The 123,328-nt window shown below is 38.1% G+C and overlaps 5 protein-coding genes and 1 long non-coding RNA gene across 14 annotated transcripts in view; 4 read left to right on the top strand and 2 right to left on the bottom strand.

The window, feature by feature from the left end:
• The window catches only part of arhgef10lb (Rho guanine nucleotide exchange factor (GEF) 10-like b), a gene marked incomplete at its 5' end in the record, with an annotated part of 42,096 nt that extends 10,961 nt beyond the window's left edge, over positions 1-31,135 (top strand). The window contains 18 exons of the mRNA XM_079588855.1: positions 302-379; positions 807-986; positions 1,640-1,756; positions 1,888-1,980; positions 2,763-2,933; positions 4,268-4,413; positions 6,054-6,226; positions 7,807-7,922; positions 9,481-9,608; positions 10,720-10,820; positions 10,980-11,101; positions 19,237-19,323; positions 24,574-24,788; positions 24,908-25,065; positions 27,164-27,306; positions 28,720-28,891; positions 29,136-29,258; positions 29,463-31,135. Of these exons, the coding sequence (XP_079444981.1) occupies positions 302-379; positions 807-986; positions 1,640-1,756; positions 1,888-1,980; positions 2,763-2,933; positions 4,268-4,413; positions 6,054-6,226; positions 7,807-7,922; positions 9,481-9,608; positions 10,720-10,820; positions 10,980-11,101; positions 19,237-19,323; positions 24,574-24,788; positions 24,908-25,065; positions 27,164-27,306; positions 28,720-28,891; positions 29,136-29,258; positions 29,463-30,001 (2,862 nt within the window). The 3' untranslated portion in view covers positions 30,002-31,135. The remainder of the gene's footprint in view (positions 1-301; positions 380-806; positions 987-1,639; positions 1,757-1,887; positions 1,981-2,762; positions 2,934-4,267; positions 4,414-6,053; positions 6,227-7,806; positions 7,923-9,480; positions 9,609-10,719; positions 10,821-10,979; positions 11,102-19,236; positions 19,324-24,573; positions 24,789-24,907; positions 25,066-27,163; positions 27,307-28,719; positions 28,892-29,135; positions 29,259-29,462) is intronic.
• Positions 31,136-32,706: 1,571 nt separating this feature from the next.
• On the top strand, positions 32,707-43,825 carry igsf21b (immunoglobin superfamily, member 21b). 4 transcript variants are annotated; one of them, XM_079587438.1, is made up of 10 exons: positions 32,707-33,010; positions 35,955-36,067; positions 37,070-37,191; positions 37,318-37,436; positions 38,404-38,519; positions 38,657-39,137; positions 40,590-40,690; positions 41,213-41,405; positions 42,895-42,933; positions 43,020-43,825. In XM_079587438.1, the coding sequence occupies exons 1-10, from the start codon at positions 32,941-32,943 to the stop codon at positions 43,094-43,096; spliced, it is 1,431 nt and encodes a 476-aa protein (XP_079443564.1). In that variant the 5' UTR covers positions 32,707-32,940; the 3' UTR covers positions 43,097-43,825. The 4 variants fall into 4 exon arrangements, with proteins under 4 accessions (XP_079443564.1, XP_079443563.1, XP_079443566.1 ...); XM_079587437.1 differs by having other exon boundaries at positions 32,750-33,010; positions 37,297-37,436; XM_079587440.1 differs by lacking the exon at positions 32,707-33,010 and adding an exon at positions 34,368-34,760.
• A 1,293-nt stretch (positions 43,826-45,118) lies between these two features.
• On the top strand, positions 45,119-52,516 carry dhrs3a (dehydrogenase/reductase (SDR family) member 3a). Of its 3 annotated transcripts, none has more exons than XM_079589258.1 (6): positions 45,119-45,660; positions 48,843-48,986; positions 49,536-49,655; positions 50,532-50,653; positions 50,734-50,859; positions 51,612-52,515. In XM_079589258.1, the coding sequence occupies exons 1-6, from the start codon at positions 45,466-45,468 to the stop codon at positions 51,694-51,696; spliced, it is 792 nt and encodes a 263-aa protein (XP_079445384.1). In that variant the 5' UTR covers positions 45,119-45,465; the 3' UTR covers positions 51,697-52,515. The 3 variants fall into 3 exon arrangements, with proteins under 3 accessions (XP_079445384.1, XP_079445383.1, XP_079445385.1); XM_079589257.1 differs by having other exon boundaries at positions 45,138-45,660; positions 50,415-50,653; positions 51,612-52,516; XM_079589259.1 differs by lacking the exon at positions 45,119-45,660 and adding an exon at positions 46,903-48,438 and having other exon boundaries at positions 50,415-50,653; positions 51,612-52,516.
• A 3,198-nt stretch (positions 52,517-55,714) lies between these two features.
• vps13d (vacuolar protein sorting 13 homolog D) lies at positions 55,715-99,456 on the bottom strand. Of its 4 annotated transcripts, none has more exons than XM_079588941.1 (70): positions 98,957-99,456; positions 97,604-97,796; positions 97,439-97,516; positions 94,381-94,571; positions 94,030-94,110; positions 93,807-93,923; positions 93,616-93,720; positions 93,358-93,528; positions 92,922-93,022; positions 92,593-92,761; positions 92,358-92,459; positions 91,954-92,140; positions 91,648-91,830; positions 91,425-91,555; positions 91,241-91,307; positions 90,966-91,145; positions 90,745-90,875; positions 90,526-90,658; positions 88,197-90,416; positions 87,933-88,084; positions 86,766-87,845; positions 86,360-86,450; positions 86,147-86,273; positions 85,841-86,021; positions 84,654-84,878; positions 83,566-83,716; positions 83,121-83,334; positions 82,832-83,003; positions 82,269-82,384; positions 81,968-82,180; positions 81,111-81,382; positions 80,084-80,217; positions 79,830-79,985; positions 79,562-79,751; positions 78,905-78,979; positions 78,610-78,807; positions 78,433-78,522; positions 77,261-77,401; positions 77,011-77,136; positions 75,918-75,992; positions 75,357-75,462; positions 75,125-75,277; positions 74,830-74,965; positions 74,508-74,555; positions 74,281-74,431; positions 73,971-74,187; positions 73,634-73,881; positions 73,334-73,525; positions 73,100-73,226; positions 72,741-72,883; positions 72,315-72,445; positions 72,040-72,215; positions 71,802-71,925; positions 70,337-70,572; positions 70,055-70,157; positions 69,806-69,963; positions 69,560-69,668; positions 69,285-69,455; positions 69,040-69,144; positions 68,745-68,894; positions 68,166-68,315; positions 67,956-68,052; positions 67,724-67,872; positions 67,466-67,600; positions 67,164-67,331; positions 63,995-64,127; positions 63,694-63,886; positions 59,056-59,187; positions 58,149-58,389; positions 55,715-57,412 (listed from the first exon to the last, which is right to left on the bottom strand). In XM_079588941.1, exons 2-70 carry the CDS (start codon positions 97,698-97,700, stop codon positions 57,281-57,283), a joined length of 13,137 nt encoding a protein of 4,378 aa, XP_079445067.1. In that variant the 5' UTR covers positions 97,701-97,796; positions 98,957-99,456; the 3' UTR covers positions 55,715-57,280. The 4 variants fall into 4 exon arrangements, with proteins under 4 accessions (XP_079445067.1, XP_079445068.1, XP_079445069.1 ...); XM_079588942.1 differs by having other exon boundaries at positions 84,696-84,878; XM_079588943.1 differs by lacking the exon at positions 75,918-75,992.
• Positions 99,457-105,516: 6,060 nt separating this feature from the next.
• Positions 105,517-118,430, bottom strand: lrrc38a (leucine rich repeat containing 38a). The gene is made up of 3 exons (XM_079589666.1): positions 118,276-118,430; positions 116,596-118,039; positions 105,517-106,608 (listed from the first exon to the last, which is right to left on the bottom strand). Exons 2-3 carry the CDS (start codon positions 117,221-117,223, stop codon positions 106,364-106,366), a joined length of 873 nt encoding a protein of 290 aa, XP_079445792.1. The 5' UTR covers positions 117,224-118,039; positions 118,276-118,430; the 3' UTR covers positions 105,517-106,363.
• LOC306986439 lies at positions 112,332-113,359 on the top strand. The gene is made up of 3 exons (XR_013794977.1): positions 112,332-112,401; positions 112,663-112,771; positions 113,113-113,359. It is a non-coding gene; the product is annotated as an uncharacterized lncRNA (long non-coding RNA).
• Positions 118,431-123,328: the final 4,898 nt, after the last annotated feature.

The following is a 123,328-nucleotide window of genomic DNA, read 5'->3' as shown; positions in this document are numbered from 1 at the left end:
CACTGAAGACTGAAGTAATGATGCTGAAAATTCAGCTTGAATAAATGACATTTTAAAATATATTTCAAATAGAAAACAGTTATTTTAAATTGTCATAGTATTTCACAATATTTCAGTTTTTTACTGCTTTGGTGAACACCATAGACTTTCAAAAACATTTAAAAAAATCACACTGTTCCCAAACTTTTGAATCATAGTATATTTTTACATATTTTATGTTAAATATAAAGCTGCTGGTGTGCTGTCAGTTAGCCTGATATAATTGAAATTAGCATTTTGCTTTTTTTTTTTGTATGTACAGATTGTCAGACGTCATATTCTTGGCTCTATCATCCAGAGTGAAAGAAGCTACTTAGACTCACTCAAGAGGATCTTGCTGGTCAGTGACACAATTCTGACATCACATCTGAATATCATATTTCTTAATTTTCTCTATGAAGTGGAAAGGATGGTAAAAATAGGAATATAGCACAAAGGGGAAAATAATACTGTTTTAAAAAAGCTTAAAACTGCCTAAGGTGGTTTGCTGGTCTTAGACAGTTTAAGCTGGTTAGCCAGCTGGTCTCCAAGCCTGTCCAGCGGAAGGTGCCCAAAACCCCTCTAAAACCATCAGAACTGACCATCCTAACTAACTTGGGCAGGGTGATTTAAGCTTTTTTTTCAGCAGGTTGAAGACAAAAACAAAATATATATTGTATTATTGTAAATTGACAAAACTGTATGTGATTTGTTTTTATTAAATTAATAGATACATCACAATCTGAATATAAAAGAGACTCATACCTAACGCCTGAATTATATTTTAGGAATATAAGAAGCCTTTGATGGAGGCGGAGCCCCGGATCCTGAGCTTGAGGAAGATCCAGCCCATTTTTTATCGGCTGAAGGAGATCCTGCAGTGTCACTCCATGTTTCAGATTGCTCTGGCCTCCCGTGTGGCAGAATGGGATAACACTGAGAAAATCGGAGACCTCTTTGTTGCTTCAGTATGTCTCCTGTTGTTCTACTAAAACATTCAATTTGTGGTGTTTTTCACAGCTTCTGGTTCTTTGTTCATAGATTTTTTTTTGCTCTGGTAACAAAAAGTTTAGGATTTCCCTGCTTGAACTCTCATTTTGTCATTTTCGATTTAAAACACTGCACAATTGCATAGCTTTGATCCAGCGGATTTGTACGGCCACAAATGTGCTATTTTGAATTCCACTCCACATTTTAAGATAAAGTTTTGTGCATGAATAAGCATTGTCATGTCTGCTTATTAAAGTAAATATGTGTATTAATGTGTAATGGTCTGTATTTAGACCCTAACATGACTCGCTTGCTATTGGTCTCTGTGATGAGGGATCTTTGCAGATGGAAAAACAGAACATCCTTTAGTCAGCAGTTCTATTTTAAGTGTGCAAATTTCCTCTGAATCACCCAGGCTCTGCCCTGCAGCTTAGCACATTTATTTTAAGACCGTTGAATCAGTAAAATTCAAAACAATCATGCAAATTGTCACTTCATAACTATTGACAATATAAATGCAAGCTCAGTGCACATTGTACGGTCACAGATCATTAGTACACGGAAATTACCGGTATGTCTTAAATGTGGATTGTTATGTCCGCCACTGAGTTTATCATTGTCTTCATTCCAGTTTTCCAAGTCAATGGTGCTAGATGTGTACAGTGACTATGTCAACAACTTCACCAATGCGATGGCTCTGATAAAGAAAGCATGTATGTCCAAGCCAGCATTCCTGGAGTTCCTCAAGGTAAACTTCTCAACCTGCCCTTAATTGTTCATCGTTCCTCCTCAGTGCTTAGTATATGCTGCAATACTACTGTTCATATTTAGTGATTTTTAGACATCATAACATGTTTTTTGTGTTGTTCTGGGTTGTAGAAGAAGCAAGCTGCCAGTACAGACAGAATCACACTCTATGGCCTGATGGTCAAACCAATCCAACGCTTTCCTCAGTTCATACTCCTCCTGCAGGTTAGTGCTCCGAAACCTCCAAATACACACACACACACACACACACACACACACACACACACACACACACACACACACAGTTAATGACCCTAATATGTTTAACTATTTATGATGGTGGAATTTCCTCAGGCTTTTCTGTATGGGGAAGTGAAAGACAGATTGCTAGTAAAGCTCATTAAATTTACACATAATATGTGCTTACTATCAAAACCATGATCTGATACCTCACAGCAAATGCTCAAATATGTAAACCTAAACGCTGGTGAAATCCCTCTTGCATGTTCTGATTACATGATTTTTTCATATGCAATGACTTAATTTGCATGAAGCCTCTAGGGTGCTGAGGATGTTACCGCAGGCTGTTTTTCAGGGACATTTGAGTTCATATGAGGGGTGTTATATGGGTTCACAGTTGAAAATGAGCTGAAATGGCTAAACTGGAGAAATCACAGAAAGGTTGCCATAAAATGACATTAACAGTCCATTTTATAGCTGTAATCTGACATATTTCCAGTGAGGGTGGGACTTGATTTTATAGTAAATGTGGTCAGTTTTCATTTCATGTTCCTTTTAATGTGCACTATTGCATGTAAATGTTGACTGAGTAAAGTAAAAGTCTAGACTGGATTAACTTAATTATCGTAGGTTTATTTCCCACATCACGTGGATCTTGTTGCCCTTGAGAAACATCTTTTGCTTGCAGGGGACTGAAGCGTTGGCTGAATGACAGATTAGGTAGTAATGACTGAATATATGCTGACGTATCTGTGTGTGGTCCACAGGACATGCTGAAAAACACCCCTGTGGGGCATCAGGACAGGCTGCCGCTGCAGCTGGCGCTCACTGAGCTTGAGACTCTCGCCGAGAAGCTGAACGAGCAGAAACGGCTGGCCGAGCAGCTCGCCGAGATCCAACAACTTGCTCGTAGCATCGGTGACCGGAACCTTAGTAAGGTCAGAGACCACCGCACTACAAACACACATGGGACACTTCAAAGTATTACCAACCCAAAAACACAATGATTTGACGTTAAGATAATTTGGCAGGCAGTGTGGAAGGACATGAGCTGTCAGCTCATGACTGCTATTTCCACATTTCCTCTTTGTAGAAATAACTTTGGCAAAGGTTTTTTCTTGCCAGGATGGTGAGTTGTCCATGAAAGTGATTTTAGTGGCCGCTAATAAAGACCCTATGATATCAAAGGAGTTTTGTGGCTTTCAGTTCATATCTGTTATCTTTGAGGTCATCTATCTGCTAGCATGGAGGAGCCCCTTCCTAAAATATAAAGACAACTATTTTCGTGTAGGAAGGCCCATGTTCTACAATGTGTGAAAAATAGCAATTGTGAAATTAAAAAGACAACATATTGTTTGCAAAATGAAACTGTCTTTCATTGTTCTAAAGCCAAAAGAAAAAAATATGGAAATAAGCTGCTTGACAGCATAACACCATATGTTTTTGTGTATTTATTTCTACCCACGATTACAGTGATGTTATTACACTATTACAGAAAAACGAAACACTTTTCAATTCAAATTTATTTGGATTGTATTTATAACATGTTGTTTGCAAAATTAAATTTGGCTTTTATACTGTCATTGTTCAATAGTCAAAATAAGTTATTAATATATTATCATACAATTATTACTTTGTATTGAGTTAACAACTTATTTTTTTACGTATTTTTTTCTGCCCCATCTGCATCCCTATTGGGGTTTTCAATCACATAATAAGTTAACTTTTAGCAAACGTACTCACTTTAATTTAAACTGGGAGTGCCGTTATAGGTAAATTAACTTTTCAATAAATAGGTAAATTTATTGAGTAGGGGAACAAAAATATGTTTGTTTTTTTGGCATTTTTATTAAGATTGATTTAATATATTATTAACAATATACATATTTAAAATATGAATTTAGACAATTTTAAGTCATCCTGTGTCCCACTTGGAAGTTTGCTGAGGCCCCCACGTGGGCCCGGGGCCCTTGGTTGAGAACCACGGCACTAGAGAGTTCCCACTTCCCTCAGCAGATGCATTGCACAAATATATCTCACATTCATATGTAAATAAGCAGTTTTTCTAACCTCTAGAGTTGTTAGACTGTGCAAGTGTTACATTCAAGGTTGTTAGAACGATCATGAATTAAGAAGAAGGAGATCAATCAAAAGACATTACTTCAAAGTCATGAGTCTTAACTGAAGAGCACAGACATACAGGTGATGCAAGTGTTCTGTCATTGTGTGGATGTATTCATTTACTTTTTTAAATGATTCTTTTTTTAAACAGCAGCTGAACTCTGATCAGAAGCAGCTGATTCTGTCTGAGACATTGATTGAGACCGTCTATGGTGAGAAGGGTCAAGTCCTCAAGTCTAAGGAGCGCAAAGTCTTCCTCCTGAATGACATGCTCATCTGTGCAAACATCAATGTAAAGTAAGCACTCCTCTTCACATGTCCAGCAATGTGGACATCACAACTCTGTCCTTTCACGAGAGATTTAAGCTCATTTGTGACCCTGGACCACAAAACCAGTCACATGGGTCAATTTTTTTTAAATGTATATTGAATAAATACGCTTTCCATTGATGTGTTAGGATAGGACAATATTTGGCCGAGACACAGCTATTTGAAAATCTGGAATCTGAGAGTGCAACATTTGTTTAGAAAATCGCCTTTAAAGTTGTGTATTTATGTTCGCGATTGTGCTGCATTCACTCACAAAAATAAATGTTTTATATATTTACAGTAGGAAATTTACAAAATATCTTCATGGAACATGATCTTTACCTAATATCCTAATAATTTTTGTCATAAAAGAAAAATCGATAATTTTGACCCATACAATGTATTGTTGGCTATTGCCACAAATATACCCGTGCGACTTATGACTGGTTTTGTGATTTAGGGTCACATTTAATTATGTTGTATTATAATTAAAGAAATCGTTCTCCCAAAAAGGAAAATTCTGTCGTCATTTACTCATCTTTATGCTGTTCAAACCTTGATTTCTTCTGTGGAATAAAAAAAGAAGTTTAGTAAAATGTTCAGCCTGCTTTTTTTTCTTCATATAATCAAAGTGCATGGTGACCAAAGGCCATCAAGCTTCAAAAATGATGACAAAAAGCACCATAAAAGTAGTCCATACTACGCTTTATTTATAAGTTAAGTTATTTATAAGTTACCTGAAGCTGTACGATAGCATGATGTTGAGGAAAAGACCAATTTAAGTTGTTTTTCAACGTGCAACGTGCCAGATTATACATACATATGCAAATATTTTAATTGCACATGAGATTTGAGAGCTTTGGTGGGGGGAGTGAGGATTTTCTGTGAATGATAATCTTAAATTAAAAGCTATTGTATGGCTTCAGAAGACATGTTATATAGTGCACGAGTCATGTGATTACTTTTATGGTACTTTTGTCATTTTTGGAGGTCATCATTCACTCTCATTGTATGGAAAAGAGCAGCATGAACATCCTGCCTAGCATCTTCTTTTGCGTTTGACAGAAGATGTTTAGAATGACATGATGGTGAGTAAATGATGTCAGATCTTTCATTTCTGGGTTAATTAGAGATAAATTAATAAATGACTAGAATTCAGTTACTTGCTCATAATTTATGAATTAAGGCCATCTTCCTTTTAACTCCCTCTTAACTGACACACAGATACATTGAAAGGGGCATTGATAACATCTTTGAAGAGCGAAGGTAACATTCTCACATCTGGCAGGTTTTTTCATTAATGACCACTGGGTCATGCTGTTTTCAAAGACTTCGGATCAGAATGATTTTACACTGGCTTCAAAGTTCTCCTGCACTCCTCAATCTCATCGAGCCGTTCTCAGCGCAGATCATGCATAACAGAGGAATACATGAATAATAATTTCCTGAAATCACAGTAGGGGGTGTTAGGCTCTCTGGGAATCCTTCTGATCACAAAGCTCTAATTGCCTGTCTAATTCCTGGATCTCCGTCACCATCGTTCAGACGTCCTCTGATCATGCATTGTTTGTAATTGCGAGTTGGACTTTGTTTTGCGATCTTAAAGCAATTCTTTTGTGTTTAATCAGGGGCCCTCCAGATATCAGCAGCCTAGTCCCCATCGGTCCAAAATACGCAGTTAAATGGAGTGCCCCCCTGCTGCAAGTGCAAGTGGTGGAGGTGGGCCAGGAGACCCCCCAGCGGAAAGACAGCGTCTACCAGCACAGTGGAAGCAAGCGCCTGAGCTCCACCAACTCTCAAGGTTGGTATTTTTAAGTGTACTCCTTTCATGTGGTTAGAGGAGCATGGGAAAAATAACGAACTTGGCTTTTTGATGTAGTCGGTAAAGCTTGTTCATAGCAGTTTTTTCTATATTGTACAGACACATAATTGGTCCTACTACATATTTATATATGTATGTGTGTATATATATATACACTACTATTCAACATTTTGGAGTCAGTAAGATTTTCTTTTTGTTTCAAAATCTGTTTCAAATTTTTATTTTATTTTTTGAAAATTATGTTGTTGTTGTTTTTTTACCACGGTTTCCCGCAGCACAGCTGTTTTCAACATTGAAATGTTTTACGTCCACCAAATCAGCATTTTAGAATGATTTCTGAAAGATCATGTTATATTGAAGGCTGGAGTAATGATGCTGAAAATTCAGCGTTGACATCATCACAGGAATAAATTACATTTAAATCAGGAAACTGTTATTTTAACTTAATAATTAATAAGTATAAATATTGGTAATAATATAATATATATATACTAATACATTATATAGTACTTATATATAGTAATATATCATATTATTATATAGTAATATATAATAGAAATATAAATATTTCACAATGTTATTGTTTCACTGCATAAGAGACTTCTTTCAAAAACATCAAGTAGTATGTGTGTGTACATTTTAATATTTAATATTTTATTTAGTTTTTGTATTGATTAAATTATATTTTAATTGTATTAAAATACACTTAAATTATGTATTACATCATTTGTAATGAATATTACTTATAAAATAATAATAATAATATCTTTACCTACATGTTGTAATATAAAGAACCAGTCAGTATTGCCACTGTGGCTTCTTGTTTCGAGTTGAACTAGACTGAAGATGGTGGCTTACAGTTCAGTATGAGTCAGTGATTCAAACCTAAAGATTTATGTGCGTTTCATTAAAAGAACTGGCACAATAATGTAATATGTTTATGAATTATAAAGGAATGGAAATGTGAATTAATTGGAGTACACTAGTTTGTATTCGCGGTATTATAGTGGAGCAGGAAACACTGTCACATAGTATTAATATTTAATCTCCTTATAAATTGGATAGATTTTGACTGTTCTCTGACACTGGTCAAATAAATTCCAATTTTCCCACAGTTATGCTTGTTTTACCTTTGACAAATCACTCTCCCAGAACTAATATCAGTGCATATTCCTCCTGCTACATTCATCTTGTTCAGATTCAGAAGACCTAAGGTTTCCTCAGAGCTCAATTTTAAACCCAGCTCATACTCTCCAGCAGGGATAATATACACTCACAGTTAGAGGACACTACAGAGGGTCTAATTCCCGGATAACATGAACCAAAAGTCCTTGGGTGACTCTTTTTTCTTCTTCTCTGCATCAGAAACTTCAACTTTTTCTCCACATCTTTCCTGCTGTGTTAGAGCTTTCAGCCTGATATAAATACTGCACAGAATTACAATGTTAGTTGAGCGCAGCCTTTCCGCTGCAAGAATTTGCTGGAGGCGTATTATTTCAGACCCAAAAGCTTTAATGTGAATATAATTACTGATTATCATGGAAATGTTATTTGTTCAGGAAAGCTGTTTCTGGGACCGCCGCGGCTGTTCCAGGAACTGCAGGAGTTACAGCATGATCTTTCTGTGGTAGAGGAAGTCACGTTGTTGGTGGGCACCCTGCAGGGAGCGTACCAGGTAAAATCCTTAATCATCACACATTTCTGACTGTGATTCCCTTTCTATTAGGAATCTGCAAAACATATTTTCATAGTTATCTGAATGACTAGTCGTTCTTGAAAGGTTAGTTCGTTCAAAAGCCTTCGTTTACTCACCTTCATGTTGTGCATTATTTACTCTGTGATACTCTGAAGATATTTGGAGAAAAGTGTTTTGTTTTGTCCATACACTGGGGTTTTAATTTAGCTTGGACTCCAGTGTTCCTCAACATGCTTTCTTTTGTGTTCCGCAAAAGATCAATGAGAGATGTGAGATGCAAAAGATGGCAAGAGATGTGGAAATATGAGTACTATTTGTAACTTCTGTTTACCATATGAGTATATGAGTCATTTTTGGGTGAACTATCCATTTAAGGAAGGCCTTAGGCTTTTTATAGTGATGTCTCCACTAGACACCGATCAACTGTCGCTGAAGAGGTTTTCAAATAGAGGTAAAGGCACTAAAAAGCAGCACGAGATGAGCCTTAAACATGGCTTAAATCATGTAAATTTCATAATCATTTATAGTTTTTATTATGTCATTCATTTCATGTTCCTTCCTATATTCAAAATTTGTAACAATATTTCTGAAAATGTTTAAATTGACTATTTTAGCTTTGGTAGTATAAGATAAGAAATGTCTTGTTTTCATTAACGAAAATGTACATTTTTAAAAACAAAATAATTCAATTTACATCTACCCTGACTAATATCCAAAGTTTACTGACAGCTATTTGAAATATATACGCTAAATATCTGCAACCTTTTATTGCACATATCTAGTCCACACACACACAAAAACGGATTATGTGTACTAACAGAAACATTGCTCACAGCAGGCGATTTGAAGTCCGACGGTAATTGTCTTGAAATGTATTGTTGAAGGCGGTGGATTTGTAACAAAAGCTCGGCGGTTCTGTCAAAGGGAAGAATTTAGAGACGCAACTTCTCTGAGAGAGTTTACCGTGCTCACAGTCTAGCAGCTTTCAGCATGCTAACACCCTCAATGAGATAGCCTTTATGTATAATGCACAACAAAGGTATTCATAATGTACGTTGTAATGCGTTAAATCGTTTCATAAATCCTTCCTTGTTACATCTGAAATTGGTTGTTTATCATGTATTTTAATGTATTGTACTTTATAAAGGTGTAGCAATGTATTATATTCATGAGATCATACAATGCATTATGAGGTGCGTTACAATCCATAATTAATGCATTTAAAATACTTTTATAATGCATCATACATAAAGGCTTTAAGTAAAGTGTTACCAAAGTTTCTTCTTTAAACCCATCTCTTTTAAAGCACGCCTGATAACATTTTTGAAACTGCATTGTTGACCTCGCTATTTGAATAGCTAATTATAATAGTTATAATAATACCTATTCCTAGTCCCTGTGTGAGGCTCTTTCGCTCTCTAACCTCTCTCTGCGCTTATTGTGTTGGTAATGTCAAACGCAGGGTGCTAATTGTGGTAACCGGTGCTTAGTCAGTCTGACAGCTGTCTCCCGTAAATGTGACTGTGTGCGTGTACAGAATCTCAACACTACGGTGGGACAGGACTGGTGCATGGCTCTTCAGAGGCTCATCCGCATCAAAGAGGACGAGATCCAGTGTGCCAACAAGTGCCGTCTACGGCTGATGGTTCCTGGGAAGCCTGACAAGTGAGTGTCGACTACCCACTGATGCCAGTGGGCACAGGTTACACAAAATGGAGCTGTGCATTAAATTCCCTTCAAATGTGGGCGGATGTGACAGTTGCTCTAACTGAAACGCATTCATCTATTTCATCACACTTGTACCAGAAGGATTTACATTTCTTGGATTTGTCTTTGACAGGCTCTTTGGAGTTACTCTATCACTCCACACAGCCAAAAGACCTTTGTTGATCAAGTGGAAGTTTTAACAGGCTGAACTAAGAGCTTTTAAGACCTCTGGTCATGAACTCTAATGGACCATTAGGGTTTAAAGCAGGGGTCTTTTTTAGGCCAAGGACCCCCTTGGTGGATAATGAGACAGAGCAGGGACCCCCTGTTACATACAGCCTTTACATTTTTTATTATTATTATTATAGTCCAGCATTATACTTATGTTGCTTTCAAATAAATGCCGTTCTTTTGAATATTTTATTCATTAAAAAAAAAAATAATTAAGCAGCACAACTGTTTTCAACATTGATAGTAATAATAAATGTTTCTTGAGCACTAAATCTGCATATTCGAATGATTTCTGAAGGATCATGTGACACTAAAGACTGGAGTAATGATGCTGAAAATTCAGCTTTGCTATCACAGGAATAAATTACATTTTTAAATAAATTTAAATAAAAATTTAAATTGTAGTAATATTTCACTATATTACTGTTTTTACTTTCTTTTTTATTCAAGTAAATGCTGCATAGTCATTACATTACTATTAAACACCATAGCGTGGAAAGCACAATGAAAGCTTTGGGTGAAATTAGCTAAATATTGTTTAATGCATAAAGCATATTATTTTGAGATCAAACTGTAATTGCCGGACCCCCTGCCGTACCGCTGTGGACCCCCTGTTGAAGACCCCTGCTTTAAGCTGAATTGTGTCTTTTGTTGTTGCCTTACTTTTCCCTTTTAGCAGAACCAAACTCTTTTGACTCTTGGCACAAATACAGCTGTACAATTTTAGTCATGTGTGGAACTGAAAGAGGCTTTGTTTCACTTGGATTTTGATTGTGTTAAATCCCTCTTGGATTTTCACAGTTTGTGCATGCATGTGTGTGTGTGTATCTCTTGACAGATCTGGCCGTCCAGTCAGTTTCACTGTGGTCTTAGGTACGCCCAGTCCAATTAGCAAAATCTCCTGGGTCAATCGCCTTCATCTGGCCAAAATCGCCCTGAGTAAGTGTGGTCTCTCACACATGAGTAACAGGTTTTTGACATGAATCTTTCACTTATCATTTTCATGGGTTCATTCTCATGTATAAATGTGCTAGTTTTTAGCTTTCAGTTTCAGTGACAGTATTGCGCCTCTGGCTAAGCTTAATACCGTATGTGTAGGAGAAGAGAACTTGCCTGGATGGGTGTGTGTAGAGGATGATGAAAAGACTAAGCCTCCATTCTGGTGCCCGTTACTGGCCTGCCGGGTGCCTGTGTTTGCCCCAAAAGTGCAAGATCTGAAGGTAAGTGAGAGATATTTTGCATTTGTGTATACTTAGTAAAGAACATTGAGTTGAAACAAACTATCCAGCTACACACGTAAGTCATGGAATGTCATTGTTTTTTGTCATTTTGTCACTTTTTGCCTGAAAAATGTAAGTTCTGTCATCATTTACTCACCCTCATGTTTTGTAAGTGAATTGTTAGTGGTTAAAAGTTTGACTTGTGCTGTTCTACTTATAGAAAAGAAAAAAATAGATCTCAACTGTTTCTCTTAGATAAGATGTTTTCAAGGGGATGCTGGGGGTCTGCAGATATTAAGCATTTATTGTTTATTCATTATTTAACAACATTTTTTAACAATATGCTTCGGAATATTATTTATTGGTTGAATAAAAATACTTTGGAATAATATGCATTAATATGTGTCATATATACATTTATTTCATATAATATTTTAGATTTAATTCATAAGGTATATATTTAATGTTTTTAGAATATATAAAAATATATAAATGAATCTATTTAATATAGTAACATTTAAAAAAAAATCCCTTTGGGTTTATACATCTAATATTACTGTAATAATGGATAGAAATATACACAGTCAACTTGATTGAAACATAAATATTCCATATAATATTTAATAATTGTCTTTGGATTTTAGTACAGACGGGATAACATCTCATTTATTTTGAAAGTAAATGTCATCTTTATCATAATGTTGATATACTATTTAATAACTTCTCTCACAGAGAAAACTATTTCTTAGTAATGGGTCTTTGCACATGAAAAAATATATAGCTGTGTTTCTATTTTAGAAAAGGGGTCCTTCTCAAGTTTGTAAACCTCTATTTTAGACAGCAATGAGATTATAAAATCTTCTCAGATTTTTCTGGAAAAGACCTTAGATTTCAATAAGAACTCTACTTCTTGTACAAGAGTTCAGATGCAAAAGCCTCTAAGTGCCATCTAAAATTTTCTTCTAGAATGATAATTTTTTATCAAGTTTGTATATATATAAGTTCAGTAATTTCACTTGAATGACAATTAATAGGTTATTTTCATTGCCATTTAAGTGAAAATACTGAACTTCAAATATATACGAGCTTGATAAAAATGATCATTCTAGAAGAAAATTTCAGATGGCACTTAGAGGCTTTTGCATCTGAACTCTTCTGTTTATTTATCCTACAACAGTAAATATTGAAATGACCCTTATCTGCAAACTCCTGAAAGAGCAACCGTATGAGCAATGTTTTTCCTGTATCTGCAAGGAAAAAATGTCCTTTGGGTAGTCAGCGTTTGATCTAAGACAAGGCAGAGCGTACTCAGATTAACATTCAGACATTCATTGGTATGCATGCGGAAGTCTGTAATAGACTGCTTACTGCTTGACCAACATCCTAAACTTTTATCTGTCATATCAGTACTGCACACCATGGAGAACTGGCAATCTTTCTAACATAATATTTGCAATCAGACAGGGTGTCTGAACCAAACACATGTTGCCTTACATTTACATTAAGCTTTGATCTTTGGCATTGCTTTTCTACACCTCCAGGTCTGTGTGCAACTTCACAACATCTGGTTGGTGCTTTTAATCCACAGGACTTCACATTTTTAACCAAGACCTTCTGCCAGTTTTGATTATGTTTATTGGTTCTGTTTTCCCATTAGCTTTTATACTGTTATGATTGGTCATAGAACTATTGTGTTGAGGTTGGTTTCTCAATATTCATTCTCAATGAGTCGCTTGTTGATTTCTACAGTGTATTCAACATAGTTTTTGAATTTTGGATTTGCCTCTAAAATACTGTTATCTAGCTTTAACATATGAGGATGACTTGTGATATTATTAAAAGCGTCAGTAAGAATGTGTTGAAAGCGCAAAACCATCAGAAATGTTTTACACTGGATGCCATCATGTTTTGGAAAAAGTGTTGGATTTCCAACATACGTATCTATATAATAATTTCCAGCTAAGTTTATTTTTAAGCAGATTCTGTACATTTCTTTTTGAAAAGTAGACAAACAATGTAAGGATAACTTGCAATGGCACAAATGTAATATAGTACAATATATAACACCCATCAGTATAGTTTATGGCCACGTCTTCTCATTGTCCACACAATATGGGTTTGGGTTTAAATGCTTCTGGGTCATTAGCTCTGTCTACCTGACAGCTATGAAATTATTTTTTGTGTGGCTCAAATGTCTTCCCAAATCCCTAATGTCCCATAGCAAATGTGTTCCATAGGAAGCAATATAACAAATGCTTCACAGCTCATTTGCTGCCGCTGAATATGCTTTACTATTCTGAAGGAGTGATGCAATCATCCTTTAATGATTTCTTTCCATACCGCTATCAAGTCTGGATGTGTGGCTGATGCGTCTTCTGGCTGCTTTGGGTGACGCTCTTCTAAATCTCACATTCTGATCCTGATCCTGCACCTGATGTTTTTGATGTCTTCTGACGGCGGATGTTCTTTTTGCCTCGCATGTGTACTACTTTGAAGTCATACGTTTGCAGCCTTAGGACCCATTGTTCATTGCTGGCAGAGGGTTTAGATTAAGGACTAAATATAGTCCCTTGTATTTTAGTCTGTGATCAAATCAAACTTTCTCCCACAAGCTAACTCACTTTCTGTATGATTACATTTGCATTCAGCTTGCGTTTCAGCTAGCATGTATACATCTTCCCTCTTTGGTACTGAACAAACGCTCGTCTTAACCTTCGGAACATGCATCTGCTTTCATCTGCATTCTGTCATCATGCTTTTTGAAGTACACTCGAGTGCCAGCCTTGCCCAAAATGAGTTTGAATATGTTGCTGTACTGTAGCTCACAAGTCCCTAGAAGAAATGTCTTTATAGCTCACGCACTCTCTGCGGTTGATTTGATTCCTTGCTTTGCTTCCATGATATTCAATATACTCACTTATCTAAATATAATACTTGGATTGGAAGTGTGGTAATGAAATATTCTCATTAAAGGCTGCGACTGATCTATTATTTCATATTTCATATTGCTACTTGGATCTATGCATCATTTCTTGATTAGATGTTGAGATGTGGCCGTTGCACTCAACAGTGGAGGTGAACGTGAGCTTGCAGGGGCGGGTTTATGCAGACTTATGTTTGAAGTCCTGCACATAAAAAAATGCAGATATTAATTGTTCACAATTAGATCTATAACATGCATTTAAAAAAAGAGTGAATTTTCGTTTCATGCTGACTTAAATTTTAATGGCATTGTTTGGCTGGTGCATGAAGTGAGTGAGTGAGTGAGTGAGTGAGTGAGTGAGTGAGTGAGTGAGTGAGTGAGTGAGTGAGTGAGTGAGTGAGTGAGTGAGTGAGTGAGTGAGTGAGTGAGTGAGTGAGTGAGTGAGTGAGTTAGTTAGTTAGTTAGTTAGTTAACAATGCAGAGTGCTTACGTCGACGTGAATACTCTCACCAAGGCAGGCATTTTTATATCTCTGTGACTTTGACCATTTAGACGCGCAACCAAAGACAAAGGCTCCTTGTCTGGAAAGCAGAAAGCATCCTATCAGTAGCAGATTTAGTTCTCTTTCGTGGCTTATTGCGCTTTTAATATTTAAAAGCTTTTTATAAGAGCTTATACAGACATATTTTACGGAATATACGACACATTTATAGGACATAAAAGGTCTCTGCGGCAAAAGTGAAAGTAACCGGTGAAATTTTTTGAAATGTCTCTTGGAAAAGCAGAGAACCAGTTTTACATTTCCGCTGCTGTTCTAAAAATCTTTCTTTCCGCCGTTGCCACAAACAAGCTACACATAGCCGCTTGAATCTAACTGCAGGAGCTCTAGGTTACCATTAAAACGTGGTTTGCTGTTGATTGCTCTCATGGCACTCACAAACAGCACTGAACGCGCACTTTGGCCGCACAAAAACTTGAAATATATTATTATAATATATTTTTGTTAACTCATCCTTAATATATATTTTTAATCCTGATCAGCAAATAAATTGTAATTGGCTGCGTTCTTGCTTTTTCTTCAGAAAGCTGATCTCTAGTGATGTGTCTAATTTTGTATCGATCATTTGTTGGTAATGGGTGAGAGACCTGGTAAGTCACATGATTTTTGTCAAAGAACCATGTGTGGCTCATGAACCACAGGTTCCCGACCGCTAGGTACACCATCTACCTTCAGGGGCTAAGTTAACTGGACCATGCTAACAAACCCTGACATCTTGCTTGCACAGTTTTCTCCCAGTGCGCGACAAGAAAAGTTTTGAGCAAGCCAATTAAATCATTGTTGAATAATGGGTCAGATCCTTAAATTCCAGGAAAAGTCCAAAGCGAAGTTGAAGAGAAATTTCTTGTCTTCGTCACAAGAGAAGCTTCTAGAGACCATATAAATGGAAGCATCTGTGTTTATATTTGTGAACACAAATTTATGTGACAGACTAGATCTGAAGAAGCTCTTAAATATTACCTCTATAAAAAACCTGCCCTAAAAACTTTTTTGTGGGAAATGTTTGATGGTAAAAAAAGAGTGTGGGGGCAAACACCTTCGTTACTGCAGATTAAAAGCAAGGCAGATCTGTGGCTTCTAGAGAAGATGCAGGAATAGACGAGCGGATGCTTATGTGATGTGAAGTTTAGGATGAACACCCATGAGACAAATGTGGCTGTGTCTAAACTCTGTCTTCTCATATAACACCTATCCACCCCCATATTATCAGTACAAAAGCAACAATGAGCTCTGAGATCGAAAGCTGGAACGAGGACAATAAAAATCTGTCATCCGGTCATTAGGAGTCTTCTCTTTTAAAAGATGTTTTTCTGAAATGTTACAGTAAGATGCAGCAGCACAACATTTTTAGCACATTCTGAAGGAAAATGACAAGCCTGACACAGAACCTTGTATAAATAATTCCAGTGGGCTAATTCATGTACATATTAAATATTCTGCCTGTTTTTTCCATGGAGGGGAAAATGTGAATAAAAGCCTTGGCCCCAGTAGATTGCTTAAGATGAAAAGGGGCTCCGTTCCCACTGTGCATATCCAGGAAGAGCGAGTTTGCAGCAAGTTTTGCACATCAGAGTGCTGAGCATCAGGCTCACAGCAGGAGAGGGACAGCAGCAGCCTGCGATTCCCACGCAAGATCCTCCTCAAACACAATAAGGTCTGTTTCATCTAAACAGGTCATCCTCTTACCATGGAAATGTGCTATAGGCTAATGTGTCATGACAATGTAATGGGTTCTCATTACATAAAGATAAAACCTGCCCAGTCCCCCATTTCAATTAGTGTTGTTGTGTTGCTTGCTGATCCTTTAGTGAGCACTGTACAAAGTAATCAGTTGACTTCATTTTAAGGGAACGGTTTCCTCACTTTTTTTAAGTTAAGTAAATAAACCTCACAGGTAATTGAAAAAATTAAGTTATTTGAACTTGACAATTCCACATATTAACTTAATATTTACAATAATAGTTTTTTTTTTTTGAATAATTCGATTTCATGTAATAAAAAGGGACAACTTCATAAAATGTATACAGATTTGTAGCTATAAGTGGAGAAATGGTTGTTGATTTTGGCTATGCTTTAATGCCATAGCTGTGGATAAATCTGTTTTATCTAATGGAAAGTTTGAAACATAATAATAGGACATGACTTGAGTGTGTGCAAAGTGATTTCAATTATGGTCTATTCAAGCTGCTAAAAAGGAACAATAAGTTAAAAAGGGTGCCTACAAACACCACCAATTACTAGAGCTTTCAAGCTTCAAAAAGCATTGCGAAAGTAGGTAAGTGGTCCTAATTACTCAATTTTCATTTTTTGGCAAAGTACTTTTAATAGCAACCCAGAAACGAGTAACTCTTTTCTGTATTTTGTGTCATGTTACACTTAATTGGATACTCCAGGATATTTTCTGGAAGGATCTTGACATGACATGACAATACATTCATTACATACAGGCACAAAAGCTGCCACTGGGGTGGTATCCTTTCAACAGGTACACATTTGTACATATATAGTGCATATTAGTACCTAAAAAGGAACATATTGGTACCAAAAGTGTACATATCAGTACCTAAATGGGACATATTATAACCTTTTGAAAGGGTCAAATGACAGCTTTTGAACATTTCTTTTCTGAGAGTGTACCATTATGAAACAAAACCCAAACACTTAAAACCATTGTATACTTCTCATGAGCTGTAATTAAGGAGCTATTATAATCTAATAATACTAAGTTACTACAACATGTGCTGATTGATGTGTTGTCTTGCTGTGGTAAACAGTGTACTCTCAATTAATAATAACACAGTGTTGGCAGGGGTGGGTTTGTCACTAGACATATGGGCCGTTGATGATTAAACCTGGAATAATGGCATGTCTGGCGTGTGCATAAATTATGTGTGAATGGCAATGGGTGTTTAATAACCTTATGTCTGTCTAATTTGAGCCAAAACACCCTGCAGTCAATTAACTTCTTTTACTTCTCTTGTCAAGCCAAGTGCTGGCTGTGGTCACCAGCCCTTTTAGATATGCTGCAACTCAGCATGCATCAGAGTCGCCTCAGCTGCCAAAACATGGACAAAAACGTAACAACCATGCTTTTCGTAGCTTAAAATGAATTGGAAGAATCTGAAATCCCTTTTATATCACTTTCTGAAACTGAGGGGGAAATCAAAAGATGCGCATCATATTTATCATGCCCTATTTAAAGCCTTCAATCCAAAAAAAAAAGAAGTATAATTCTGTCCTCTAGTTTAGATAATCCTTTGGCTCTGAGTTAGCTTTTTGAACATGCAAAAACAGTCTTTCTTTGATCCCACTGTTGCAGTACTCTAATGATCATGTTTTTGAACAAAATGTGCATTCAACAGGATTTTTATTTTTATTTTTTACGTCTTGACATGAGAATATTCCTTCAAGACAATTCAGTTCACTTAGCGGCCATCTTGGTAACATCCCCAAGCAGCTATGTCAGTAATAGGCTTGCAAGAACAGCTACATGAAGGATAAAAAACTAAAATGTCGGGGTTGCTCGTTGCTGACATCTCTCTGAGCGCAAGCTTAAGTTCTGTGAGTGACAGAATGCCATTTTGATTATTATCAAATATTCATGTTGTCAAAAGCAGGCCATTCTTAATGCTTGCCTTCATGAAATTGAGCCTCAAGATGCTTACTTTGAGGGTAAACAGAATAATATCTACCTTTTTGGCTGACCGACACAAAATTTAGCTGATCTCTTGTTAATTTGAAGGATAAAAGTGCAGTGGTGTCTTAGACATACAAAAATTGCATATAGATTATATATGCATCGTTATATATCGTTGACGTTTAATATAAAATGCTATAGATATATATACACTACCAGTCAAAGCAGTTTTGAATCGGTACGATTTTGAATGTTAAAAAAAAAAAAATGTTGCATTAAAAAAAATAATTTGATTAAAAATACAACAACAAAAAATTGTAATATTGTTAAATATTATGACAATTTTATGCAATGACAATATGCAATTTTCTATTTAAATATATTTTAAAATGTAATTTATTGAATATTGATAGAATATTTTGTAACATTATAAATGTCTTTGCTATAACTTTTGATCATTTTATTTCATCCTTGATGAATACAATTATTGATTTATTTTATTTCTCCCCCCCCCCCCAAAAAAAAAAAAAAAAAATCTTACTGACCCCAAACTTTTGAACGGTAGTGTTTAATGTTATAAAAGCTTTCTATTTCAGATAAATGCTGTTCTTTTTAACTTTCTATTCATCAAAGAATAAAAATGTAAATAACTGTTTTCAACATTGATAGTAATGAGAAATGTTTCTTGAGCATCATATTAGAATTATTTCTGAAGAATCATGTGACACTAAAGACTGGAGAAATTATTCTGAAAATTAATCTTTGATCACAGGAATAAATTACAATTTTTTAAATTGTAATAATATTTCACAATATTAGTTTTATTTTTTTTAACAAATGCAGCCTTGGTGAGCAGAATAGACTTCTTTTGAAAACATTAAAAATCTTACTGATCCAAAACTTTTGACTGGTACTGTATACATAATTTAAATGACTTTTTTTTTTGTATTGTATTGCAATTGAACTGTTTTAATGCTGATTTTCAAAAGTGATCTCTTTATCTTGTTTTTTTGCAGTTGCAGGCTGCCCTATATAACCCTGTCCACTGTGCACTTCTTGGTTTTTCTGCCGCCAGCACATCCTTGCCTCAGGGCTACCTCTGGGTAGGTACATTTTTGCACAATGACAACATCTTTTCTTCTTTATAAATCAATCTGCCCACTGGTGCTGGATATCATACTACAGTATCTCTGTACATCTCAGATGATGCACCTGGGGGTCCCTCACCTCATCTTTGACACAAACATGAATAGTCTACCTCTGACCAGGGCTGTCATCAGTACGATACAAGAGAGAACATCCTAAGCTCCCTATTTAAACTTACTGACAATATGCTTTCCTGTAGCTCAAACAGTAGAGCGTTGGCGCTTGCAACGCCAAGGTCATGGGTTTGATTCCCAGGGAAAGCAAGAGCTAATAAGAATGTAAATGTGTACCTTGAAATGCAATGTAAGTCTTTTTTGGGGATATAAGAGTCTGCCAAATGCATAAATGTAAATGTAAATATGCAAATTTCACAAACCTCCAGTTTTATCACACTTAAAGGATAATTCCGGTATTTAACACCTTGAGTCTATATTTAGGGCCCAAGCCCTGAAAGGGCGCAGAGCCCTATTGTTCTTCTAAGGATTTTTTGTTATTCTTCTTCTTCTTCTTCTTCTTCTTCTTCTTCTTCTTTATAATAATTTCTTTTTCAAGGTTTTTGCCACTTTTGGGGGCCTTAACGTGCTCAAAAACTCTTGAAACTTTGCACACTGGTCAGAACCCGCGGCCATTAGAGCCGGACTGAAGCTGGTACCCGGGCGTGGCAGGGGGGCTCGACAGCGCCCCCTGGAACGGGGTCCGAAAACTTGGTCCATAAATCAAACACGCTTGCATGAAATAATATGAAACTCGGTACACTTATAGATCTCATCGGTTCATATATCCTTCATGCTCTGACTTTTTACCCCAGCCCAACAGGAAGTCGGCTATTTGGGGTAGTTTAAAAAACACATGCAATGGAATTTAAAATACTCCTCCTAGACGATTCAACCAATCACCATGAAACTCGGTGTGCATGAAGTCAAGACATTGAGGATGAAAAGTTGCGAGGGGATTTTTGATACCTCGAACGGTTTGGCCGTGGCGAGGAAACGAATTTATGGCGAATATTGGAAACCGGAAGTGTGTTATAACATCCTCATACATTAACTGATCTTGATGAAACTTCAGCAGTGTGTTCGCTGTAAGAGGCCAATCACATGGATGTGACTATTGTGAGTCAAAGTTATAGCGCCACCAACTGGCAGCAGGAAGTGTGTCACTTTCGAAATGCTTTGAAATCACCCTCTTATTTTTACCCGATTTGCTTCAAACTTCATCTGCATAATGTAAACACACGACAGATGTAGACCTGTGAAAGGATTATTGATATCTTTAATACTGTCGCCATGGCAACGCTTTAAACTTTTATATTCTTTTTGGATGCATTTGAGGCTCATAACATGCTTCAAATTGCATGAAACTCAACATGCATTTGACATTTATTGTGTAATAGACATGTGCGAAGTTTCAGAAACGGGCGTGGTAAGGGGCTCAGTAGCGCCACCTTTAGTCAAAAATGGGGTATTAGTTTTACCTACAGTAACCAAACTCGGTACGTATATTCTTCTCTTCGATCCGGACAACTTTCTAATTTACAGTCATTAGCTCCGACCAACAGGAAGTCAGATATTTTGGTTTGAATGTGTACTGTTTGGAGCATTTTCCCTCTGCCCCTCTGTGTGTGTGTGTGTGAGGAGGGGGGCTAGTTTAGTTTAACCCTTTCTCTGCTGTGTGCAAAATCTCTGGCACTTTTGAGGGCCTTAACATGCTCGAAAACTCTTGAAATTTTGCACACAGGTCAGAACCCGCGGCCATCAGGGCCGGGCTGAAGCTGGTACCCAGGCGTGGCAGGGGGGCTCGACAGCGCCCCCTGGAATGGGATTCGAACACTTGTCCGTATATCAAACACGCTTGCATGAATTAATATGAAACTCGGTACACATATAGATTTAATCGTGCCGAACAACTTTCCCTGGGTCAAGTTTTACGCCAGCCCAACAGGAAGTCGGCTATTACGGGTTGATTGGAGAACGCTTGCTCTCGCATTTGAAACACTTCTCCTAGAGAATTCATCCGATGACCACGAAACTCGGTCAGCATGAAGTCAAGACATGGAAGATGATAAATTGCCAGGGGATTTTTGATATCTCGAACGGTTTGGCCGTGGTGAGGAAACAAATTTATGATTAAAAAAGGATGCATAAAGTGTGTTATAACTTAGTTATAGTTTTACCTACAGTAACCAAACTCGGTACGTATATTCTTCTCTTCGATCCGGACAACTTTCTAAATTACAGTCATTAGCTCCGACCAACAGGAAGTCAGATATTGTGGTTTGAATGTGTATTTTCTCTCTCTCTGTCTCTCTGCCATTCTGTGTGTGTGTGTGTCTGTCTGTGTGGGGAGGGGAGGGGAGGGGGGATGTGTGTGTGTGTGTGTGTGTGTGTGATTTTGGTTGGGTGACAGTTGTAGGTTACAGTTTGACAAGAGTTTATAGTTTAATAAAAGCACAATGTTGTGTTTCATTGCGAGTGTACACAAATATAAGGAAACACTTTGCATTTTGAATCTGTATGAACAAAATGACGGAGTATGTTTTTATGTCTCCATTGTTCCATCGAGCCACACACACACACACACACACACACACACACACACACACACACACACACACACACACACACACACACACACAGCATTCCAGCATTGCAATCTTGACATCACAGAATGTTCATTATAGCCTTAATAAAATATAATAATAAAATAGTCAATCTTACATATAAAAATTACACTGCTCTGTTTAAATAGTCATTTGTACAGTTTGTGCCGTTCATAATACATTTTTTATTTTTTTTATATTGGAACGTGAGTGTACAAAGTACAAAGCCTATAAAAAGAATAGTTTAGCATCCAAAAATGTTAATAATATATATATTATTATTATATATATAATAATATATATGTTAAAAATAGGGGGGAAAAAGAATTTACATAATATATATATATATATATATATATTTTTTATATATATATATATATATATATATATATATATATATATATATATATATATAATTAAAGCTGCAAGCAGCGATGGAGGGCCCAAGCCGGTGGCACCGCCACCCGGTGCCTTTAGTTCCACTAAAGGCACCAGGGTGGCGGTGCCACCGGCTTGGGCCCGCAATCGCTGCTTGCAGCTTTAATGTAGTTTGTTTTGGATGAACAAGAGTGGTGGACAACATTTTTTTGACAATGGTTCCTCTCTCGAGTTTTTGACTATAATAGAATTGGCCATGGACCCATTTAACATTGGATTCAATGGGCATGTCCGAAAATGTCACTAAAACAACCTTTAACATTAGTTTTCAAAACTGTGCAACTCACCGAGTGATTAGTGATGTTAGTTGATGTTCCAGAAACAAAAAGTGTTGCGAAATACAGTTTCTGTCGTGTTTTATTCGTCATTTTGTAAAATCCCATTGAATTCTGTTGAAGGACTGAGTGCTCGTTAATATAAATGCGCTACCGGAAACGGAAAGGGGGCTGTTTACATTTGGTCGATGTAGTCTTTTTGCTCGCTTCCGTTTCTCATAAGGCTAGCGAGCAGAGCAACTGTGCTCCGGGAGAGTAAGCGAAATAAACAAACAAAACCTTCATTAATTGTTACTTGCAATATGAAGTTGAACTCGACTGTGACCGTGAGTGTCCCGCGAGACATAAACATCGGTTATCGCCATCAAGTGGTCGGGAGTGTGCTAACGCTTCAGATTCAAATATTGAGCAGAAGTTACACAGTTGTGAAGTGTCTGAAAAAATAGTTCCACTATAGCAAAATAAACGGATTGGAATCATATATTGCGACGATATATTGTTTATAATCATCAACGAACACCACTAACCACTCGGTGAGTTTAACAGTTTTGTAAACGAACATTATTGGCTGTTTTAATGACATTTTCGGACATGCCCATTGACTCCAATGTTAAATGGGTCCATGGCCAATTCTATTATAGTCCAAAACTCGAGAGAGAAACCATTGTCAAAAAAATGTTGTCCACCACTCTTGTTCATCCAAAACAAACTACAATATAGACTCAAGGTGTTAAATACCGGAATTATCCTTTAACTAAAGTAGTGATTTGGCATATGTTTTTTTTTTATTCACTTACACTACACTATACTTGCTCAAAGGCACATCCTTGCAGGGTTTGAACCTTTAGCATTTTATGTACATTTGCACATTAATCATAATTTGCCTCTGCAATGCACAGTATTCAGTTTATATTTTTGAAATATTGCACAAGGTAGAGTGCCGTTGTTCTGAATACTCATTACACTTTACAGTGTAAGTAAAATGAATTAGATATTGCATATTATTTGGTAGTAAAACGTAAAGTGTGGCTAATATGATTGGTACAGAGATGAGTATGTGTATTTTGTAAAACATTTGCAACTGCTTTTAATCACTTAATTAGAAGCTCCACAATTACTAATTTGTACTGTCGGTTAAATAGGCACTAATTGAACAGTCAATTAGAAGTTTATTTGAATGTGCAAATAACGTCTAAGTAAACTTGCATTTTTAAATCACTGTGCTATTAGTGTGTCCAATTTGGAAATCAAAACGACTATGCACACTTGCTGTCTTCACGCCCACCTGAACACTTGGGTCAAATTGAACAAAGAAAAGTGGTCAAGTGCAAAGACCGCAAGTGTGGGTATTGGGACAGGTCCACAGTCACTGAATGAATTGGTCAGTTGAATGAATGATCATAACATCATAACAGTGTAACATGCAGAAGGAGTCATCTAAAAATGGAGGCAAACAGTGAAAAGTGTATAATGTATAATTTCCAACAAAAAGTTTCGAGGCCATGAACCAGTTCTCAAATCTGACTGAATCACAACTCCTACATGGAAATTTACTTTTATGTGATATTTTTCTTTCGACTTACAGCTTTTCCACCTGTAAGTGATCGTAGCAGGAGCTCCTCAAAAAAACACTGTTAGAATAGTTTGATCGACATTTAAAAGAAAAGGGAAGTGGTATTAAAAGTTTCTCGAAAGGCAGCTCTAGAAACAAACATCAAGTATTCCACATCAAAAGACATTCTATAAATCATTTATCTCGTGGCTGTGCCTCCACGTTTTTTTCCTTCCATCTCTTTTTGCCGGCAGCCTCTCAGAGGGCCATGTCAGTGAGTTCAGGCACTGGATGTCCTCCTTCTCATCTTTGTTTTCTTTTTGTTGTCTCTTCGACTGCACAGGTGGTTAGTGGGGGTGACGACTCTCATGGGCAGGTGGAGATTTTCTCCCTTAACCGACCCACTCCACGCTCCGTCAAGACTTTCTCTCTAGGTTCCCCGGTGCTTTGTCTGGAGTATATCCCAGAGCCCAGCACTGATGAAGAACTGGAGACACAGACCTCTGAAGTTCTTTCCAAGATCGGCAACACCATCTGTGTAGGATTATTGGATGGCAAGTGAGTCTTTTTGAATACGTACCTGTATTGGTCTGGAGTTTGCATTGCTAATTTTATGCAGAAAGCAACTTTTTTCCCCTGGGAAAAGCTTGTAATATTGTGTGTGTGTGTTTTTCAAGCATCCTGGTTTATGGAAGTGTGGACACCGCTGCTCATTGTCTGCTAACATTCTGTAACCCCGAGGGATGCCCGGTTCTGTGCCTGAAACACTCTGCCAACTTTCTGTTCGCTGGACTAAGTAACGGAAAAGTTGCCATTTACAACAGAAAGAGTGAAGGTAGAATAATTCCGTTGTGTCATTTTCAGTGTAAATAGAAATGAAAGGGATTCAGTCTCATGTCGTTCCAAAACTGTGTGACTTTCTTTTTCTGTTCTGAGCAACGTAAGAAAAGATATGGAAGTGAATGTTCACCAAAACTGTTTGGAGTTCCGCAGAAGAAATAGTCACACAGGATTGAAACGACATGAGTAAATAATTACATAATTTTCATTTTTGGGTGAACTATCCCCTTAATTAATTTTACAATGTTACATTTTATAAATTAAATTCTTTTTTCATTTACTTTGGTTTTACAGTTGCAGGAAACAATATGTGAATTCTTGGATTTATGCATAAATTGGTCCTATAATTCCATCTAATCTTCAACAAAAGACAAACGCAATCTGCTTAAACAAATAACACACAAGCAATAATGCATTTGCATGTTTTAATTGGCCACACCATGTAACCATTCACAGGGCAGAGTGGGAAAAAGTGTTTCCTCTGTACAAAATCATTTCAGTTCAGCAATATTCGTGGGATGTCTGGTGTGAATCACTCACTTGAGGTCATGCCAAAGCATCTCAGTGAGTTTAAGGTCAGGACTGAGCCACATCAGATGGTGTATTTTGTGTATGATTTAGTCCTGTGCTTGAAATGGTTGTCCTGTTGAATCTCTCGGCTTCTGAGTTCCAGTTGGCGAACAGATGACCTTACATCCTCCTGCAAAATGACCTGATAAACCTGGGAAGTTATTTTTCTGTCATTGATAGTAAGCTGTGCAGATCCCGAGGCTGCAAAGCCCCATGATGTCCCTCCATCCCAGTTTTTTGAAGAGCTGCTTTCAAACACCTTTGGCTCCATCTGTCCACATAATATTTTGCAAGTAGGGCTGGCAAAACATCTAGGTGCTTAAAATGTTTATTTTTAATTTTTTATATAGGGTACATCTCTATGCCCAGACTCTAAATTTTGGGATTCAAGATTAGCCAACACACTCTCATGGTAATTCATAACTATTTTACGTTTTGGCGAAATGGTGGCTAATTTGTACAATCTCATTTTGCACATTTTTGTACCAGCTACAGCCAACGGGGTGTAGTACAAATCTTACATCGTACAAATTTATACAAAATCTGCACCTTGTGAAATAGTTATGTAGTTAGGGTTGGGGTTATTAACAAATACAAATGTTAAAAGGATAGTTCATCCAACAACTTCAATTTTGTCATTTACTTTTGTTATTTACTCACCCTCATGTCATTACAAACTTGTATGACTTTCTTTCTTCTTTTTGTCCATATAATGAGAGCCAATGGGGTCCAGTTTGTTTAGAACTCTAGGTGAAAGGTTCACATATTTTGTCCTGCAACTGTAATTAATATGCTTAAAGGACAAGTTCGGTATTTTACACTTAAAGCCCTGTTTTCAGATCGTTTCTGATGAAATAGAACGGTTAAGATTGAAATTTGGACACATGCTGCCTGCCCGAGAATTTTCGGTTTCTGTGGTAGCACCCCCCCCCACCTCCACAATGGCTGCATAGGTGCACTGGAACACTAAAACGCATCAAACTTTCGTTTGGTCAGGGGTGTTCACTGATATGCTCACATAAAAATCACTGCAAAAGATGCTTTCCAACAGGTGTTTTACCATCCGTTGTAAAACTGTGGACCTATTTTTCCAAACGCCTCACAACCGTACATTCTTCCGTTGAGAGCTTGAATAATAGACACTCCAGCCCAGTTGGTGGCAATAATGCACCTTTGCCAATTGCAAGCAAACCACTGGCATTTCATTGAATACACAGAAGAAGCAGAAGATCGCTGTCTTAATTGAAAGCATTTGAAACAGACGGCTAATAATGGGGCGATTTTGTGCAGTTCTGTGTGCTACCACAGAAACCGAAAATTCTCGGGCCAGCAGCATGTGTCCAAATTTCAATCTTAACCGTTTTATTTCATCAGAAACGATCTGAAAACGGGGCTTTAAGTATGAAATACCGAACTTGTCCTTTAATATTCTCTCTGAATCTAGTGTTCTATTGTAAAAGATGTGTAAATATTAGCCACTTCCAGTCGCAGCTCTAAATCCAGCATGCATTTTGCGGTTGCAGAGGGGTTGTGGGATCCAGATTCCTGCAGACATGTGGTTATTGGATGTGCGCCCGTCCTCAAACTCCTCCGAATAGACGAGTACGTGTGGGCCAGCTGTGCCAACCAGGTCTCTGTGATTGAGGGCTCCTCTCTCAAGACTCAGGTATACACCCACATGTGATAGACATTAGATCCTTCTCTGAGAAATGTGTTGAATGGGATTCCACCACCTTCCCAATGAAGACGCAGTGCTTTTCAATAGACCGTACGAGTCGAAAGAGTGAACTGTCACGTCACCCATCAAAGCTCGAGATCTGTTCTGTGACAAAGGTCGGTTTAGGAAATCTTGAAATGATTCTTTTATTTCAAAGTTTTACATTTCATTCCTCTGTTAAGACGGCTTCCCGTGCGAGATGCATTATGAGAGAGCATCTTAAGCCACACATAAAAGGTATCCTCCCTGTAGAAGCCCAACAGCATGTTAGGGTGCTAGCCTTTGATCACTTCTGACAGCTGAGCCAACCTCTCTATTTTGCCGCAAGGAGCGCACCCTCCCTCTGCCTTCCTGATGCTTAATATCAGGATTAAATTCGGCTTTGGAAGTTCAGTTCAACCGGAAGATAAGATGTGGGTACTCATATGGACACGTCAGCCTGTTTACATTTGCGAGTCAATAGTTGCATGCATCTATAGAGGAAACATCTGGTCAGAATATCTGTTGTAAAACAGAGCGAAGGAGCAGGAAGTACTGGCATACACTGCTATTATATAGCTGAAAAAAATAGCTCTGTAAGATAAACAGCAGGGCATATGATTTATGTTGTAGAAATAGAGCTTGCAATTAAATATTATGGGTGCAAAATTATCAAACCATTATTTTGTCCAATAAATGTTTTTTAACATTAATAATATTTATAAATATTTTGTAAACAAAGTGTATAAATATAAAAATGGTTAATTTGTAAATTTAAATGGTCAATATGTAACCCCAGTAAAAATGTGACAACTTGCCCCAACCTGACATTACTGTTTAAAAGTTTGGGGTTGGTAATGATTTGTATTTGTTTTTAATGTCTCTTATGCTCACCAAGGCTGCATTTATTTGATAAAAAATACAGATGGTGTGTGTATATGAACAGTTGACAACTTACCCCATTAAAAATGAAAATGAGTACATTAGAAAATGATCAGATTCCAAATATTTCATATTATAATTACCTCTTAGTGTTATTACTCTGACTGTAGTGCTTTTTTCCACTACTTTTTTTCACTCAAATAATCAATTTCCTAAGCATTTTTAGTGGATCTACAGTAAGTGGATTGTTTACTAATTAAGCTTTTATGGTTTTCCTGAACAGTTGTCACTCTGATGTAATATGCCCAGCCTCGCATACCCAAACCGACTTTAATTGGGCAGTATATAGTCTGACTGTGAATTATACCCACTTTTGAGTAAAGAATGTTGGCCTAAACTTTGATGATTTTTTTTCTCTCTTTCCCCCTAAATCTACAATTCCTCTTGCTCTCTCGTTTTTATGCATTTTCATCATTATTTTGTATCTTTTTTGATTGCCAGAGTTTTGAAGTTCATCCAGACCCTATGGTTAGTGTGACCCACATGGTGCGCGCTGGAGGAGGGGTGTGGATGGCGTTTTCAGAGGGATCATCCCTACGTCTGTTTCACACAGAAACATTGGAACACCTCCAAGAGATCAACATTTCAACACCCTCTGCATATTTGAGCCCTGGCAAGTCCAACATGTGATTATGGTTCAGGATTTCATTTTAGTAGAATGATGTTTTGGCACACAGGCCCTGAAAGGGGGCACAAGTGTCAGGTGTCAAGATTCACAAAAATGTGTTGAGTTGGTAGCAAAATTTGAAAAATTAATATTTTTATTTATACATAATTAAATAACAAATAATAAAAAATGGATAAAAAACAAAAAAATTATAAGAAATGTGACAATTTATCATAATTTTTTTTCATAGGTCAAAAAGCTGTGTGTGTAACCAGCCTGCTCATCTGCCAGGGGCTTCTATGGGTGGGCACAGCTCAGGGCATTATTGTCACCCTGCCAGTGCCCAGACTGGAGGGCATCCCCAAAATAACAGGTGAGCCATAATTAAAACAAAAAAAGTATTGCATCTAAGCCTTCTTTTGGTTAACAAACACAAACCATCGGGCTAAAGTGTTCTCTTTGCTAAACCATTCCAGCCGGTGTGGATATGATTTAATTTTCCACTGTGTGGCTGATAACGTACGTACCAATTTGGAATGTAATACAAAACTGCTAAACTGTTCCTCTTTCCCATCAGGAAAAGGGATGACCTCACTCAACGCTCACGGCGGCCCTGTTGAATTCTTGCTGGCCACCTCCAGCGTTTTACCTCAAGATTTCCTGAAGCGAGATTCTGCCACTGAGGGTGCGGATTCAAATATTGGAGGTGAAGATAAGGAGGCGACAAATTCCTCTCAGGAGTCGCTCCAGCAGGCGGATGGCTCTTCTCAGGGAGAGGCTAAAGCCAAAGGAGTGCTGTTGCAGTACCACCTCCGCTCTACCTCTCAGCTCCCAGGAAAAGTCCTGACGGGCCGGCCTGAAGAATCCTCCAACCCGACCCAGGAATCTCTGGAGCACAGCCTAGAGGACGGCTCCATCTATGAGCTGAGCGATGACCCCGATGTTTGGGTCAGAGGGCCTGGGCCCTCATCTAAGGAATCAACACGTAGAGAGAAAGTGACTTCAGCCGCCGTTATATCCGGTGGAAAAGGGTTCCGCCGACTTCCTAGCTCCTCTAACTCACATGACTCAAGCGAGAACACGCTCATGGTCTGGCAATTGCCCATTACAGTTTGAGGAAGTAATAAATTCATCATCCTTTGGCTTTCATAAGGTGTTTTTGCAGTGATGGAGGATTTTTGGATCATTGAAGGACAAACAGACTGTAAGCCTGTATTTGTATGGTTTATGAGAATTATTTATTCCACTTCTTCTCCAGAAGTTTTTTTTTAAGTAAATGAGGGGCAAGTTTAATCAACATTATGCCACAAATGCTGTTGATTGAGCTGGAATATTCCTGTAAAAGAATAGTTCACCCAAAATTTAAAATTCTGTCATCATTTACTCACCCTCATGTTGTTCCAAACCTGTATGATTTTCTTTCTTCTGCTGAACACAAAAGAAGATATTTAGAAGAATATGGATATCCAAACAGTTGATGTGCTCCATTGACTTCATATGGTTAAAAAAACTAAACAATGGAAGTCAATGGGGCCCATCAACTGTTTGGTTATCCTTATTCTTCAAAATATCTTCTTTTGCGTTCAGCAGAAGAAAGAAATTCATACAGGTTTGGAACAAGATGAGTAAATGATGACAGAATTATTATTTTTGGGTGAACTATTCTTTTAAGTTGATAAACAACCGCACTGTTCAATATTCGTCTGTCATAATAATAGCATGTGCTCAGTCTTCTATATAATGCACCACATCTAAATATGAAATAATCTCACCTCTTGAAAATATCACTAAATGACTGATAGCACCAAATGACTGAATTTTATTATAGCACTTCTGCATGCAAGGAATCAGGGTAAGTGTTATTGTTTTTTCATATGTAATACATAAAGTAATCCTTAGTATGTATCTGAGTATTGGCTGTGACCCAATTCTTTCTTGTTTAAATGATAAAATATTTTTTATGCAGCACCACCAAAGCGGTGTGCACAGAAAAGTAAGGTTGAATATTTGGAGTCAGTCTATTTAAATGTGTTTTAATGTTATTCTAGTGTAAAATGTGATAGGGAGAAACAAAGTCTTCGGTGTAGGTACTTGTTTCTGGTGGTTCCCATTGTTCGCAGTGTCACTTTTAAAAATAAATAAATCATATTTACTATGATTGAAGTTTCTGCAATTTTCCCATTACCATTTCATTTAAAAGCATTGCATTTGATTTTAAACTGACTCAGCATTAAATGGTTTTGAAATGGCATTGTGTGAAGACCTGCTGTAAATTAATACTGCCGAGTAATATTTTATGTTGAATCTCAGCATATTTTCTGCCTTTTATCTCTGCGCAGCCACTGCCGGCTCTCACAGTAAACATATCAGCAAACGCAGTATGGCGCAGCTCAGCGGTTAATATATGCACGCTGTGACACTAGTGCTACGTGAAGAGGATGCCAAATCACATCTCTGGCAGGCGCGGAGTAAAACTGACCTGTCAGGGTTTAAAGGAGCTGTCTAACAGTCACTCATCGTTCGGATATAAATGTTTTGTAAGCAGAATGCACGCTCATCTCATCTAATAATTTTGTGCTATTTCTGTGATGCATTTAATCCATGCTCAGATTAGATGTGTAAACCTAGTCCATTATTGAATATAAAGGCTATTATGTGTGCAGAAGAGAAACTTTGGTTTACTTTGAGGATGGTATTTTTCTCTATGACAGTACGCTTCTTTTGTGGTGTGGTTGGTAAGGAGTCTCGTTTAGTTTGAGGAACTGTAAACCATGCTTACATCAAAGACTTCTAATTAGAGATGTTTGATTGCTTTGTGTCTGGTGGGAAATCAAGACACTCATTATTGCTAATTGAAGGACTTGATCAAGATAATGCCCCTCCTTTGTAAAAACTTAAATAGAAGCACGATGTTCACACCTCTGTGATTATGGAGGATGTGCCAATAACCGTACTCATACAACATTTTAGATGCTCTTAAATACATAAAAATGTCTGGTAAAGAAAAATCAATATACAGTGTCTTAGGCAATTTTCCACCTTACAATTCATAATCATTAGTTTTTTTTAGATAATGTTGATATATAAATCTGAACTAAACAGCATACAATACACATATGAGAAAAATAATGTCACACAGGAACTTATAGGCTACTGAACACTGTATTTTTTATTTATTTTTTGACTAACAAAATTTAAGACTTATGGTAATTCATCCTTTGTTCTTCCTATTATTATTATTATTAGAATAAATACTATATTTTTGTATAGTAGTAGCCTATACCATGCAATTACCAGGTTTTCCTGTAGCATAATATATATTTTTTACACTAATATTTTTTATAAGGGTTGTATTTCATCTTTATTTTCCTCATCAGCGCACATATAAGAAGAGATGTCCATGCTGAGAGAGATGGGAAAAAATAACCCAGTTTCTATGGAAGAATGTCTGACCTGATCCTCTATAATCACAATACACTGAGGGGTATCTAAATGTCATTTACCCTTTTAAGTTGTGAGTGCCTAAAACTGACAATCCATCCATTTGGCTTGCTATAGCAGTATGTTTTGCATTTAATAATCTTTGTACATTAGTAAACCACAATATTTTCACATCATTTTTTTTTTTTTTGCACATTAATAAAACACATTAAATATAATTTAAAGAGCGTTTTAATACTAACCTTAATACGTAAATAAGAAAGTGTTTGTTCCTGGCTGGCAGTCATTTCATCAGCGATTGCTCGAGGTTATTGAGCGTGTGTGTGTAAGAGCGAATGTGAATATGAGAGTTAATGACTGCGCGCGCTCGGGGCAGGGGCGCGCGCACGAGAGAATGAATTCATTCAAATCTGTTGCTTTGGTGAATCTCCGCCCGTCGGTGCCCAGAGAGATGCTGTTCCTGCTCCTGCTCCTTTAGAAGGACACCATGACAAATCACTGGGAGAATCGCGACGAGTTACTCAATATTTCAGCTTTGTACGGAGGATGACATTAACACAATATTAAGATGGAATAGCTATTGACACACTTGCGCCATTGAGTGATATTAAAATATGACAAAAGAGATGAGTATAATTACTTTATCTTTGCTCCTGTGTGCTGACCTACTGGATTTCGTTAGAGGTAAGTTTTACTTGAATTATGTATGATATGAGCAGTCAGTTGTTTTGAGAAGTCATGCCATATTGATGTGGTTTTGTTTTTCTACCACTCAGTCACACTTTGGACTCAACGCATTAATGTCCATAACTTTATGCTGTACAGTTTCAAAGATTTTAGTTGGTTATAAATTCCAAACCAGCTAAAGCACATCTGGACTACCTCCTTGTTCAACTCTATGCATGCTATATTGATCGAGGTGTCTTGTCCTCAGGTGCATTTGTCTAATGATTTTGATGGGTGGTTATTTTGAGGATAAAGCTTAATCTTTTGTCCTAACCCATTTTATGAGGGGTTATCTACTGAAATAATGAAAGGTCATTTATTGTAGAACAATAATGCAGGAATATCTAAGGTTATTAAGACTAAGTATATAATATTATTTAATGAAGGTTTGCGTTTGTGGGTGATTTGAGTTTTTTTTATTTCATGCTTATGCATAAGAGAGAAAGAGTGCTTATTCTGGAGATGAATTAGTAATTGCAACTTCTTACTGTAAGTCAATAATGCTGGCTATAGCATCTTGTCATGTCTCATTCCCTTGAGTCGGGCACTTAATGTCACCGGTCAGAGGTACAGAGGCTTTGGGAAGTGCATCATTAGCATTGTTTCTTTATTTATAATGATATGAAAGCAGTTTAACTTTAAGCCTTATAAGTGTTTACCTTTAGATCTGATTTATATCAAAGGCTTTGTATCATATTCATGGTGCATGTACCCAGACTTAGCTATTGTTTAACAAGGGTTGGAGTGAAAAGTTGATGGAAATTGAAGTAAAATTATGTTGATACTTGTACCAGTTTGGTAAAGAGCATGAGTTTACAGCAAACATGTAACTAAATGTGAAAGATTCAAATGTAAAGGCTTAAGAATAGGTCATTAAAAACCCATATTGATTGAACATTAATGTGAATATGTGTGTGAGGGGGCATACATGTAGTTACCTAGAAATCGGTGTTTAACGGATATCATCATTTTTGATAAATTTCTCATCACTGAAAGGTTTAGATTGCATAATTCATTTATCATCTTCATATAGATAACACAAATGGTAAACCTGACATATTTAATACACTCTAACCTTTTATATGCTTTAATGCATGTTTATATAATCAAACAGATTACTGAAATCATCTCAGTGACCTAAGTAATCCCTGCTCATCACCATTAAAATTCCCAGCCAACTTTGACATTTGACCAGAGATTGATTTTCTCTGATTTCCAAGATTATGTCAGTCTGTAAAATGTGCTTATGTGGAGTGGTAATGACATAAACCCTAAAAATGTACATGGTCTCCACTCACTAAGCCTCCTAAAGGACACTCTGTAACATTTGCTCAGTAAATGAAGGCATGATGAAGCAACTGCCTGAGGATCACAGGACATCCCAGGCAGTGTCCTGTGCCGCATGTGGGGCGTCCTACAGAATTACTTGGTTGATGGAGAAAAATACCATGGATTAGGGAAAGAAGAAAAACACACAGAAAAAAAAAAATAATCCACTCACTGACGGCACAGTTAAAAAAGCCAATACGGTGGAGCGGTGGGATTTTGTAGGTCAGTGAATTTGTGACAGATTATAGGCCGATTGCCTCCCACTCTGATGCCTGCACCCTTTCAATGGAACTGCAGCACTCAGCAAGACACGGCTGCTTTACACGGTTGTTCAGGATGCAGAGGCATTTCATGCTTTCTGTCTGATGTCGGTAAAAATGTGAGTAACAATTGTAAACTAAGCCCCTTCTCTTTATGAAGACAGGGACACTGCTCTGGCGGCAGTGATGGATGGAAGACGTTGAAGAGATGAAATGTAGCTCTAGCTCTTGAAGCATCAAACCACACAAAGAATCCATCCTTGTGACAGCCATTATGTAATACTGTAATGCGCTGAACAATGTGTGTGTGCAACATCTTTTCAAATCCAATCTAGACAGATGAAAACAGATGGGTGTTTGATTTATAGTGTATTTGGTTTTGCTTTGTGTGTGTGTGTGTGTGTGTGTGTGTGTGTGTGTGTGTGTGTGTTTTGTCTCACTTTGCTTTAAGTTTTCCTTTGCTTTGTTACTTTACATTTTTCGTAGTGTATTTTGCATTGCTTAGTTTTATGTGTTTAGTTTTTGTTTCATTTTGTTTCACTTTGCTTCTTTTACTTAGTTTTAATTCTTTATATTTTGTCATTTTGCTTTGTTTTTTTTGTTGTTTAGTTTTGTTTCATTTCATCAGAGGTGATTTATTGGTTATTTTATATGGTATTTTACTTTGTTTCGTTTCGTTTTGTTAATGTATTATTTTTGTTTTGAGTTGTTTTATCATAGAAGTGATTACAGTAAAACAATGCAAAAATTGTTTGATACTAAGAACACTATCTGAAATATAGATATTGTTTTTAGATACATTTTTCTGGATCAATCTCATTAGGCTACATTGAATAATGATTAAACGTTTGATACTAACATTGTCTGCAATACTAGCAGAGTTTGTTAAATAATAGATAATTATGGATACCTGTCAGGTATATGCGCTGATGAAAGTTTGTTATTTCTTGAAGTGAGGAGATTAAACATTAATGAAACATAGCACTGAGACTATATGAACTTCTCACAACATTATATTGGTTTTTGAAATCATGCTTTTTGATCTGAAATATTCACAACTTGGATCAAGAGCTCATTATATGCTATAATTTCACTGTCATTGCAGCATGACCTCTCTTGGGGGAGGTTTATAGGGTTCTTCAAAAAGCACTCGGTTTTGCTAACTTATGACTTAATAGTTTCAGAAATGAGGAGAGCACTAAAATGGGGCTGGGGCTCATTGCTGGTAATTTGAATGGGATTTTAAAGGAGGGCTGTGCAATTTGAGAATATAATAAAGCATTCAGGAAGTGACACATGCTATCTTTTTCCAGGTTATTTAACAGTCACCATTGAGCCTCTCCCTCCTGTGGTTATGGGGGACACAGTGACTTTGAAGTGCAATTTCAGGACGGATGGCAACTTACGAGAGATTGTGTGGTTTCGGGTAAGTGGGGTCCGAGCTTCATCTTTGCATGATAAGCCTTTTCTTTTCAGCATCCTGGGGTGGTGGTGGGGGGGAATAATCACTTGTTTTTCGGTGTGCTAGTTTTTGTGCTTTTTCAAACTCTTTTTGGTTGTTGTTCCGTTGGCAAACTGACGTTGTGAGAACAGAAGCTGTCAAAAATATGAAAATATATTCAGGATTAAGATTGAATGCCTCAGTGATTTTAGGACAAGCTGTTTTCATTTTGTCGTCACACAGAGCCATAAGTGTGGCGGGATTGATGTGCTATGGATAAAACATTCAATCAAAACACACCAGTATGCCAACGCATTTACTTGACATTTTAAATAAAACTCTTGACACATCATTTGCAATGTATCATATGCTTATTTAATTACTTAGAAAATCAGCTTTGCTGCTTCTCTCCTCCTCTGAAAATGAGACAAAGGTCACAATCTAATAGTGACCCCAAAAACTGTTTGGATACTTTAGCCACAATTAAAAATGTAGAAATGTCTTTGCTTTGGATGACAAAACAGCAACAATTTGTTTCTATTATATCTTTCAAAATTAAAAGGAGCCAAAGTCATTCGATTTCCAGGGAATGCATGAACTGATAAAAATGCTACTGTAATCTAACATCAATGGACGTCAATTTGAATGTGAAAATGGGGTTGTAAATGTTAATAGATTATGTCCATAGTTAATGATAAAATAATCATAGTTTTATCATCTGATAAAAATCATTTTGACTGCGGTTGGTTTACAGTAATTGAGAAAATGGTTCAGAAAAGTAAAGTTAGTCCTGAGATAAGAACTGGCACCACAGATTTATAAGCATTATTTTAGTCCAAATGTGGCAGCTAGACAATTTAAACTAAATTATTACAAATAATCAAGCATCCTCTATATACACAGGAAAAATGTGTAAATACAAAATGATTTCTCTCAACTTTTCCCCTGATCAATTCATGATAGAATACACTGTCATTGTTTTCACAGGTGACTGAAGGTGGAACCTCAAAACAGAAAATCTTCACCTACGACGCCATGTACAACACCAATTTTTCTCACATGGAGGACTTCCGCAGAAGAGAGGACCTTGTTTACCAGTCAACTGTCAGGTTATAGTTATACCCAGCAGAGCTCAGTTTATAGTGGATATTACTTGGCTTTCCGCTCAGCACGTACCGTGCTATTTTTGTGACTGCTGTTATGTGTTTAGACAGATTGTTCCTCAATGTTCCCAGGCTCCCTGAGGTTCAGATGGAGGATGATGGACCATATGAATGCCATGTGGGGATCTATGACAGGGCGTCTAGAGAGAAGGTGGTCTTGGCATCTGGGAGTATCACTCTAAATGTCATGTGTAGGTTCAAGTTATAAACGTCGTTCACAGGTCAATTCACAGAACGTTGATGGATTGTTGATTATATAGTTGGAAAAAAGCAGATGTGCTTCAGTATGTGGTTGCATTAACATAAATCCCATTATAACTGATATTAACTGCTTTTGCGTAAGACTTTAAAAGCAATGGTTCACCCAAAAATTAACATTCTGTAATCGTTTTCTAACTCTCGTGAGTATGCCAAACCTTTATAACTCTTTCTTCTGCAGAACACAAATTATTTTGAAGAACAATCATTGTATGAACAAAAATATCTTCTTTAGTGTTCCAAACGAGAAAGAAAGGTTTGAAACTACATGAGGGTTAGTAAAAGACTGTACTATCCCTTTAACCTTAATCATTGAAACAAAAGTCCAGTGAGTGCTTTTAAAGATAATCTGTGATAATGATAATAGGATATTCATGACTTGGCTTATTTTGCTTGAGTAGGTTTTTTAGCTTATTATAATGTGGCCCAAATGTGGTACCATAACCAAGATTTCAAATTCTCAGTCGCACATCTCTTTTTATTTGCCAGTGCATGTGCCTTCATGCCCATGAAAATCTGGGAATTCAGCAGGGTATTAATGCAAATTCCCTCTGCATGCACTTGTAAATGAATAAATTTCAACAGTAATTTGCTGTGACATGTAAGTGAGACACGAGTAGAGTTCATTTAATAGCTAAGAAATCATCATAAAGATTTCACATGGCTTAAATCAAGAGATTGGGTTATTGTGATATTAATCTTGCCTACTAATGCACTTTGCCTATAAACTGAAAGCTCATTAAATGAGGATCTCCTAGCTTGCGGTCTGAAGCACAAAAGAGCCCTTGAGGGAAAGATACTAATAATTACTTTGAATGCTGCGCTGTCATCTCTCCTTATCTCTTTGAGTTGCTGTAGTGTGCTATCGATTTATAATGAGTTTTCAATTGTTTTTCTCAGCTCCACCAAAATCAATATCTGTTGAGGCAGCAAATCAGCCAGCTCGATTCAATCGCTACGAGGCTCAGAACTTCACGCTTGTTTGCATTGTAACTGGAGGAAAACCTGCCCCTGTGGTTAGTAGAAGAATAAAACACCAGCTCTAAATTAAAACTGAAAAAAGACGGACATGTAGAAAGCAGAGGTTATTTAAATGGAAATGTGTTCCATTGCCTTTTTAAATGCTTTTCAATTATTTCTTCCCCAAATTCAGGTGTACTTCAAGAGGGATGGAGAACTTATTGAAGTCCATCCTTTCACATCCTATGAGAAAGTGGAAAACAGAGGCTTGCTCGGTGCCAAGGATAACCAACCGCTTATCAGCCGAGAACTGGACGATACAAAAGTGCAGAAGTCTCTTTCTTTCCAGGGCCCTTACAGCGAACCGGTGCGTCTGGATAAAGACCGGCCCCAGCGCAGCTACACGTCTGGAGCCCCTAGCCAGGAGGAACCCAGTCCCACTACAGAGGTCATCCCAGAGACTGTGATCAGCCGAGAGTTTCCCCGCTGGGTGCTCAGCTCAAGCCCACTGTACTTTTTCAACCATACGCAGTCTGAGCTTCACGATGGTACTATGGAGGTCCAAGCTACGCTAACCTGGCACCTGAACCCACAACTGGACAACGAGGCTCTGTTCAGCTGTGAAGTCAAGCACCCGGCTCTATCCATGCCCATGAAGGCAGAGGTTACGCTCTGTGAGTGTCAGCTTATGTACATTACCAGATACAGTTACTGAGGGGTGCACAATATATTGGTTATCAGCTGGTATTAGAGTTTTTCATTTTTCCCATTTTTACATTTCGATTACCTTTGCAGTCATCTAACACTCACTTAAAGGGTGAGTTATTCAATGGGTAGATATTCATTTTTAAGTTGGCTAAAGATTACATCTAACAGTTGAATTTGAAGATTAAAGGGTTAGTTCACCCAAAAATGAAAATGATCCTATAATTTACACCCTCAAGCCATCCTAGGTGAATAGGTCTTTCTTCTTTCAGTCAAACACAACCGGAGTTATAAAATAAAATATCCTTGTTATTTCAAGCTTTATCTTACAAGCTAAGTAACTGAGATTTTGAAGCCCAAAAAAAGCGCATCCATCCATTATAAAAGTAATCTATATGGCTTCAGGGGGTTAATAAAGGCCTTCTGAAGCGAAGCGATGCGTTTTTGTAAGAAAAAACATCCAGAACTTAAAACTTATAAACCAGAATCACTGGCTTGCGTACACAAGTCGAGTTCGGGTCGAAGAGTGACCTCTGACCCGACGCATGACGTATTAACAAACACTGAAGCTCAGAGGATAGAGCAAAACAAAACACCGGTCATGAATTAGGTCTAAAATTATCATTTTTAAAGAGAAATGTGGGAGGAGCTTGAGTTTGTTGTCCAGCACTATTTGTTTGAACGGCAAGAGGCGTCTACTCTCACCTACTGTAAGCTTGCGCTACATCCATACGTCATACGTCGGAACTCGACTCTCTCGTAAACGCGCGGACGGACGTTACCGGAAGACAGAGATTAGTTTATGAAGTTATAGTTTTTTTCTTTCTTATAAAAACACATCACTTCATCACGCTTCAGAAGGCCTTTATTAAACCATGGAGCCGTATGGATTACTTTTATGATGGACGGATGCGCTTTTTTGGGCTTCAAAATCGTACTATTCACTCCCATTATAAAGCTTGGAGGAACAAGGATATTTTTTGATATAACTGATTGTGTTCAGATGAAAGAAGAAAGTCATATCTTGAGTGTGAGTAATTTATGGGATAATTTTCCTTTTTAGGTGAACTAACCCTTTAATCTTCAATTAAAATAAAAAATCGTTACATTTATATAGCGCTTTGGTTTCTGGAAAATGGTTTCTCTTAAATGTTTTCATACTCTACAATATAATGTAGTGATGCCTACATTGACTTAAAGGTTGATTTTAGTCTTTTATTTGTAATTTATTTGAGACAAAATAGTATAGAAGTTTTATGCTAGCCATAACTTGAAAAGAATATATAGCATATAAATAATTATTTTTATGTTATGGTTGACATTAAACTTCTGTACTATTTGTGTAGACTACAAATAGTATAGAACACCTTGACTCACTCCTATGACATAATGACAACGCTTCATTTCTCATTGTTTACAAGCTGCTCCAAAAGGTCCGAAACTCTCGATGGCTCCAAGCAGAGCGGAAGTGGGAGACACGGTTCGCATCAAAGTAGAGGGATTCCAAATGGGGCCCAAAGCGGTACAATCATAAAAGGAGAAATGTTTCTAGAATATGAAGTGGTGCAAATACATTACTTGCAAATAATGCAACTTGACAGTAGCAGTGATTCGTGTTTTTGTATGAGCAAAATATGTCAACTCTAATTTGAATGCATGTAATGTTGTTTTATATTTTGGCTACAGCTTATGTTTAACAATTATAATGCCTACCAATGACTTTTGGAAATATCACACTAAATAATTAAGTTGCTTTTGATGTTTTATAGTAGACCTTAAATGTCTTTGAGAGCTTCTTTTGAAAATTGTTTAATATTCTCTTCAAGTATAAAATATATGAGCAAATGAATACTGCCAACGGTGTTTAGTAAATATATATAAATTATTAAAAAAAGAGGACTCCCAAGATACTCTCATAAATATTTTAGCTTTGTTTGTCATTTTTCAGACTTAAATGCAGACTTTAATATGCTACTCTCAGTGTTCAATGTTTTACATCTCTTAAGTGTTGAATTCATATTTTGACTTTCTCTTTGTGCTGCAGAATGAAGTGTTTCCAGAGCCTCTGTTCATATGGACACGTGTGGGAGGACCTCTGCTGGATGGAAGTGAAGAGAGATTTGGTAAAGTACTGGTTCTGGATAGAGTCCCAGCTGAGCTCAACGGCTCGATGTATCGCTGCACGGTCCAAAACCCTTTGGGATCTACCAACACGCACACCCGCCTCATAGTATTTGGTCAGTACCAGACGCATCACAAGCAATTCAAATGGTCTGCAGCCAACACTCCTCATACTGTTCAGTTTTTACCTAAGATGTGTATGCTTCACAATGCTGGATTCACGTCTGACACTCAGAGTGTTTTGTCTGTATCCTGCACTCGCATGCCTTAAAGTGTTCAAACCATTCCCCAACATCCTATTTCTCACAGTGTTTTGTTTGTACTCGGTAATTAAATGCACCATACTGTTCAGTGAGATTCAATCGCTGTAAGCTGTTTAATTCCAAAAGGCATCACAGTGTTAGATCAGTAGACTCATAGTCTATTGTCAAAGTCTATGGTACATTTTTAATACTATGGTACATTTTTTATAACATTAAATCTTTAAGACTGAAATGAAGAATGCAACCATTTACTGTCTTACAGTTGTACTCGGTAATGTTTTTCCTCATTAAAAGTTTTATACATTAAGAAAAATATGCTATTTTTCAAAATATGTTTAAAATCATGTTGGCCTACACTCACTGAAGAAAAGGAAGTCTCCAGTCACATCAGTAACTTAAAGTCACCATGAAATCAACATCGACCATTCTTATTTTTTAGTGGTATACCATAAATGATTTATCCGTGCATTTCATTATTATTATTTTATTTATTTATGTGCCGTCGTAATCTTTAATCTCTTCTCTGATGGCGTTTACTTGCGCGAAAGACGACATGTCACTCACATGAGACCGCAGAAATAACAAACGACAACAATTCAATAAATTCCCAATTAATATAGTCAACTCTTTTCTCATCTGAAAAGCCGTTTCACTCGAATATACGTCACAATATCGTCACAATTATTTTACATGGAGCCGGTAGCCACATGGCAGCAAATACTTAACAAATTGTGATATCCTAACTGTTTTTGGACACTTTTGCTTGCGGACTAATCATGGCCGAATGCAAAGTATACTTTCCTACTATGTAGTAGGCAGTATGTGACAAAATAAGTGTCTGAATTCACAATACTCATAAAAGAGTAGACTAAGTACCTGGATGACCTACTTCTTCCGGGGAGATTCTGAGGTGTGCATACGATTACATTTGACTATCCCATGAGGCCACAGGAGAGGATTTTGAATGACAGTGAAGCGGCATAACTGACGCTGGTAGGATAAAGGCAACATGGCGAATGTAGTATGTCCATATTACATTCATAACTGCATATAAATTCATATTACACATTATTTAGCGGTCGTGAAGTAGACTAAATACTTATTTAAAATAAGTACCTACTCAAGAGAATATGCGAGTTCGGACACAGCCCAAGTCTACTGTACATAGGCATCAGTAACTGAAAACTTACTTTTGTGTGATGGTGCATCCACACCACTAGGTGTCAGTATAGGTCCATGATGACCAGAATATCAGCAAGTTCAACATAAAAAAAATCTAAGATTACATTATTTATGATTTTTTAATACATTTTATATTTATTGTATTTATTTGTGTGAACAGAAAATCCCAGGATCAAGAAGAAGCCTAAACATCTGAACCGTAAGGAACAAAAACATCCAACACATAAAATATCCTACAATATTCCAGACTCTAATTTCTCACAACGATTGTTGAATCATTTTCAGTTCCCAATTCTTCCGGAGACCTGCTTGGACCCTCGCTGATGATGTTGCTTTTGTCATTGACTCTTGAGTTAACATGAGCACTATGGGATGCACTTTTCATTAGTACCCTCTATGATACTATGTCAGCTCCTCTGCCATCTCTTTCGCTGTCCAGCAGCTACACTATAATCCAGGACTGAGATTGCAGCAGAGAAATATGTGCTCAGAATCAGAACGATGAGCTCAACCCACCCGGACCACCCCATCCATGTGACTACAGTTCAGCTCAGTGTGTTCCGCACCTGTTTTGTCACAACACAGTGACATATTCATGCTTTGACTTCATTTTCTACATTGTATTTGTGCACAGCTGCTTTGCAGAAAAGGATTAGAGTGAAGTGGAATGGGTTGGCCCACATACAGATAATCCTGGACATACATTACAGCTTTCATCATTCTAAACAGCTTATTGTAATGTCATTTCATTAATGTTGTTCCTTAATATACCCGAGCGAGCTGTTGAGTGCAGAATAAAATCACTCAATTGCTTTCAGAGCTGAAGCTATTGAAAGTTGAGGACCAGATTCACCTACTGCATATGACCTCTAGATGACAGTGTAGATCTAAAGACCGAACACCTTTTTATACTACATAAAAAAAGTCAATAAACCCTTAGACTTGTGTTCACTGAGATGTTCCTCAAACAGTTATGTAATGCATTCTAGCGAAATGTCATTGTTTCTACACAGAATACCCAACGAACAAGGTGTTCGCTTGTTTGCTATTGCAAAACTTGATAAAGAATAAAGTCAAAATTTGAAATCCTCTTGCTTTGTTTTTTTTCTGCTGAAATCCATACAAAATGTAGCCTACATCATATGGCTTAAAATTTTATGTTTTCCCATTTTAAGTCAACAGTCCAATTAATACTTACAAAATAGTTACGTTAAAGGGATAGCACTTTAAAATTAAAATTCTGTCATCATTTACTCACCCTCAAGTTGTTTCAAACCTGTATTAATTTATTTCTTCTGCTGAACACAAAGAAAGATATTTTGAAGAATGTCAGTAACCAAACAGTAGTCTGTACCCATTGACTTCCATAGTAGGAAAAAAAAATACTATGGAAGTCAATGGGTACAGACTACTGTTTGGTTACTGACATTCTTCAAAATATCTTTCTTTGTGTTCAGCAGAAGAAATAAATTAATACAGGTTTGAAACAACTTGAGGGTGAGTAAATGATGACAGAATTTTAATTTTAAAGTGAACTATCCCTTTAAGGCCTATTATTCTGAACGCTTCTGGTTATCAAGAAGCTCAAGCTTAGCATGTCTTGTAATTTTACATCGGATTCGAACGCGGCTCATCCAATCAGAATTAAACGTCTGAACTATCTGAGCTCGAGTTCGATTGGCCAATCGGCGTTCCAAGAGTGTTTTGCGCACTAAATACCCGCGATACCTTGGTGCGTGTTTGCTATATAGCCTAGCTAGTGAGTGAGGAAATGGAAAAGTCATGCATTAATTTCGTAAATAGCCTAGCTAAGTTTTCTGACATTTTATTATATTTTACATTTATGTTATAGTAGGCCTATTTGGATTTATATCTATTTTAGACATGATATCTAACAAAAACATTGTTTGTTAACAAACTTTAAATCTGTTGTTTATAAGTTTTGCATAGCTAAGCCAAGTTCACAACCAAGTTGTTTGCCGCCATATTTCACGTCGACACAAAATCACAACTCGGTTTGGTCAGTCATGTGCTCGATCGTTAAAGGCCGCTTCACAATTCGTGCTCGTGGGATATTGCTTAAAATAAATAACCTTCTGAATCACAGTTCTTCCGTTTTAGAGTTTTTTTTAATAAATATCGCGTTGTCTTTCCTTAAAACGCCTAGCGTGTTAGAATAATTGGATGACAAAATATAGACGCGCATTACTAATGAGTCTCCCAGCAGCGCGCACGATGAGCCCCTTTAAGTAACAGTGATCAGCATGACTTCTCTTATAATGAGAGTGCCGCATAAATTATAAATAAATGTTTCACAAATGATCTCTCAATCTTCGTACGACACTTCAGAGTCCCGTCCCGCCTCTTGAGATAAAGCGCACGGAGTGTGTGTGTGTGTGTGTGTGTGTGAGAGAGAGAGAGAGAGAGAGAGAGAGAGAGAGAGAGAGAGAGAGAGAGAGAGAGAGAGAGTGTGTGTGTCGTCTCACATGTGACAGTTCTTCATTCCTAGATAGGTAAGACACTTGGCACGCTGATGGACGTCCTCTATTAGACCTGCTCGCACTTTAAGGGACAGCTTCTTTCAGATCAGGAGAGCAGGACGCATTTCCAGTTTCTCAGAGAACTCCAGCGTGCCTTTTGACAGCTGACAAGTTACAAACACACTCCCGTCGCACGAGCTCGCTTTACTCGATAGAACTCGGTAAAAAGCGTGGACTGTCTGAAAGTCGTGATGGAGATGAAGGTGCTGGGATGCGCGTTGCTTTTTCCTTTCCAGATCTTCTTGTGCTTATTGAGGGCGATCGTGCGCTTCTTCGCGCGCCAGAAGCGCAGAGATCTGGGCACCGATGTGGTCCTCATCACTGGAGGTGGAAGAGGAATCGGCCGTCACCTGGCTAAAGAGTTTGCCAAGCAAGGAGCAAGAAAGGTAAAGTTTCTGACTGCAGCGTTAGCGTTTTTATTCAATTATTATGTAATGCAATTATGTATTATGTTAAGTTCTACTCATTTTGCTTTAGTAGCCTAGTGTAAATTGATGCTTTCTATTTCGGTCTTGATCTGTGTGCAAATTATACAATCACTTCCAAGGATTGCCTATAGCCTACTTGAAAGGGATTTCTGGAATTTGCCTTTGTACATTTTTTTTATTATTATTATATTAATTAAAAATGATTGCATAATTTCCAATGCGCAATCTGAGGTTCGTCTCGCGCAACGCAAATTCTAATACTGCAATTATCTTAAAAAAAAAAAAAAGTTCTTAAGTAAAACTCTGAAGCTGTGTGATATATCTGCAGATCTTTAATACAATTTTACATTATGAGGCTACTTGTCATACTTTATATGTGTAACCCCTACACTGATCGTAAGCGCCTGAGCAGCGCACTGTTGTTATGGTAACGTCCTCTGGCGAACGCCACTTCTGTTTGTTAGCGTTTATTTTGGCGGCAACAGGTGAGAATATACGCTGGTTTGTGCTCAATTTTAGACAGATTAAATAATAAATGAAAATGGACAGCTCTCCTAAAATAAAGTACAAATAATTTAGTGTAAAGTAGGAAAGAAAAATGGAAAAATGTGAATAGGACATTTTACTTTAACATTATTTGGTTGGTTTGTTTATTATTTCAGCATTAGGCTACTGACAAGCAAACAGGGTCATTAAGGGTTGTTAACCTGATTTACTCACCTTTTTGGCTATGCAAACAGGCCTAGACTTTGAAATGGTGGAGTTTGTTCTGATGGGGCACAGACAGTGTGTGTGTGTGTGTGTGTGTGTGTGTGTGTGTGTGTGTGTGTGTGTGTGTGTGTGTGTGTGTGTGTGTGTGTTTTAGTAAGTAGTCAACAGAAGGTACAGTGACCTGTAGCTGCCCTCATGTGAAGCCTTAAGTTCTGTTTCATATTCCTCCTGTGCACAAACACAGGTGTTTCCTAAACCTTTATGTCTTTACAAATGCCCAACAATGGGCTGCTGACAGGCAAGGCTGTTTTGTTGAACTCAAATCATGTGTGACTCTTTAACCTTCCAGGGAAGTTCATACTTCCCTGTCCCGAGTGTGAGGGGGAAAAAAAAAATCTGAAATATCATGTTATTTATTATGATTATTAGCAATGAATATAACAACTCATTATATATATCCTTCCAAGAATAAAGGAAAACCTCAATAACACCAAAGCACGAGCATCAAGTGTCAGGAGCTGCTCTACTTTAGTGTGCGTGTGAGGGAGTGAATGTGTATATGTGCTGCATTCATGTGTGTGTGTGTGCGCCTAACATGTGCAGGTGTGTGAATGGATCGTTTGCAAGGGGGTGTAGTAGGCAGAGAAGCACCTTGCAGATTGGTTACCACAACCAAGTTCATTGGCAGGTCAGCCAGCTTTTTGCAGAGCAGGGCTGATGATGTCATTTGTGTTATTGTGTGGGCTTCTTACGGCTGAATCCCAGAGGAAAAGAATCAAATGGAAAGCCAAAAGAGCCGATGCTGTGTATGAAAGTCAAGTCAAGCATGACACAAGTCAGGGCCCCTCAATTATATATTGATATATTGATTACGTAGGCTATGTAGTATTGAACTTTTAGTTCCCTGGTGAGGGGATTAAAATAGGATGAAAATATTTTCCTTGTAATCTACTGCATTAGTCTATGAGTTGACAGCATAAAAACATGGCGAAACATACATTAGTTATGAAGTTTGTCAGTCACATTTATTTATGTAGCGCTTTATACAATACAGATCGTTTCAAAGCAGCTTTACAGTGATAAACAGGAAAACAATGATCAATGACAAACAGAATTGAATTCTGCTGTAAAGCAGCTCTAAAAAGACAATGGTGTCATTATTCAGCTGAAGTCAGTTCAGTGTGTATTCACTAATTGTGTGAAGTTCATCAATTCTACAAAGTCTATGTTGGCTAAATGATAAAGGTGGGAAGGTAAAGGTGAATGGAGGCTGGCACTTTTCATACTCCCAGCTGGGCTTTGGCCCATGCCTGACCCCACTGGGCCAGCACTAATGAGGGGGGCGTTAGGCTGCCCCTCCTTATGTCTCCCGGTGGCTCTGTTGCTTGAACTTTTACTGATAATGGGACACATACCATGTGCTGTTTGTGACATTGGTGGGACATGAGTCAGGCAGTATGTCACTCAGCACATCTGTTGCTTGCTTGCCCTATTCTCTCTCTCTCTCTCTCTCTCTCTCTCTCTCTCTCTCTCTCTCTCTCTCTCTCTCTCTCTCTCATGCTTTGTATAAAGAAATTGAGCCATTTTTAATTTCATTGTGACAACCATCTCAGGCCATAGACAGGGAAACCCTCTGGATGGATTTAATTTTTTCCATTTCATCTATTCTCCAAACCGCTTGTCCTATGTAGGGTTGCGGGGATGTCTCTTGGGCCATAGGTAGGGAAACACTTTGGATGGATTTTTATTTTATTTTATTACTGCAATACAATTAAAATGTGCAGAAGTATGTTACAGTAATGCAAAACATGATATATTATTAAATTGTAATGAGAATTTCACATAACAATAGTGATAATATGTGTGGAATGTACTGTGACAATGCAAAAAAAAACAAAAACACTAATGGTAAATCATTTCTTGAAGAACTTTTTTCTTCTTCTGGTGTGGCCCGGACATGTTCTTGACAGGTTTTGTGAGATTTCCCCACACTCAAGCCTTAAATACTGAAGGGTTCCTCAGAAGGTCAGAACATGTGACCGTTTTATGTGTGTATGTTTGTTTATGAGGTAGATTGAGATTGACAGGATGGGGAGGGGACGGGCTCATGCTTGTGTTCATTACCTCTCGCTGACCTTGCTGAGTGATGGATCTAATAGCCAGAGAGTGAACCGACCTATACAGCCTGACCCTGTCCTCTATCACTCTCACTCGCTCTCCCTAAACCTCGTGTACAATAATACGATAAGGAAATACTTTATTCAGTAACTCCTTAGAGAACTCAGCCTGTACATACATCAATGTGTAGCAATCATGCATAATGCATCATAGAGTTGGAGAGTCAGCTCACAATGTAAAAATTCCACTTCCTGTCTTGGAAAGTGATGTTCTGCATATGCTTTAAACCAATCATGTCTTTCCTCCCTCAGGTGATTTTGTGGGGCCGCACAGAGAAATGTTTAAAAGAGACCTGTGAGGAGATCTCCATGACTGGAACAGAGTGTCATTACTTTGTGTGCGACGTGGGCAACAGAGAGGAGGTGTACCAGCAGGCCAAAGTGCTCAGGGAAAAGGTATACTTACACTCTACATGTCTTCTTTTAAGAGCTCTAAAAGGACTTTATAGGGAATAACCCTGTCTCAAACAGCTTTTGCTGCAGGTACGTCGATCCACAAGACCGTAGGGTCTCATTTGTCATGTTAGGCTTCAGAAAGGTGCTCACTAGTGCCCCCTTTTTGGCCGCTAGGGGCTAGGCTAGGTATTTTCAAATCTGTTGATGCCAAAGACCCCCATATATAATCTCCTTGCAAGGGACCCTTGTTTATGTTGTTTCCTAAATTAAATAATTGAATTAGATTATATTATCTATATTGATATTATTATTGTTTTTTCGTCTATGCTTTTGTATCTATTGTGGTACCATGTTGTTTCCTAGATTTCAATAAACAATTTCTTGACTTATTTTACATTATTTACTTTATTATATTTTATTTTTTTATTTCTTTTATTATATTTTCCCCTGCATTCTCTTTCCTTTTCCTTGTAACAGAAATAAAATGGTAATTTTACTCGCCCATAGAATGAAGTTTGCTCTAAATGAACGCAATGTGTTCTCACACAGGTTGGGGATGTCACCATTCTAGTCAATAACGCAGCTGTTGTTCATGGGAAAAGTCTAATGGACAGTGACGATGACGCACTGCTGAAGACCCAGCACATAAACACACTTGGACAGTTCTGGGTAAGAGACTAATCAATTTCTTGACTTACTCGCTGCTCTCATGACTGTCAATTTATTACAGCGCAGCCATACTACAGTAACCACGCTTTGACCCTAACACGAACTCTAGATACTCCTTTGTGTTTTGCAGAACATTTTTCACTTACTTAACGTTAAGTCACTTGGCATGGTAATTCTTGGAAGCGTTCCTCATCATTTAAGTGTGTTTTTGCCAAGAGAGAAAAAGTAACGCAACATTCCTCACATAGAACAGTCAGAGACAAAACTACAAGAGATATTCACAAACAAAAGCAAAGGAATGATTCTAAAAGAACTAGGGGAAAAGTGAAAGTTCAATATTTCAAAGGAAACGCATTGCTCGGAAGATCTAGGCTACACAACCGTGCGTTTTAGGACACATTCATATTCAATGAGAACAAGAGCTGATCACCTAAAGCTTCAGCTGCAGTAGGAGCTCACGCTGAGGATTGCTGTAATATATTGTTGCTCTAATTTCAAACACATGGCGTTTGCAGAATGCCAGTTTTAAATAGAGTTTTGCATAGAAGCCATCAGATCAAACACTGAATGTGGGCTCATGTTTCTGCTGAGCCGGTCAAAATATGCTTGTTGACTTTCACCAAAGGTAGCCTAGAGAATCCTAGACAATTAACGCATTCTTGACCCCGAAGTTCTGAAGCGTTCATTGTTGTTGTTGGATTTTCCAGAAGATGGTTGAGGGAACAGAACAATGCGTAATTGTGTCTGTCTCCCCCACAGACCACGAAAGCGTTTCTGCCTCGCATGCTGGAGCTGTGCAACGGCCACGTGGTGTGCATTAACTCCATTCTCTCCCTCTCCTCCATCCCTGGAGCCATCGACTACTGCACGTCCAAGGCCTCTTCTTATGCCTTCATGGAAAGCCTGACGCTAGGCCTGCTGGACTGCCCTGGAGTGGGCTGTAGCACAGTGCTTCCCTTCCACACGGACACAGAGATGTTCCAGGGCATGAGAGTGAGGTAATGATCTGCTGCTTCTGATGATAAACAAGACCTAGGTGGAATTCAAGCGCTCAATAATTCATGAAATCACCTCTTAGGTTCCCTAAGCTGTTTCCTCCTCTGAATCCTGAGATGGTGGCCGAGCGCACTGTGGATGCAGTCAGGACCAACACTGCCTTCGTTGTCCTGCCATGGACCATGCACTTTCTTGTCATCCTTAAGAGGTGAGACTGTCACTGTTGTAGGAATCAGAGCAATAACACTTTGTCATATACATAACATATTATTCATGAATTAATTCAAATGTATTATTATATTATTTTATTATATTATGTCAGAGCTGATAGCCTCGTGGGGATGGGCGGCATGTAGCGCAGTTGTGCTCCGGGCGACCCGAGTTCGAATCCCAAACCCACCCCGCAATTCTCTCTTTGCTTCCTGTCCTCTGTATCTGAATAAAGGCAAAAATAAATATATATATATTTTTAAATAGTTTCTTTGTTCTTGTCTGTTTATTTCAAAATGTAATGTATTAATGTATTATATCTTATGCGCTATAGAATCATGGTATCTTTCGAATTTGTCTTTGAACTTCTGTTTTTACAGAATCTCTATATTTCTATGGCATCGCTGTCGAACAGTAATTAGCTGGTGAAGTGGATTTACTTGTCAAGTTATCGAAAGTTATCATGAGCGTTGTAATGTTTGAAGCGGATGTCATAAAAGTCAGCAGACTGGGAAGATTTAAAAACGAGCGGTTCATTCATAAATCCATAAGATCTTACCTTCATGCTGTGGAAATACAAACCGGAAGACAGAACGCTCAAAAGTGCGGGGCTACATACAGTCTAGATCTCAAAAATATATCTATATCTCAGTCAAATGCGCTTACTTTTCGACCCCACTTTATTACATAATTCTACAATTTCAATATTTAGCAAATAACTATTTTTTTTTTCTTCTTCTTCCTTCTCAGCCTTTTGCCACAGTCTGCCTTGGAAGATATCCACAAGTTTTCAGGAAGCTACACCTGCATGAACACATTCAAAGGACGGACTTAAACTCAGGAACAGCTTGACTGTGAAAAATCCTCAAAACCAATTTTTCATGCAAAGCAAGCACTACGTCCAGGAACATCAATCTGTTGCTTTGTGGACGCAAAAAAAAAAAAAAAGACTGTGAAAGGGTCACTGGAAACAGCGTATCAAGATGGTATGTTTTCCCAAGAACTATGTCTGCGAGTCTTACGTAGATGCATTTGGATTTGGTTGCCCTATACTGGACTGCACACAGGCATGTAGGTGAAAGACTTCCATGGATATTGTGATGACAAAGAGCACAGACTGATCGAGTTAAGAAAGAAACGGTTCTTAGAATGCTCTGAGGTTTTCATCAGGGTTTTTTGATCTTGTAATATTGCCCTTAGGAGTTTTATAGATTTTCACTGATTTTAAGAATTTTTTTTGTAACAACACATATACGGCAAATACATATTCTTAAATATATTTCAAAATAAATTGCTAATATAGATGCTAAAAAAATTCAGTACGTTTTAGTTATTGGCCGCTTTTTATTTTTCAATCTAAATACTGTGTATTAATATTGTCCAAAACATTTTTTTTCAAAAATACATTTTTACATTTACCCGAAATTTATTTTCAAATTGTAAAATGTATTTTCTTGCACATTGAAATACTATTGGAAATGATTTTGGTTTAAACAAAATTGTATTTTGTTAAGCGGTGCCGTTTACCTCATATTTAGCATATATTTGAAATATATTTAGAACAGAAAAATGTTTCGTTTTTTTTTTTTTGCCGTATGGGACATGTCTACCTTCATATTAACGTCAACTTCACAAATAAACAGTATTTGATCTTAAAAAAAAACCCGGTGAGTGTTATTTTGTGGGTGTTCATGTGGGTTTGAAAACAGGGAAGTGTCGGTCCCTGGCAGTGTGCTTGTTCGGTCTCTGCCAAAACTCACAGGCATTTCATGGTCAGCATTCCACCGCTGCAGGCCAGCCAATCATGAACTCATTGTGCGCTAGGCAGGGTTGTCATAACACTAACTCCACTTAACAGGAAAGCACACTGGAGAGGGGTCAGCCACTGGATGGCTAATAGACAAATCTAGAACTTGTCATTTGGTTCAGATTTGTCACTCACACCTATCTGAATAACCGATGTTCGCTTTTGATACAGCTGTATCGCAACAGATTGGTGGGTAATTCAGCGCCTGTTGACAATTTTCTCCTACGCCTCTATTTGCCAATTTGGATGCGAGATCTAAGACCGTGTAACCTCATAAAATCAAATCTACAGGCAGATGTTTTTTCTTTTGGCGTCTCTCCTTCAAATTCTTTCCATGCGGTGCATCCCTGCTGCGGTATTAGAAGACAATAGAGTGCTATCAAAGCACACTGGGGACTGAAACTGAAACACAACAGGCACAAAGCAGCTATTGCAATTATGTGATTGCCAATTCACATTCTACACATTCAACTGTTATTTTGTGACTGAAAGAGAAGGTTGCTTTCTGATCAAATAAATAATATACGGGGCTGGGGGAATAATCACCAAAAATGTTGCACAGCCCAAACGACAAAAACCGAAGAATGAGTTTTGGCACGTATAACTGCAATGATGGACACTGTTGAGAATGGGATCAGGACACGAAACTGTGTCATGGTGTGCATGTGTGTTGGAGAAGTCAGCTCAAATCTCAGGGGGTGAGTTCAGAGCAAGGTTAGCCAAATAGTAGATAAATCTGAGTAGGCTGTTGGACAGACAGCTCACCCTGTGATGAACCCTTTACCCGGGGAAAAGAGCCGCTTAATGTGACCAAGCACAGGTGGAAAAGTAGAACTGGGTACTAAGAGTATTGATAGGGCACATGGTAACTTATGCTCAATGTTAGCACTGGCATTGTTGTTCCTATAGTTTTAGCAACACAGAGTTGTGGGGTGCGTGGCCACGGCACATCCATCTTTAACTAATGAGTGTGTCGCCCTTAAGGGAAAGACCTTTGATCTGACATCACACTGTCAGTCAAGAAGAAGAATGTAGGCTATACTAAGGCCATGTTCAGACTGCCAGCAAAAATCTGATTTTTGGCATATCCAGATTTTATCCAGATGGGTTTTTGAAAGTCTGGAGAGCAAAAAAAAACACATACGGTGGTTTGAAATGCGATTCCAATCAGATTGCAGTCAAACAGTCATTTCAAACTGTATTTTAATGTGTCACTCTTAACAAAACGCAGCGATAACGTCAAAACTGGTGACGGAAATGCCGTAAGTATACGGTGTTCAAATGGTGGCTGCGTCCGAAAACTGACAAATGCTGCCTTCGGAGGACGCATTCCAAGGTCGGAAGGCATCAAAGATGTATCCTTCGCTGCCTTTGATATCCCACAATCCTGTGCTTTCCATTCTTTGACAGTTGAGCTAGAAAAATAAAGATGGCGTCCGAAAGTTGCGGCTGGTCATCAGTTTGTGTATAAATGTACATGTCTGATCAACGTTTTTCCACCTGATGTCATTTCTACCGGGAAATTACTATTGTAGTCATTAAATATTCACTTAGTTTTCGCCAAAGCTCGCCCTATTTTGCTGTAGATCATTAAAACCGTTTCGTGAGGTATCTTCGTGGGCAGATGCTGCCTGCAAAGTCATTGCCTGATAGGGCAGCGAGGCAACAAGTCAGCTGCCTAAGATTTCGGACGCAGCCGGCATGTCCAAAGATTGTGGCATTTTACTGTGCGATGGTAGCCTGGGAAAACCCAGACCACTCTCAGTTGTAACTGAGTTAGGGTCTGGCAAAGCTCCATAGACAATTCATTTCCACAGGGGCGTCACCAACGGACGTCGAATAGATCTAAAACCAATCAGAGCGATGAATGACATGACGTATGCGGAGCGACGGAGAAACATCTCGAGACTCTCAGCAATTCTCTGTTTGTTAACGAAAATGACTATTTTAAATCGCTTGAAACAGACGCGATAGCTGATTCGAACAAGTGATGTTGTGATGTTCCACGGCGGCATCCATCTTTGTAATGTACAAAATCTGCGTCACCGTCTCTGCTCTGTCGTCATCGTATAAAGCCCGCCCCAACGTTTCTGATTGGTGCCGCGATTTCGACAGATTGGAAATGGGTTTCAATGGGCTCTTTGCCAGACCCACTTGCAGAGCAAATCTAAATTTGCCAGAAGTGGTCTGGGTTTTCCCAGGCTAGTGCGATGGAGGAGTTACTGTATGCACCGCTTATTTGGAGAGCGAGATGAGGCACTGCCATTTTTCCTGCAAAACTACATGGGTACGCCTACGTTGTTACCAAAGCAACCCATGCAGATAGATTGGTAATGTCTGGATACACAAATCTTATTTGATCATTTGCCATTAATAGATTGGACAGTCTTCCTGAAAAGATCTAATTTGAGAAGAAAATCTGATTTGCCTGCAGTCTGAACGTAGCATCTGTGTTTAGAAATGTAGCCCTATTTAACTAAAAGTTGAAACCTAAAACATCAAAATTAAAAGTTAAAGAAACAACCATGTAAAAATTAACCATGGCTTAGAAAAAATTAAGTAGGCTAACCATATTTTTTGGCAGATTGAATACCATTAGTATAACAACAGTTTTACTTCAAATACCATGGTTAAACTATGGCTCCTTTCTGGTTAAACTATATGAATCGTATTTTTTGGTTTTATTTGTAGCAAAACCATGGTTAATTTTCATAAGCCACAGATTTTAATGCCAGAGATTCTCATATTATATTCGTTTCGTTGACAAAATATAATTTTTCCATTACAAGCAAATCATCGTCTTGCATCTTGCGATAATAAACACGGTGCGCCAACTAGTTCCCGCCTGTTGCCTGTTAAATTAACAGTTAATTTGTTGACAGCAGCATGAACATCAGTCTCACAGACGGACAGCTGAACAAGGGAATTTCATCTAATATGAAATGTTGAAATATTTTCTGATACACAAAGACGACACTCTGGAAAGTTTATTTTAACCAAAAAATAACAGATTACTCACAATCGTAAAACACAATAAATACAAATGCTGTGTTAAACCATAACTTTTATTATTATGCCTTCATACATTTGCATATTACAACAAAATAAATTTACACACTATATTTACTTTGCATATTGTGCAGTTATAGAGCTTTGTAGGGTTGTAGCCTATACAACATATCCGTATTTAAATAATAGACAACTTAGAAAACACATTTTAGATGTATTGTTCATATTATCCTAAATTATACTGACCAGTGTTCTCAGAGGCACAGTCACAGAAGTTAAAAATCTAAGTTTTGTTCTGATAGACCAGCATACTATATACACAGCTAAGATAAGCGAGGAAGGTGACTCTTTAAAGAGAAAACATTTGTAGTGTCTGATCTTTGGTAACAACTTGTAACAAATTAAAATTAATCGTTTCATTCAGTGAAACAATTACGGTATTCCATGATAATGTTCAATTTAAAACGGTGAGTAAAATAAGAAGTGTTTGAGATTGGGAAAAAAGAAATAAAAGAGATTATTGTCTCTTTATGATGTAAAAACATCAGATGACAAAACTTTATGTTGATTGTATGACACATAAAGAGCACTAAAGGCAAGAGAATCATAATAGAGTGCACTACAGAGTACCATCATTTTATTTGTTGAAATATGTTAAATGTGTTTCAAATGTGAAGCATGAACTTTTAAAAGATCTTAGAAACAGAATACAGGAGAAACTAGAACACTGAAGAAACATCAAATTTTTCATTCAGAATTTAAATTTCATTATTTTCATTAAATCGGATATAGAAAAGACAAGAAAATAAGAAACGGAGAGTAGAAAACATCAGACCGATATTTTTGAGAGTGGACTGCATATGGAGAGGTGAAAATGCAATGTCAGTAATTCCAACACTTGCTTTTTGTGTGTAGTGTTATGTTGTGTGTGTGTGTGTGTGTGTGTGTGTGTGTGTGTGTGTGTGTGTGTGTGTGTGTGTGTGTGTGTGTGTGTGTGTGTGTGTGTGTGTGTGTGTGTGTGTGTGTTAATGTTGTCACCGGTGAATGGTGAGAGCAGCTTAACTTCCCTACATTAGTATCAGTGCAATTCAATCATAACTTCCAACCACACATATTCAGAGCAAAAATTAACTTTCCTTTAAAGGCAGTTTTGTACAGCAATCCAAGAATAATTTCATACCATATAATTAATTTCAACATTTTATATACATGGCAGATAGTCCTATTGGTGTGCCTATATATGTACATAGAGGCTCTATACACAAACATATACTGTACAGTGTCAGACTAGCTGTGCACATCTAGCGACAAACACCAGTTATTTTACCAATTGTAAAACAAACAAAATGAATTCTACTTCTGAGGATTGCAAGGAAACTAAAATACTTGCATATTCAAGTGAAATCTGTGCTTGCCAGAGCTTACAACAGCCCCTCTAGACTAGTTTGAATCACTGAACAAACCACATGCTGTGAGCATGTCCCGTACACTGGCCTAAGTGGATGATTACGCTCGGCTGATTTATTACTGTCCTTTCACAGAAACGGAAAAAAAGGAAGTAGCTGTTGGAAAACGAGCGAGAAACACCTGCGGGTCAGTGTAGTTAAGAGTCTAATAATAAGCTATCCTCATTCTCACTGGGAGGCAGCATGAGCTGCTGTTCATAGTAAAGGCTCTTGGCATAATTGATTTCTTGTGAAATCTTGATGGCAAGGTTCTCGTTTTTCACATGGACCTATGAGAAACAACAAATGACATTTGGAATGGAATTAGAAAAATGTACCTTGAAATGTTAATGAGATATTTACTAGTGGTCATAAAGACCAAAATCATGTACTGTAGGTATTATTTGCTGAAAAAGCACCCCCCAAATGTTTCATATTGCACCATGTAGTAATATCTATATTTTGCTATTCTAAAAATATCTGGTGACTAAATAATAAGTCTCATGTGAATTGACTCTTCGCAGGGAGCTTGATTGACAGGTGATCTGACCAATCATACTTGGCCATCCGCCATTTTGTCCGACAAAGCAGTCAGGAGAGTTAGTAGATTAACATGGGAGGATCTGAATTTGAAAAACGGAGTGTACTGACGCCTTTCCGCGGTTAAAGCAACATTCCTTCTTATGTTCATTCATGTTTATTTGATGCTATACATGAACTAGAAGGAAGAGAGCAGCTTTAACTGAGGCTCTACAGCGATCTGTCAGACACAGTAAAGAGCCACAAAACTATTTATTTTTTTAAATTTCTTTAAAAAAAGTGACCAAATTTGGTGAGACTTAAAGTGAGACTTAGCCCAAAAGTAACCTGGTCTATCCTGTCTGTCAGCGAGTTGTCAGTGTCCTCTCTGCTCCACGATGTATTTTTCACTGCGTGACTTGTCGGACATAGCAACAGTAACTAAAGGGGGCGGGTCTTTGCGAACGGTCAATTGTGCATGTGAACACGGAGGGATAGGTCACTTACCATAGGTTTCTGGTGTGATGGACCTGGAATGGCCACTCCGCTACTATTGCTTTCTGCTTTCTTAGTAAGCTGTACATATACTTTCCCATGGTCCTTGGACACCAGACAATGATAGAGATCATCATATTTGACCTCTAAAAAGATTGCTTCACGATCCGCAAATTCTCCCGGCTTGAGGAAATACACCACTTTGGAGGAGATCAGCACACAGTATGTGTCTATGGGCTCCACGGCAATGAAACTACAGAAGAAAATAGGCATACGATCAGTACACCATTGCTTTACAAAGGGTAGAAAGTATTAAGTCCTGGCGATATCTGTGTTAATTCAATTTGTTGTATTAAATTGGTGCAGCAGAGGTATTATGATTCAAATCGGACCAAATTCGCCCAAGGATTCTGATGCAAATTTGTACTCTGCAATACATTTCCCTCTGAAAATGGATTAAGTCAAGCTTGCTATTTAATGCATCAGAGAAGAAAAGATTAGCAGATCAAATTAAGCAGACAACATTAAGACAGTTCCCGTGTGTAAGAGAGCGCAGGACAGATCGTGCAGGCTGCAGCGGAGGAGACTAATGGCCTGTGTGGCACCTCTGAGGAGAAAGGTCAGGTGGGCCAACAGGGGTCTGCTGATCTGGATGGATTAGCCTCTCTGGTGATAAATGTCTTTTCTGTCTCACTTTTTCAACAGAGAAACAAGCCCTGACGCTTCCAACCAAATACGATATAAAAAAATAATGTCCCTGTGTCCCTTTCCCAAAGAAAACCTTCAATGTGATTCTTGAACCAGAAGAACCATTTGGAAAATTAGCTTTGTTTGTTTTTATTCCTACATTCAATAACTAAGAAAAGAACAATTTCACAAAGCGACCTAACCTGACTTTACCATCAGAAAGGATACTCACGATTCAGAGTGGATATTATCCGTTAAGTGAAAGAGCTGTTCTTGTCCATCTGCTTGTAGGGAGGAGAATCGAGGCAGAAGCCCCTGAGGGCCCTTACAGCAGCGCGGCTTCCTTACTCGCTGAACGCTCAGCCTGAAACACACACAAAACACACAAGGATCATTACTTACAAAACCAACAGCCTTAAGAGGGTTAACATTGGGGAATCCAAGTTGGAATGAAGCACCTTTTTACTGGAAAGACTAGACCCCCCCCCCCATTTCCCGTTAAAGAGAACAACTGAGTCTCTTGAAATAACACCTGTTGTGGCACAATCCAAAAACCGTGCATACTTAGACTCCTGCCATATAATATCATTCAATTCTGTTTCACATTCAAACACACCATGTTGGTTTTAGGTGTGCGGTTCACTCGATGGTCAGGGGAATGATAGCTCCAGAGTTCTGGTGGTCCTGGCCAAAGCTGATGGGACTAGCCAGCAGCCTGCAGTGCCAATGCAAAGCTTGGGTCTCGCTTCTCCTGCAAACAACCCCTCTCTTCTCTTTGGCTGCCACTGGTGGGCCAAGTGGAATTCCTACATCTGGCTTGAATCTGGGCCAGCAGGCATTTGATTAGAGCTGATGGTTTCCAGTTGATCCACAAAGACGGCAGTGTACTGCATTTCTCAGTTCTGTTTAAAGTGAAGCCCGGATGAATGCAGCTGCCTCTGTTCATCAAGAGCTCAGAATGCAAGGCGCTGGGGGAGAGAGGATAACCAAGGATGGACAAACCGAAAATCTTAAAGTGGGTCGTATTTGCAACCCCTTTTGCATTCCACATCAAGCATATAATATTGAAAACAAAAGCTAAGTGACTCAATGAACTCGCTATAAACTCTACTGATGTCATGGAAAGAAAACAGCAGCACCCTGGCAAATTTTAGCATTAGCAACTAAATCAAATATTCTGAAGCGACTGGTTACTTCATTATGACATATTAAGGAGACTGCGGTGTTGTTTTTTCCTTAGAAAAGCCAGAACTTCCACATGGACTTCGCTCTCGTTTTGACAGCAAGCCACGGTTCATAATCATAACCGTAAGTCATGAGATCTGGCCCTGTGCATGACAAGACTGTAACAGACCCAGGGAGACTCTTAACCTCTCTTTCTCTCTCTCTCTGCAGCCTCTCCCACTGCTCTGGAGGCGATCAAGCACAATGCCCCGCACCCGATTGTGGGATTGGAACAATAGGGTTCAACTCTAGGTCAGGCACAGGGCTTGGAGCCTGGCCAGTCAGCCGTCAATGGGTGCAAACAAACAGCTCTTACTTCTTGCTCCTTTCCGAGAAAGATCATGAGCAAAATGGGTTGAGGGCGGGCGTAAAGTGAAAGGCTGCTGTACGTAGGTGTTTAACTTGGTTCTTCACTGACATATACTCCAGCAGGCATGCTTTTTGGGACTAAGAAAATTAAGGCACCATCTCTGTTGTCCCAATAAAAATATATGTCACATGTGCAGTATTAATCGAGTTGCAGCAGGTTTTTGAGTATATTTACCTCAGAAAAGCCACTCAAAACTCATTAGGCAGCTTGAAAAATTTACTCGAGGACAATTTTGCTAAATACGTATATGCACCATACTGCATATTCGTTGTATTTTTACTTCACCTGTTCTTCAATATTTAATGTTTGGATATTAAGTCATGTTTTTAATCCACGATTTAAACTTTTATATTAAAAAACAAGTAGAAACATAATTATGTCATTAAAAATGTATTATTATAACGTTGTTATTATAAAAACTTCCTTATGTGTAATTTAAATGCAAGTAGCCTACAAATCAGTTAATTTCAACCTATACTATTATAGTGATGTATCAACTGGGGTTCCCACTATAATTTACAGCATTAGATTTTTCCACGAGGAAATGTACCATGTAGTCTACCTGATAGGCCTCAATTAATCACATCGAAAGCTTGTGAATCGAAATCGAATTAAATTGTGAAATTTGTGTCACGAGTGAAAAGTATCTGTACACATGAAAGGAGGTAAAAATCACAGGAAAAGCTTGACGTGTACAGGCAACTATATTATCTAGGGTTATTCTATTCATTAGGATATTGATATAAAATCTGTTGTTGTTAAGTATGTTTAATTCATAATGTTTCCACTTTAAACCAGTACAATATATCATACTGGTATTTCCCCTTATAACCGGTAGTATAACAAGACTATAAGCAGGCTTAAATATTCTATGCCAGACTCACATAGCCTGCACAAAACTTTTCCGTTTCTTATAAGTCAAAATACTACTTCACCTTGCTCGTCTTCCGAGGGGACTTTTTTAAAGTAATGTATTATTTTTAAAACGTAACATTAAAATGAATGTAAAAATGTGCTAAAAAAAAGAAAAACAAATATTATTTCCAGCGTCCACTAGCAGCAGTAGTATTGTTTAGTCGACTAGTCTCTCACATCCCTAATATAAACACTTTGACTTGTGGTGAGACATCAAGTTTGCTCATCTGGGATGTTTAATCCTTGGCTGACTAATATTTGTTTATCTTTATGATCTTTATCTTTGGTTTACTGGGTCAATTGTGGGTCAACTGTGTAATGTATTTGTATTTTGTATGCGGATTCCCAAAATGTTGAGTTAGCAGGAAGAGTAAAATAATCAAAAATGCACATGCTCCTTGATCACAACAGCAAGGAAATGAACCACAGTTGAATTAATGCGGTTGTCTTGATTAAATGGCATAGAACAAGTAACTGTCATCTTTTACTATGAAGGAATTTGAGGTTTATTGAGGTTCAAAAACTTGCGAAGTGAAGTCAGACTGTCAAAAGGCCAACTAGATGAGGGACTTTCTTTTAATAAAAGAAAATGCATACTTTTCCAAACTGAACTGACAGCTAAAGGTGGGGAACAGGATGCTTATTCAGTCAAAGTCTGAGCCCCTACTGCTGCCCCCACCAACCCCCAGCACTTATTTGCCTTTGTTTTGAGATTGTAATTGAGCTGCCTCTGGAAGCCTGCCTGGATTGCATAGTGCAGTTGGGAATGGTGTATATTATGTGTGTGTGCATGTGTGTGTGTGTGTGTGTGTGTGTGGGGGGGGGGGGGGTGTCCGGGGAACTGATGTGGGAGGCTGAGTTCACTAGCAGGGCAGGAGAGCAAAAACGATTGTGTGGACACCTCCACTATTCCTGACCTCACAAAAGTCTGCTCCTCATTTACTTGTTTATTTCCTGTTTGCGGTCTGAGAGAATACATATGACACATACTCCTGACAACTGACCAACAAGAGGCAAACATAACCTGATAAATCTACAGTGACATTACTGACATGGTTTGTAAGAGAACGTGCAAAACGGGGCAAACATCATGAACATTTCAGACTGAAAGAGAAGAAAGCTCAACTGGGAAAATCACCAGATCAAGTTGTTGATGGATAGAGATTGATCCCTCAAGACAGAGAGGATGTGAAGATTTGCTGCTGAAGTACTACCTGCAAAATGTGTTATTGAGAACATGTAATAGTTGGGTCAGACTGCATCCGCTGTGACCCATGAATCCTGCACATTTTCGGTGTGAACTCTGGCTGAACTCTTGGCCGCACTGTGGCAGGCACGCTCCGAATGCCTCTCCCTTAAACTCCCCCAGCTCTTCACTGCACAGTTCACCAGCAGGTCTCTTTTCCGCACACACACACAACTTCTCTCCATTCAAGGGGAATGGTGAGAGGACCTGAAACTCATTCCTCCTTTAGTTGGAGGAGTAAAACCACAAACACTCCCCACTGCACATATACATAGGCAAATGAAGAACAAATGGCTTTACATACCAGACAGCCTATGTAATATGACCTGCTTTTGGGCCCCCTCATAAAACCTCAGGTAGAGCTGCTGGCTTTAGAGGATGAAGTGAAGGTGAGACCCTGAAGGCTGCTCTTAAAACAGTAGGCAAGTTCTTCGACTAGTTCTGGATTGTGCTTTGGATCATTAGCAGGTGTTCATTAGTGCAGAGTTTGGCTAGCCACAAGCTAAACTCATCAAAAGGCAGGTGGGATTTATGGGCACATCAACAGAGAGGTCACGAAGGCTCTGCAAAGTTGTAAGAGCTATAAACATTGAACCATAGATACCCCTTTTCTACTGAAATGGTGATGTTTCCGTGCCGAAGCCAGTGCTCAACAAGGGGATTTATACCACTGACTTCCAGCTGAACAATCACTGTACAATGAACAGTAAAGGACTGCGTGACTACAAACAAGCTGCATTATGGTCTTTATGACTATTAATGTCAGTAGTTTTAAGAATTTAAAAGTAATCTGATGCAATGTTTAGTAGATGTAACATAACATTTATAGTAAATTGATAGTAATAATATATCTAAAATATTTTTTGTTTTAGACAGACGTTGAAAATTAGGTGATTGGAGGCGCTGAGCAATGTGACATTCACTGCATTGTTTCTGTTGTTTGTTTATCAGCCTCTTCTGACTGATTTTTTTCCGTTTTTAATTCCATCTTGGACACCGGCTCTGACACCCTAGAGCCATGAACAAGGCTGTGGATATGCCATTCATTGAAATGCCTGTCATCCTTTTCCATAAAAAAAAAAAAAAACCTGAATACACAATTGAGTGGAAAATACCTGTTGCTTAGGCTGGCCATTTCTCTGACAGTTTGTGCTGTTTCGGAGGCAAAATCCAAAGCTCCTGCCACAGGTTTAGTCACTGTGCCGACCAATCCCTTCCCCAGACCAGAGAAAAATCCACTGACACCCCCCTCAGTCTTCACTCCCTCCACCGTTGATGTTATCACACTGGTCAGACCGCCAATGATGCCTACACAGTAATGAAACGGCAAGTTAGGTTCAGTGGACAAATCCTGGTACAATAATACAATAAGTGTTTTAATATTGAGCATATGAAATGCCAAATGTTTTGATGTACCATGAGCAAGACCATGAATCCCTGCCACAAGGTGCTCTCCACTGGTGGCTCCATGATAACGAATGCACTCTCGTTCAGTCTGATGCCGATTGTCCATTGTCTTGCCCAATCCATCTGATAAAGTACCTGCAAACTGCACAGGAAGATAAACATTTAACAACAACAAAAGAAAATAATAGTAAATTACATGTACTACAAATGAACAATTCTCATACCAGAAAGAAGCATTGCCACTTAAATGAATAAAGAAAATAACTATATAATTAAGCCATTTCTATAATTATGCACTATTAATAAGTTAATTGTACCAATAAGAAAACAAACCAAACCACATGTGGCATGAAATACATTTAAACAGAATATTTGAATTTGTTATTCAAACATTTGTCAATACATCAGGAATTGGAACGGTTGCTGACACTGGTCTTTTCAGTTAGTGGAAACCCCCCACAGTGACCCTAAGGAGTGGACTGCCTGCATTGACCTTAAGGAGTGGACTGTCTACTTTAGGACACATCAATGACTTATTGTGGTTCCCGTCTCAATTTCAGCAAAAGTTCATGTAGCTCTTCAGCTGTTTAAACTGTGGACTGCAGTCAAACAAAATCATGCAAATCAACTATTCTATTTTCCTATGAGTTCATGTGACTAATTTATTTCTAATGTCTTACAGTCAGTCACTCAAACTTGATTTGCAAGGGAGCCACATTCTGGGCAACCACCATGGTTCCCAAACCCTTCCACTGCTGAACTGAGGAAACGCATCGATTTTACAGATAACTGATTTTACACACCATCTCATCCAGCTGTCAAATATATCAGGCTGTAATTTGTCTAATGGGGTGGTGCTCCCCCCTCTTGGCACAGTTGACCTGACTTTGCCCAGAGTGGCCCCCCTCAGGTCCCCTGCAGGTGCCTCCTGGAAGGGAGTTTGTGTTACAGGCCCAGTGAGCTCCCTACTGCAGCCAGAGCACTTTATAAACACAGGCACATTCTGCAGAATTCAAGCAAGAGCCAGGCATGAACTTGGGATGACCCCTCCAAGCAAAGTCCCTGGTGAGTTCATCTGAAGGCCAGCTCAGATTCTCTGCTCCTCCTTCTCCTCCTCCTCTTCCACCTCCCTCTCTCTCACTCTCTTCCCTTTTTTTAGGCTTGGCTGTGAAATTATACCAATACATTTACCAGATATGAGTTTCCGGGAGGGAGAGGAGGATCAGAACACTTTCAAGTTTATGGCCCCCCCACACCACCCCTTCTTGAGCCATTAGACCATCCTATCTCAAAGCAGGGCCCCTAGAGGTGAGCGGGAATGTGTTCCAGTGTGTGTGAGAAAGAAGATGTAGAGGAATGAAAACCATAAAGTGATTGCCAAGAAGTGGTTGAGTCTGACAGAGATGTGAAAAACTGTACAAGCTGATGAAGGTAAATCCTGACCCACAGCAAGAGAGTTTAAGGCTGTACGAGACATGGAAACAGTGATGGAAAAACCAGCTTTGCGTAGCAGGGGGTAACTTTGCTGAACTATGTCTAATGCATTGCTCAATATGAATTCAAATGTGTGTTTAAAGTATAGGTGCTATTGAAAGAAAATCTGTGGAGAAGGTTGGAGGCACAGACACAGACACATTGCAGTCAATGGAGGGTGCATTAGCTGAAACACCTATTAAAAAAGGCCCAGGCGCCCATAAAGGTAAAACTAACAACAGAGAATTCTGTCTGCACATGTTCCAAAATAAATTCTGGGTGGCCACTGACATAAGTTACAAAAACTAATAGTAATCTTTGCAAATACAATAAACCTCAAGCTTTCTAGGCACTTGATCAAACCAAAGCTCTCAAATGCCTTTTATATCTTTCATTAAAGTTTTTCCACCCCAAGCGGTACGACATGGAGCCTTATACAGTTGGTGGATGATTTTGGCAAAACATTTTTATTCATGCTGCTGGAAGTTCTCCAGGGGGAGTAATAATTTGTTTATACTCATGAAATTGAATTAGTCGCAAAAAAGCAGCCAACAGAGAACGTTTATTTTTTCTCAAGCAAACCCAAGCATTTGTTCAGCAGTTCGGCGGGTAATGAGCAAAGACCTTAAAAGTTACTACAGCCAAAAGTAGAGCTGAAGTCAAAGAAATGGACTGCAAATATCAACTATAATTATTCAGTATGATGAGCATATTTAAACAAACTCACCTTGGCTAAAAAGCAGCGAAGTGAAATGAGAACGGGTCAAGTGCGAATGTGAAAGTGCTGATTGAGACATAGTGTTGTCCCATGCTATGAGTACTTAAGACATTAGCTTGGCGAGTGTGGCTGGAAGGAAAGTAAATGAGAGCACAGAGGGAGCGGACAGAGGGAAAAGCATACAAAGCGCTGTCTGACAGTGAGCTGGCTGCCAATGAAGGACGTGGTGCGATGGCCTGTTAGACAGACATGCTGAGAGCTGGCTGCAGGACATGAAGTGGAGGCTCAGGTCTGACCACACACAACTGCAGCCACATACGAGTACACACATTCACACACTGGTGCCATGAGCCAATTCCATCTGCTCAAACAAACTTCTTATAATGTTCATGAGAAAGTTACAGGGCTGATATTCAACTTTTATGCTGACGAAACTGCCGGTGTTCCAATGATTCTGTAAACATGCAGAATCCTGCCTGTTTACACAGGGAGACGAAAACTAATAAACTTAACTGAACCTTTACCACTTTATTGCATATTAGGAGAAAAATCAGGTCAGATTGCTCTGCTGGTGAACATCATGTGCATTTGCACTTCCAATGCTGTTCCCATTCTTCTCCTGGAAATCATCAAATTACAACATGTGGCTAGTTCTAGTGTTCTGCTCAGGCACACTGCTTGGACGCTTCTTCAAAAACATTCAATAAGAAGTCTGTGAGATAAACAACTTCAGCTTCTAATTTACATTTGAACAGATCCGATCACAGAGGAAAAATAGTTCTCTTGCTTTTTTTTTCGTTATGACTTGGCCTTGCACTCAGTGAATTCATGTCTTGCAGTTACAGCTCTGGAACTTTGCAGCTAAACAGATGGACTTTATCATATATCATATATTTGGGAATAGTTCAAATAACCCTGTGAAATACTTAAGTGATCGTTGTGAGATGGACTGGCGAAGTCGACAGCAAGAATGTGAAATTCTCTTACCTTGGCAGCTGAGTTGGAAACACCATGTGTAACACTGCGGATGAGCCCTCCAACGTTGCCGTACTTGATGAGTTCATTCATACCCTCAGTGACGTCGTTCAGTAAGCCCATGGGGTTGCCAAGGAAGTCCACTGAGCCCAGGATCTGAGCCGCCTGACTGATAAGCTCCTACAGAAAGACAGAAAGAAGATACAAGTCCAAGAGCTGATGAAATCACACTGTGGTGATGCAAACGCTTATACCACAATGTACAGTATGAAAATATAATGTAAACATAATTCAGAATGAAGAATGTTTATGACCTCTTTGAAGTGCTTGAGGATGTCACTGATGATCATCTCCTGCGTCTCATAGGGATGGACTCGAGTGTAGGGGTACATGTTAATGATTGCATCTTCAAACCGAATGAGTGGGAACCCAAGGGTTCCCTTCAAGGCCTGTGCAGAACAACACTTGATTATTATGCAGACAACCACATCACAATGCAAACTTCAAACAATAAAACTGCAACCAGTGAAGCACTTATAGTACTACATTTGATTTAACTGTGGCTCTTGTACCTTGAGGTCAGGGGGCAACTTGTGAGAGGTGAAGACGCTAAGCTTGACCTGAGGGACACTGATCTTCAAGTTTTCAAAATAATAGCGCTTTGGAGTTCCTGCATCTTCGCTGGCTTTCTCATAGAGGTTCTCATCCAGCTTCTCTACCTCTGAAACACAAAATCATGTACTTAGCAGAGCATAATGAAGTAAATTCCCCATACTACACACCAGAGGGATAACCACTACGCACCTCCCTCTGTCTGACCGTAGCCAAAGAATATGAGCAGCTTCATCAAGAGCTTTTCCTCAATGATGACAGTATAGCGGCGTGCTGTGACCATCAAATGCTGCAAGGCAGAGAGTAAAATCTATAATCAAACTCCTGTAGTCAAAGGAAGATGTACAGATAAGCCTGAAGCATTTTGGTGAGAAAGTGAATCCATAAGTTCACTGCTTTCACCTTAAAAAGGTCTGTGAGCATAAGACTGCTGGGCACTTTAACAGCGTTGACCTGCAGTGCAGGACCTGAGTCCAGTGTAGTACTTTCAATGGAGCCTGGAGTCACAGACAGCAAAACAGGGTGAGTGGAGCCCAGGAGCTGATTGTCCACCTGTAATAAATGAGAGAGTACAGACACATCTATCAGAAATGTTTGCTTTAGAATGAAAGATTTGTGGGAAAGGATACAGCTTCTTTGGAAACTGTCATGCCTGTCTACTGGATTAAATTTGGCTTTTTTTTTAAAGGTCCACAATGTCCACAAATGTTAGATTTGGTAGGGTCTGTGCTAATTGAGATCCGTAACGTGTTTTCTGGGACCTGGTATGGATCAAATCCACTGATCATTGCATTTTCTTGGTATCTCTGTTCATGTGTTTTTCTATAAAAAGCTGATGACAGTAAACATGGTGAATGATCAGAAAAAAATCTAGATAAACTAATTAGTCTCATTAATCGTCAACCATCTTGAGCCATTCCTAAACCAAAGTGAGTAATTCCCAAACATTGGATGAATGCATTTAGGTCTGTGGATGCTTACCTGAATGTCTCTCACTGTAAGTTCCAGTACCTGGCTGGCAGCGGTACGGGTGAAGTGCACATCAATGCCAGACAGGGTGGCAAACACTAGCTCTTCAGGGAGCTTATTCACCAGTGATAGACCCACTCCTTCCTCTAGATTCACCAACACCTACACAAGAGCAAGAATAGGGAGGTCTGAACTTCCAAGATCAATATTTGATAACACTGTGCTAATTCGTTTTTTACTGGAAACACAATGATGGTAAAATTCCACATCAATCAATTTGCTGGACAAACAAAAACATGTTTTTTACCTCAAGCTCCTCCTCGGGAACTTTCATCTGGGCACTCTCTTTATTCTGGTCTTCCTCAGTGCTGGGAGAGGGTCTATTCATGCGCCGTTGGTTGAAGTCACTGATCTGAAATGAGGTATGCAGCTTCTCATTATATTAGAAAGTGTGAAAGAAAGATAAGAACTGATTCCATTTCATATGGTTTCAGATAGCATGCTATCCCAACCATGTAATTCAATAACAACGAGACAGGAGAGGTGTCTTGCCTGTAGTACTCGTGTGGGCCCATCAGGCAGGACCTGTACGGACAGTACACCTGAGCCAGGTCTCATTTTCTGGTTGATAAACTGTTGCTCTGGTGTCGGGTCCAAAACACCAGAGTCTGGTCCCAGTACCACCTCGGCACCATCATACAGGCCAGATACTCCTCCTCTTACCTAAAACAGCACATCCAATATTTTAAAGAGCCAGAGATGATTTCATACTGGAAAAAAGCGATTGAGGAGCAAAAAAAAAAAATTTGGATGAAAGAAGGACAGACCTGGACGACTAGTCTGGGCAAACCACAGGTCAACATGCCAGAGCTGAAGTGCCATGTCTGGGTGGTGCTGCGGCGGTTGTCTGGCCGTCTCAACATCAGAGGCTCATAGCTAAAAAAGAAAATGCAAGATACGTGAGAAATGACACCCGCACACCATGATGATGTTTACTCTCCACAGGGACAAGAACAAGCTTAAGATAGACAGCACAAGTTGTCCTTTGTTGTGCTGTGAAGAGTTTAAGTAACCTGTTGTCTGTCACTGCAGCCAGTCCAGCGATGTCAAGCACTAAAGATGAAGTGAGGGGTCGAGGCTGAGAAGGTTTGCTCTGTGGAGGTGATGAGCCCTCATGACAGAGCATTCCTGTTCCTGTCATCCGCCAAAGTTGGGAGCGCTTTCCAGGCTCCTAAACAGACAAATAAATGTGAGAACCTTTGAGAACAAACTAGAAATGGGGAAACTGGCAGATATAAGGCTGAGAAAGAATATAAGCAGACCTTTTTCTTTAGGATGACTCTCTGTGTTTTCGTCTCCACGTCCAGCACCAGTTCAGCACAGCTGACCACCCTCTTCTTCCCCACTGGCCTTTTTCCTCCATCTCTGTTATCAAATCAAAATGTCAACCTCAAGTGAATATTTACTTATATTTACAAACACCAGTTTGAAGAGGTAATATTTGAGTGAGTCAGCCACTGGAAAGTTTTCCGCTTGAAATTGGTCAAATTACCAATTCCAAGGATGAGTAAACTTTTTGGGAAAATTAAAGGTGGAGAACTCACTCTGAGAATGTGAAGGACGCAGCAATGTAGATGAAGTTCTCATAGTAGAGCTTGTTGTATTCTCTAAAGAAGTTCATGTCAGCGGTAACCTCTGAAGATCCGGCTCCCTTCACAGTGAGGGTGAGGTAGGGTTGAAGAATAGGTTCATCGCAAGCGTAGTCCAGAACTGCCCCAGCTTTTACCTCTGTGTGCAACCGGATATCAGCCACTCCATGTTGCCAGAACTGGATAGGCACCTGAGGTAAAGAGGACATGTAAGTAAGTGTAACCAAAGAGTTTGTGGAGATTGTGGTTCTGCAATAAGCTTTAAGACCATTTTAGAGGCCATTTACACTGCCATCATAATATACCAGAAGTAAAAATCAAAGCTATCCATCAGCTTGAATAAAACTAAATAACATGGGACGGAATTGTCAGCTGACAGTGGACCTGGGAAAACATCTAATTTCCCTCAATATGTTGGCAAGATCAGACCTGACGTTTTGGTGTCAGAGATAAAAAAAAGATGATGGTTGAGTAAAAGCAGGAGCTCACAGCGCCTAAGGGAAAGCTTTTAGAGTAGGCCTATGAGTAGAGAGGGACATATTGAAAGTGACAGTAGAGCAAGGTGCAAGCAGGAAGATCTAGGATACTTCTATCCTGGACAAGAGTGTTTGATGATGAAAGATCTGAAAAGCCACGATAAATCATTGAGAATGTGTCTAATCCCAGCACCAACAGACTTTTTATTGTTTAATATCAAGACTGACACAAAAAGAGCAGCAAAATGTCTGCCCAAAATAATTATTAGCAGATTTAAAAAAACACTGAGAAGCAGATGAGACAGAGAACCCATCGGACGTAGAGCTGCCAGGTGTGAATTCAATGCTTGGCGGATGAATCGATTGCTTAAGTCAAGCCAGGGGGAGTAAAAGAGCTATATAGAGCTAACAAAAGCTTTATATCCACCTATTGTAATGGCTAGAATGGTGTCTCGCTCAGTAAATTTAAAACCACCAACAGATCATATGACAGGAAAAGTGGCTTTGGGGTTGGAGGAAGGTGATGGAAAATGTGCACACCTGCAAATCCCCTAATAAACCCCAGATAACAGGATGATATTAATAACAGGTACACTTTTTAAGTAGAATGTGCTTTATCTTGCTATGCCTACTCTTTCATGAATGTTATTGTGTCCAGAATTGAACACTGAAAGGAAACAATATTGTATTTTAGGAAGTCAGAAGTCATGACATTTCTGAAATGCAAGAGCAGCACCAAAATTTCTTAAACAACTTAGGTTTGGGATTGCGGTTAGTACGGAATTCTTATTCATGTGCTCCGACAGATTCTCATGGGTGACCCGGGTTCAAATAAAGGCCAGGGCATATTCCCAACCATCCTAGTGCTACTCTTTAGTCTCAAATCTTCTGAACCATTCTACTGCCTTACAATACTTGATAATGTGTACCCTCTGAGGACTTACCTCAGAGATGTTATCTATACGGAAGGGTGGGGGCAGCTGGTCAGTGTCACTGAATGAGATTTGATGCGTTGCCCCTTTCAAAGCAATCTCAGCACGCAGGAAGAAGCAGTTCCCTAAAGTGTCCCTATGGAACACATAATGAGAGGAATATATGTATATGAAATCAAGAACTTTTCCCTCTGTCATTTTCTGTTCTGTTCAGCCATCCTTAGAGAGTGAATTTGGTGGCATGAGGTACCTCATGTTGATGTGGAAAGATTTAGGTTTGTTGACCTCAAAACCTCCAGACCAGGTGCAGTTGGGTACATCCATGAGACGGACACAGAGAAGCTGATCATAGTCATTTCTAGGCCAGTGGAACACCACACTGGATCCTGGCAGGGTGGAGATATATCCATCTGGATTTGCTATACCCTACAAAAGGTTATCATAACAAACAAAACATTATCATGTATTTTCCTGTCTTATATGATACATTTAAATATAGCACAAAGACAAACACAAAACTCCCACCTTTCCTCTGACAAATTCCCTCTGCGAGAAAGCTAACTTGTGAGATGATCGATTGTCAAGTAGATATCGTGGAGCAAAGGTCACAATGTGTGTGTCACGATAACGCCCTTTCCCCTTCCTCACATTTATTCCTATAATAAAACATTATATTCCATTATTAAATCACCTTAGCACAGGGGTGTCCAATCCTGCTTTTGGAGGGCCACTGTCCTGCTGAGTTTAATTCAAATCAAACACACCTGGCTGAACCTTCTAATCAAGGTCTATAGGATTACTAGAAACTTCCAGTCAGGAGCGTTGCGGGAAGTTGAAGCTAAACTCTTCAGGATGTTGGCCCTCTAGGAGCAGTATTAGACATCCCTCACTTAGCAGATACCACAATGCAAGAGAAACATTTCCTAAAATAGTATAATCATTCCTTATTACCTATATTATAGATGAGTCCAGGTCTGTTGCTATGCTGGATGACTTTGAGTGCTCTCACTCCACTGCCCCCATCCAGAGAGAAACCCTGGCACCATCCTGGAACACCATCTGGGTGGATCCCTTTACCGATCCGCATGGTGCACCTGTTCAAAGAGGACAAGACTTTAGAGCGCTTTAATAAGTGGTAGCTATGCAATTAAATTACATTTCTGCTATGTTGGATAATAAATAAATAACTCTTGCTGTGAAAATTTTGCAGGCTAATTAAATGAGATAATTTTTTATTAAAAAGCATTTGATGGGTGGGCATGGTGTGAACACACACTGTTCTTTGGTTTTTCCCCTTCTCTTGCACTCACATATTGGGTTGCTCTTTGTCAGTGTAGCAAAAGAGCAGTGGGCTCAAACTCCTGGCTAACTCATGCTCCTCAAACTGCCCAGCGGCATCCGTTTTCCCATTGTCCTGGCGGAAGATCAGAGGCAGCCCTGCAGACACAATAACCAATGAAAATATTACAGACATGGTGCAGTATAATTTAAGTCTTGAATTCAGATCATCAATCTGTAGTCAATGCTTAGATATGAAAGCATACCAGTCTTGTTGACAAGCCAGTAAGAAGCAGAGATGAGGATTTTTAATGCTCCTTGGGCTCGGAGAATAATCCGAATGGTGAGACAGAGCAGCCGTTTGTTGACATCATATAGCCGCATACGCACAACATAATTTTGTGTACCGGGAGGGATGAGTAGCTCCTTACAAACAGGAAAGTTCTCTAGGAGCACACCTAAGAACAAACAGCATGCTTGTGAATGCTTTATGTGGATTAAAAAAGCAAATAGGTACATTTTCATGTTAAATATGTAAAAGAAATGTAGAATGTACTCCAGTTCACCTAATTCTATATTTTGTGATGTGTCTACAGCATGCAGCACGGCCTCTTTGCCCGGTTTCATGGTTCCCTTGATTGAGGTCCCTTTGATGTAGTAGTTGAGGTCACAGGGAAGGAGGTTGGCTAGCACTAGGGTGGGCAGCAGATATATGGTGTGACCTGGTTGGCGGTAGATCTGCTTTGTACCTCCTGCCACAGTTTTGGCAGGCTGCTGTTCAGGGTAGTTCTCTTTCTTAATGACGACACAAAACCTAAAAAAAAAAAAAAAAGAACAAAACGGTTTACAACTCAAGTTCCATTTGTCTTTGATATTTTCATTCTCCTCCCAGCCTGTTTTTACCTGAAGTTGCGTTTGAGTTGTTCATCAAAGTCTGCTGACTGGCACTCTCTCTTGCTGCTGCTGACGTCACCAGGCCGCTCCACAGTAGTCCAATGGATGGGCACCTTACAGAAGAACAACCCTAAGCCTTTAGGTCTTGCCTGAAGCCTCCAAGAGGTCAGATGGAGAGGGATGGCCAAGGCCTCTCCGGGCAGGATGGGTGGCAGGACAACAGGTTCTATAGAAGGTAAACAGTTAAATTAAGATCCATAATAAACAAACACAGGTAAACCATAGCAAACAGTGTGTGTGTGGGTTTGTAGACACTTACTGTCTGGAGCCGAAGGGCTGTCTAGTCGCACTTCCATGGGAACCTCAAGACGATTCTTAACTGTGAGCGCTGACTGCACCGTAATGACCTTACGTGCACTGCCCTCCATAGTGATAGAGAAAACCACTCGAACAGGCGGCAAGGCTGAGAACTGAACAGAGATTATAGACTGTGTACAAAGAACTCTAGAATAATTCGGTGTAATGGTATGAAGTACAAATACTTACATATACATGAGGGTGTATGATGTTGGTTCTGCTAATTGGGCTGCCAACCTAGAAAAGCCAGGTCATTAAATTTTTATGAAGCATTATTTCCATTTTTCATGAACTTGTATTTTGATCAAATAACGAAAGAGGGAAAAAACCCCCCATTAATTTAAAAAAAACCATGAGAGAAATCCAAGACTTCAAAATGCATGTAGAGAAACACTAATATAATGAATTACTAATGATTTGAATAGTTCGCACGAAGGTCAAAAAACGTCCTTCTCCACATAACGAACTACAAAATTTCCACAATTATAAAATGTTTGACCCATTAACTCACAGTGCTCGAGGGGTTGTTTCGATCAGGGGCGGCGTAGCGGAAGAACACTCCAACCTTGTCCACTGACACTGGCTTCACCTGCTCCCAGCCCACAACACGCACCAGCAGCTGGTGGAGTTTCAGCTCATGGGTGTGTCTGAGGTCAGAGCACATTATCAGCAAAGAGATGAAAAGTAAAATCAATGAGATATTGAGAAGCAAAAACACAATACAGTACAGCAAAAACATTTCAACAGACTATCCTGTCCAACATTAGCACATTCAAAGCATGTACAAAAGAGACACCCTATGCTACCTGTGTCTCAGTTTCTCCCGGGCCTCAAACTCAAACGGGAGCTCCTCCCCTGGCAGCACCTCTCTCCACTGGCTGATGTTGTGCGTATCATCTGTTCCAGGCCCATTCACTTCAGATATGGAGTCGGCACTACTGCTGTGAGATAGTGCCACTCTGTGGACACAGCAGAACCACCATGTATTTTCACAAAATATAAAATGTAGTTAAATACTGTAGTGTGAGCTCTTCTGACCTGGTTGGTGTGGTAGTAAGAGTAGCAAACCACATAGTGCAGCCAGTATGGTTGCGTAATGCATAGGGCACAAACGGCTGCCTCCTCTTGGAGAGCTTCATATCCGCTGAAACATGGCATGAATATAAAAATCAGCCACAGGTCTCCCTCAAGATTGTGAACAAAGCCAGCTATATCAGGTATTGTGCACCAAAAAAATATTTTGGTGGAAAATGAGCTAGAAATGTTCCTCCCTAAAGTATGGCCCAAATCATACATTAACGGAGATGCCACAGAAAAGAAAGACTATAAATGAAAATTCAGTAACAATTTCACAACACATTCATAAACTCATAAACAGCATAATTTAAAGAAAAATATGGTATCATAAACCTTTTCACACAAAACATATTTAATATGCATACATGGTAATGGGTTAGGGTCAGGGGTAAATCAGGGGTAAATCATGAGTTAGGGTTAGAAAAAAAAAGCCCAGAGAACGATGGTATCCTAAGCTCTACGATGCCAAACACGACGGCCTTCTGACTTCTCTAAAGTTGGCTACGCGTCTATGAACTGTACCTCGGGCATGAATCTGCTGCTCGAGACAAGTCAAGCTGGTAGAGCTTCTAGTTCTAAGGTAGGCAAGAGGTAGACCTGACAGCAGAGAGAAAAGGAGAAGAGAGAGACATGCTAGGAGGCTGTAGGAAGAGGAGCGGAGACGCATATGGTCAAAGAGAAGGCTAGAATGAGTTGCACACATCATGGTAGTATATGTTGCGATCTTCTCTAAAAATACAGATAGAACTAATTGTTAGTCACTAATTCAGCAAGATATTTAGATTTACATTTAAATTTGTTGTGGTTTTCTGGGTTTAAACTCTGTGAATTGTGTATTTTACAATACATGTATTTGAAGGATTAATTTTCAAACCATTCAACATTCACAAAGCTGAAGTGTGTGATTGTAAAGATGTTAAAAGACTATCCTGTCATCCTAGATTTGTTCTATCCAAGCTTAAAATGCAGAAACAAGAACTATAAGCAAATGATTTGTAGTTTGATTTCTCACGTTTTTTCACTTCCGGACATGGAGAGTCTTTGGAAACCCTGATTAAAAATCTGTATTTGTTAAATTTAGCCTACAAAAGTGTGAGGTCAGTAGGATTGGAAAAAAAAAAAAAATTAAACTTTTTTTTTTTTTATCTAAAAGGATACATTAAATTAATCAGAAGTGACAGTGCAATTAATGTCAGTAAAAGATTTATATTACAAATGAATGCTGTTTTTTTTCTATTCATCACAAAATTATTATATTATATAATATAGGTTGATAAGAAAGGAATAAATAAAACTTTAAAATACATTACACTTTAAAATATACTAAAATAGAAAACATTTATTTTAAATTGTAATATTTCACATATTACTGTTTTTACTGTATTAGTTATCAAATTAAATGCATGTGTGGTGAGTATAAGAGACTTCTCTCAAAAACACACTTTTGAACAGTACCGGTAATCTATATTTGGTGACACTAGTGGTGCCTAAATTACACACTTCAGCTTTAAAAAATGAAGTATAAGATTTATTAGACAGGTACGTAACTCCAGAGCAGTTCATCTTTTTTAGGAGCTGGACGAGAGTACAGGTTAAGCAGACGGCTAATACTCACTCTGGCCAAAGGAAGGGGGGTCCACTGATGACCCCATCCAAGACAGAGTGGTGGAGGGCTGTGGCGACTGCTCGTCTTCCTTGCAGTAATCTGCCAACCACGAAGACTTGGTGGTGCTGTACTGCTCTGTGAGTCAGGACGACAGGCCCGCAGCAGGGTGTCAATATTAACATACCACTTATAAATATGGAAGCAAACAGTTAGAGAAAAGCATGGAGGCCTATGAGTGTGTTTGACCCAGACTATGTACCCAGTAAGACAGAGGTGATGTTGACATCCAGCCTCTGCTTGGCTCGTACTCCCATCTTCAGCCGAGGAGGATGGAGCCGGCCTGCCGCCTGTCGCTGCCAATCCAGGAAACACGGCCAAGGCTCGATGAATGGCTCCCAGCCTGTAGACCGGCAGACACAAGTGTGTGTGCTTATGAATGTACACAGAAATACATAGTGTAGGGTTTACACTCCGTTCACAATTACTTCACAACTCAATGCCTGAACTCAATGCCTGAAAATGTTTTTTCCTCGGAAATCAGTCATTTGGCACAACAAACGTAAAATGGTCAACATCAAAAAAATCCTTCATTTAATAATGGCCTAGAAACTGCAGAATCCTCATATTTATTATGAAAACAGTTATATATGTCAATATTGTATATTTAATTGTGCCAGTGTTATTTTAGTACTGTTTGTATACTACTATAGCATTTATATTTGCAATTTTAATTTTAGTTTAAGTTTTAGTTATTTTGTTATGTGCTTATGACATTTTTAGGGCCGAGCACCGATTTTAGCACAATGGTGTGAGGACCCTATTGGAATTGCTCTGTTTATTATTAGTTTTGTTGTATTAAATGATTGCTACTTTGATTTATTTTTAAAGTAAACTTTAATTTGTCTTTATTTCTTAGTCTTAGTCATTTTAGTACTTTATTTATTATGTTTTTTTATCTAATATGTATATTTTATTTTAGCCTTATTTTTATTAGAGATATTTATTTTCAATAGGTTTCATTTTAGTTATCAATAGCAACCGTAAATTGTTTATGCTCATTTGTCCAGTTTTTACATGTAAATTGCCTTTATCGTAATCTAACACTCATTTAAAGTTAATATTTGAAAAGAGTACCGGTAGTAATTTAATAACACTGTTTTAACATACTTTTTTTAGCAAATCTCAAAATGAATATTAATTTTTCATTCATTAATCAGTTACTGGCCTTCTCAGTATTATAGCCAAAATTTTAAGTGCATACAGTGCAGGCATAAATTAGATTTCCAATGTGGTCTCAGACTTTTGAACTCAAATCCAATACTTCAAAATGACTCCAAACCAGTAAGATAAATGTTATTTGAACTGTAGAAAGAATAAGCTACATTTTGAGAAGGTACCAGATCCAGGGTGACACGCATGCCGAGATCTCACCTGAGAGTTCTCTGTTGTAATAATCTCCAGACAGAGTGAAACTAGCCTTGCCTTCCTGCATAGACCCAATCCGCTGGAGAACATAAAGACCTGCGATGGAAGAGAAAAGCCGCTACAGAATTGCCTGCCTACAGTATATGTGACATATGGAGTATCACAGTATGCGGTCATCCTCACGTGAGAAGGTGAGCTCTGCCAGAGGGACGTCACAGTCCAGACAGTCATCGATGAAGCAGATACACACGCTCTCGGCCTTCACTTCCACTCCAGATAGGGGATGAGCCGAGTGGCTGCTGGAGTCGGAGTCAGCTCGGCTTCGGCTCGACATGATCTCTGCATTCTCCCACAGCCATGTGGCAGCTTGGTCCAACTGACCTATAATTCAACGTACACCAATATAGACAATGCAACACACCATTCTTGGATTCACATGTGTCTTTTGCAATGTTGGTAGACTAGTGCACTGCTGTACCTCTACAGTGAATGAGTGCACGTCTGCAGTCTTCCTTCCTGAACCCAAGGTCCTGTAACCGCTTAAGCTGACCTTCTACAATGAAATATTAGTAGAAACTTCAGCAAAGCTCTTTTCTAAAAACGTCACATTTACTTAAAGGAATAGTTCACCTAAAAATGAACACACCTTCATGTCATTTCAAACCAATGGAAATCATGCACAATCTATGTGGCGTCTTCCTTATGAAGAGATCTACTGCTCGAAATGTCACAGTGTAGTGCTCTGATGAGCTCAATACATGGGGAGAAACAGTGTTCTGACTTTGTTTTGTATTGTTTTAAACCAATGACACGACCAAAACAGTCTGAACGATTTGTGGAAGTCAGTGTTTTTAGTGCATGATCACAACAAGGCTATCATATGCCTTCAGAAGACTTGGAATATAGCACATGTGTCAAAATAACCACTTTTATAATACTTGTATAGAACTGTTGTTTCCATTTTTAATCTTAAAAGACTCACAATCACTGCAATTGAATGGAAAAGGTAACAAGAAAAAAAAGGAATATAGGTTTGGAATGACATGAACGTGAGTTAATGACAATATTTTAATATTTTAAAGTATTGAAATAAAAACAATATAAATATATCATATTTTTAAATTAGTGAACAAACCCAGTAAAGCCTCAGTCTTGAGCCTGAAGCTGTGCTTTGGGTCTGTACTGGCAGTGGATGCTGAACTCTCAGCTTCTGTGGCAGTGTCTGAAGGGCCGGTGGATCCTGTGGTGGGAATGGACTTAGCTATTGCAAGGAAAAGCTGCACATCATTGTAGGAAAGACGGATGTCTAGAGCAGGAAACTGGATCTGTGGGGGAAACAAAATCTTGAACTGTGCACTTATGGTTCAATCCTGACCTGTGGTTCAATTCAACTCAGTACTGACCTCCAAGAGAGGCGGAAAGTCCGCTATGTTGAAGGCATCTAGGAGCCCTGAACTGCTCTGGTACGTTGGGCTGCCACAGAGCTCCATTTGCACATTGACAGGATCAATGATGGACAAAGCTGTTTCCTGCTCACTGCCCAGCCGACATGAGAATACCTAAACAGGTATTAAAAAATAAAAAATAAAACAAATCAAAACAACGCTTTCTTTTATGTCATGGATATTGTAAAATCACAGATGTCCAGGGAAATTACCTCAATGCCTGCTAAGCTGCCAGAGAAAGGCCTGTCCAGAAGTCGAGGCTTGTATGTCAGCACAGTAGTGCCTTTCAGAATGATAGCGTTGGTGTCCAAACATGAAGAATCTTCAACGACCACAAACTCTGTCCCTGGAGGAAAAAATATACTTATTTAAGCTTTCATTCTATGTAATATTTCTATCTATCTATCTATCTATCTATCTATCTATCTATCTATCTATCTATCTATCTATCTATCTATCTATCTATCTATCTATCTATCTATCTATCAAAACTACTTACAATTTTCTGGCTAGGCTTTTTTTCAAGCCAACATCAAAGTTTGTCTACAAACTGTTTAATGTAGTTTATTACTTTTATTCAGCAACGTTGAATTAAATTGACAGAAAATACATTTATAATGTTACAAAATATTTCTATTTCAAGTAAATTGCTGTCCTTAAACTTTCTATTTATCAAAGGATTCCAAAAAAATAAATTTATCAAGGTTTCTACAAAAATATTAAGCAGCACATCCGTTTTCAACATTGATAATTCAAATGTTTTTTTGAGCAGAAAATCAGCATATTAGAATGATTTGTGAAGGATCATGTGACACAGAAGACTGGAGTAATGATGCTGAAAATTCAGGATTATTGAATTTATTAACTTTAATTTTTGAATCACAGGATTATTTTAATATTGTAATAATATTATATTATCACAATATATTTTTAAAGGCAAATAAATGAAGCTGAGCATAAGATACTTATTTAAAAAACATTAAAATAATCTTACCAAACCCAAACTTTTAAACAGTACTGTATATACTGTATATACATTATTATTTATTTATTTTATTTTAAATAATTTGTGTTTGTAAACATGATAATATATAGCTGCTTTTATGTTTTAGGAAGGAGGTCCTTCACAAGCAAATCTGGAGGATACATTTTTTTCCTTGCCATCAAACAGTCTGTAATGTCCCAATGTAATTCCTAAATCTGCCTTTAGAAAGTAACACAATATTGTTAAGATGTTACCTGTCACATTGAGTTTGACCTCCAGGTATTTATCTTGAGTGACCGGCACAGTGGATCGCTTAGTGACCACGCCACTCTTAACAGTTTTGGGCATGACAGCCGCTGTGCTGCCTTGGTCACTGCTGCCACTTGGCCAGCGCTGGTGGGTAGGCGCTGCTTCTTTTTCCACAGGCATCTGCAAAAAGTCCCTCACCATCTGCAGCCAATCAAAAATGAGGAAAACTCGCAGATTGTTTAAAACCACAGTGAAGCATGAGGAGTCCCGCGTAGATCTGTGAGACAGAGAGAATATGGAGTAGAAAAAGTTATCTTCAGTTGATAATAATAATTTGTTACATTTATATAGCACTTTTCTGGGTAAACAAAACTCTTTACATATGGAAGGGAGGAATCTCCTAAATCACTACCAATGTGCAGCATCGACCTGGATGATATGACGGCAGCCATATTGTGCCAGAACGCCCACCACACACCAGCTTACTGGTGGAGAGGAGACGGAGTGATGAAGCCAATCATATATATATGGACAGAGGCCACTGGACACATTTGGCCAGGATGCAAAGGTTACACCCCTACTTTTTTTTTTTTTTTTTGAAGGACAAGTTAGGACCTTGGTTTAATGTCTCATTCTAAGGACGGTGCTTTTTGACAGTATAGTGTTCCCATCACTATACTGGGGCGTTAGGACCCACAGACTAACACCTTCACTAACGCCTCTTCCAGCAGCAACCTAGTTTTCCCAGGGTCTCCCATCCAGACCCTGCTTAGCTTCAGTGGGCAACCAGTCTTGGGCTACACGGTGATAGCTGCTGACCAATGGAATGCATTTAAATGTAATTTTAGTAGTGGGCCCAGACCTGTAATGTAGCTCCAGCTGCAGAGAGGCTCGGTTGGTGCCTGTCCTGGATGGCTGCAGAACGCAGTCAAACACATTGTGTTTTCCTTCTGTTGGTCCACTGCACCCAGTGAATCGAGTGTCATGGGCCAGGAGTGAATGGGACACTAGGTTCACAGATTTGGAGCTATTAGAGAAACTCTCAAACAGGAGCTTAGATTTCATAAAGTCAAACCTAGTGGGAGAGAAAGAGTAATTATACTTTTTATCTATAAAAAAAGAAAAAGAAAAAAGAAATAAAGAATTTTGAACAAATGATATACCTGGCCAAGGAGCGGTTATGACCTGTGGATTTAGGGTTGTCTAGTAATTCCAGACTGACGTCCTTCATGTCCACCAGAAGAGACAGGGATGTGTACACATCACCACTTAACACGGTCTGCATGATGACACTTCCATTAATACACTGTCCAGGCCTACAAAGCCTGCAAATTAATTCCTTTTCCCCCCTAATTCTTATCTTTATTTTAATAATTGCATTTTGGGGCTTTTGCCTTTATTATAGAAGACGGACAGGAAGCAAAGGGGGAAGAATCAAGAAATTACCTAATTTGATTTATAAACAAATTAGCCATTCTCCGTAATTTATAACAGGGATCAGCAATATTTTTGACAGTATGGGCCATTTAAAAATGTTCTTGTTAATCACTGTTCCACTGTTTCGAAACCCTTATTGATAGTGGTAATTTTGTATTTATATCACATATTGTTCTAAAAGCCAAAAAGTCAAATGATAAACAACTGCATGTTATAAATTTAAACCATAAAACTGTTCAAAATTGAAACAAAAAACTAACAGACAGGAAAGATGCTGTAATAAGCTTACATAGGTGCTTGGGTCTTGGAGATTGTAAGGTCTGAGGAACTCTTCCACAGGCTCGCCCAGATTGTGATCCAAGAGTCCGCGGATCAGCTGATACCTCTCCAGGTCCAGGGAGCAGTGTACAGAAGACAGGCTACCGTGGATGGACATGTCCGGGACGGTATGACTTAGTTCCCTGAGACAATGAGAAAATGAAATGCATGTTAATAACAAAGACCAAGGAAACCTAAACTGAGAGTATTTCGATTAAGGCAGGAAAGCTTAGGCTTTTTTTTTAAGACAATTGACTGACTTGTCAAGGTTGCGCTCAACTTTCAGCTTTAGACGGCAGCGCTCCTTTAGCAGGCTCTCTCCACTTCTACGCACTGAGTAGGATGGGAAGACCAAGTCTGTTTCCAGATGCTTTCCAACACTGTCCCATGGCTCACAGGGCATCCGCTCTGCTGCAAATATGTCCATCTCCTGAAGGTCCAGAGCTATACAGTCCAGCAGACACACATGATCTTCTGTAATAAAAGGTCAATTATCAATTATCAAAAAGTCAATTATCACACAAGTTTGGGTAAATATAAACACCAGAGTCCAGAAAAATAAGTCTACTGATAAAAATGTTTTTAGCATTTAAGTTAGGGATTACTTCAGAATTACAACACCTGCATTGAGATCAGTTTCACCCTATTTATACATTTATAAATTAGTTTCCCACAATAAGTGCATTCCAGATTCTGGGTGCTGACCTAGACTTGAAGGCACATCTGCTTCTGGGATGCATCCAAGGCTGGGCTGGGGTTTGCCTAGGATAAATCCAGAAGCTGTGCTGGAACTTGAAGACTTTTTTTCCCTAGCCTTTCCAGTATCAGAGGCAGACTGGGCATCTTTCACTCGATCCTTCAGGAATGATTACAGTGTTAGAAAAACACACATATATGCATCCAAAACATTACTTGTTCTTTAAAAAATCAGTATAGAAATTTGAATTGGAAAGAAGACAGAGGAAAAACAACGTTATGTTCTTACAATATATAAATTGAAAAGATACTGGCAAAACTTTGAGCCTAGTTCAGTGTGCACTGCAGCCAAAATACCACCCAGTTCACCCAGAAATGATTCAAATTCATTCACAACAAAAATGATTCATTATTTACTTTTTCTTGTCATTCCAATATAATAAAATGAGTTTATGTTCACATGGATCTTTGACATTCAATTACAAAAATATATCAGTATATAGGTTTAGAATGCCATAAGAATGAATAAACATGTCATTTTTGGGTGACAACTGTATTCGAATTATTGTATTTCCTACAGACTATGCTAAAATGGAATTTACTCAATGTGAAACTGTTCTTATCGGTCATGAAAAAAGTAAATAGAGAAGGGACACCATCATATTACCCAATAAGAAACACACATCAGATTAGCATGCCCTGATACCTTATAATGTGAGGGATCCTTGTATGAATTAGCATGCAAAATCAAATTCTTCAACAAACAAACAAAAAAAATAGATAAGATGATTGTTAATGTTCATAAACTGTTAATTTAGGTCTGATATTCCCACACAGGGGTTAAATTAAACCAAAATAAATAAAATGTTACTGGAAAACTGTGACCTTAACCATGCACAATAAAGAATGGGACTACATCCATGAAGCACTTTCCTCAATTCGTGTTTGAAAGATACAATTTGCTATCCCCACCCCCTTGCTTTTCCCTTAATTGAATCATTATCAGATTGCAGCAAACAATAAAATGCTCCTTAAATGCATCCCACAGCTGCAGAGTGGCGATGTAGTGTACACTATATGGGGATGGTAGGACTCACCAGAGAGGGGAAAAAGGTATGTGCCATTGTAAGTTTCTCTACCTTATCTCTAAGAGAGAAGGTGCCATGAGAGCCAGCAGGCAGGAAACAGTTACGCACTCGGAGTTGGCCTAGGTTGGCCACTATGAGGCGTTTAGAGTGGGAGCTCTCTGGGATCAAGAGGACAGGGGCACCTGCCTCAATGTCCAGCAGCACACGAGCAGCTCGCTGCGGGCGATCACGCACCTGTAGGGTAGAAAGTGAATTTTAAACAATCCCCTACAAAGGTCACTAGAATGACTTTTGTGTTCATCAAGTCCATTTCATTTTTGTTTTATATAATAAATAGCAGTTCACATCTAGATTCGGTTTAGCCACAAAACAGAATCGAGTGTAATCAATCATTAAATATGATAATTAATGTCTTTGAAATGAAATATCACTTTATATTACCAACACACAAATGCTTAGCAAGGTGACAGCCATGTTATTTTTAATTGCATATGACATTATATTGTCAAAGCTAAAATGGTCAAATGAAACAAGATAAGATAAATTTGCAAGATAACATCTTAGCACAGCACTAACTGGTAAAAAAATAATAATAATAATAATAACATATAATAAAAATCCAGATTTTGTTCAGCTTGAATAAGATTGCATGATAACATACTATGTTATCTAACAAACCCAGATTTGCACCGAAACCTGTGAAACCTCATTGAATATAGATCTGGGTATTACAACATGTTATATACAGATGCAAATATTGGTGCTTTTGTTAATGCAAAGTGTAAAGGAAAAAAGAATGCGAGCAAGACAGGATAGTGTCCTAATGGGTAACTGCTGATCTCTAGCCAATGTTATGTAAGAAGGGATTAAGAAAGGACAGACAGCTCAGTGTCCAGCCTCATCACCAGTGACTCCAGTTTGAAAGAAATGGGTGTTGACAACTCCTTGTTTAACTCTATCTTGTCTCTGTAGGGAAGGATTGAGGGCAGCCAGCTGATCACTCAAATGGCAAGCGGTTATTTGAGCAGCACTGGCTGATCTGTTTTCCCAGGCATGTATGCATCATTTACACTAGGTTGTACAGAAGCACACATGAAGAAGGGAAAAATAAATATTTAAGGGTGCTATCTCAACATTTCAACTTATTCTGTCTAAAGGTTACCACTAAACAAACAGAATTAAAGTGGTCCACTTACTGCCTGACCCTCAACGGCAGCTCTCTGCCTGCCCAGGACATCCTGTAGCTGTGTGAAGTGTTGGATAAAGGCCACCACCTCAGCCTGGAAGCGCTGGGTATGGACATACTGTACTGAGGCCATCTGAAGAGATACCCTCATATCATATTCTCGTTGCAATAAGGGGTCAGGTTCTCCATACCTGGAGATAGAGGCAATGTCAAAACTAAATCAGACACACAAAATGTGAAAATGTGTAACATTAGGTTACTTGCGTAACCCTGGTTCAATATGCATTAATTAAATTATATAAATGTGAGAAAATACTTGTGTATGTTGTAGACAAGGGCCTCTCCACCGCGCGTTGTGAAACGCTCTCTGTATAGATCCCCGTGGGGTGTCAAATCACTCAGTGACAAAGTTCCCAGACTTCCTTGCAATGCTAGATCTCCATCTGAAAGTGACATAAATTTAGCAAATGTCATTTTCTGAAAAATCCTTTTTTCAGATTTTAACAAACGTCATCATACTTCTACACACCAATCATTTCCATATGTGTAAACAGTTTAGAGACACTAGCTTTAGCAAGCTCATTGGTCTTCTTCCTCAGAACCAGTGATAACGCGTGAACCTGTGAAGGAAATACACAAGTCATTTTTAAAGATTATACAGTAGAGTGCAATAGTCAAGTTCCGTAATTAAAAACTCCATTCATTTTCTCCATAAGGAAACTTTTTAACAAAAGCGTATAAATCTTTCAGCGGTTGTGAATGGAAAAAATACTTCCGGGACCAACATCACTGAAAAACTGGGCGGGCACTAATTCACTCTATACTGCCCATAATTGTTTTAATGTAGGAAAATATATTTTGTTTTATAAATGTATTTTTTAAAACATTTATTAATTTATATAATTATTATAATTTCTTGCATTATTCTACTGTACCTTTAAATCTAGCTTTGTATTGACCCTTTCCTCAATCTCTGGATACAAATCTACAAGATCGCTGAGGTCACTATTTTCCACTGAGTGTTCAGGTATTGGCTGAGGTGTGGTGGTAGGCACTTTCACAGCATGGTTATTAGCAGTAGAGCCGATGCCAAAGAAGTCTAGAATCATGACCCAAGTTTGCAGCGTGATGAGAATATCAAGGCAGTTGAAGTCCACGTCCACACTACGGCCAATGCTGCCATACCGCGTTTTAAACTCAGGGTGCCGCCTATCAACCATTAGCACGTTTATATGTACCAAAGAGTCATCAAAGTCTGGCCGTGGGTGTGGAGACGGAGTTTGGCGGGATGGGGATGGAGGAGGGGTGCTGGGGCACTCTGCAGCCTTTTTGCTCTTTCGGCTGGATGCAGATGGTGTACTGGGGTGCCTCTGATAGAACTGGAAAACATTCTGTGCTTCTTCAAATTGTGCTGGAAGGGAGCGTGACATTTCTGGGTACGGAACATTGGACGTTATTGGGCACGACTGTGACAGGTATTCCTTTGGACTGAAGGTGGAGGGCTTTGGAGCCCCTCTGGATACCATGAGGTGTTTGTACTTTGATTCAGGGTTTGGCTCTAGCAGGTCTTCCATTAACAATGAGTGAAGGGCTAGTTGGATGGAGACTGAATGGGGGTGATCTTTGGTGAAGTCTCCCTCCAGGTCTTGAAAGCGCAGACTGACCAACCCTTGAGATCCTTGGCTCAGGTCTCCGCTCAACTGCACTTCCAGCTCAGAGACCCGAAAGATGGCCTTCACTTCGGTAAAAGAAGGAGGCTGGAGAGGGGGGCTCTCGTTTTGCAGCGGAAGTGTTGCTGGAAAGGATGACAATGAGGAGTAAGGAAAGCCGACATGAGGAGGGTCACGGGCAAAGAGCCCACCTTGCAGATCAGGGAAGCGATGCGGTTTAGTGGAAGAGGGCGTAGGAGGTGGCGGTGTAGGGGGCTGACTTGGTGTTACTCGCTGATCTTCAATGAAGGAGAGATTATCGAGAGTTTGAAGGACCTGCTCATACACAGACTTGCAGAGACACACCTGAGAAAAAATATGACAACTTAAAATTCTAGAATTTATATATGATAAATAAATAAAATTATGCTATGCATTTTAATAGTGCTTTACCTGGACAGCATTAACAAATCTGCCTTCCACTCTCATTAGCCCAGTGCTCTGGTAAGGTTCTTCACATGACAAAAAGGTAAAGTGTGAGTTTTCATCAACAGGGACTTTCTCGACAGTGAGCTTGATGGTGGCATCTTTTAAAATATGAAATGCTAAAAGGAGGAAAAGACAAGATGTTGAAATGTGCCATGAAATAACTTAACCAAATATGAATATAAAAAAAACTTTAAAAATTCCCTACATTTTGAGAACTTAAAAACTGACCTTTTCCTCGGCTCAAATGCTCAAAGAAGTCATGCCGCGTAAATTGGGGCTCATTCAGATTAATGTTGTCGCCATGAGAGGGTGAGGGTCCAGAAGTGGAGTTAAGTCGTGCTCCTTTCCTTAAAACCAAGTTTGTGTTGACAGAATAGAGTCTTATATTCTTCACTTCAACCTGCAGTTTCTCCCCTTCTGAGTCTTGCCCTGTAATAAAATTTTGAATTCGTATGCTCCCTAAATGTCCAACAAGCAGCTCAGGGTGACCAGGCTTTCTAGGAATAGACACAACTGGGGAATCTATACTGACATCTAGAGTCAGCTTGACCAGAAAAGAATCCAAGCCTGGGTCCTTTTCAGGGACACAGAAATCATCTTCCTCAAAAAGGTCAAATGTCGAGTTACACTGACTCTGCCTCCTAGATCTTCTGTATGGGTTCTCAAAGAGAGATACCATACCACTGTACTCTGCTGTTTTCGTTGCCAATACAGTGGAGACCTTTGTAGCTGCAGTCTTCAGCATAGACCGGAAGTTGTCCTCCACTTCATTTGCTGATAAACTGAGCTCTTTCAGGAACTTTGCTGAGTGGTTATAGTGTAAAGATGCCATCTGAAGTTGAAGGGAACATTCTCCCTGAGACTTTTCCATAAAGCGGAAACTCAAAGCTTCAGAGGGAACCATGCCGGCAATGGGAAAGAATGCCACACCATCTGTGGAGGAGCTGTCTTCTACACTTCCAATACTGACCACAAACTGACTTTTGCCACCTTCCTGAGTCAAGTCTACAAGCTGAATGCATCCTAGAGAGCCATTGACATCCAATCGACTTCCCATTGAAACATTGACTTTTGTCCCATTTATACTGGCCGTTGCAATTTTCATGCCTTTCTTCTCACCTCCCAGAACAGTCCCGGTGGTAACAGTTCGCAAAAGCAGCAAGTTTAACCTGTGAATTTCAACAGTTAACTCCTTATTCTGGACATAAGTGGACTGATAGGTCTCATCGTTGTCTTCTCCGTTAGGCAGAGGTGCTAGCTGTTGTGTTGGGGAGTTTTCTTCTTTGGGGAAAGACTGTTGAAGGAATTTCAGAAGCTCTACTATAGTTTCAGGGTTAAGGATGATATCCAGGTTGTTGACCTGCATGGAGGTTACCTGCAGAGAGCTGTCCAAGTTCATGGAGGGGCAGTCTGAGCTGACAAATTGGTATTCCAACTTAATGAGAGCCTCCTGGTCTCTCAGAGGAGAGCCCCGTGGAGATCCCCTGTCAAAAGCAAGATCTGGCAGTTCTGGTGATTTACTCTCTGGTGAGACAGGTGACGTGGGCTGGCTTTCGCGAAGACTTCCAGTAGGTACATCAAAACTTAGGTGTTTATGAGATGCAACAAGAAGATCAAAGTCTGAGCCATACGTCTGCAATGTGTCCACAAGGTAGAGCCCATGAACTGTGAGGGAAACCATTGCATCATAAGGCCGCTTTACGAAATGTGCATTTGTTCCAAACACTTTCAGGACAGAAATATACCGTCCCCCACTTTCAATGCCAAGTTGCATGTAATTGATATTAAACTCCACAAGAAGTAGTTTAGATTCCACAAGCATCTCTCGAGTATGTTGCTCAAGTGTCATCACACTTTTAGTAAGACTTTTATCAGAACCTTGAAGCTTCCAATCACTATCTTCCCTTTGGAAGATCTTCTCATGACGAAGTGTAAGAGGGTCAGGGGATCTGAGATTCTCCCCCTTCTTGTCACCTTCATCTGCCCCTGAATTACCCAGTCTAGCCAAGCAGCTTTTCAGGGCAGTCATCTTCTCCAGGTTGATGTGCACTTTCAGGTCTGGTAGTGTTCCTGAGAGAACAGCCCCTGGGAACTGAGGGTCTGATGTGTATCGCAGTCTTTGCTCTAGCTGCAGTAGGACATTGAATTTCTCAACCACATGAGTGGGGCCCACTTCACTCTCCTGTAGATGCTTCCAGTTGTCTTTATAGTGGCCAACCATTATCTGGAGGTCATTGAAAGATAAGGAGTACTTCTCATACAGGTTCCTGCTGACAATTTGGGCACCTTCTGGTGACTTAAGGCTGGTGATATCATTGGGCCTCTCCTGACCTTTGACATCCACCTCTTGCTCTGGAGGTGGAGTCCCAGGAGGTGTTGCTAATGGTGTCTGAAATTCTTCATCACTCTCTCCTTCTGTCTGAGAAGTCTTATGGTTTGTTTTATGATCTTTTGTGGGAGCAGAAATAAAACTGTCACAAGTGGCCATCAACTGCAATAAATTCAGAATGCATGAAAAGGCTACAGAAGAAAATTAGATTTGACCAGTACCAGTTACCTTGGGAATTAGTAAGAAGAATACGGCCAAGGTCTACCACAACTAGCATGGGGTCTTCAGACTGAAAATCATCCGGGAAGATGACTTGAGGGGCAGATATATCCAATTTCATAGTCCAGTGCTTACTGTTTTCCTGTGAAAGAAAACCCACAACATAATTAAAACTAAATATCTAACTGAAACTGTAACTGAATGTTATTAAATAAAGTCTTCTCTTACAATGAACTCTCCGACTAGCAGCTGATCAATGGTTTGTCTGATTTCTGCCTTGGTTTGCATCTTCAGCTTGTTGTATTGCCTCCTGGCTGCTTCAGCCACTCTCAGCTCTAACTCAGACTGATATCCAAACCCTGGAAAATGTAGTGTAAACCAAAATAAACTGATATTTCACAAAAGCAATTTAAACCAATTTAAGAGGGATGCTTATCCTCAATACACACCCGAGGTGTGGACCCTTCCTTTGTAGAAAAACTCAGCCACTTTCTTGATAGCCTGAGGGTTATAAATGATATTGAGAGGACTGGTATTGACCTCCAGTCTCCTCTCAAATTTGCTCCTTATTGGATTACGTTCATAAATCATCTCAAAGACAGGAGGTGCTGATGATTCTACAACAGAGCCTGAAAGAAAGGGTAAAATAAGAAGTTTTTATTCAGTCTTCATTGACATTTATTTGTACATAGTTGTTTTCATACAGCAAATGTAGATTACTCACCTAGATTGCCTATTTTTGTGATATTAGTCTGGCCAAAAGGTTGACTGACAGCAACAACAACCTTATCCTTAAATGAAAAAAGTTATATGAAATCTATAATTACATTTACATTTTGTCACAGATATTTATAGTACATGTAGATAACAGTTCTAGGGCACCAAGTAACTTGTGGGCAAAATCATACCGGTTTTGGTGAAACAAGGAAAGGAAAGATTGAGCCCTGGGTTGTGAGATCCCGGAGAAACAGCCCACCAAGTTGCACTGTGAGTAAAGAGGACTCAGAGCGAGGAAGAGACTCAACACCGATCTTCACACCTGTAAAGCAAAATAAAAAAACAAAATCAACATTCAAAATTGATCCAAGGAGACTTTATTTCAATAAAAAGTGAATTATATTTATAAAAAACCTGAAAACTCCAGTTGAATGACCCCGCCCCCACTCAAAAGAGGTTTAATTTTATCTTGATGGTACAGGGTGACAGCTGCTTTCTCAAGGATAAAGTCCAGTCGTGCAAAGAGATGATCCCTTCTTGTAAAGGTATTCAGTGTTTGTGAATCCTCCAAAGGATCAAAGAGATCATCTGTCTCAGCTGTTTGGAGGAGAGAGGTGTCTTGATACACGGTGCATAATAGAATCGAAATGTTCTATATAAAATTATATTAAATAATTATAATAAACCTCTTTTTCCGGTAAGCATAACTGGAAAACTCACCAAGAATTTCCCACTGGGCAGTGCCTGGTAAAAGGTCATCGGGCCCTCTTTCAGTACCCCCATACCAGCCACCCCAGCCTGGGAACCAAGACTGCAGATACTGGATCATGCCCGAACTCCCACTTTTAGGTATGGAGTCTGAGGGAGAGGTGGCTAGGGTCTCGTTTATTATGGGCTCTCGTAGACTCTAAATGGATATGAGGGATGAGTTAAATATAAGATTACTTAGAGTGGGATTAGATTTAACAAATGTTTAGACCGTGAAAATTATTGAAATATATATTACCGGTATATATTATATAGTTTTTTCAGTATTAGGCAACACAGTATGACCCTGGACTTTTCACTTTAACATGTTCATTTTGCCCACAACTAGGGCACTAAAGTAAGTAATCTCAGCTTGCCTCTGCGATTTCCTCATGTTTGCGGAAGGAGACATAAACAGTTTCCCGGAGAATCTGCAGCTCCTCCAGTGTCTGTTCATCTTCAATCCTTTCCAACTCACTCTATTGATGTGAGAGACAAATTATAAAAGAATACTTTTTTTCCCAAACTCATGAGCAACACAAAGGTAGGAAGCTTTGAGACAATCTAACTTTGTAGTGAATACCCTTCTACCCTCTAAGACCATAATCTTACCTCCTCCTGTGGACTCAAAGTGTCTCCCTTAAGCCTCTGGACATACAAGCTAGTGTAGAGTTTGGCATCACGCGCCCTGTGCAGAGCAAAGTTCCAGCTTCCCTGCCTGCGCTGCTCTCTGATCTCATGCAGGTTGGCATTAATGGCAAACATCCACCACTGCCGACAGCTTCAACAATAAAGAAGAGTTATTATTCTAGAAAAATAATACCATTGTTAAACAAAAGATTTATCACATTTTAACATTACCTATTTAGAGGATTCAAATCTTATATCAAAACATATTTTTGCTTGTTTTTTATAGGCATAGAAAAAATAAATCTCATTACTTTCCAGAAATGTGAAGCTTAGGTCTCCACTTTCGAAAAAGAACCTCCCTTTCTCGCCGCTCCAGTTCTTTGAGGAATGCCATGATCTGTTGATACTGAACCTGTAATCAGATGTGAATTCAAATCATATTGTTAGTTTACATGAAAAAAAAAAAAAAAACTAAACTGTAAAAGTCAACAAAGGGTGGTTTCACATATGGTACATTTTATATTCACCAAACCCAGTTCAGTTAAAGTTATTCAGAAGGGGCAAGCACTTTTGGTGTTGAAACTTTAAGTGAACATTGCACTAATAAATGAAACCACAAAAAGTTTTCAAGTATACACATTATACCTCCCAGGATTGCTTAGAGTGCTTCAATAAGCTGAGAAAAAAACACTCTAAAAGGAAAGGTCCAAGAGATTTGGAAGATTTAAAAATCTTGAGAAATGTTACCTGTGACAGACGTAGTGAGAGGGGTTCCAACTGCACTTGGCCCTCAATGCGAGGTGTATTACGAGATCGTAGTGGTTCTTTAGAGGCATTTCTCCTCAACAGCACAGAGGCACATACTGGCTCAAATATATACTGATGCTCATGGTTCTGCATACATTTACTCATCAGCTCCTGTAACAGACAATTGTTTAAAAAAAGAGTTTACAAGAAGCTCTAGCCATTTTGCTATTGAGTGTCCTGACATTATCACAAATCTACCTGTACTTCTGTTGAGGGAAGATCTCCAAGTATGGTGCACTCTGTGTCCCAGTACACACTGAATTCACTGATTTCCAGGTTCTTCTGCCGAATAAGCTTCTGTGCCTGTATGTGAAGAGTTTACCTTTCATGTTCCAATATGTAAAGATAAAGCCACTTCATGAAAATATCAAATAATGTGGACAACTCACTGGTTCTGTGGAGCAATTTTGTGCGGAAACATTGTTGATACAAACACCAAAGGCATATGGTTTCTCAGGGTTGGAGAAATCATCTTCGAAACGTAAGTGGACACCTTGAATTTTCAACTAATAACATGCAGAAAATAGCACAACAAAATTGAATTTCTAACATTAAACTATAACAGCAACAGAGTGCAAGTAAAGAAGTAAACAAAATAATAGTGAAATTTACCTCAATATTCTCAACGATTCGAGTCACAACAGATGCTGTGGCAGAGTACCAATAAGATTCTCCCTTCTGCTCACATTCACTCTGGTAAAACATATAAATTCTTACTAATTTTGTTTTTTTATATTTTTAATAAAAAAGACAATAATAGCATAAAACAAATTAATAGAAGGAAAGGAGACAGGCTAAATTAAACATATATCTTTAAAATCTTTTTACAAATGGGAATGCTTGGAGCCTGTCAGTTCTATTAGTAAAAAGTTCAACTTTTTTTGAAAAGTGATTTTATAGAAGTAGATTTATAAATAAATCAAGCCACAGGTGTTTCTGCTGCTATTTTCAAACAGACTGTACCTTCCACTTGTCCTCTAGCGCCTTGAGCAGCTGCTTCTTCTGCTCTTTCTCAACTTCCCTTTCTCGCACCTCATCATATTCCTGTGGGGGGGCAGGGCCGACAATCAGGTTGAGCTGGGACATGGAGATGACCCATGGGTCACTGTGTGGTCGATAAAAGGGGATCTGGAGAGTGATCTTCCCAATGACGCCTGAAAAACATAATATTTATAAATTACATATACAATTTTACATACACACCACATCACCATTCAAAAGTTTGGAATTGGTAAGATTTTTTAAATATTTTTGAATGAAGTCTCTGATGCTCACCAAGGCTAAAAACAGTAATATTGTGAAATATTATTACGATTTATTATAACCATTTTCTATTTGTATTTACTTTTAAATTAAGGCTGGGTAAAAAAATATCAATTCTCATTTCTATGACCAGATATCGATTCTTAAGTCCCAAGAAACGATCTTTTATTCCAGGGTTCTTGAACGTTTTTCAGATTCATACATTTTAATTGTATTAGTCAGCAACAGCTCAACCATAAAATGAATAGCAATGTACAGTGAGACCATTAAGATTATTTACAAGTCATTACTTTTACAAATACTTGGAATATCAAAAATACTGTATATTGAAATATTTTTCTATTGATTTATTAGTCTGCATTTTTACATTGCGCATATTTGACATGCCATATTTTTGTCCTATGCTAGTTATCACTATGTAAATTGCAAAATCGAGAGTGAATCCGAAATTTTACACCATGTAATTGGCCATCGGTCCTCTTAGCAGCATAAAAAAAATTGTATTCAATGGATTATATATATATATCTTTGATAGCATGCAAAGAGCGCTCCCTTTACAATCATTAAAAAGATACCACTCAGATATCAAATTCTGCCCATTTTATTATGAAACTCAAACAATAAATACCGTTTTGTTGCCATTTAATGTGGCGTGACAGATTGCTGTTGCCACCTCAGATCAAGCGAAGCAAAGCACACGTGAACTGATCATCTTATCTGCTTTACTAGTTACAGCAGAATAAACATGATTGAACATCAGAAGGTTTGTTAAAACATAGTAGAACTTACCAAAATCCGTAACATAACTAACTGTATTTTTGAATGTACATTTCTAAAAAAGTTCTCTGTAAAGCTGCTTTGAAACAATATGTATTGTGAAAAGCGCTATACAAATAAATTTGAATTAAATTGAACATATTTCAAGCAATCGCTCAATCAATTATATGCACTATACATTTTCTTACTGTTCTTCAATATTTAATGTATGTTTGGATAGCCTAAATCTGTCAAGTTTTTATGACAGCCCCCATTAAAATGTTTTATATATATAAAAAAAAATTATTGGAGTAGAAACATAATTATGTAATTATAAAGTTAGTATTATACCTTCATTATTGTAAAAACTTATTTAAGTGTCATTTCAGTGATTGTATACAAATCAGTTAATTTTAACCTTCAATTTGATAGTAATGTAGTAACAACTGACTCCCTGTAGGCTATAGTTTACAGCATTAGTTGAGAGAATTTGCCATTTACTGTACATTTACTGCCAATGTTAAAAACAGCTGTGCTGCTTAATATGTTTTTAAGAAACCATGATACAGTTTTTTTTAGGATTCTTTGATTAAAACAGCATTTATTTAAAATAGAAATCTTTTGTGACATAAAAAAAATGTCTCTGCTGTCACTTTTAAGCAATATAATGCATCCTTGCTGAATAAAAGTATTAAAATCTTACTGACACAAAACTTTTGCAAGTGCCATCATGTCACTGCACAAGAATATCCAGATAATCCCTTTTTGACAGACTGCTGTAAAAGGGTTTCCTTAATTCCCACAATTAAGATCACAAGACGCAAATAGCTAACCTTCAGAAGATGGAATAAATGACATTAGGTAGGGCTGTAAACGATTAATCGCATCCAAAAAAAAGTTTGTGTTTACATAATATATGTGTGTGTGTTGTGTATAATTATTTTGTATATATAAATACACACACATGTATATATTAAAGAAAAATTTGTTATTTATATATAAAATAGTTAGATTTTTATTAGGGCTGTCAAAAGATTAATCATGATTAATCGCATCCAAAATAAAAGTTTGTGTTTGCATAATATATGTGTGTGTACTGTGTATAATTATTATGTATAAATACACACACATTCATGTATGTATTTAAGAAATATTTGCATTTATATACTGTATATACATTTATATAATTTATATTATATATAAATATTTTATATATAAATATATATTTTTTTTCTTAAATATATACATGATTGTGTGTGTTTTTATATATATAAATAATTATTCACAGTACACACACATATATTATGTAAACACAAACTTTTATTTTGGATGCGATTAATCCCGATTAATCTTTTGACAGCCCTAATTTATATATAATATAAACTATATAAAAATATATGTGCAGTATATAAATGCAAATATTTCTCAAATATATACATGCATGTGTGTGTGTATTTATATATACAAAATAATTATACACAATACACTCAAATATATTATGTAAACACAAACTTTTATTTTGGATGCAATTAATCGCGATTAATCGTTTACAGCCCTAACATTAGGCTTGATGTTTGTGCAGACAGCCAATGAGTTTCATTTAGGTTTAAATGTGCATTAATAACTAAGTATTACACTGAAACATATTACTTTTGACAACTATACTATAAATGAAAATAACACAACATTTCAGTTAGTCCATCCCACAGCAGCAGCTATGCTGAGATTACATGACCAGCAGAATACTACTATTTAGGACTTAATCTTGAAAGACATCCCTAGTATCAGATTATTTAGTTTATTTTTGAATAACTGATTATTTTTGTCCCTATTATTTTGTTGATTGATAAATGAATCAAAAGGGTATTTCCATAAGAGCACACCAAGAGGTGTAGTATAAAGTCCAGGGCTGTTATCGTATCAGCCAGATGCAAAACAAACAAATGAGTTATTGAACCTTTAACTGTTAACATTAAAGTCCAAATGCTGGAATAACACTCACCTGCTTTGACCTCAAAGGGCAGATCGAATTCTCGGAGAGCATCTTTTCTTAGTGGGAGGTTCTCCAGCTCCACTGCCCCTGGATCATTACAAAATGCATACTTCACAAAATGATACACAACACAGACAGTCAACTCTGATTACAAATCTAAACAAATTCAAATACCTTTGAGAAGAGCAATGGAGAGCTGGTCAGTGTTAAGGTTGGTCACATATTTGCCCAGATATGTGTTGAGCACCCAGGCAACAAGTCCCTCCAACATTATAGGAAGGGAAGAGTGCCCTGGGATTAGTCAGTTAAGGTAAATCCTAGCAGGCAATGAACTTCACAGTTAGCATTCACTCCAGTCATCTGAAGTCTGAGGAGTCAAAGAAACACAAACTTAACATCTGATCTCACAACAAATGTGAAGCAGTTTTTCCTAAACCCTTTTTGAATCAAAGGCCTCACATTATTTTACACAGCAAAAGTGAGAGGCCCCATTATTGTGGCATTTGCTATAGGCTATACACACACACACACACACACACACACACAATGATTAAAAAAGGCTAAATGTTTTTTTGTTTTTTTAAATAGTCACACTTGTGATCTTCACGGTCATAATTGAGCAAGATAGGAAATAATGGGTGATACAAAAAATATGAAAATAAAGAGCAATTTTAAGGGGATCTATCAACAAATCAGCCACAATGAAGAAGTCTTTAATACGGTCTAAACATATATCCCAAAACCTAATAAAAGTGAGTAATTATGTCTGGAAATAATCGTATAAGCAACTAGGAAATCCACAGCTTAATGTATTTATCTATAGGTCTATATAGGCATTTAGTGGTTACACTATGATGTTACATACATTTTCTTTATTTCTCCCACCAGTTAGCACCAATCTGCCTTGCGTGCATTTAACTACCTTTTCTATTTTATTTACTTAAACCGTATAAATTAAAAAATAATATAAAATATGTTATCTAATATTTGTATTTTATGTAGACATAAAAGCAGCATACTTTACAGGTGAATATTGTCTAGAATCATGGAAAAGTAAACGGTGTTAAAATATAAATTAAACTTGCATTGAAAACAAAAAAATATACTGTATTTATTTAATTACTATGAAATCAATGCTTATTTTGTTCAGTCACTTTTGACCCGCCGAGAATCTCAATTATGACCCCAATGCTTGTTTTGTCTGATTTGATCATCACTTGATCATCTTGCAAGTTTGCTGAGGCCCCCTAGTGGGCCTCGGTCCCCTGGTTGAGTACCACTGTCCTGAACACACCAACATAAACAGCGAGTGATTTTTCAGACTATAAGCTAGACAATGTCTACAGTTTGTACATGAGATGTGAACAAGAACCATGGGGGTTGATAGCCGTTATATAGCCAGTTATAATTTTGTTACGTTCATAATTTTCCATGCAATGAAAGTGAAAGCGAGGCAGTCATTTTGCTTAACAACTCATGAGGGGGGAGAAAACAGAATTAAATGATTTTGGTGAACTAATAACTTACCATTGTTATGAAACATCCTGTTCCTCGGTCAACCGCTGTCTATGATCATTTCAGTCCAAATAAATGTAAGTCCTCCACTATCCAAGTCTAGCAGAGTCCTTCCCTCGGAAGAGAAGCTGTCCTTGCTGGCTAAAGAGAAAGTAAATTATCTCCTTTATTTTTAAAGATCCTTACATCACACGCCGCAGCTGACAACCACAAACGAAAACAAACTGCAGCATGTGACGAACAAAACAGCACAGCTCTCTGTGACTCAACGCCAGTGACACGGGCAGCGTTAGCATGAGCGCTCGTCCTTTAGCACTGCAAGACAACTTTAAAACATGACCAACACCTGGTCAGAGTGACCGGTCACAGCCCGTAGTTTAGTTCTGCTTTAGTCCGAGTATCTTGCGGAATTCACCCTGATCTGTAATCACCATTTGTTGTGGGTCCTCTGCGCTCATCTCTCAACTTCCAACATGTCAAACTGAATTCATGAAACGCTTCCTGAAACCCGCGACACTTCCGGTCACGTGCCAAAACAAAGCGATTTTTACGTCATTGAGGAGAAATGACATGTCATGTCATGTGACATCTAGCGTTTGGAGGTCGAAATTATAATACATTATTACCGGCGCTGGGGCTGGGCTATTTATCTGCAAAGGCACAAATATGGGCTCTTGAGAAATTCTATATAATAGTAAAACGCCAGGCGATATCAGATATTTGAATCGAATATTATGTGTGTAGTAACATGAGTTTCTATTAATGCAGTTCATGTTTTCCACATATGAGGGCGGCAGAGTTGCACGTGAAGATGTTTTTTACATACTGTCTATGGTTTTTTACAGGACTATTCAACTTCAACAAGTTGGCCGAATGGCCGAATTTTACAATGTAGTAAATTATTTGTATTTACAGTATACTTGTCTTCCTTACATGGTTATTTTATTTAATGAAGCATTATCATTTTATTGGCCCATATTTTTGTAATCTGCCTCATTTGATCTCTGCTGCCAAGCAGTATGTTCATGCATCTCTAATTACTGAAGTTCAGTACAGCTATCCCATGAATTCATTAGATCTGACAAAATGCGTTGTAATCCGTGCACACCCTATCCAGTGTAATCTCCGGCCACACCAGGTTGTAGTCCCCCCCCCATACATTTCAGCGGCAAGTAGACATAAGGACTGTTTGCCATATATCTTGAGATGAAGATCATGAAATACACTACTCTTCTGCCGAGCACATAAAATAACAATAATCCCAGCACATGTGGAGCTCTGCATCCCCCTGGCTGGTCGTGTGCAACCACATAATCCCAGCCTGCCTACAATAGAATAGAGGGCCATCTGTTCAGCTCATAGCCCTTTAAAACTCCACATCTGGACAGTGGAGTGGGGGCAGTGCTCTCACTCCTCCCCTTCTGAAGTTACTGGAAGATATTCCATCACTCATATTCTTACTCAACATAATCATACATTACAGAGATTCTTGATACCATATGCACTCAGAAAAAAAGGTACAAAAGGTGTCACTGGGGGTCAATACGGTACACTTTTGTTATTTTCATGTACACTTAGGTAATAATATGTAGCCTACCTTAAAGGTATAAAAGGTACTGTCCCAGTGACAGCTTTTGTACCTTTTTTTCTGACAGTGTGTCTATATATAAATGTCTCTTTTGAAGGTAATGTTCTACAGAATAGACTGTATAACCTAATCTGACTTTAACTTTTATCAAAATCTAAACCAGTGGTTCTCAATGGCTTTGCTTCAGAATCAAGATTTTGCATTGGACATCAAATGGTAGTTTACACAAAACAAATATGGCACTTTTTTTTTATTTGTCCAAAGTATATTTAAAAAAAAATGCTAAATATATGTTGTAAACTGCATGAATATGTTTGTTAGACTGAAAATATATTTTCTTTAAACGTTCAATTACTAAAACACACAAAATGGTCATGAAGAGGCAAGAAAGTATATTTCTAATTTTATAATACATTTTGAGTAAATGCAAAATAAATTTTTCCCAAATACTGATATTTTATGATGCAGTGAGTGAGATCCAGTCAGACGAAGAAGTGAGGATGAAATACATTTTTATTTTCAATAAGGAATAAAAAGAATTACAAGAGTGGATTGTTGAAGATGATAATAAAACTTTTAATAATTAAGTACAATGTTGAATGAAACAAATGAGAGAAAACTTAAGTAAACAAATGCATAGCCTAAAGGCTCATTCACACCAGGAACTATAACTAGATAACTATAAAAAATATTAGCGTCCACACCATATTTTATATTTAGAACGATTTAACAATGAACTATTAGTTTATCATTAGCGTTATAGTTATCATACTCGGTGTGAACAGGCCTTAAAGGAATAATTCACTTGAAAATGAAAATTCTGTCATCATTTACTCACCCTCATGTTGTTCCAAACCTGTATGAATGTCTTTCTTCTGCTGAACACAAAAGAAGATATTTAGAAGAATGTTGGCAACCAGACAGTTGTTGGACCCCATGTACTTCCATAGTAGGAATAAATATTTGAAATTGATTTGAGATTTGAGTATGATCTGAGTATGATAATCTTTGCCAAAAAAGAGAATAAGAGAGCAAGAGTGCCTAAGGGAATAAGTAGGCCTGCAAGAGAACTTACATCATCCTATACCTGTGCTTAAATCAGATATGAAAATGTCAAGTGGTCTATCCATTATGTCAGACGTTGGTGTAGCAGCTTGGTCGGTGTTGACCCAGTCAAATGTTACAGCTGCAAAAATAGACAAAATAGATATACCTGTTGTGGTTTTGACACCTTCAGAACAAAGACAGCAAAGCAAGCATTTTTCAAATACCATTCAAATACCAAATACCTGGAATACTGTCAATTCTCATTCAGTCATTGGAATGCATCCAATATCTAACAGAAAGCAGAAGTAACAAAGATATATTTCTTAAAGTATATAAACACGTGAGTACATGAATAACATAATATTAGGAAATGCATGAGAATTAAACGTTGATAAACTGGAATAGAATAAAATACGCTAAACATAGATAATGAAACTTGAATATATCTGAGGTTAATACATGAGTACCTGAATTCAAAGATAGAGTTAATACAGAGAACAATTATAAATGAATATATGGATAATATATACTGTATATGACAAAAAAATTATCAAAAATATATTTATATAAATATCTTATATTTATATAAAATCTATTTGGCAATTTTTGGGGAATATCTTAAAAATATATATCAAACAATATATCTACTTTATGAGATGCAAACATACTATTAACTGCATACAAGCAACAATGAGGATTCGGGATGCAACCTGTACTGGTTAGCTGGTTATGACAATACCAAAATACATTAATTAGTCAGAGTGTACATTGAACATTGGATTATGATAAAGATATGCAACGAGTTTTCTCGTTCCCTGTAAGTTAGTAGCATATAAAAAGTAGAAAACTAAGTGCACAATTATATCATTAGTTGTATTTTATTATCTGCATTTTGCATTCTTTTTTTTGTATATATATATATATTATACTTTTATAATATATATTTTAAACTTGGCAATGGATTTAGAAACCACATAAAATGATTAAGATGTATTCCCCCCCCCCCCTTTTACCCAGTATTGACAGACCTTTTTTTTTTTTGTTGCTTTGCTGTAATCACACTCATCATTGTAAACTGACCAGCATCAGTGTCAGTAATAGTGAAGAGGCTCAGGATGCAGGGTCATGTTGCTCTTGTTTTCAGGGATCTGTAAAGGATTTCGTTCTCAGGTCATAGTCCACCATTGGTTGAGTGGACAGTTGGAGGATCAGTTTCATTTGCCCTGAATGTAAAACAATCTTGGCCCCTGTTCAAGTAAACAAGTTGACACATACCTTCATACCTACATATGCCTTCGTGTTCATAAGACATGCTGTTCTAACCTTTGTCCCTCACCCTTTAAAATTGAATTGATAGAAATAATTTATGAGTTTTAGGCCTAGTTTCACAGACAGTGCTTAAATTAAGCCAGGGCTTAGTTAAATTAGGACATTTAAGTATCTTTTAAATTTGCATAGGAAAAAAAACATTACTGGTGTGCATCTTGAGACAAAATAATTGCACTGATATATTTTAAGATATGTCCGTGCAAGTTGCATTCAGTTAAAATAAAAAGTTGCATTTTGGTATAGTCTTAAAGAAACACGCCGACGTTTTGGGACTTATTCACCATATCCCCCAGAGTCCATACATATCCTTTTCACCTCCATGCGTGCCGTAACTCTGACGGATTTACCACGGGGCTGCGAGCCAATCACTACGCAGAAGTAGCAGTGCTTCGCCTTCTGAGAATAAAGTTCCCAATATGTACATGGTTAGAAGATGGCTGTGTCTCATGTAACCTTGTTATTTGTACACGCTGTGACTATAAATCACAACATGTAAATAGGAAAATGTTGGCGTTATTTTGTCACTTATTGGGAGCAGTATGCTAGCTGGAGCCATTTACCTCCAGTCTTTGTGCTAAGCTAGGCTAGCGGTGGGTGCGTCAGATAGAGTTACAGCACGCACGGAGATGAGAAGGGTATGTACAGTATGGACTTATCTAAGTCTGGGGTATATGGTGAATAAGCTAAAGTCCCAAAAGGTTGGCGTGTTCCTTTAAAGGGATAGTTCACTCAAAAAATCAATCAATTTGTTCCAAACCTATATGAATTTCTTTCTTCGGTTGTAATAAGTTATTTTGAAGAATGTTGGTAACCAGACAGTTGACGGCACCCATTCACTCCACTCTACAAAACCCTACAAAATATATATATATTTTTAATAATTTTTACTACAACATTATTATAACATCAAAGCCATTATGTCTAACCAAGTTGTCTTCCAAATTTGAAGTTGATATCACAAAAATGTAAGTTCCTATGAGATTTTGTTTAGCCACCGGGTGTCACCCACATTTCATTGATTTTTATTTAGCCTATTTATTCTCCTGTAACAAATTAATATATTTCTGGCCAAATTTAAATTTTATCACAAAACAGTCACAAAATATGGAACCTTGAGACTCAGACCTTTCCGACGATATGTGTTTTGTCAAGGTTTTGACAGTAAAGTTAATAAGTAAATCAAATTTGTACTATGAAACCTGACACCGCCGCCGGGCACCATTTTAATGGTAACGCAACGACCAATTTGATTCGTAATGCGAATCAATGATTCGTAATGCGAATCAATGATTCGTAATGCGAATCAATGATTCGTAAGCTTTTGAATGATTCCTAATTTATGATGAATAGGCCTACTAAAATATGTGACTGCGCATTAATATTTATTTTTAATAATAATTATTATTATTATTAATATTTATTTTTGTTATTTCTCTTCTAAAGAATGGCCATCCTAATCAAACTAAGGAAAGGATCAAACAGTAAGGAAAAACACAGGAATGTTAGTTCCATAACGTTAATACAAACACAGAAGATGGACATGCTATAAATCAAGGCAATTTTGAGGAGAGGAACTGAGCAATGGCAAGGGATAGGACATGATTAGTCAAATATTCAAAACCCATCCTCAGTAGCGGTGTCTGAATTCAACTCAACTGGCCCACAGACACGTAACCATAGCAACAAGAAGATCTGGATGTTGGAGAATCGTAGCCTCATTTTGACAAATTCTTCCCTCTGTCTCATTCAACTTTTCAACTTCGCCTAGAAAATGAGTGGGGAGAAATGAGCACACACATGTTTTCCATCCTCTCTCATCTCCATCTCAAGGGATGATAGTGGAGTCTACTATATCTCGTCGGTTTCATTAATGACGCTGCAGAACTCAAACGTCACTGTTGCTCAGTCATGATAGCTGACACCCACAGCAAATATATTAAGCTTGATTTTAGAAGCTTTCATTGTGAAAAAAAAACATCCCCCAGCATCAACCTAAAAAAACTAAATTCTATGTGCAGTAGATGCAAAATGAGATTACATAAAGGAACTGCATTTGCTCCATTGTTTGCTTTGCACTTTGAAAGCTTCCAGGACTTTCTGGGTCAAAGGAAAAGGAGGAATGATATATCATGTCATTGGTTGCACCTGCAGGAACTTGCTGTTATTTTGGTGGCAGAAAGCAGGACTGCTTCGGCTTAAGACAGTATGAAGAGGAGATTTTATAGAAAATAATGATTTGAGCTCTAAAAAAAAACAAGTGTATAATGGAATGAAATAATATAGTCACTGTTTTGGTCTGTGTTGGGACTATTTTCCGTTTTGCTAATAGTTTACCTTTCCTGTTAAGTTTGTTTGCTTGGTTGTCATAGTGATTCATTGTTTCATTGTTTCATCTCTCACCTGTTCCTCATCATCCACTGTGTATTTAAACCCTTAGTTATCTTCTGTTCATGATCTTGTGTTGATGTTTTGTGCTGGTGCGTATCTCTGTATGGTTTAAATGGGAGTCAATCGTCCTTCTGCGTTTTCTTCATACCATTACAATTAAGTTATCAGAAATGGAGTCAGTTATATATGCTAAAAAAAAAAAAGATTAAGACATGATAGTAATCATTTCAAACACTTTGGCGTCAATGTTTATTTAGTCGTAACATAAATTAAAAAAGGAAAGAATTAACTAGACAGAATTGACATAAAATGAAAGACAAAAAGTTCCCTTTTAATTTAGTCTTTAAAATACCTTGATTTTCTTGATATATAATTTTGACCCATCTGTACCTACTATATTAAGAGTATGACATTTATGAAGTTGTTGTAAGTTACAGACAACAGCCAAACATGTCTTACAATATTTATAATTGTGTTTTGAACCCTTCTCATGAAAAACATTTACATTACAATGTATGCTCATTTTATGTTAATTCTTTGGTGATAAGTACCATTATGGTTTATGAAAAAGGGCTTACAGTATGGCTCACTGGGATTGTGTGCAATGTCTTCTGTACTTTAAAGTGCAAGTAGCTAAACCTTACTACAACAGAGCAAGATTCATGTACACAATACCAAAAATAACTCATGTAGAAAATACTAACTCGCACATCTCATAAAAAGACCATTGTTGCTGTCTGATGTCAAAATATAATGCTGATTACTTTTGAATACAGGGGCATGAGACAGTGGTTTCATACTGCATGTTCAGGAACAGTTTTAGTCTTAAGGCTCAATTCAATCATTGGTGTTCAAGTATATAAATATGATGCTTCTCGCAAGCAACACGGATGAAGGTTGTGAATCACGAGATGCGAGACAGCAGCCTCACCTTAGTTGCACAGGGGCCTAATACAGGGTTCTTTTGTCATGGAAATAAGGTGATTCACGCCTTTATCCAAACCCTTGGTTTTCCCTGTGTTGAATTATGGGTAATTTGTAACTTCCATTCTGTCCAGTAAGTCGCCTCATTCCTCTGCCTCCTCTTCATCTGTCCTTTTGGATTTGAGTCGCTGGAAACAGTGGATAGTGGAAGCCAAAAAGAAACTGGCAATAATGGCTGCCACTGAAATACAAATTCCAGAGAAAATCACTATAAGATAATCAGTGAGAGTCAGCAATCCCCGACACTCCCGGAAACTGTCCTCAGAAAGCTCACTGAGGGACACCTGCCGCCCGTCCACTGGAAGAGAGCACTCCATACCCTCTAACCCTGTAAAAGAGACAGACGGAGAGGAAAAAAATTATCCAAAATTTATTCCACTTCACTTTAGATAGATACATACACAGATACATACACACATAAACATTATTAATGGTTTTAATGCTCCCCGCCCCAGCCCAGACCTGAATGTCTTTAACATTGTATACAGTTTAGCAACGGACATGAGGCAGGACAATAACTGACTTCAGATGCTGCTTAAAAAAAAAAAGCACACTCCATGCAGATAAAAAAAAAAATCTCATGGGGACAATGTTTTTTATGGATATTGCCATCTTTGTGGGGACATTTTGTCCCCATAATGTAGGGTTTACCAGGCCCCCCACTCAGACAAGCTTAGTTAGGCTATTTGTTTTTTTGATATTGTGTTATTTTTGTGTTATTGGACTATAGGGAGGAAATTTAGAATGATACAATATACAGTATATTTTTATATTCTTAAAATGAATGTCATTTCTCATTATATGACAGCTTTAAAAAAAAGAAATGCCTTGAAAAAAAAGGTACAGTGAATCTTTAGGTGAAGAGTCCATGGAACATTTAGTTTGGTCTCGCATGACCAGTGTTCAGTTACCGGACTTGTTTGAGTTTCCGAACCAGCTCACATGTCAGTTCACTAATGTCACAAGCTTCCTCAGCTGCACAATATCATGCACAAACATTATCAAAGTTTGAACAAAGTTCAATTTTAAAAAATATCAACCATCCATTACATCATAATTATGATCGAATGAAAGCCAATTTGCACGAAAATGTACAAACATTACACTGTGAAAATTCAAAAATGCATCACAGGAATAAATTATAGTTAAAAAATATATCAAATTGAGATTTTAATATTAAATATTAGAATATAGATATTAATATCAAATATTAATATAACAGTTTAATATTTCAAAATATAACTGTTTTACAGCATTTTTATTAAATAAATGCAGTCTTAGTGAGTATATATTCTTTTAAAAATATTTAATGAACTGTATCGATAATTTAAAGACAGGTCAGCTGTTTTTAAACTTATTATTTAATTTTACTGCCCGTTTCAGTTTATATGTCCCATTTAAAACCCCATTTAATTTCTCTTTGTTCAGCTCTTTAAATGCCATTTGATGGTCACATATTCAGACAGTGTATCGCTTCAAAGGATAATAAATGAGCAAGCGGACTTCATTAACACACACGCACACACACACGCACGCACGCACACGCACACACACACACACACACACACTCAAGGCTATATGAATGTGTAATAACATATAACAGTATTTCATTTAGCCTAAGTGCTTTTATGATGGGTAAGCTACACCTACAAAAAAGGTTGTTTTCCAAGTTCATGGTTGCACAAAGTGCTCAAATCTGTTTGAGATCAAGTAAAAAAAATATATATTTATTGAAAACCTAGCCACAACATAAACTCGAAGGCCTCTGCAAATTATCTAAATAAAAATCTTAATATCATTAGGCTACTAATGCCAAATCTTTGTTCCCACACAAAAATAGTATACACGTGATCTATAGGAAATAAGACTACATGAAGAGGGCTAATGTTACAGAAATCAACATATTATGATATAATCATAGGATATACAGAAATATGCCATATACTGTAGCATAGTGGTATTATTATTTGGAAATGTTTGTATCTAGCAAAAACACGGCAGATATGACTCAGAAAACTCCCATTACATAACGGCATGATAAGATGTGAGATGGGCTGCTTTCCAATCCCCCGCTCCCCTCCCCTCTCTTTATGGGAAACATTTGTGAAATTTTCCTTGTTGGTTTGTATTTGGATTTTCACAGAGGGAGTTTTAATCTCCTTTCAGCCGTGTGATCAGCGGACACCAGATGACAGATTTAAAGCGGAACATCGCCTACGTAATACAGCCACGCTGACAGACAGACACAACACAGCCCCAGCTCTCCTTTAATTGCGTTCACGCTCAAAACCCCTTGTGATTCAGAGAGAGCGAGAGAGAGCGCGAGAGAGAGAGAGAGAGAGAGAAAATGAAATTTTAAATTAAAATAAAAGAAATGCCATTCTCATCGATATATAACCGTTCATGTCATAATACAATGTCACCATGTTTGTATGTCATTGGCCAAAGTCAGTTGACATCATCATCATCATCAAATGTGTGAGGCAGTAAGTGTGGATGAGTCACTCCATCCAGAAGGGGTTTTCCACATGCAGGGGATTCAGTGACCTCAGCCTCCTTTGTTGAGTCTGTCACGTGGCCGTTTGCATCTCTAAGAGCTCATCTGACGTTTCATCATGCTAGAGCTTCAGTGTTTTACACTGGAGATCCCCAAAGCGAAAATCACAAATGACTAACACGCGTGCAGCACATGCTTTTTACCCATTTAGAAAATTCTCACAGCGGCCACAAGCTCAGTCAGCCGACTAGTGTCGTATTGCCTGCTGTCACCACATATGTGTAACGCGAGCCATGTTCTTGTGTTCGCAACAATGAAATGAATCAAAGCTTCACCTCTGGTGTAATAAAGCTGAATATATGAATCTCATTATCATTTGGTCTCTCCGTTCAGATTACACTGAATTAATTCAATACATTTGATTAGTGTGCTCAACATCCTATAGGCTACATGAGCCGGAAAAATTCCATCCTTTTTTGCTATAACTGTGCATGTGTTATCTTGTGGTAAATACATAACTTGTTCACTTCATTGTGATATTATATTTTGTGGTAACCTCTCAGGCTTTGTCTGTTGACCTTTGAGGGTGGTTTAAAGAGTTGTGTGTGCGTCTGTCACATATGTGGATGTCACTACACGCATGGCTTACATTTTGGTGGAAATCTTGGTTCTTGCTCTTGATTATCCACCTGAATATCAAATTACCAGGCAACTGAAAGTGTGCCCGAGGTGTGCTATCATCAGTATCAGATTCAATGTCGGGTTGAATAATGGATGTAACGTGTTCATCCATACCCAAGTGCAAGAATTACAACACTGTAAGGGAGTTTAAACTAGACTATCTAAATTAAAGACTACATTATGGTGGTGTCATTTTTATTAGAATTACAATAAAAAATTATCGTTTTTTTTCTCTCCTTCAATCGAACCCCTCAGCATTTATATCCTTATGTAGCTGCAGTACATAACACCACGGTTATGGTTAATTGTCAAGAAATGCATGAATTGATAAAATGTATACCTTGAATGCAATGTTAATTTCGGTAAAAGTGTCTGCCAAATGTATGCATATAAATATATAATATCTGGACTGTTTAAAACAGCTTGGCACATTTTAATCAATATAGACTCCTCTGGTTCTTCTCTGCACTTGTTCATCAATACAAAATGTAATTACACGATTTAAATGAACATAAATGGTAAGACAAGATTACTTTGGGATATTGTGTAGACTACATTCTTTGAAGAAAAGATCCCTCAAGAAATATTAATTAAATATTTTGTTTTTTTAAATAGATGCATAAGGATTTAAAGTAGTAGTAAACACAAAGTGAATACCCACAAGTCAGTTAACAAATGTGTTGTTCATAAAAGATTGTGCAAGGTCAATAGACTGCAAACATTTGTGAATGGGTGAAAGGTTATTGTTTACAAATAGAACTGAGTTAATATTATTACTTTGAAAATGAACTGCTTTATTAGTTACAAGCATAAAATATGTAAAAACAATACAGTCATATATGATCTCAGACTCCTGCTTCAAATCATAAGCTACAGAATTATTCAAATAAACTTCAAATAGTCTGAATATTAAGCAAATCTTTTAATCCTATCAGAAAGATTCACATATATGAGGATAACTATGATTTAAGAAAGTAATGTTTCTCAAATGGGCATAATATTTGGTTAAGTTTCCAACAGTACACTGTAAAAAAATTCCGTAAAAATACGGTACAATGTACCATATTAATTTAAAGGAATTTTCCGTATTTGTCTTTTACAGGACTTTTACCCGTATTTTGAATTACGCGTTGCATTGTGGGAACTAGAACCTGATCGGCGCGAAAAGTTTGAGACGCAAGCGCCATTACACACGTAGATGACCGCGGCCAACGTTGCTTTATAAAGTCGGATTTCGGATGTGTGGAAGTTATTCTGACACTTCTGTGGTAAAAACCGAAAATTATATTTAGCTAAGAGTCAAATAAGCTGTTTACGTAATGTTATTTGGTTGCCACCCGGCTTGTTAGGCAAATGAATGTCGGAGCCGTCGCGTTTATCATTTTATGCTTATCGTCACACATTGAAATATTTATTTCACACTCGTGGAAGTTCCCCTGGTTGTATGTGTTATAGTGTCCTCGTTGTAACTGGTTTATTGGCTTTTATTTGGTCGGTGATGCGGTTTATTTCGTGCCGAGCGCACCCGTTAACCAGAATGAAGTGCAGTAACGTTACTCGTGTTTTTGGAGCAGTTTAATGGCTTCAAACAAAAGCTACCAGATAAAATCGTCGAGAAAAGAAAAGGCCATTTAAGACTTGATTTAAAAGGCATGAAGATACAACGTGAAGTCTGTGTGTGAAGATGCAGTACAGCTGGATAAAGGAAAACACCACGTTTTCTTCCAAATGAGGTATGTTAATGTTAGGGTTGCCACCTTCAGTGTGGCAAAATAAGGGACACCCATTCACCCCCCCCCCAATGCTCAACTTTGACAAAGTCATTTTTATTGTTATAATTGTGATTTCATAATATGTAGATATGAATCCAACTAAAAGCTATTGAAAATATGTATTTTAGTCAAATAGGAAATGGTGTAGCTCTGCAGCCATCTACTAAAGTGATAATTTCTTTACTTTTAAAACAGCATTTTCCAAAAGATGGGCAAAAATCTTACACTAAACCATGTCAAATTATCTATATCCATGAACGTTAGAAATGTGGGTCTTTTATAAAGTGAATTTAACTTTTTTTTTTTTTACTGTTTTTGTTTAAAAAATATTTATTTATATAGCCTAAAGTAAAAAAATATATAATAAATCCTCCTAAAACTATAAATCCTAAAAAAAATAACTATTATGTTTCAAAATGACATTTTGTTGAAACAACACAAGTGTGACTTTTCCCCCCCACACTAACATAAAAAACAGATATTATTCAAATTTATTTAATTTTTTTTTGTAGATGTAGAAAGTGTTGTCAACCGTGCAAAGTCTCACATCATTTGGACAAATATAATGTTTTATTTATTTCAGCAAACGTCATTTGGGGTCAAAGACCCGAACAGCGCACGAGGGGTTAAAAAACGTTTACAGCGCATGTTCACGAGACTCAGTCGCTATAGAAACAAAGACGCTAAAATGCAATCACGCAATGAGCTTCTCTACTAAGAAATTGATTTCTTTATATTTGCTATTAGTATTATCCATACTGCAAAATCCTTATGTTTTTATTCAACTATATGTGGGCCTAATGTAAAATACGGGACAAATCGCGTCCCTTATTGATTTGATACGGGACGCATCATCTTACTTGTAAATACGGGACGATTCCGTATTTTAAGGGACGGGTGGCAACCCTAGTTAATGTTATGTTTACGTTAGACTTTTTATTGTCTTGTTTTTGTTTTAGACGACACACAGGCATTATACACACACGACACATATGACTTTAAACCCCTAATAATGATCTTGAAAGAATAATTTACATTTAACATGACTGCTATTATACTTTATTATAGTTTGTTTCATAGTTTCTGTTGTTTTCTTATCTATTGACAGGACTTTCCTGATGTAAGTTAAGTTACTGTGCATCCCAAGCACCACCCTGCATGCTCCTTATGGGTTTGTATTTTGTTTTATTAGTATTTTATTATTATTAATCATTATGAGTACTCAATATTGGCAAAACACATTTAAATTTAAAGTCTGAGGAAAAATGTTTATAGAAAAAGTTGGTTGCTGAATAGCCCCTTCAAAGATTTTTACGCTTTATAGGTCAGTAGAAAAGCGTTTTATAAGGAAGATTTAAACAACTGTTTTTGGAGCGGTTTTCTGAAGTGGTCGTGTAAGTTTTTTCATTTTGTAATATCTTATTTGTTTAAGGTGATGGGCTTTCAGGATTGCTGTCATTCAATAAGTTAATATTGACCACATCTCCTACCCTATTGAGGCAGTGAGCTACAAAATGGCACTTATCCTGGAGTTCATAAAGGTAAGCAACACATTTTTAATGAAATTATTTATAGAGCATGTTGTTGTTACTGTTTATAATTGAAAATAATGAAACATATAAGGTATAGTTGAGCAGACAAGCTAACATAACATGCAATTGGAGTCCACTGGAAACAGAAGTCTTAGCATTTAATACAGTGTTTGAATTTGAAAGAATTAGGGATGGCAGTTGATAATTTAACGAACGTAAAATACTGTACGATTATTTTTCAACCTCAACCTGGTCTGCATGATATTTTGTAGTTCAATTTCCTTCATTTAATTTCGTGTGTAGCTAAAAACATATATATTTTTTTCTTCATATGCAACTTTCCTGTGCAGAAATCCTGAATGAAGGTCGAAAAGGCTGAGATGAAGGAAACCAAACGTCTACACATTCCTCCAAGACTGCTGAAGTTCCTGTATGAACAACTGAAAATCCATGTAAAGTTTAAAGGGATAGTTCACTTTGAAATTACATTTTGGTGTGTTTTAGCTTACCTGAAGTGCATCCAAGATGTAGGTGTCTTTGTCTCCGCAGTAGTTTCAATTTTGATATTTTTAGGTCAAACCATTCTTGTCTGTCAGTCATATAATGCAGGTCTATAGGCACTGTCTCCAAAAGCATGCAGAGAAAAGTCCAAATTAAAAAATGCCCCATCGTAAGTGCACATTGATGGCCTAAGACACGAAACAAGCGGTTTGTGTGATAAAACGAACCGTATTTATATCGTTTTTATCTCTTTTACACAACCACGTCCAGGCGATCTGTTTACGTAGTCTGCGTAAGCGCCGTAAAGCTCCGGAAGTGATCTCCCGGATGAGTTCGCGCGAGCTTGCGTAAATGTATTTTTTTACATTTGTTTAAACATCCCGGATAAGTGCAAACTAGTACCATTTATATTAGCCGTCCTACCTACTATCTCTGTTCTGTGCATAGGTTCTGGTGTAAACAATGAGTGACGTCCACGCGCAAGAGATCACTTCGCCTTCCGGCGCTTACGCAGACTAAGTAAACAGATCGCCTGGACGTCGTTGTGTAAAAGAGATAAAAACGATATAAATACTGTTCTTTTTATCACACAAACCGCTTGTTTCGTGTCTTAGGCCATCAATGTGCACTTACGATGGGGAGTTTTTTAATGTGGACTTTTCTCTGCATGCTTTTGGAGACAGTGCCTATATACCTGCATTATATGACTGACAGACAAGAACGGTTTGACCTAAAAATATCAAAATTGAAACTACTGCGGAGACAAAGACACCTACATCTTGGATGCACTTCAGGTAAGATAAAACATACCAAAATTTAATTTTAAAGTGAACTATCCCTTTAAGCTTTTGTCAAATCTCAAAATGGACCTTTAACTGAACATAACGAAGAAGGAAAGTTTTTCACGGAAGTTGTTCACTCCAAAATTAAAATAATGTCATTTATTACTCGCCCTCCTGATGTTCCAACCCTGCAAGACTTTAGTTCATCTTCAGAACAAAAATGACGATTTTTTTTTATGAAATCTGAGAGCTTTCTCTTCCTCTGTTGACAGCTTACGCAACTACCACTTTCAAGCTCCAGAAAGGTAGTAAAGACATCATTAAAGTAACATGGTGTCCTAACCAGATGCGATAAGATTCTAGCAACAAGCTGTTTTTCTGTCCACACCAAATGCGTCGTGACCATGTAAAGCGACAAAAACAATTAAAAACCACAGCCAATCAGAACAGTGTGTGGACAGGTTCTCTTGGCACAGCAGTCACAATGAAATTGATAAGTACATAATCAAATTAATAAATATTACACCATTTAAACAACTGAGTGACTGAAACAATCTTTGTCATAGAATACACTTGTTTGTTCACAATGAGTTGACAGGTTTTTTTTGTAGTGTTCCAGCTGCAATGTCGCAGAAAAATAGAAACCGTTTCTAAAATAGAATCGTCACTGGTTAGGACAAAAACTTAGATTGACATGGAAAATATACCTTTTATCGTGTGTTGCGTGTAGTTAGAACACGGTGTAATCTATGTATTTTCATTGGTTTAACCCCCCCAAAAAAGCGATCCAAATGCTTTGTGTGTAGAAAAAAAAACAAATGGTCTTTTGTCACAATATTTTGATACATTCACACGAGGATAAAAGTGGCTTGTGTTCTCACCCATGCATTCTCGCCCTGCTGGGTCAGCAGCACACATGCACGCTCTTGTGATCGTGTCAGCGATCTATATTTTGTGAGAAAAGATGTGTATTTTTGTTCTTCACACAAAACATTTGTGCACATTTATTTCATAAATTTGAGGTTAAACCACTGGAGTCACATGGATTACATTTATGTCTGTATACCTTTCTGAACCTTGAAATTGGTAGTTGCGTAAGATGTCAATGGAGGGACAGAAATCTCTCCGATTTCCTCAAAAATATCTTAATTTTTGTTATGGAGACGAATGGAAGTCTTGTGGGACGTGGAACAACATGAGCGTGAGTAATTAATGACAATTTAATTTTTTGGTGAACTAACACTTTAAGGAATATGGTGTTCTCTTACAGAAAAATGGCATTAACACTAACATTTCACTCTACTATTGACTAAGTCTAAAGCTATTTTTAATGATAAAAGCAGCAGAACTGTATTCGTATTCCTTTTGTTTCTTTCTGTATTGTATTTGTATTGTATTGCATTTGAAAATGTTTTGAATCTTGACTTTCACAGTTAATTAAGTTTTTTTTCAAAGAATTTTGTGAGCTATTTGGTGCAACACCAATATTGTGCAAGTACCTGCTCATGTTTTCTTTTTTTAATTCTGTCTCTTGTTTGTTTAATGTCTAAACTTATTCCACAATACAAGCACTTTTTAATGGGTCTTTGTACATTGTTTCATTTGTCATATATATTTATATGTATATATCTTTACTCATTGAATGCATTTAAGAATGTTTACATGAATATTTGTACAAAAATAAACCATGTTCAATTTGTATATATTGTTCTTGAATTATTTGCTACCAAAATATATGGTATAAAATTTCTATAAATATATAAATTTCTGTATAAGGATTATCCGTTAATAGTACAGAAAATGTACTGTTAATATACAGAATTTTCCGTTTTAGAGGTGAAGGAACTGTCCGTAATTTAACGGAAAATGTCCTGGTAATTTTCTGCCAGTACATTTTCCGTTTTTTTACGGAATTATTTTTTACAGTGTATACAATATATAAATGTATGTGTGACCAAAACAATATTTTATTTATATTGACATGTTTGTAACATGCAACTTAATGTGACATTGGTCTCTTAAACAGACACAGGGGGAGAAAAGTGACCTGTGCTTCTAAGGGACAGTGCGGCCCATGCATTCATGATGTAGCAGTCTTGACCTTAAACTTAGACTAGTGGTAAGTGACCTAATGGCTAACGGATACTGTATACAAGAGGGTACAGTTCCCTAATTTTTTTCCTTTAGTTACCACTCAAATTAACATCAACCAAAAGAACAAGACAGATAAAAATTAGGGAACATGTTGTGTGGCATATGTTTCATGAATTATGCACAAGAATATTTTGCATATTCTAGTGATCACCTAAAGTCTGTCTCTATCCCAAACAAAATCAGTTCACCCCCAATGCATGACCTAGTAAGAAAATAGATCTTCTCACTTCTCACCCTTAGTGTTATTGACCATTTGAATCTTCCACAGGTGAACCACCACACGATGTGAAGGGTTCAAGTGATTGAAAAGGTTTCTAGTGTTTATTAGAAAAACTAGTATGACATTATTGCATGCAGATGGATGTAGATCACGAAAGCAAGATTTAAGAAGCTTACCAGTTGGAAGCTTGTGACGATTTTCTAACAGCCACAGGAAGAGTTTGGCAAAGTTGCAATTGCATACCCAGGGGTTCCCTTCCAGGCGTATCATCCGCAAGGAAGGTAACTGGCTCAACACCTCGACGTCCAGGCCAGAGAGGGCATTCCTCTCCAGCTCGAGCTCTCGTAAAGAGGTGAGGCCGAAGAAGGCGTCCTCGCTGATCATATTCAAATATGGATTGTTCCCCAGCCGTAGCTTGATCAGACTACGGGACTCCCCAAAAGTTCCCGAGGGTATCTCAGTCAAGTTGTTGCTCCCCAGGTCTAGATAGACCAGTCTGGAGGATGTACTCAGAGTCCCAGGCTCCAGGCTCGTTAGGGAGTTATTTCTCAGATCCAGGTAGACCAAATCACTGTAGAGAACCAGGAAATCAGAAGGGATCCAGGAAATCCAGTTGTCAGACAGAAGGAGTCTCCGTATGTCCAAAGGGATAGAGTCTGGAAGACGGGTGAGTCCTTGACCTGTGCAGTCCACGGTGTGATGGTCCGGACACAAGCAGCTAGATGGGCAGTTATACCCCCAAGTCAACAAGGTAGAGGATAGCAAGGCAAGGAAAGGCTGAAGCCAACGAACACATGAGAACATTGTCAAGAGGGTGCGAGGTGAGGAGGAGATTGGGGGGGATTAAGTGAGGGAGGTTTGGAGAGGGGTAGAGGAGAGGGGATGGGGTAAAGGGTCAGGGGGCAAGATACTAGGAAAGGGGACAGGGGCGCATCTGAAGATGACAGGAGTCAGGGTTGTCGCGAAGGCATCTTTCCTTGTCTCCTAGATTGCAATCTACCAAGGCTTGAGCAGCAGCAAGTGGCTACAAAGACACGGAGCTCTGTTTTCCAGATCATGTAGCAGGCAGTGTGGGTCGTGTGGCAGCCCGCTGGCTCTGAGCTTGAAAGGGGAGGAGAGACAGCGATCGAGAGAATGTGTGGAAGAGAGAGAGAGCGCGCGATGTGAGGGATTAGCAAAGAGGTAAATAGAGACGAGTGAACTAGAGACTGCGAAGCACTGGGGGCATGGAGAGGGGAGGGGAATGTGACGACGGAAGGGGAGGTGTAGACCACTCGGTTTACCCACAGTCAGAAGGGAATTCTGGTTCTTTAATTCAAATGTACACTATGTGCTGATCTGTATCTTGGTCCATTTGCTTCTGTTCTTGATTGGGTGACATTTTAATTGTGGTGCCAATAACACATTTGACCCAAGGCTGTGGTTGCAAGTCTTCTTCCACCCTGGATAAACAGCTAATGACTTGTTGGCAACAGTTTTTGCATTTAATCACGTTCGGTTTCTTTTTTTTTATTGTCCTTTGATTCAGTCTGCGTAGTGTCTTATTTCATATTCTGTCTCCATTGCCATGGTGATGCTTGTGACGATTAACATGGGGCTGTGCGCATACAGATTTCTGCCCTGAAAGTGAGAGATGGTGTGAATAACTGTGTGAACCTCAATGGAGAACATCATTGCCTTCTATTGCATGCTGCAAATCAGAAATTGCATGCAAACCTTCTTTAGTCACAGCTGCAGACTACAATCAACACTTGTTTATATCCTGAATGGAATGGCTGTCCTAAAAAATCTCAAAGCTTTCAAAACATCCACATTTTACATGAATCGAGGGGAATACAAAAAGATTTGGACAGTACCTCTTCTCCAGTGCGTTCATGAAAGCGGTCATTACTCATCGCTTTTCCAGCTGCTGTTTATTTTTGTCGCTCAGTGTTCTTAATTCATGTTTACTCCTGTGCTGCTGTAAATCTCCAGGCAAACAGAACACATGCTGTGACCACAGACAGCTTTCCTCTTACATCACATGCACTGGAGAATGGCATGGCACAGCCCAATGGAATTACACAATACTCCCATAGGTCATATTGTAACCTTAACCTTTCAGGCAGGCATCAACGGAAAAAAAAGGACTTGCCTTTGACCTTTTTTATGTGGCACATCTTTGAAAAATATCAACTAGTCTGAAATGTTACTTCCTCCAGTGTCCCTGTAAAAGAAACAAATGTCAGGTTCATTAGTGAAAAGGAAGGTACAGTAGGTTCAGGATATCTTCTCAGTAGGGCATATGGAAGTGTCAGAAAAGCCATGCAGATTTTCCTTTTACAATTAACGTCTGGCATATGAATAAATTATAAATATCATGAGCAACATACTGTGTGACACAGTTGGCTTTTGGGTGGGACACAACAGGAAAGGACACAACTGGAAAGGACACAATGCTACTTACTGTGATCAAAAAAATGAACTCGCATGCAAGACAATAAAATGTCGATAAATCAGTGTGACTTGCTTTGGCAGAGCTGATTCAATCTCATTTTACAGAACCAAACTATCAATCGTCAAGGAGGGTGCATGACCGGGCTTAGTGGAGAAGATCATCCAGCTTGGATTCTCTCACCAGGGTCTTTAAAGAGAAAGATGAGATAATCCCATATACACATTCACACACGGAAAGAAGACTGCGTGCCAGCGGCCCCAAAAAGAGCACCTGTCAGCCTCGGCTGAGGACATGGCGACACACTTTTCTTCCAGGTGCATTCTGGGCTCTCACTCCACATGATCCTCACCAACATACCCAAGAGCAAGATTCTATCAGCCCCGCTGAACCTTTGCAATGTTGAGACAACTGGCCACAAAATAAATAATAGTCTGAGTTGGAAAAAAAGCACCAATAGTCACAAAATATGAATGTCTCGGAAACTGGGACACCCACTTGAATGCACAGCATGGACGTCCTAACTACAAGGGATCAACGAATCTGGGCCATATCATTAAAGCACTTTCAATCACAACAGTACTGACAAATTCAATTAATGTTGATATAAGTGCACTGTGGTATATGTAAAATAAGACGACCACGTATTTAGTACAGATTACAGGATTAATATTTCATTGTACTTTTGGTGTGGTTTGTTGGTGGCTAATTCCATGGTATTAAATAAACACTGTTTTCACTGCAGCCAACAAGGTGATACTACACTAATCAGATGGGCCTGGCACAGTTTGATCATGTTTCAAAGATTAGCCATTGATGCGTCTTTACTTGACCCCTATTTGTCATGACTCCGAGTGCAAAATAGATGTAAGCCACCTAAAACTTTTAGAATCACTAGCATCACCAAATGGAGTTGAAAAAGAAAGGTTTCCAGAACACTCCCAATGTCTACCATCAGTCGGATACTGTTCACAAATCACCTGAAAAAAAGAATAAACAATTACTGAAAATGGACACCTATGGTCTGAATTCAGGCTCTACACAGTAGCACCCCAAAATCACAGCCGAAATCTTTCTAATACTACCACTGAAGAAGCTTATTCACATGTGTTCAGCTTCTGGGTGGAAGAGTAGGTCATCAAAACAAGATTGGGAGGCACAAGTCTTCAGTTTCACTGGCAGAGCAGGTCAAATGCCAATGGCTTTTGAGGGATGAGTTTAGATGCCAGTAGAGAACACTTTCCAAATGAACTGCACGGAAAATTAAAAGATATAGGGGAAAACAGCAAGACAAGTTAGTCATCTTCATTTATTTATCGTCATTTATAGTGGCATTTCGAGATATAATAGGATATCTGAGCAACATCTAAAGAAGCACATTAATCCAAGAGAAATATGCAGATGGTACTTTGGACAAAAAGCCATCTGTCTAACAAAGTTATGAAATAAATACAAAAACATTAATCCTGGACAGCATGAAATCAAACATTCAGATGATAAGATCTGATGAAATATTAAACATTTTGTGATCTCCAGTATTTGTGCTGCTAAACATGTCTACAAAATACTTCTCAAAAGCACGTCAACATACCTTGATCTTATTTCGCAGCCTAAAGCTCCCTCTGGTGGGCTGGAGAAGAACAAAATCCACAACACAATCACGAATAAATAATTTAGACACTTTTTTTCAAGAGCACAATTACCACATGACTCATGACACTGACCCTTGCTCCATATTTTATTGAAGAAAAACATAACGGGTCACAAATGTTCTTTCATAGAAAATAAACCAATAGCAATACTACAAATTTTTCAACTGTAACATCATTCACATGTACAATTTATACAAAATCCAGAGCCTCCTGCTTCACTCACAGTGGTCATGGTGGACAGTACAGTGTGTGTGTGTGTGTGTGAGCACGTGTATGAAGATTAATACCAATGAAAGTGTGTGCATACTATTGTATTGTATGCGTGTACATGGCATAATCCACAGTCATATATTCACAAAGAAATTGATCTTTTATCGAATAGAGGATGAAAAAAAAGAAAAGATATACATGAAGGTATTTTCTAATATATTAACATATGTACATTCTTTTCATACAACCTTTCCAATACTGTTCTCAAGTAATGGTAATGACATTTAAAGAAAAGAAAAAAACACAATGACAGTCCACTGAGCCTGAAATACATCTTTCTTTTAATTCCCTTTATGAAGTTGATGCCCGGAGCTTCAATGAATTGATTAAATTTAACTCAAAAGGAGAATAAGAAATGGTTTCGTAATATGAATTAATGCACCTTACAAAACATTGTCCCTTCAGTTTTAGATTTTACATATAGAAGGTTGCCCAACAAAAATACATGAGATTCAGATAATAAACAAGAGTATCTCTATACATGTGAAAAGTGTTTAGACGTGGAAGACCAGTGAACAAGTTGATAGGAAGCACATTCACTTTAAAAGAGAGGGTGTCAAAGTGTCAACTCAACAACTATTGTGGGTTACAAATGTGCCGAGCTCCGGGAAGAGCAACAGATTAGAAATGTAACTGCTTATTAACCAACACTGTATACTGAAAACAACAAACAAGCAAGCATGTATTTTGCAAAGTATTTTACAATAATACTGATTATGTTGTGATATTTAATGTGTAAAGAAAAATAAATCTGTCCAAGCATGGTCAGTGAAGCCTTTTCACTTACGCCAAGCTCATACTGTCAAAGTGACCTTGGATTTTTTTGACAGTATGAGAAGAACTTAATTTTCATGTGGACAGCAAAACTTCTACAAATAGGGTACAAAACAAGGCCTGAAAATGAACGGGACAGGACAAATCACATTTTTAAGAGGAGACAGGGACATTTAAAGTGTTGGAAACCAGGTACTGTCTGTCGTTCATGCTAATTTTGTGTTAGATAATAGTTTTTCAAACATCCAACAGTTCTTACAAAAAAAAAGAAAAAAGAATTAGAGCTTCTAATGCTTTAAAGTAACTGGACACCAAATTGTACCCTATTTGTGAAGTGTCAGTATGTACTGTATAGAGTCGTGGTCAGAATTATTGCCACCCAAGGTAAATATGATCAAAGAAGGCTGTGAAAATAAATCTGCATTGTTTATTATTTTGATCGGTCAATAAAAAAACAAAATTGACGTAAAACTGAATAATGGTTGTTGTTGTGGTGGTGGTGGTGGTGGGGGGGTGTCACATGATGAAATAAATGTTTTTCTCTAATACACGTTGGCCACAATTATTAGTATAGCTCGAAAATCTTATGAGTATAATATATCTGAAGTATATTCTCCTTCATATTTACAATTTGTAGCACACCAGGATGACTAGGAACATAAATTTATCCGGCCATGATTTATATAATATATTATATTTAGCATAAATATGAGGAAACTTAAAGGCCAAATTCCGTTAATCATCCATCACAATAAGTAAAACCAAAGAATAAAGTTTTCTGATGTGCAGCAAAATATTGTTGAGCTTCACCAAATAGAGAGTGGCTATAAGAAAATAATTCCCATTTCCACCATCAGGTCAAGAATTAAGAAGTTCCAATCCGTATCTATACCATCTTAATGTGCAGAAAGGAGGATAGTTTGAGTGGCCAAAGACTACAAGGACCACAGCTGGAGAATTGCAGAAAATATTTGAGTCGTGAGGTCAAACAGCACCTAAAATCACCACATGTTGTTTGGGAGGGTTTCAAGAAAAATCCTCTGCTCTCATCCAAATGCAAACTCCAGCACACTCAGCTGTCAGACACGACTGGAACTTCAAACGGAACCGGGTTCTATGTTCAGATGAAACTAAAAAAAAAGAGCTTTTTGGCAGCAATCCCACCAGATGGGTTTGGTGCAAACAGGGATAAAAAATTACCCCATGCCCGAGGTTAATATACCACTGGATCTTTAATGTTGTGGGCCTATTTTTTAGCTGGAGGTCCAGCTTGTTTTTAGCTTGTTCAGATACATGGCATCATGGATTCTAGCAAATACTGTACCAACAGATAAAAAAAATTAAAACCTGACGGCCTCTGCTAGAAATCTTATAATGGGCCGTGGTTGGATCTTCCATCAGGACAACAACGATTCAAAACAAACATCAAAATCAACTTAAAAATGGGTAAATGAGCTCAAAATTAAGGTTCTGCCATGGCCATCGCAGTCGCCTGACCTGACTTCTACAATAAACTGACGAGAACAGTGTAATGTATCAAAATAGACTTGGGAATTTGAAGGATCTGGCAACATTGGTCCTGGAGTGTTGCTGTCCTGCAAAGTTCAGCTCCAACCCTAATCACACACCTGAGCAAGCTAATCAATGTCTTCAGGATTACTAAGGCTAAAGGCAGGCGAGTTTATATCAGGGTTGGAGCTAAACTCTGCAGGACAGCGGCACTCCAGGATCGACGTTGCCTATCCCCGACCTGGAGAGACTCTGTATGGAGGAATGGTC

Source organism: Phoxinus phoxinus (genome assembly GCF_949152265.1).
Source record: "Phoxinus phoxinus genome assembly, chromosome: 18".
NCBI classification, from domain to species: Eukaryota; Metazoa; Chordata; class Actinopteri; order Cypriniformes; family Leuciscidae; genus Phoxinus; species Phoxinus phoxinus.
This window is presented reverse-complemented; position numbering and strand designations above follow the sequence as displayed.

Bases quoted from the DNA above. Each gene is read 5' to 3' on its own strand.
- lrrc38a (XM_079589666.1), bottom strand. From the start codon at position 117,223: ATGTTCTCATGTGTTCGTTGGCTTCAGCCTTTCCTTGCCTTGCTATCC. The intron at 106,609-116,595 runs GTAAGCTTCTTA...TCTCTTTTACAG, and splicing joins TCGTCACAAGCTTCCAACTG to GGTTAGAGGGTATGGAGTGC.
- vps13d (XM_079588941.1), bottom strand. From the start codon at position 97,700: ATGTTGGAGGGACTTGTTGCCTGGGTGCTCAACACATATCTGGGCAAA. The intron at 87,846-87,932 runs GTAAAGCACTAT...ATTTTTTCTCAG, and splicing joins GATTTGTTAATGCTGTCCAG to GTGTGTCTCTGCAAGTCTGT. The intron at 59,188-63,693 runs GTATTTTCCACT...TGTGTGTTTCAG, and splicing joins ATGGCCAGCCTAAGCAACAG to GCTGAGCGTTCAGCGAGTAA.
- igsf21b (XM_079587437.1), top strand. From the start codon at position 32,941: ATGACAAAAGAGATGAGTATAATTACTTTATCTTTGCTCCTGTGTGCT. The intron at 37,192-37,296 runs GTTATAGTTATA...GTGTTTAGACAG, and splicing joins GTTTACCAGTCAACTGTCAG to ATTGTTCCTCAATGTTCCCA. The intron at 38,520-38,656 runs GTTAGTAGAAGA...CCCCAAATTCAG, and splicing joins GAGGAAAACCTGCCCCTGTG to GTGTACTTCAAGAGGGATGG.
- dhrs3a (XM_079589257.1), top strand. From the start codon at position 45,466: ATGGAGATGAAGGTGCTGGGATGCGCGTTGCTTTTTCCTTTCCAGATC. The intron at 48,987-49,535 runs GTATACTTACAC...GTTCTCACACAG, and splicing joins CCAAAGTGCTCAGGGAAAAG to GTTGGGGATGTCACCATTCT. The intron at 49,656-50,414 runs GTAAGAGACTAA...TCTCCCCCACAG, and splicing joins ACACACTTGGACAGTTCTGG to ACCACGAAAGCGTTTCTGCC.